We start from the raw sequence: 144,179 nt of genomic DNA on the forward strand, positions 1-144,179 counted from the left end.
CCAAGGCTTTGGCAGTTCCGTGTGCATCTGTGTCGCGGGGGGGGGAGCGGCTCCATTTCCCTTTCATTCGTATGCAGATTGCTCCCGCAATATGCTGGGAGCTGACACATCTGATGTTTGGAGGGTAAACATTTACAGAACAAAGTATTATAGTTCCCAAAATAATTTAAGGATTGGCCTCGCCGCAAATGACGCTGAGCGATGATCATCTGCGGGCCCGAGGGGAGGCAATTAGGATCTGTCCGAGTCAGCAGAACTGTGGGAGAGCGGGAGAGGGGGCTGGGGGGTGCCTGGGCCTGCAGGGGAGGAAGGAAGAGGGAAGCCAGAGGTCCTGCTGTATCCTGGGATGCATCACTTCACTCCTTGCTGTGAGGGTGGGGAGGCCCTGGCACAGGTTGCCTGGAGAAGCTGTGGCTGCCCCATCCCTGGAAGTGCCCCAAGGCCAGGTTGGACAGGGCTTGGAGTAACCTGGGATAGTGGGAGGTGTCCCTGCCCGTGTCAGGTGGTCAGACTAGGTGGTTTTTAAGGTCTTCTCCAACCCAAGCCATTCCAGGAATCTGTGATCTGGCATCAGCTCCCACCTGAAAGCCGTGTTCGTGTCACCCAGAGCTGGCCCTCCCCAAGGCCGAGGGAACTGGTTTTGTCCAGGGCACAACTGACTCATCCCTAACAACGCTGGCACATCCAGCAGCATTCCTGCCTGGATGTGAGGGGCTCCACTGTTACCTGCAGGAGGTGGTGGTTGGCCGCTGTCTGTCACAAGTCACCTCTACCCCTCCTCGGGAGTTTGGCTCTTTGTTTTAGCCGTGGGTGGGCTGGATAACAACCCGGTCACCTTCGGACCTCCGTCGCTTTTCCCTGCTGAAGCCTTACCGTGGAATGTAGGTGGTGCTTTCCTCGACGGAGAATCTGGGGCCAAAAGGAGCTCTGGATAACACAAATCAGTGTTCTGAACCCCACCCCCCCCAAACTAAGGGAGCTTGGTTAGAAATTCAACCCCCTCTGTTTAAGGCGTGTTTTATGAGATGGCAGGATGCCGACGAACGCAGCCGATGATGCAAAGTCGTTCTCCCGAGCACTGGCAAAGGCAGATGGTGTTTGGATCAGGGTGGAAAACAGGAGCCCCAGGGCTGCACGGATGGTTCTGTTCCAGCTGTAAATCTCTCCGTGCTTGTCTTCATCCTACTGCTCTTATGATTCAGCTAAGCTGTCAGCACGTCGCTTCCTCTTAATAAGGAGTCTAAAATGGGGTTTATTGTTTCGTTTCTGAGGGCAGAAGGTCTTGGATGATGCTAAAAAACCAGGTCATGACATTTTTTTTTATTATTACAAAGACATACATAAAGGAAGAGAGATAATTAATTAGAAGGAAAATAAATGTGCAACCCCCAATTTTTTTATTTTTATTTTTTTTCCCCTCCCCCGGAAAATCATCTTTATTTTCCAGAAGGGCTCACGATTCGGGCAGGCATTAAACCTGCCCCAGTTTTATGGTCAGGGATATTCCACTGCCAGACCAGAGTCAAGCTGCTCAGGTCGAAAACCCTCCAGGGAAAATGTTCCCGTGGAAAACTTTTCTCCCGGTGAAGTGCGGAGGAGAGGAAGATTCGATGGAATCTCGAGGCCTGAAGACAATCAGCCCTGGGCACAGCGGGGGATGAGGGAGACGTGGTTCTCCCGGGCTCCTTGTGTTCGCTCCGTGGGCACAGGCAGGAATCAATAGTGGGAATTGTGAGGGATGTGAGACGAGCAGAGGAAAGGGAAAAGAAGGAACAGTCCGAGTTCTTTGCTCGTGTGGAGTCTGTTGATCACCTATTGAATTACACCCATTGTGTGATTTGAAAGAACTCCTCCGTTTATCTCGACGGCCATCGGGATCCGAACAGTAATAAAACTCTGCTGACAGGTGCCACAAAGGTGACTTTGTTTCCAGAGCCCCTCTTAAATTTCTGCTGGATCAGAGAGCAAACAAACCCCAGGAAGTTCTCACTGGGCCAGCGCAGGAAGAGCGGGAGTGTTGCAAATGCTCGTTTTGGTTTTGGCTGACGCTGCTGGAGGACAGAAGAGGTGATTTAGTGGCACATTCTGTGGATGCTCAGCCTGCAGGAGCCAGGAGCTGAGGCAGGCAGGGGCTTGGGATGACGGCAGCTCCGTAGGGATGACTCAGAGCCTCGGTCTGTTCCACCAGCCCTGCTCAAAGCCCCTGGGATTTATGAGGATTTGGGTAAAACCTCTTGCCAGGGCGAGGCAGGAGCAGTCACGGCCCTGTCCAATCTCACCTTACTGCTGACGTCTAAGGGCAGTGCCATATCCCAATAAAAAAAATGCAATTTCATGGGTATTCTTGGGTGTGAACAGGATTTCAGGGAGCTGTGTGAGGCAGAGCCTTGTTTTCCTCCCACCTTGCTGGAATACAGCAAACTTAGGCAGGCAGCATGGAGAGGGCATCTGACAATTTGGGAATCACTGAGGACGGTGTGGGATTAAAATGCTCGTACTGATAAACTGCCACTCACTGCCTGTCAGGGGGCGAGTGAGCAGAGCAGAACAAGGATCACCACACCCTGACACCGGCTGGGTAAACACTCCCTCTGTACCTGTATGGAGTCTCTGGATTGTTTATCACGTGTTCTGACTCGGTACGAGACATTTTATGATGAGAGGAGCAGGTGGCCCTACAAGAGCAGAGCCTCCTACCTGGCAGCACGTGATTAATCCATGAAAAAACAAAGCCGGGTCCTCTCTTTGGAATACTTGTAGGTATTCCAGGCTTTGGGATGTCATAGGCTTTGTGACAGCTTAAGGATTAAAAAAAGAAATATCTGTATTCAAGGGTTTAATTCTAAGCTTTCAGAGGTGATAAACTCTGAGGGGGGGGATTTTCCAGGGCCATGAACCCTGTGAGGTGTCTGAAGTGAGTCTCGGGCTCTGCGTGTCCAAAACAAGGGTTTGGTACCCGTGTAGGGAAACGCTGAGCCCTAAAATAGGACCTGATTCCGATTTCGGCTCGTTCAAAGTGCAAAGCAGCTCCCGCAAGATTGATGGAGCCGGGTCAGGGAAGGAGCCGAGTGCGGCACGGTGGGATGTGCCGGCGGGAGGAGCCATCGGGCTCCTCACTGCTCTGCTCCCAGCAGTGATCTGAACACCAGCAGATTTCCCGGCTCAGTGACTTCCTGAACTGCTGCTGGAGCTCCCAGGAGAAGCCCCGGAGTGACCTTGTTCCGTCCCTTTTTTGCCAGGGAAGAGGGTCTGTCGGTCTTCTGTTCTTCCAGCGGTGACAGGCCAGGGATCAAGGCTCCCACGTGGAGTCTGTTGTGAGTCAGCAGATCAGAACAGCTTGGATTTCACTTTTATTTATGCCCCAAGCATTCAGTGACCATTTATTCGTCTCCTCATGTTCTCAGAGCAGAAATTTGGCAGCGACTTTTTTTTTTTGTTCTTCTAAATTTATTCTTAATTCTGCTTTTATGTCTCAGCTGATCACATCTGAGCCACGTGCCTGGATCCAGGAGTGCTCCTGTCCCTCGCTGTCCTTGGCACTGGGAGGTGTGTGGGGAGAGGAGAGGCAGTGCTGTGTATTATCACAGAATCCCACAATGGTTTGGGTTGGAAGGAACCTTAAAACCCATCTCATCCCACCCCCTGCCACGGGCAGGGACACCTTCCACTATCCCAGGTTGCTCCAAGCCCCGTCCAGCCTGGCCTTGGGCACTTTCAGGGACGGGGCACTACTCAAGATTCTTTGGATTGCAGCTCATATCCACAATAATTCTCCAGATTCCTTCCAGATTTTTTTTTCCCTCCAAGCTTTCCTGCTTTTATTCGTGGACAGATAAGGAGTAAATAGAGACATTTGTAGTCCTCAGGATGTATCATAAGATTCCTTAACTATCTTAAAGTTCACCACTTTAATGCCGTATCACCCAGGAATAGCCTTTTGTTAAGCAAGTCTCAAGATTTTATGGCCTTCCAGCTTGTGGGATTTTTTTTTTTTTTTTAAAGGGCATTAAAGAGATCTGTGTCTTCTCCAGCACCACCCTGGAGAACTGACCTTCCTACTAAGAGAACAATCTTTCAGTAGAAATCTTTCAGTTGGGGCGCATCTTTTGTGCCCTTCAGGTTGATTTTTTACCGGGCACATCCACACGGTCTCCGGGGCAGGAACAGATTGCTGCTATTAACCTCACGATGGAACTTGCCATTGACATATGTATAAGTGGGATATCAATGATTAACAGATGTTGTGAGTTCGTCCCCAGTGTGGGGGTTGGCTGGGAAATTTCCAGTTTGGGACTTGCGGCGAGGGAAAGGTTGGAGAAAACCGATCGATTTTTATCTGGGAAGGAGCAAAGGGCAGGGAGAGAGAGAGAGAGAGAGAGAAAGAGGAAAGGTGGAAGGGGTGATGTTATGGAAAAGGGTGTAAGAAAACGGACAAAAATCAACTGTTTTCCCTGGACACCCGGAGAAAAGGGAGGAGTGCCTTTGTGGGGGAGCGGGGTGGGGTTTGCTTGGTTGTTTTAGGTTGTTTAAATGTGTTTACATATTATGGAGAGAGAAATGGTCCAGCTCTCCATTGCCTTTGGCTGCTGCGAAATAAATGAGCAAGGTGGCACTGTGGGGCTTCTTACCCTGGATGCCTGGCCGTGTTAGGGAGGGGAGAAGGTGTATGTGGCTTTTTAGCTCTGCTTTTCTGCTTTACTTACTGCTTATCTTACTCGAAATAGGTATAAAATACTCGGTTCGTTAAAAGAAAAAAAATAAAAGAAAAAAAGGAAGGAAATTCATTTGAACCTGAATAAATTCAGTCAGGAGGGAAGAGTAAATGCTGAGAGTATTTAAGCTCTGAAAGGGGGAGACAGAAAAGTTACAGCCCTTCTGGCATCACAAGATGAACACCTTGTTGGAGAGCTGAACTGGCCCTTACTGAGAGAGAAACCCAGGAGAGGGGAGGGGAGGAAAAGTCCTCTCCCAGGGGCATTTTTTGCCCTCTTTTTTACTGATAGTCTTGGGGGAATTCCTCCTGGTTTCTCATTTCTAAGGGAAGGGGCTCTGGCCAGCCCAGAAGAGGGAGGGGAGGTGAAAATCCCTGAATTCACAGGTAGTGCCTTCCTTGCTCACACCCCTGTGTCCGTGCAGCCATGGGGCTGTCTCCATGGTTATTTAATGGGGATGCAGTGACACTGGACTGTCACCCTGTGCCCATCCAAGTGCTCCAGCCCAATCCTGCTGGTGTGATGTTGCAGGGAGCAGAGATTTCCCCCCATGGGAGACAGATCCTATCTCACGCTCCAAACAAAGCTTACGAAGGGAAAACCCGTTGGATGGCTCAGTCAGGCAGAATGAGCCATAGCAATCATTCCCAGGGCTCTGTCTTCCCAAAACACCAGATCTCTGGAAGTATCAAAGGTGCCTCCAGCCCAAGCAGCGTGCCTTTGACAGCAATAAAAGACAGGCACCCACGGATAACTCTTCCACAATGGTTTTATAGCCAGTTAATCAATATATCACAGCAGACATACTGCCTTTTATTTGCTGTTTATACACCACCCAGGATCCTTGTATATAGTGTTGACGCCAGCACAAGGATGCAGGGGCTCGGAGATCAATAGGAAACACTTCTTCAGGTGTATTGATTACCCAGAAAGGGACGAGGATAAATTTTTGTGTGTTATCCCTCCATCTCCGAACCCGTTAAAAGGAGAGAAATGTGCCCTCTTTTCCTTCTCTATTTCTGTCTTCCGAGGAGATAATAAAAAAAGGTGGCAGGAGCATGGGGATGTTGGGTCTTTTTTTTTTTGTTTTGAGTGGGCAAATCTAATATATTTCTTTTTTGACCTTTTGTCCTCTTTCCCTGTCTTGGGAGGAGAGAAGACAAGGATGACAGCTAAAAGAGAGAGAATACCGGGAGAGGGGGGAAAAAAAGCAACCCCCAACCCTGAAAAGACAACTCCTGACATTCTTTTATTAATCTAATCAGTATTTGGCTTAGCACTGAATTATTGAAAAAGTGAATTGAATTACTTTTCATTGGTATGGAAAGTGGGAGCCGCATTCCGCAGGCTTCCGGAGCGCCGGGATCTAACCTCGTTCCTGCAGGCACCAGAGACCTGGCTTTGGCACAGCTTTTCCCACTCAAAATGCAGCGGCTCCGGGTGTGCTCAGCATTTTTGGGAATTAGGAGAGCAGGAAGGCCACCCCTCAAGGACACTCGTCCTGGGTTTGTCTCCTGAATTCCGCTGCAGGAGCTGGAATTGTTTCCATCAGCAGGTGCCTCTCGTGTTTCGGGGAGGCTCTGGGAGGAGTGAAGGACACGAATGACACAAGTGGAATATTCCAGCTCTGTATCTTAAGTGCAGTTATTATAGTTAACTTTGGGGATGGGGTTGGTGGTGCTACAGAGTTACCAGTTTGAGTTGCCTTGAGAGATCCAGAGCGTGGCCTGGATCCTTTTCCTGCCTTTCCAGTGCACATGGTGGAGGATGAAAACCACGTGTAGGCATGGGGAGGTCACAGTTTGGTTGTTTTGTTCATGGTACTTCAGGCATTTTGTTACACTGAGCTTTCGTTTGTTCGGTTTTGTTTTAAATAACAGCTTGGGAGAAGTAAAAAAAGCTTGACTTTATTCTTTTCGCTTCCCTGTGCTGCCTGGGGTGTGCAGGCAGGTCGGTCCATGCATCCCTAAATGGAGAGGCCAGGTTCCAGGTTCTCTGTGGAAAAAGAGGCCATCCCTCTTGGCTGGGACTTTGCCTGTCAAAAAGGAGTTGGGATCGTAGCTCTGCACCAACACCAGCAGTAAATCAGGTCAGAGAGGAGATGAGGCCCAGCCGCTGCACCTCCTGGACACCCCATTCATGCAGGGATGTGAATTCCTGCTGGGAGGGTGGCGTGGGACTGGAGAGGCATCAGTAAAAGAACTGTCTGCTGGGGCATAAAAAAGGTTTCTCCCTTTCCACTGGTTGTGAACTGGGGCTCCAGTGGTGCTGTCTCTGAGTTTCCAAACCTGTCCATCACTGCACGCTCTGCTAATTCCTGGTGAAGCGATCCCATTCTGTTTTTTCCATTCATATGCTGGAAACAGTGAAGGGCTGGGAGGGATTTGGGAACCTGGGTGCATGACATGAGTTCATTTTAATCCCCCCACCTTTTAATTTTTCATACTCCAAGGGCAAAATAAAAAAAGGGTGGCTGCTTTTTCCCCCTGCAGGTGAGGCAGGATGAGTCAGCACAGCCCCCCCTGCTCCGTGCCGTGTCCCCGGCACTTGGCAGCCATCCCCACCAGCACACCCGGGCTCCAGGAGCAGACATCCAATTCATCACAGTCTAATCACGCCAGGACAAGGCTCTGGCTGCTCCAGCAACAGCGAGAGGGGTGTAAATTACGCCGCCCAAATCTCGGGAAGGCGGCGGGAAAGACAGTCCATCAAAGCGGCGTTCCGTGGCACAGCACGGCTCGCTGCTGCTGCTGCTGCTGCTGGCTGGGCAGGCAGGTCAGTGCCAGCTCTGCTGGGTGACAGATTTAGCGGCAGAGCCCTGAGGAATTACTGCTGATTACTGTCCTCACATCCCTCTCTCCCCACCGGCACAGGCGGGGCTCGGCAGCCCTGGGTTAGATCACCTTCCCCCCCACCCCCGAGGGTGGTGAGACCACTCGGAGCAGCAGCTGGAAATCCTCAGGTGTGGCTTCACAGGAAGTCCCAAAGGAGACAAATACCTGATTTAAGACCATTCTGCTCCCAGAAAAACCCCCAAACCAACAAAAACAAACCCCCGAAACTAAAAGTTGGAGCTCAGGCACAAAATGGATCTGCAAGTTGCCTGTTTATGCCCCAACTTCCCTGTTTCCCAGGCAATCCCTGGAATCATCTTTGCAGGAGGCAAAGGCTTACTGCTTTCCTTCTGGTGTCTAATACTGATCCTTTGAAAGGTTATTGTTGAGACACAACTGGGAGCAAAGACCTCAAAATAATGTCATCATCAGTGCTGCCGGCCTGTTCTGGGCTTTGTTTTGTTGGGTTTTTTTTTGAGGAACACTCTTTTGCTGTCACGTTGTTTTGTGCTGGTTTAGCTTATTTTGCCTTTTTTCCAAGTGATTCCTGAACGTCTCTGTCATCCTTTCATTCCTTCTGAAAAAGCTCTGTCTGTTTGAAGAAGCTGCAGCGTGTCAGAATAAAGTGCAAATACCCACTTCAAGGCTCTAACAAGTTCTGTGCCACTAAGAGCCTTTGATTCCTGCATTTCATTGTGTCTCATTGGATTATAATAATCCTGTCTCTCCCTGTTTCTCGGGCTCAGTTTTCCATACGTGCCTTGCACTTAATTAAAAGTGCCTCCTTTGCTGCTGGGCTGGTGAAACAAAGGCTGACACGTGGGGGAACTTTTGCATCTCGAGGAATCTTATTTTTAACCTCCCAAACTCAGCAGCTATGTACATATATTTATCCCACTTCCCATTCTTCAATTGAGTAAAGAAATACTCATCACGAGCCCAAAAAAAGTGAAAGGTTACTTTGTGAATCTGCCGTTAAACATTTGCAAGATATTTAGAGATGGAAGGAAAGGAAAGGTTGAATGCTGTGCTGGTTTCTAGCTAAATTTGGCTAAACTTTAGCTAATGTCTTGCCAAAGCTTTCCCCACCTCCCCTTTCTCTTTTAATAGTAGCATTTGGACTTGATGATCTTAAAGATCTTTTCCAACCTCGATGATTCCCTGATTTTATCCTTAGTGATGAGTTTGGTTTTTTACCCACCAACACGAGATGCTGCGAGGAGACAAAGCAAAGAAAATATACTTCTGGCACCGTATCTGTGATTACATTTTGAGCTGGCAGCTGCTTTGAGGCACAGTATCCGATTTCGAGGTCTGTGTCATTTATATTTAACTTTTCTGGGAACTTTCAGCTGCTGCAGTTGAGAAAACTCCTTCAAACGTTGCGAGTACCTGCAGTTATTTCCAGCCCTAATCGCCTTATTTCAGCTTTGCTCCATTCGGCTCCATTCAGTGGAGTGTATTTTCCTGTGTGGTCTATGACTCAAGACCCTTGAGTCATCCTGGCTTCTTGGGATCAGCCCAAAGGATTTTAGGGCATTATGCTCCTTATTCCTGAAGCGGTGATTTGGGATTTTTGAGATTAGCGCGGCTTTTTCCTTTGATTCCTACTTTCTCCTTTGATCCCTGTTTTCTGTTTCCTACAGTGTCAGAAGTGCAGATCTGGACATGGTCCTCCTGTGCCCTGGCTGTACCCACAGCCACATGGCTGGGTTTTCCAGGGGCTCCTCCCAAGTTTTCCAGAGGTTCCTCCTAAGCATTTCCAGCCCGGTCTAACCGCTGCGGGTATCCGGTCGTTCCGCTGGCTGTCATCTCTGCTCCGGCGGATAAGGGAAAGCTTTTAAACTCTGCCACCATAATAGGATTACTCTTTTAAACCCTGAATGATTCCAGCTTCAGAGAAGCGTTTTTGAAATCAGATTTGGATTCCCACGGCTTTTGATTATTTTGGGAAGCTGGAGAGCGACGGTGCGATTCCTCGAGCTAATTACGGCGAGGCACACGCAGCGTGGGCTCCGTGCTGCAAGGAGCAGGGCTTTGGCTTTCCCAGGCACTTCTGCAACCAGAGAAACCCCTCTGCTATCAGAGGGGGCAGGACCACCAGGGGTGACCCTGTCCATGGAGCCCAGGGGCTCCCACAGCAATGGGAGTTCCTGGTGAAGCTCTGTTGGTTCCCGGTTTGGCTTCCAGTGGTCTGGCTCGTGTCTGAAACCAGCTCCCTCCTCCAGCACTCTTAAAACATTCAGTAACACAGAGTATTTAAAGGTGGCAATTGCTCCTCTGAACCTGTCCCTGTGGAAGTGCCTCTCCAGGTAGGATATCCAATCCATCCACCACTGAATTCCCTTTGTTGAGGCCTCGCACTTCACGCTGCTGCCAATTCTCTGCTCCTCTCACTCGCTAAAATAATACATTGCAGTCGCCTCTTAAATTAGACTCGAGCTTAACCCTCTGGCAAAGTTCACAAAACCTGTTCCCTGTGAGGGTGAACTGAACATGCTTTTTAATTTGGGAAATGCCACAGGTCTGTCAGCTGGCTTTTTCATGGCAGTTCATAGGATCAGGGACTGGCTTGGGTTGGAAGGGACCTTAAAGATCATCTAAGGGTCTTGGTTTTCCTGAGATGGTTTGCTAGGGCTCCAGACTTCCTTTACTGTAGGCAAAACCCTGTCTCCAAGAAGGGCTTTCCCCTTCAGGATGTGTTAGTCATTCCCTATTTATTGCTCTGTTTTCCTGTGCCCTTTTATTACACAGAAGGATGGGAGGTATGAAGGAATAAATTCCTAAGACAATTAATCAACAGGTGGCCAGTGGAGAAGGCAGCCAAAATGTGATGGAATTATCTGTGGGCAAAAGAGTCATTTCAAGTGGGTGCTAAGCTCTGTAATTGGAGGTGCAGGAGTGCAACACTTAATGTTGGAAGGAAACCAGAAAATGGATGTACTTAAGGTTGGGCACCTAGGAAAGTAGTTTTACTGCACATTACCAAATTTTATAATGCCTTCCTTGGGTCACTGTTAAGTGTCCAGAATTATTCTTCTTTAATGTGTCAAATAAAAACCTGTTTAATGTGCCAGTATTAAACAGGTCCACGGGAAAGACGGGTCTGCAAAGGACACTTCTGCTTTAGCACCCAAGACTTTGTCGAACAATGTTTTGTGGAAGACGTAGGAAAAGCGTCCTTCTTTTAAGGATTTCCCTATAAATGAGCATTCTGATTTCAAAAATCACCTCCAGGTTTCTGTCCTGAGCTCATTCATAGACTCGCCCTGCACAATTCACCTCGTCGCCTGATTAGTGGTTGGCTCTGCTACGCGAACGTGCCAAGCCTTAAGCGAGAGCACTTGGGGTTTATGAAAATATAGAGCTATTTGGGGGAAAAAAAAAAAAATCTGCAGCACTACAGAAGTGGTGATTTAGGATCTGCACTAAAACCTTCAGCTGCTGAGCAGGCCGTAAAAATTCTCCCTCGTACAGATGTTTTCCACAGCAGAGCCGGAACGCTGCTGCGAGATGTCCACCAGTATAAAACACCTCTGTGTTTTATAAATTTTGTCTCTCAGCTTGTCCCACATGGGAGGGGAGAGAAAAAAACCTGCTTGTCATGGAATGGGCTTTAGAAAGACCCTGACAACGTGGTTGGTGTGAAAGCACCGACACAAAACCTTCCCACAGCCACCCAGGGAAGCCCCGACATGCGGCTTCTTCTGCCACGTTTTCTAATGTGGAGGGAAAGAAAAGAAGGGGCTTCCTGGGGGTGTGTGTGTCTGACCTTTGGAAAAATGGGTTTTGGTGTTGTGCCGAGCTGCCTGTCCACTCCGATTGTCCTGGCTGCTTTGGATTGCCTCCCTGTACATTCCTAAGCTTTTATCCTCAGGTATCGGATCATATCTTTTAAGAAGATTGAAGGGAATTAGGTCCCCGGGCTCAGCTCTCTCCTCTTCCAGGCAGCTGACAAATTGGAGTGTGTTCTGTGTGGCAGCCACTGGAAATGGCTGAAGTCTGCAGAGGGTGAACCAGGATCCATAAAAATGTTCCTCCTGCTTAAGATGACAATTTATAATTGAACTGCAGCTCCCAACTTAATGAGGGCAGATTTGCACGTGGTGCCATCCCGCTCTGCCTTGCTTTACAAATGGGTTCTGGGCACTGGGAACAGTGGGAAAAAGTGTGGGAATAATGCAGGAAAGCTGGTGACATCAAAGAGATCCTCAACACACTCCTAGAATGTGTCTTAATTAACTAGGATATTTAAAAGTAATTAAAGCCTGTATGGTCTAGGAAATGAAAGATGATGCTCACTAGGGAGATTTGTGTTTTTCCTCTCTGGAAGCTGGGAGCAGAAGTTAGTCAAGGAAGAAATTCAGTTGGGATTGAGATTTACAGGTAAATTAATAGAAGTAGCCCCAAGGAGGGCGGGTGAGTAGGAAAAAAATGGAGGGGAAGCAGGCAAGGAAGATGGCCTTGTGGGAAGGGAGAAAACAAGAATATCTAAGACAGAAAACTTTCTCCTAAAATAAAAAGGTACCTGAAAGGTGATTTTTGCCTTTTTTTTTTTCTTCTTTTTAAATCAGATTGCTTTATGAAATTTTAAACGCTCCACGTTGCAGAACAATTTTTCTTTGCTTACTCGGTGTGATTACACAAAGCTCTGCAGGAAGATGTGCTGCGGCTACAATGTCATTAAATAACATTTTCTGTTGGTGGGTTCGTTCGCTCCTTCCCGAGCATATTTAATTGTCACCGATGCTAATGGGAATTGTGTGCCTTTGGAGGGCGTGCAGATTAATACGGGGATGATTCCCCGGCCAAGGCAAACACAGGGAAACACACGCAGGAAAAAAATTAGAGAAAAACTCTGCAAATAAATATCTGCCTCAGAGCAAGCGCTGTGAAAACTCATCCCCTTGTATATCCAGCTCTTTCTTGGATCTGCTATGAGGGGAAGTTAAATTACCCAACAGGGAATGTGTGTTGCAGATAAGTTCTGCAAGACAGCGGAGTTAGAGAAGCAGCGAGTGCAAAATCAATTGAATGGCAGGCAATTATCTCCCAAATTATAAACCGCATTTTTCAGCCCCCGTAGCATTTTATGGAATTGCAGCTTAGATGGAGGAATCCCACTCCACCCACTGCTGACCTTCCCCTGGCTGAAAATAACCTCTGACAAAAAGCCCGAGGTGATTCCAACTCCCAGCTCATCAGCCGAGTTGACCTTCTGCGCTGGAGGCGGATTTGTGTATTAACATGTCCCACTCCCATTCCCAAAGAAATATAGGAGCGCTATAAAGCTGGCCTGTCTTTGGTTAGACTTGGCTGCAGCAGGACAAACAGCTTTGTAAACCCAAAGTGGCGTTAGTTTGGATATTTGGGGTGTTTTTCTCCCCCCCCAGCAGCTGCAGCTGACCGAAATGCAAACAACCAATCTGCTTTCCCTTGGGAAGTCCTTAATTCTTCATGAGCGGAAATGGGAGTATAAATTATATGCAGAATTCATTTCTGCAACTCCATAAATCTGTTTCTAACTGGAATTTGGATATTTACGTGCCTGACAAAGTGGTTCTCTCCTCTCCTCTTGCAAACTGCACGTGGAAAAAGCCCTCTTCACAAACAGATCAGCTCAGAAGTTTATTGAGTGCTTTCAGGTTTCCAGGTTCTGGGAGGGAATAATCTGATTCTAGGAGGGGAGAATACAAACCTTAATGAATTTTATAGAAATAGTAAATTTTTGGAAGAACTCTGCTCTCTTTTCACTAAATAAGACTCAGGCAGGAAACTCAGCTGAGCCTGGAAAGGTTTCTGGTTCAGGCCAAAACCTTTCAGGCTCAGCTGCAATTTCCACATGGCTTCCTTTGCCACCCAGGGAATATGAAGGGAATACAAGAGGTGGCCAAGAAAAGGCAGGGATCTGCGAGTGACAGGAAAACAACCTGGCTGTCTTCTTTTTATTCTTTTATTTTTTTTTTCCAGTAATCACTTCATTTAGCTTTATAAAGGCACTCGGGGTCCAAAGAAGCAGGGATGTGAATGTCTGTGAGGGCTTTTAAAAGACATGATAGAAAGCTGCTTAATTTTTAGTTGCTAAGGACCAACAAGTAGTTTTTATCTTTTTTTTTTTTTTTTTTTTTACAAAGGATTTAAAGTCCTGAAATACTTTGAATATTTCACTTACCGTGTCTCCCTTGTCTCCAAGCACCAAGCAGATCTGGGGGAAAAAAAAACCAAAAGCCAGAACTGGTGTTCAGATTACTGTAGTGTCACTTGTAATTTGTGTGATGATAAAAGATCTAGAGAGGCGTAATTTGCTGTCCTGTAAGGTTTGTACTAAGAATCCTCGACTCTGAGATGATTTAACCTCACCCTGACATAGATCTGTAAAACAAATGAATATTTTATAATAAAAAGTGGAAGCATTATGAGATTTTTGGAGGAGGGGTAATTCTGAGTGCGGGGTTTGGGCGATTTGCATCAGCTGAAATCAGAGCCTCTTAAAGTTCCTCGAACAGACCGAGGGGAAATCATTATTAATTATTATTAATTAGAGCAAGAGCTTGCATGGGGCTGCCTGCGTGTCCCCACCTCCCACTGGGTGCAGGGAGGCAGAACTTTGGGAAGGCGGGCCCAGAAATGCAGGTTGTGCAGCGTGACAAATATTGGAGTGTCAGACCTGCCTTGAATTCATGTTGCCTGCCTGGAGAAGGAGGAGGAGAAGGAAGAGGAGGAGGAGGAGGAGGAGGAGAAGGAAGAGGAGTTCAGTGGCACTCCCCGTGCTGGCGTAAATCCCACGTTGCTGTGTCGCCTTGAGGAGATGCTGAGGCGGGAGAAGCTGAGACGGAGCGCTGGAAATACGTGGCAGAGGTTATCGAGGAGCAGATCTGGGCTCAGAAAACGGGAAAGGGGATTTAAGGAAAGAAGAAAAGCGCTCTGTAATACACCCTCAGAAGTGTTTATTCTGCGGCAGTGAGAAGAACCGGTAATCAGGTGTGTGCACATCAATTATTGAAAACCATTCCAACAAATACAGCCTTTGACCTCCCCCACCACCACCACCCCCCCAACAAAAATACTTTGAGGGATCAAAATTTATTTTGGTTCCCTTTGCTTCAACACCAAGTACTCGTTCGACTGGACTTGCTGTTGTCACGTAGGAGGGGAAAGAAAAATTTTTTAAAAAAAGAGCTTGGGCAAGACAGTGAAGTGTTTCCTTCAGCTCTATCAACAGGATGTCTCTTGTTTTGAAATACTACAGAAATGATCATAAGTCTTATAAAAGTTATCCAGTCACTGGAGCACTGAACACTTCAGAATCTGTGTTGCTTGCAAATCCTTATTTTTTTGGTAGCTTTTCTGGAAAGGAGAGGGATGGAGGAGTCGAATCCATAGGCAGGTCCACACCTTTGCAGTCACGCTAAAAGGATGAACTGGAAGGACGAAAAGAGACAATAAAGACAGTGTGAGAGATGTTGTCTGGTGGAAATTCCTGTCCCATGAACATACACTCAGGTAAAAGAAAAAGCAAAATGGATCTTATTTAACTATAGTAGAATTGGACACTTGGCTACTGCTGAGTTATGTACCTGTGTTGGACCCGTTTTACACGGCTGTCCCATGCTCACACACCTTTCATAAACATCAATTTTAACTCATTATAAACAAAATCAGCTACTGGTGGAGACTACGTGGCTGGTTTGGACTTGATGTCTCACCCTAGGGTGGCCCAGCTGAGGGGAAATGAACCCCCCGCACCCAATTTATTCTTGGCTGACCATTCAGGGGCTGCATGTTCCCCCATTTCACTAGTTCAAACTTTAGCAGGAATGGGAAGGGAAAGGAGGAGAGGGAAGAGGAGAAAACACTCAGCTCCTGCTTTTGTATTGAGGGCACATCCTGCTGCCTCATTATCACATCAGAGAGCCTGGACCCAGCAGTGCTTTCACTGCACAGTGTTTCCCTCCCTCCAGAGTTTATAATTCCACCTGTCTGAGGGGACACTCAGCAGCCTGATCCCCTATCAGAGAGGAAATTTGTTTTATTAGGAACCATCCACGAGCAGTTAATCCCACAACTTTATTTTAGAGCTTGAGAGGTCAGTGCATAATTTAGGAGGGTCTGGGTTCCATTCTGATTGCTCCGCGCTCAAAGACAACCTCAGTTATGGGAGCTGGGTTTTCCAAGCGCTGAGGTCCTGCTTTAATCATCAAATATGCTGCCACGGGCCCTGATGTCTGTGTCTGGCCTGTAGGGTCAGATCCTCAGTGTGGCAAAGCTCCCAGAATCCCTGTTTCCAGGGGAATGGGAGCAAACTGCAGCCCTCCAGTGTGTAAAACTCTTATGGATTTGCAGCCTGCACCACGTGAAGGACATGAATCCTGCGCCTTATAAACAGGAAAGAAGGACCAGCACTGTCTTTCCCAGCTACAACCCCCTTGCCATGAATAAATGTTTCATTTTTTATTGTGTTTTGTGTTTCTGGTCTTTAAGAATCCCGACAATTACGTGGTCAGGGATATGAAAGGCATGAAAGAAATGGAGATCATTTACGGGTAGTTCACAAAGGCTCCTCTATCCTAGGCCGGTCCAGAGGCATTCCATGTTGATGGGTCCCGTTACAAGTGGAAGGAATGAAACTTTGAACTGCTGTTATTTCATCTTTATGACACATAATGGAATCAATTCAAATGTCAGTTTTCAACGGGACACGAGATCTCTCGGAAATGCGATGCCCATTCAAACTGGAAAAAGTAACAGTGGGGTATAAAAATATCTGGTGTGTTTTAAGGACACGATGCTATCACAGAGCTGAGGGTTGGGAGAGACAGGCTTCTTTCCTTTCCAAATGAAAAGCTAAGAATGAGAACTAATTTTTTTAGATTTTTATGGTATTGGTCTCATTTCCTTGAAAAACTCCTGAAACCAATGTCATGTTTATTTAGCTTTTAATCAAGAAGTTGGGAAGTCCTCTTTTAATTAATGATGAGCCAATTCTAATGCATTTTAACAGCTAAAATTCTACCAAATGGTTGATTTAGATCTTCTTCCCTGAGCAAGCCTTCCTTACCCAAAGCTCTCATCACACTAAGTGATCTTTGGCATTATCAGTGCTAAAAGACGAGGGAGCGTGGATTTGTGTGGTACATACAAAGTATGTAAATGACTCCTCTGCTCAAAAATCCCACATAAAGTTCCTTTTGTTTGGCATTTATTTTGCCCTAGCTCGTTTTGTAGAGTCCTCCTGGTCAAAATATGAGAACAGTTCTGTCTCCTAAGCTGGGAGGTAAGGATCAGATCCACAGGGAGAGGAACTCATAAGGCCTCTGCAGCACCTGAAATTATTTGTGCCTAAGAAAGACCGAGAAGTTTGAAAATGAAAACCCGCCGCATTTTGGGCTGCATAAAGAATGTATAGCAAAGTTTTGCCAGGTTTTTCTTTCCTGGGGAAAAGTGTTACAAGGCTAAAATGCCTAAAGGGTCTTTGCTCCCTCAGCTTAAATTTCCCAGTGAGTCTCTGCCCAGCCTCACTGACCTTGGCCCTACGTGTCTGAGTCCCAAGCACAGTTCATATAATGGTTTTGGTAAACCACCCTGTCATTTCTCTATGGGCACAAAAAGCAGATAAAGCTAAGGATGTGTCTGATCTAGATGCACAGTAGGTAGATACCGAGGCATTAAAAGATATACATCATGCATGTATATGTGCTATATACTGGCTGTGTTTGTCCTTTCAACTCCATAACAGCCCACGGAGAGAATTTTGCTTCAACAGACTGTAGTTTGGGTTCAAACCCTTAAAAAGGGTCATTAGAGTTATTTTTCTGTGACAGTTTGCAGACCAGGACCCTAAACGACTCACCCCATCCCTGAAGGCTTCAGAGCATAAACATTGCTTCCCAGAGAGAGGCAAAGTGGCTGATATTGAGTTATGGGCAGGGCACTGCTTGCATGGCCTGCTCGGAGTTTAAAAGGACTGGAAAACAAATGTGGGAAAAGCCCAGGGGATGACCAACCTCAGGGTCCAGAGAGAGATGTTCCCATCCTTTGGTCGTGTCCTGACAGACTGCAATTTGTCCTACACACAGTTTCTGGTACTTCCTGGTGGAAGGAGGAACTGGGCTATGCACGAATCCCGGCCTGGATAAGGGGTAATGCCACGTAGCTCCGGGTTATTTCCTGGAAGCCGACGAAAGGGGTCGATGCTGCGAGCTGTCAGCACGTGCATATGAACGGTTGTCGGGTCCGGGGGGGATTATTTTTTTGTTTTTTTTTTTTTTAATCATTCCTCGGTGAATCGTTGTTTTATTTTTGCTGGGAAGAGCGTTGTCCATGAGGTCCGGCACTGACGATCACGAGTGAGTCGGAGAAGCGGGGGTTTGGCGGTGAAGGGAACGGTCCTGCCCTCGGGGTGCCCCTGGGTGCTACCTGACCTTCTGCAGCTCCTGTCGCAGCCAGGAGGGCAGGGGCTGCCCCAGCCTGTGCAGCAGCTTGGACAGCTCCACGTTGTGGTCTCTGTAGTAGCTCGACAGAAACGCTCGAGACTGGAGGAGGGTGGGGGGAAAAAAAAAAACACAGCAAGGGTTAAAGAAGGAAAGATTTCAGCCCCTGCTTCCTGCATCCCTGCACTGCTCCCTGCTCCCAGAGAGGGGCTCTTATGGGGGACAGCTCATCTCCTGCTCCTGATCTTCTAAAGTATCAAGCCGGTGAAAACATAACAAATAAATAAAGTAAAAATAAATCAGTGTGTCTCTGTTTTGGGAGCCAAACACAGGCTCTATGTTAAAAGTTGTAAATCTCTGGGAAGCCCTTACCTCTTGGTCCATTGGTGGGTATTTCCGACCTTTGCTTTTTCCCAGGCACTTTGTTTTCCCTCCTTCCAGTAACTGGCACCAGAAGCCTTTCTGAGGGTCAAACCTATGGAGGATTATATATTTTAGAAGACCTCACCACAGAAGAATCTCTCAGCTACTAAGACATCAGTGTTAGCCCACAAATATCGCTGCACACCTCTCTCTAGATGAGTGGAATTCTGAGGACAGAGTGGGAAACAGCTTTCCTCTCTTGTGAAAACTCTGGGGATCTATTTTTTCCCTGGCTCAAGGCAGGGAGTTTTTTCACACTGTGATTTACCTACTCTGAGTAGATTTTTATTCTGCTTGTCAGCACACAGGGTACAAGTTTGAAGGGTTGATCTACAGGTCTCCTGAATGAATTAGTGGTTGGGTATTCAACCTCACCTGGGAAGCTGCTGTTCCCTATCACTAGATCCAAATACCATTTTCATTCCAAAGATGGCATTGAGCATAAACACTGTCTCAGCAGCCTTATCTGAAATACACCGTTTGATTGTGATGTCTGAAATCCAGAGACAGAGGAATTTTAGATTAAGGCTCTAAAGCACTCACCCACTAAGGAATGAGCAGCACGTGGCGTTAAAGTTTGGAATTCATTGCCGTGGGACTTGCAGCGTTGCATAAAACACTGGAATGCTCTGCATTCCTGCTGTTCAGCAGATGTTTGAAAAGCATGAAGTGTAATTGGCTGGCACACGGAGGTAATTAGTTACAGAGCACCTTCTTGCCCTGGCTCTGTCTGGGCACACCCACAATTCGCCGCTGTGCAGAACTGAACTGATTTCAGCAGAAGGGTGAACCTTCTTCATGATTTTTTTTCTTTCCTAGCCTATTACTGCAGGCCTGACCTTTGTTTCCTAAATTGTCTCGGTAGCTGTATCAATTAAAAACAAATAAATCATTGATTAAATGGGTATATTGATGACGGATTCATTTCTGCTGTGGCCTTTCCCATCTGCTCGTTGCTGGTGAAGTGCTTCGCTGCCTTGCACTAATTTCCCAAGAGGAGCAGCAATACAGTGTGCTGGGTAAAAGGAAAACTGCAAAACTGTGCCCCAAACCATATTTCTGCCTCAGAAGAAGCATATTGAACATTATGAAGAGGATGTGCAAATTTGGGTAGGGGAAAAGAGGGCGAGACAGCTCAGGCTGAATTCAACCCGCTGTGTTCGGGTCTCACAAAACTCTCGGGTCTTCTGTAAACATAATTGGGCACAGTGGAAGTATTTATTTAAAAATAGTGATAGCCCTGAGGCTAAGGTTACAAGGGAGCTTTTTAAGGCAGTCAGCAGAAACCTTCCCAGGCCTGGTTACCTTCTCTTCCTGCAGAGTAAGCCCGTGGGAGAGGCAGGATTTGGGGATGGGCGGGTGCAGAGGTGAGCAGTGCCGCCACGAGGAGCTTCCTCTTAGCCTGACAAAATGTAGCAGCACTCCAAGAGAGATTTCCTTAAGCACACTCCCCTAATCCTGTATTTTCCTCCAGCCTCTGTGTGCCCCCTGCTCTCCTTCCATGGCTCTGGTAGCACCTCCCCTCTGCCTGAGCTGGTTTCACCCTCCTCTGAGGCTTTCCCCTCATTACTCAGGGTGATGGACTTGTTGCTCACTGGTGTTGCAGGACTGGGTCCTCGGGCTGCTTCCTGACAACTTTAAAGATGTGTGGTGTGCACTTGTTAGGCAGTAATGACTAGGAACAATCCTATGCAATCTTTTTCACTTTGACAAGTCCTGCCATAAAGCGACTCCAGGGTTTAACGCATTTTTCTCTTCCATCCCAAACCCGTGCGTGCTTCCGCGGCACATTTGCATTCTTGATGCCTCGAAACAGTGAGTGCATAATTTTATAGGTCTGTTTACAATCCATTTTTTCCTGTCCAAACCAGTAGGAGAGGCCAAATTCTTCCCCGCTGTGTGACTCCACTGACTTTAATTTAGTTCCAGAAAGGAAGATCTATGTCTGTGGGTGTGTATTTTAAAAACCTAGCAGAAGGCACTGCAGATGTGCAGCAGCAGTTGTTCAAACATCAGTAGCTCAGCTCTGAACTCAAACTCCTCCTCTCTTTCATCCTCTTCGGAAGCCAGTGACTTAAAAAATTACATTCTGGAATCCAGATTTTTTTCCCCCTGGAGAAAGCTTTTGGCAGAGCAACTCTCTTAAGCGCTGAACTCTCGCTCTGTGCCTGCGACATAAATAGCACTGAACAGTAATTGTGAGCGGAGAGGAGCGGTGTGGGGCGGCTGGAAAGTCCAAAGGCCTGCTTTTCCCACAGTGTTCCAGCTACCTGCCTGCAGGGAAGGCAAGTGGAGGCTTTTCTGCTCCCCACCCCACGTGCAGGCTCGTGCTCTCTGCTCACATAGTGACTCAGAGAGGCCTCTGCTGCCATGACAGGCTTCCTAGCCCAGGATGTCCCAGGCCTCGGGCTGTGGGGAGATGATGCTGCTCACGTGGGGAGGCTCCATGCTAAAGCTTCTTATGATTTTCTGCTGGATTAAGAGGGGAGAGGGAAATTCAGCCCACTCCCACCCCTGCAGGAGTCTCAGCCACACGTGAAAATGGGATCAGGGAGTGAGAGCTTCTAAGCCAACCTCTGCCATTGGGGCTCCTGTCTGAACGGGATAAAAACATGTAGTTGAACTTTCCACAGCTGACATCTCCTGCAGACTGACATAGGAAAACCCTGAGCTTTGCAAAATTATCATTGTCATGATGTGTTGGTTGTTTGTAACTCATGGTCCAGGGATCTGGGTGGGAGGGGATGTACCCCCTGCTCCCATGGGGCAGGTAAAAAAAGGGAGTAGACTCACGTTAGGGCTTCAGAGTAATTGTAATGAGGAGAGACTCCAAGGAACTTCTGCACTTCATCCATCACGGTGGCTGGGTCGCTCCTCAGCTGCTGTCCATCAATAATGAGCAACTGCGGGGGTAAATGGGGCAGATTTTTAGAAACAGGACTAAAGCTTCACAAAATAATGGCATTGTTTCCCTCCCGTGACAACCTGGGTTTAAGTTAGCACGTGACTTTGGACAGTGCTAACAACATTCATACGGATGGACTTCTCTTTAGGTATGCTTTTTATTTTATTGGTTTGAATTTTTATAAGTGGGCACCTTTGTAACTCTGTGTGTGCCTCTTGTTCAAATGCAAGAGTTAAGCCTCCCAAGCCACACCCGAGTCTCAGAGAATTCTGAGAAAAAGAGATAAGGAAAGAATGTAAAATATTATTGAGGCTTATGATGTGTCTGTGGAAGATCTGGCATGGAATATGAAAAACAACAAAAGGTCATATATACATTGTAGAATTAAATGCTCAGAACAAGATAATTACATGTTCAAAAGTGATATGGTGGCAATTTATTTGGAACTTCCCACCAGCCTATCAACCATAAAGGCTTGCAAAATTGTTGGCAGTGGGCTGGGTTTTTTGGTTTTTAATTAAAGATTACTGCGATGTAAAGGTGCATTGACCCCCATAAGCAAACAGTAAGACAATATGCCCGCAGACTGCTGGAATACCAAGCAGTAATGCTGATAACTATTCTGGGCAGGCTTGTTTTGTATTTATTGTGAGGGCTTATTATGAATTATTAAGTTTTTGAGTGCCCCAGGCGGGGTGAGTGCACGTTCCTGAGTGCCCATTAGCAGGCACTGGGAGTGCACTCCGTGTGTGCACCTGATCAGCAACGAGAGCATTTTGTCGTGTGTCTTGTAAAATTAATCACCATAACTGTGAAACACAAGTGGTTTGACAAGAAATGTGTCGCCGTGCCCCTGAATGTTTAATAAGAGGGCGCAGTAGGCAGACATACGGACTGACATATGACCATGTCCGTGGAGAAAGAGTGCCCATGTCTGCATTTTGTGGTACTAAAAGGTTTGCCTTAGGTTATTTTATCGGTGTTATTATTTTAGCAATTTCCTTTAGGTCTCTGTGTTTAGGCAAATTTTTCATGGGAAAGATTACAAGAGACAGCACAATAAAATACCTGAAGGGAGATGAGGCAAAAGAACCCAAGAAAAGCCAATTCCATACCAGGATCAAAGATTTTTTTTTTGATGAAAGGGAGTGAGTGGGAAGCAGGGTGAAATATCTGTTTAGGAAAAGCCTAAATGGCATTTTCCAAATGAACTGATCAAAGCTTCCTACCGTGCCGCAGCCTTGGGAAGCTTGGCTGGTGCCGGAAGGGAACCCCAAGGGCGTTACCTGGGAGGCAGGGTAGTGGGACAGCCACCTCTCGATGTGCACAGCGTACCATCCCGGGGTCAGGCACCTCTTCTGGAGGGCCCTGATCTCCGAGGGTGCCCGGGGGCCGGACGTGATCACTTCGTAAAAGTTGAATTTCAGGGCGGCGGGGTCCTCGTGGGAGCGCTGGTGCTGCCGGGGGAGATTCGGGAACGCGTCACAAGGATGCTGAAGGTTAAGCCTTAAATCTTTCAGGAGCTGCCCCTCGGTGCTACTTGTGCCAGGTAGGAGTGGGGGGCTTCAAGGCAGCAGAACCCCCGTTCAGTCAGGGGTTCCCCTGGGAGCCGAGGAGTCAAATCCTGCCAAAGCAGGCACGATTCCTTTACTGCTCTGCACTGGCAGTTGTAAAGGTGCAAATGAGGGAGTAACAGGGTGCAAATGAGATGTTAAAAGGGTGCAAACAGCAGCCTTAGGCTGTGTTTTGTTCCTTGCAGAACTTTCTAACCACCAGAAATGGTGTATTTCATGCTTATTGCAACATAATTAATTTGTGCCTGTTCTGACATTGCTTTAGTCTTTCCTATATCTGTATTTCACGTGGAGGGTTAAACATGTCTCTAAAAGGAGCTCTTTTAAACAGTGCAGATTTTGTTAGGGAAAGGTGTGGGCTCAGTAAAAGGCAAGAAGGAGCATCCTAGAGATTTCACAGGAGAACAGCGGGCTTGCTTTTGTTTCCCAAGGGAGAAGAAGCCAGCCTCTCTAGACACAACTCTTTTGAACTCCTTGGAAACTTTGGAAGATGCCGTGTACGTGTGTACACAGCCACGTATTGCTGAGCTCACAGCAGGGAGGGGACGAGGTGCCAGATCCTCAGCAGCAAGAGCTGTGATTTCCTGTCTGGCCCACTCTCCTCTTCCCCGCGTCCCTCCCTGGGTGAGGAGCCCAGCTTTCCCTCCGGGCGCTGTCAGCTGTGATGGAGACAAAGCTGTTTGTTTACTGCCGGTGGCAGCTCCGTGCCGGGGAAGTTTCATCGTGTGTGACACCGGTGTCACAGGTGCCACCTGCCAGAGCTGGCACTCGGCACCCTCCTGCTTCCACAGGCTGCAGATGCTTGGCAAGAAATCCCGCTCCTTGCTCAAGGACACGAATCCCCACCGATGCCGACCGTCATCCCCCGCCACCGAGCTCCCCGTACCTGGTACCAGGAATACGCCCGGTCCGACGGGTCGATGAGGATGGTGATGATCTTGGCCTTGGGGATGAGGGAAGCAGCTCTCTTGGGAGCTTCCTCAGAGTGGAAATAGTTGGCACTTTTCTCGAAGAGGAGGTCGGTGGTCACGTTGGAAGGAGTGGGGAAGAAACTCATGTACCTGGGAGGGGAGGAGACCTGTTAGAATCAGCAGCAGCACAAAAGGGCCGTGTCCCTGCGCTTCCCATTGAAAAGGTGGATTTTCGGACATAATCCTGCAGAAGCAAAATTGAATTTCTCCACTCACTCCAGGCTGGAATAAGGGGAATGAATCTTGGCTCTTAGGTGGTGCTGGTAATAGCTAAAGCCACCCCGAAGTCAGGTAATTAGGCCTTTCCTTTGACAGATGGGATTTCTGCTAATAAGTCCGGTGTCAAAGGGATATCTTTCACCGGTCTGGAGTGAGTTCAGTTTTAGCTGCAGGATAAAAAAAATGGGGAAAGCTTCAAAATGTCAGCCATTTAATTTTAACATTGCTGAAGTACTTCGTTTTGGAGCTGACAAATCTTTGCTTTTGGACGCTTTCGGAATGTGAGATTTGAATTTTGGCTTCGAATTCTGTTTAAAATTGATTGAATGGATTCTCATGGAGAGATGAATCAAACCTTACTTCATGAAAAGCCACTTTTGAAGGAAAAGGGTGTAACTCAGTGCAGATACAGAGATGCTGTTCAGCATGAAGACAGAAATGATGCCTGAGCTGGCTCTTGTATGAAAAATCTTGGTGTGAAAAATCAGGAAATTGTTACTGCAGCATCTAAACAAAATTAAGGACTTGATTAAATGTCCCATCATAACCAATTAGACTCTCCCTCCGTCTGATAATGCCAAGCATAACAAATTCATCAAGTAATTATGGTGGTGTCATACATGCTTCTGGAATTGTTCCATTGTCATTTTCCATGTATTAGTAATGAATTTGTTCTTCTCCTTACCAGTCAATTCCCTTGTGGTAGTTGTTGCCATTGAAGAACTGAACTTCCTCAAAAGTTTTTGGGCTGGGGAGGTTACTGATAATGGAAGGATGCATCAGAAGGAATAAATAAAGGGCTGTTGTTCCTAAGGTAACAAAAAAGGGATGCCATTAGAAATAGGAGAAAAAAGCACCTTTGACTTTATTCATTCCAGAAAGTTTCTAAAAGCTCTGACTGTGGGATGACGCTCTTGGGGCTCCCAGAACTGCACTTTTGTCCTCAGTGTGTTTTTCCTGGGAGTCTGTTCTGAGGAATGAATTGCCTGTCTCAGGGGCTATCCATCCTGTGTGCAATAAGTACACTTTAAAATCCCAGGAATGTTTTTTTTTTTTTATGGTGAATAAAGCAATTTTACTGCACAAACAGTTGTCCCTTTCTGTTGGCAGTGAAGGAGTAACTACAGAACTCCACAGGGATCAGAAGAGCACCATCTCCATGGCAGGGAGTTGTCTTCTCTTTACAGGACACAAACCCACGGGTACAAAACTTGGCTTACAAATTTATGGCTTCTTACCTGTTTTCTGGGGTCCTATCACCAGGAATTTGGGCAGGTGGTCGCAGGTTTTGTCTCTGGACCAAATGTCCCTGTGCCGTTTGTCGTCACACGGGTTCTGAGGGAGGAAAGGGGTTTGGGTTCATCGCACCACCCTAAATTTCTGCTTGAACGATCTTTGCAGGATCTAAATGCACAGCATTAGTTACACTGAGGAGTAAAACCCCACAGGGTGTGTCTAATAGTTTTGCATGGCTGAGGGTTAATTTCGGTCATTAGGAGAAAAGAGAAGGAAAAGAGGGGGGAAAAGAAAGATTAACACTTTGATTTAATCAAGCTTTTTTAAAACATTGATTTAATCAAGTTTCCATTTGAAGTTAAAAAGGAAACCTCTGAAGGCATTACTTTCTGGGGTGTCAAGATGCTTTTGGTTGACATGAGGATGCAAAAAGGAAGGACGAAATAGAAATGTGGGCTATTATTCATCCCCTTATCTTTCTACTACCCGTGAAGGCAAAATAAAACCCGGCGAGCAAAAGACCCCTTTTTACCTGAAGAAATTCTCATTCCAAGAGGCGGATTGTGATGGGAGGAGGGAGGGGATGTGGCATTTACCTGCCAGAGAGGGTCTGTCTGCTCCGGGAAGAGCTGGAAGTACTTGTGGGCCAGCTGGAGCGGGGGCAGCGTCTGCAGGTTGAGGTTGGTGGAGCTCTTGACGAAGCTGGCCAGGTTGGCAAAGGTGTAGAGGCCCAGGCGGTCATTGCCATAGTTGGACAGGTGGGTCATGAAGATGCTGATCTGGGAGGCAAGAGCGAGAGCCTCCAGTCATGGGACTCCTGGCAGCTTTGCCAGACCCTCTCCCCTCCCACCTGAACCCGAAAGAAGAGAGTGGAAAAGTTAAACTGGTCATGCTTCTCCTCCTCCTCTTTCCTTCCCTGTTCCTCGCCCCTGGGCAGGTGAGGTGCTGGCATATGGGACCCCTCTGCTCCTTGGATGTGCAGCCAAAGCTTCATTTCAGGGCTGAGGTGGTTAAACTCCAGCTGCAGGGCCTGGTTTACCTGTAGGCTGCCATTATTTAGGTTTATGAAGGTGCCATAAACTGGGTGTTGTTATTTTGCTCTCTCTCTCAGCACGTCAGCCTGGAATAGGATGGAATGGCAGTGGAATCTGATTCCAGCTGCAGGCAGGGGCTGGGGGTATGAGCCAAGAGTATTTAAGGGTCTGAGGACAGCTGATTCACAGGTAAATGGTTTGATTTGCAGAGAGATATCTGTGTGCAGGTGAGCCCTGGTTTGGATGATGGGGAATGGGAAGTGTGAGCTTATAAAGTGATGTGCAGGCAGAAGGGGAGAGACTGCAGGAGAGCACATGCCCCTTCCTCTTTGGAAAGCTGCAGCAGGAGACACGTCCAGGTCAGTGACTTGTGGTTTCTTTTCCTCTCTAATGTCCTGGGGGGAGCTGGATGTAGTTTGAGGCAATCCTTGGAATATCAAGGTGTGTGCTGTTGTTGCTGAGGGTAGTTTATGGCTGGAAACCAGGTGGGCTGTCCTGGCACCCTGGTCCTTGAGTTAGAGCTCTGGAAACACGTGTCTCAGCTGGGTGGCACCCAGGCTTCCCAGCAGCTAAATTGGCGGGAAGGGCTGAGTCTCAAAATTTGGGACCTTCCTGCCTAAAATGTCTGTAAAATACTCAGATGTGTCTCGGGAAGGTTGTTACCACTGATCCACCTGGAGATGAAGTTTTCCCTTTGTTTTTTTTTGCAATCCCAAGCTTGTCCAGAGCACACTGTGCTCTCCTGACTTTCAAAATCCCTGTGGGATAACAAGCCACAAGCTTCCCACTCTCCCCGTCTCGCTCTGCCAACGTGGTGCTTCTCTAAATGAGAGTCCACAAGGTTTAAAAACACGTCCATTAGTTTGTTAAATTATTAACAAGGCTTTTAGTACTTCTATAAGGTGCAGACAGATGGAGCTTAGGAGAGTGTCCCTCATGGCCCCTCTGCAGTGGGTTTGCAGTGTGCACACTTTATCCCACTGAAAGCAATTTATCCCTCACTTTTATTCTGTTCTGAGCCTCTGTTGAGCCAAGGTTGGCAACTGTGCAAGTTCTTTTTGCTGTTGGCTTGACTCGGTGGATTCCAGAGCCAGTGCATTTTATGACCAAAAGTATTTGACACAGAATGAACATGAAAAATTACCCTAAACTTGGCGTGTGTTTCTGTGTAGTACCCCAGAAACTTATAGGGAAGGTAGTGAATCATCTTCTCCCCCAGAAAACCCAACACAAACTTATCCTTCCTGGTTTAGAGTTCAGCTCCTCAAAACGTGACAAGTGCTTCCTGCAAACTAAGTGATGAAAACACTTGTAGGAAATGTTAATGGGGGATATAATCCTGTCTCTGAAGTGGTTTTTGATGAGTGCTCACAGGTCTGCCAATGACATTTAATATTATTTGCAGCAAATGAAGTTCTGGAGGTAAATCTGTGTGCTCCTCGTGCTTTGTTTACCCTTGAAAATGGAGGAGACTTTTTTTCAATGTTAAGTTAATACCTATTTCCTACAAGTACCTTTATTTCAGGAGTTTCATTGGGCTGCAAACCCATTTAAAAGATCCAATTGATCGATTTTTATGGAGTCAAAAGATCTTGGACCTCTCTCCTGACTCCTTTTGCTCCGTTGATCTTTTTTGAAGTGAGAAACCCCCAGATCTGATGCATTATTCATGACATAAAAACAGGGCTAATTCTTTGTTATCTACCTCCAAATCACTTGAGACAAAGGAGGGGGGTTTTTACTGTTAGTGTTTACAGCATGGATGGGCACTAAAGTCTGCTTCCATGCACATGCATCAATCCATGGAAAATGCAACGGGCTGGGGCTGGGGCTGGGGAATTACATGGATCTGAATGGAGACCTGTGGCCCTCAGACCATGGAAATTCGGATTTTTACTGTTGTAATGAGCTTTTCCCTCCTGTTTTCTGCTGCCTGCTCTGTACTAACGTTTCAGAGGTGCCCTCAGTGGTCTGCAGTAGCTGTGTTCTCAAGAAAGAGGTGACAGGACAACAGAGGTCCTAAATTTCTGAGAGCACCTGTGAAGTTAATGTGCCATTCTGGCTGCTAAATCATATTATTTCCACTAGGCTGGGTGGGCAGAGGGAAAGAAAGGTATTTTACACAGCCTTCACTTGACAGACCCCAACAGAAACCACATTCTGCCTTGGGCTGTTTACCAGCTCCTCTGCTCCTAAACCATAATATTTGGTGAGTGACTGATTGACGAACCTGAACTGGTCACACCGATGACATGAGATTAATTTACAAACAATGGCAGCACCACCACACCATTTCACTCTCTGGTTCCTGTTTCCAGGGCTCTTTAAAATCAGTTCTATCCAGAAATTATGCATCTACAGTGTATTCTGAACCTGTAATTTTTGCATATGCGTGCTTGTGTTATATATAAAATGAAATGTAGATTAGGTAGCAGAGAAAAACAAAGGGCTTGTTTCGAAATTATTGGACTATAAACCAATATTGGAGTGCCCTGAAACTGCCTTCTGTGCTCACACTTGATGCACAGCTATTAATGCAGAGTGTAGAGGTTTGTTTCCTCCTGTAATTGCCAAACTTAGTATAGTCTTGGCAAAAAGCACGTAGTTTTGGACAAAGATTATCCACCTGCCTCTGGAGGGCACTAGGATGTTAGTCTACTCTGAGACTGTAAAACATGTTTGGTTTTTTTGGGAGGTTTGCTCTGGAGAACTGCCAACTGCTGTAGGTCCTGGAGTGTGGACAGAGCTTTAAAGAAGAGTTTGTGAGAAGTGTTGAACTCAGTGGGGTTTTCAGACTGATCCACCCCTGTTAGTGCTCCAGCTTCCAGCTGAAATGGCCCCCAATCTCAAGGATGGCAATCCCACATGGGGAATAAAACATTGGATGATTTCTTGATGTTGATGCTTGAAACTCTTCTTATCTGTCGATCAAGCACTTGCCATGGAGAAGTCAACAACAAAACTTATGTGTAAATGTGCTCCACTTCATTCTCTCAGCCATTCCAGAATTAAATAGGATCAGTGTTCCCTTTTAGGTCCTTTCCTCCTGCTCCTCGTTTGGCCCCGACCCATTGCTGGACAGCCCATGATCCAGAGATAGGGCCCATGTGGGAATCCTGCTCCTCTAAGAGGAATTTGTTGCTCACTGTCTTCAAGAACATTTTCCCTTGCTTTTGCACCTTTTCAGTAAGATTTGCAAGGGAGGGAGGGATTAATGCACGCAAAACAACCCGGGGGTACAGCTCAGCCTCGTGCATGACAGAGACACGCTGGGAAATCCATGGAGGTGCATTTCCTGCTCAGCTCCTCTCCTGCGTGCAGATTTCCCAGAAAAATGAAGTTTGCTGTTCCACCTTTTCCCGTCGTGCTCAGAAAATGCCGCCTGGCTGCTCCAAGAGGGAACTCTCCTAACGGGATCTTGCTGTTGTCCGTCTGGATGCCCGATGGGATGTCACAGCTGAGGAATGCCCGACTGCCAAGTGTTCCCTTGCTAACCCGGAGCAGCTCCGTGCCAGGCTGGACGTGCCTCCTTCCCTTTGGAGTGTTTCATCCATTTCCCAGCCTGAGCGGCCTCCCGTTGTGGGTTACAGACTTGGTACCTTGTGATTCATCCCGGGGATGAATCCCGGGACGCTCAGGTCCTTCACGCAGCTCTTTGTGCGGCAGCGCCCGGAGGAAGCGGGGAAGGGAGAGTTTTGTGTTGACAGAGCACTAATTTGAATAATGACAAATCGTGTCTCTGGAATTCGGCGCTATTCATATTCATGACCCTTCTGCCGCCGAAGCGAAATCATTTATACGCCTCAAAATCACCGCCTGGTTGTTTTTTTTTTTTTTTTTAACTTTTACTCTATTTCCTCTCTGCACATCTTTTTAGATTTGAACCTTCTCGACAGGATAATCAAATATTTTCCAAACATGATATCTCTAAAGAAAGCAACAAAGGCAGTGTCTGGAAAGAAACATTTTTGCCTTTGATCGAAGGGGAAACAAAAAGCGGTTGAATGATGTTTTATTTCCCGTGCCCATATTCATGACTGGGTCTGTTTTCCAGCCCAAGTGTTCCCAGGGATGGGAGGGGAAGCTGCTGTCCATCAGTGGTGGGACGTGGCCTTGGGACAGCTGTACAAAAGAGCATCTATGTTGTTTTAAAATTCCCTATTCAAAGAGCGAAATTGTTTCTCATTTACCCGGGAACGCTTTCTACTTTTCCATTATTTAGTTGCTGTGCTTTAAATGAATTCTTTATTATTGACAGAAAAATGCTGTGCGTTGTTTCCTTTCCCCTGTGAGAATAAAGCTGCTAGGTTTGCTTTTTTATTTTTATTTTCTAATATTTATCCAAGTTCTGCTTCTGAAATAAAGGCCGAGTCATGACCATATTCCAACACAGCAGCTGTTTCCCAGGTTATACACATTTTTGACACCATGGATGTGCAGGGTCCAAGATGAAGGAAACTTGTTAGGAAGTTCCAATCCATCAGTTCCATCTATTAGTTATATATTTATTTTTTTTTAAAAAGTCTGCAATTAAATAAAATGGCTTTCTTTTTTTACTATGAGGGCATGTGAAATTCCTGATATAGTAATTTGTTTTCTTGCCATCTATGTTTTCTCATTGAAAAGACTTCCTTAGACTGTAAAATCCCTCAGAAAAAAAAAAAAAAATCTATTCAGTTCAGGCTCAAGAATAAACCCAAGTTCAAATTAAAGAAGTAGAGCAGATTAAACTGGTTTTGGGTACAACTGGCTTAAATCACACTCAACATGAAGCAGGGCTATAGAGGCAAAAAAAAAAAGGTCAAAATGGTTTTTAATTTGGATAAGACATTTCTCTTTAATGTGGTTAAACAAGGCCTGGCTCTAACTGTGCTTGGGATGATGGGATGGACTGTGCCTGTTATCCTTGACATGGCCCTTCATAGTCTACAGGCAGAGGAAGGAAAAGTCTCTTCTTGTGAACTCTAAGGAAGAGTTTGCACCGGGATATTTGCTTTAGAAGTGCAAGGAAATGCCAGGCAGGTTGATATAGATTGGAGATGCAGGAAATTTATCACTTTGTTTTTCTAACTCTTCTCCTGTCATGTTGCTATTCCAGCAGTTTTCTGAAGAGCTGACGGCTCTGCGTTATGGAGTGTTCATAAATGATGATTAATTAATCCATTTTGGTGGCCTACCCTGAGCAAACAAACCTCGGAGTTAATTTAATTCTCCACTCTTGCTTTCAGAGGAAAAAAAAACCAACCAAAAACCCAGCATTTTCAGTTCACTAGAGGATATAATATTCTCCAATCAGCCACTTCCCAATTAATTTTGACTGGCGAACGCAGCGAGGAGATTTTGCTCTTGTCCATTTGCTTCTATTAAGGATTCGTTTTCAATAATCAGGGAATTCTGAGTCAGCTGCTTTTTTACCTTAAAGGCTTGCTCCTGACACTTTAATAAATTCGTGGGTGGTGTGGGCTGGAAGGTAACAGATTCCCTCCCTCTCTCTTGGCCCAGTAACCCCCTTGCTGGATGCAGTTGTTTGTTGCTATTTCTGCCATCACCCAACTTGCTGGGGAGTAGTTCTGCTAAAATAAGTGTGGTGTGGAGCATCAGCCTGCACAAAACAGGGAAATGTCGTGAAAGAAGGAAAGAGGGGATGTGTTATCCTTCAGATATTTTCTTCATGCTCCGAGTTTCGAGCTAATTAGTTTCTAAATCTGCTCCTGGAGGCTCGAGTTTCCACGGGATAATATTTTTCCTGTGCCAGCTCTGTGCAGCTGGGGTAGCCATGTGGGATGAGGGGGGAAAATAATGATTTACAAAGAGCAGAAAAGAAGAGTCAAAAGCCTGAGGAAGGTTGGAGTTGGTTCGGTGCGTTTGTGACCACTAAGATAAATTCTGATGAACTCGCTAACGAAACTCCCTTTTAATTTGGTAGACTGAACATTTCCCTCTTGTCGGGTTGGAGAGGGACACATCTGTCCCTGTAGGCAATACCTTGCTAATTGCAGCTCAAGAAATATTGACTTTTTTTAGTGGGGAGGTTGCTTCCTTTTTTTTTTTTTTTTCCCTGTCTCCAAATTATGCTGAGATGCTCAATTCACAGGGCCCTTAGTAGAGCTGCATTATGAATTACTTTTGGATTGCAGCACATTTCCTCCAATGCCCAAGGTTATTTTTTATTCTTTCTGCAGCTCTGCTCAGAGAAACAAAGCAAATAAGAAGAAAAATATTATCAACACTCAAGATGTTTCATAATAACACTCCCAAATCTCTTGTGGAAGGTATAAATTAACCCCTCTCTGCATTTACTTTTAATATGCTGAAGCAATAACGTGTGATTCTCATCTGTTTCTGTGATGAGGGAGAGCAGGAAACAAGAAGAAGATCTTCCAAGTGTGGCCCATGTGGGACATGGAGAACCCAGCTCCAACGGGCTGGGAATGAGCAATAACCCTTTAGTTACGGTGAGAGTTTAAAAATGTAAATGCATTTAAGTGGCCTTCAAAATTAAAAGCATCCCCTGCCACTTCCAGGGGAGTTGGAATAATAATGAACATTATTATTCTGGGCTGCCTGTAGCTTCTGCTGAGTGGAGTTCAAAGTTACCTTTCAATCGCCAGCCTGGTTTCGCTCTCGCCAGCCAAATTCCAGCGAAAGGAGCTAATCTTCCTGAAATTCATCTGCCACACTCCACCTCCAGCTAAAGCTTCTTAGGGATGTTTGATTGAAGGGGGAAGAGGAGTCTGAAGAAGTGTTTAACTTTTCCCTCTTTCTGCTGCTTTTCTGTCTTTATGGACTTTAGAAATGGGCTGAGCTCTCGGTGGGCAAATACGTCGTGTCTTGTTGGTTTTGTGGACAAAAGGAGTGTTGTGCAGGGTGTGCCTGACTCTAGATCCTCTGTGGTGAGGCAGCAGTAGATCTAGAGGAGAGAGATTTATATATATGTGTATATATAAATAAAAGGCAATAATGGCCTGTGCATATTGTCATGGTGGAACTATGGAAAGGAGTTAGAGGGAGATGGAATAAAAACAGACTGTGCTGTCACTTGCTGGCTTAATAAAAAGCTCTCTGGATTAAAGAGGTGGGTTTTTTTAGGAGAAATGACTCTCTGGCTGTTGTTTGCAGGGGCAATAATATTTAAGGTTGTATTTATTAGCTTATCTTGGCTGTTAAATGTTTATGGCTGTTGTTTATGGCCTGTGGAGCAGGGGAGTAAAGGAGACGAGCCAGCAGACAGATAGTGGGAGACCCTGTGGCTGCTGGAGAGGTGATAAATGGAACAATTTGTAAAAGCACCCTTTAAATATGTCAGGGCTTTCCCCAGGAGGCTGAATGAAGGGCAACAGTCAGGGAACATGGGCTGAACCCACTTAGTTTTGAGCCTGACATGTGGAGGTGGAAAATCCCCCTTAAAACTTCAACTCCTGTGGAGATTTTTTTGCTTTTTGCTGCTGGAAGCATTTCAGTTTGGAAATTGTGTGTTACCAGAGGGTTGATTTTAGTGCTGCTTAACTTGTCTTTCTCTATGGAGTGTGTCAAAATCAGAAGTGCATGGAAAGTTGATGGGAATGTGTTTAAACAGAAAGGGGAGGCCGAGAAAAGGAACCTGGCACAGAACTGCTGAAGTGAGCAGAGAAGAAGGGGGCTTTGGATATATTCTGTGAGAAGAAGAAGTCATTCTAAAGGACAATTAAGCTAAGTAAATAATGAGAAGTAGAATTAAAAAAAAAACACGAAAATTAATGTAATGCCATAAAAAAAATTAATTTTAATTATAATTAGATTAGGCACAAAACCAGTTTTTTCAGCTTTGACTGACTGAAGTTTTAGATGTCATATTTTCCCTTCCCTTCTTTCTACTGATTGTGGTGGCTTTGCTGCTCTGCTTTCACTGCTGATGTGGAAGTGCTGATGCCACGACTTTTGGGAGGTCTGTCCTAATTAAGCTGTAGTGAATAACTGGGGTTTGATGTTTGTCAGACCACATAGTAAATAACATCAGAGATGATAAAACTTATCACTGATTAAACATCCAGCTTTTGCCTGGCAAGGGAGAGAGATAAAAACATTTCAGCTGAACGTTTCATTGCTTGGGGGAAACCCCAAGAAGGCAATAATATCTCATTTTCTACCCCAAAGTGTGCCTGTATTTCTTATTTGTGCATCCAACTGAAGCTCCTCGTTATTGTTCTGAGCCTCCAAATGAAGGAGACCCTTCGGAGGGGAGCTGGATTGATACCTTGTGGAAGAGTTTCGCTGTTTGGGTTTGTTTCAAGCCCAGTCTGTTATCCGAGACTTTCCCACTACCTTTAATGAGCTTTGCTTTGAAGTGTTTATGCAAAGAATCAGTCCCCCCCAAACTGCAGACTCCCTGCATTAGCTGGAGCCTGGAAAGATCTGGCTGGGATTCCTGTCACCTTCATTAAAACTCAAAGGAAAGTTGGTTTGATTTCTGTCGGTCTTGGTGGAATTTATCCCTCCTCTGCCTGCTACTAAATCATCTCTGCCAGACATGACTCATCTTCAGGATTCATAAATTAGAAAGTGAAAATATCTCTCTGAGCCACAGAGTGCTCAGGAGCAGCCATTTAAAAAGAAAAAAAAAATCCCTTCGGAAGATCCCCTTGACAGTCTCTCTGCAAAGTCTTTGTTCCAATGCAGTGTCACTTGGGCACTTTCTAATTTAACCAACTGCATGGAAGTGCAAACATTTTTTGCTGTTTGAGCTTAATATTTGTTTGTGATACATTTGCTGGATTTGCTGATTATGACCCAAGTAAGGGACAAGATTCCTGTAAACCCCTCTTGAAATAAATGTTTCCTCTCAAACTGTAATCCACAGCCAAAGGAGGTGCTGTGCTGATTGCTGATTTTAGTCAAGGCACTGGGATTATTCCTGAAGTTTGAAACAGTCTGAGAAAGTCTGTCTTGAACTCTGTGTGTGGGAGATACATGTAATAATTCTATTTACTGGAGTGTAAATTGTGGCTTTTCACTTCTGGAAGCCTAGCCTGTAAATAATGTGGAGCTGAACTGAACTACAACCAGGTGTACTCTTATTCTCCCTGACCAGTGAGTATATTTGGTACTGGTTATCCAAGCTGATATCCAAACACTAAGGAAGCTTATTAATGAGGGGAGGTGTGTGAAAAGCTTCCAGGGTATAAGATGGGAAGTGTCCTGCTGCTATTGCAGCGTGTGCTGCTGCCAGTTTGGAGAACACATCCCATTCAAAGCATACCTTTTTAATCCAGCTGAATTGGCACCTGGCCAGTGGAATAGGCACTGTATTGATTCTTTTCAGACCCTGGATTTTGGGTACTAACTTGTGAGCTTTTGCAAGCTAACCACTGAAACACTACACTTTTGCACTGAATAAAAGAAAAGTCTTCCCTTCCATAAAAGTGGGAGGGGGAGATTTAAACATTAAGAGTAAAGAGAAGCTGTTCTTTTCAAATGCCACATGACAATATATATTGCACTCCCAAGTTATTGGGACATAGATTGGCTGAGGAATTTGGGCTGTTGTAAGGAGCACTCATGGAGTGAAAACATGCTTTATGGGGAGAAAAGTCATCCTGAGAGAACTGCAAGAGATAGGATAAAGAACAGGGATGTATTTTATTCTCAAATTAGGTGTCATGTGGGTGGTACAGGCAAATTCCTGATGGAAATGTCCCATTTCTTTAAGCCCACTGAATCTGGCTCGGATGCCAGCTTAGCTCCCCAGCCAAAATTTTTACCCCCAAGCATCTAATTATATAATACCAAAAAAAAAAAAAAAAGAAAATCTATATTTAGGTGTCTAAATAAAGGTGACCTGGATTTGAGAGTCAGCTCCACCTGAAGTTTCTTTAGCTCTGCAGAGGAGTCAATGAGTGCTGCAATTTAAACCCACTGAAAATGAGGCCACCTGGCAAGACAAGGGACATTTATCTTGTGACTAGCGCAGCTTCTTTGGGAGGACCTGGACCAAGGGAGGACAAAATAACTGATCTATGGCTTTTTTGTTTTGTTGTCCTTGCTCCTTGCACCTTTAGGCTGCTGTCTTAAATGGCATCAGACTTTTTAGCTGCTCAAAACCTGTTTTTAAGAGCCAGTGGTGGAGGAATGATGTGAGGCCTGAGCCCTGAGGTTTCCACCGAGCTGTGTCACGAGTGCCTGAGGAGCCAAGCTTGTGGAAGAAAGGAAAAGAGGAATAAGATCACAGGTTTTTCTACCCTTGCTGTCTCAAACAAGTTTCTTCCCAGTTTCACTAGGAAGATGAAATTCATGCATTTTCCAGGAACTTGTTGCATACAGCTGTAGTTCAAAATAGGCAGAAGGCATTGTTCTCCTTTCTTCTCAAACTGCTCGTTACCCCTGAGCAAGTGGTCCTGCTTTTTATTTCCCAAACAAGGTCCAGGAAAACTGATCTCCCTCCCTCCCTCTTCCCTGTTAGTCCAAAAAAAATAGCAAAAGAAGGTACCTACGGGATTCAGGAGAATGGTGAGGAACAGTTCACCTCCTCGGATACTTTTGTCCAGCTCCTGAGGACCCCCAGGATATTCCTTGTAAAAAATGGTGTGAGTGAAAAGGCCACAGGTCTGTCGAGGGAGCACCTGAGAACAAAAGAACAGCACCTTATAGGGATTGCCTAATCCATGCAGAGACGTAACTGACCTGGGAAAGGACTTTTGTCTCCCTTAATTCAATATTTTGATGTTTTTACTCGGTGAAAACAACAAACTGAACCCACATTCAGCAGAGCATTTGGATATGTGTAAACACACTGCTGATTTTGAGTCTATTCCGGTAGGAATTGGACTCTGTGCAGGAGCTTGGGGTTAGGACATTCCTTCTGCCTTGTTTAGGGGATCACAATTTTGGCTTGATGTGCACGGGGAATATTCAGGTCTGCTGGGACTTGAAACCATCCCGGGACCTGCCCTTGAAATGTGGGACAGGCCAAATAATTTTATACATTTTCCTGCCCTCTGTGCACTTTGAAGTGTGTGTGAGGAGCCTTCTCTCTCCTCACACACGTGCAAGGGCCTGGAGCAGTCGGGCAGGTGTCCCAATCCCTGGCTCTGGGAATTTCCGAAGCCAAGCCGACACCGGGGCCTTGGAGAAGTGTCCTCCTCGCAGGAGGAGATTACTTACACCTGCTCACCTTCCCAGGTGATGGATTTCTAATCCTTTCATGCATAAAGATGAAGCAGAGCTGGAAACACAGGTCTTAGGCAGTTTAATGACTTTCCCAGAGTTGATAGCTGGTGGCACCACAAGCACGTTTGCAGTTGCCTGAGTTCGTATGACTATTTTTTTTCTCCCCTCTGCTAAACTGGCTGCACTGCTTTGGCTTCCTTACAAATCCTGTATCACTGGGAATTTTAGTGGTGGCTGGGAAAGCTGAAGCCCAGCAAGCCCAGCCCCGTTGGGAGGCCCTGCAGTACAAGTGTCTGAACATGGAAATGCAGTGTACCATGATGCCATTGTGGATGAAGCCCCGTCTGTACCGTGCAGGCTTCAGGTGTGGATACTCTTCCGTGCTGGTCACTCGGATGTGCCAGACCTTCTTCCAGGCCTCGTACAGCTGGATGTGCACGGGATAGACCCCGGAGTGGTGCGGAGCCACCGCGTAGCCCATGCCGGTCGGGATGCCGTGCTCCTGCAAGGCAGCACAGGAGGAACGTGTTTTAGGGAGGAAAAAAAACCCAGGGAATTATTCAGAGCTTTGTTTTTCCTGCCCACGGTGCAGTTGGAGTGTCCTTAGGCTGACTTGTGCCTGTTGTGTTTCACACAAGCTGAAAATGGAGGGAACTGGAGCTACAGGTTGGCAACTCCAGAGGAATAAATCATCCTCCTGGATTATGTTACGTCACTGTTGCACGGAAGAGATTTGCCATGTATTTGAATACCCATCCTGCCTGTTTGGCCCTGTTTAAAGGTTATCCAGTAAACCAGTGCTAAGCCATCAAACAGCATTAGGGCAGTAAACAGATGGAAAAAAAATTGTTGCAGTGACATACGTGGGATTTTGTTTCCTATTTCTGGAATAAGAGCAAGATTCCTCCCCTGTTTAATAAGTAAATAAATATTCCTCGTAGCTTCTGAACTGCTTATTTTTTAACATGGTATTAAGGTGGAAGCAAAAAAAAAAAAAAAAGCCAGACTCCTTTTTCATTTCATAAATATTTATATTTGGCTCAATTTCTATGTGGAAATATGTGCACTTTCATGAATATAATCTATAGGTTATCTTGAAAATATCTTCTGAAGGCACAAATTCATTTTATTCCTAGTACTGCAGGATACATCAGCTCTTTTCCATTCCTGTAAAATTGATGTGCAGAGGGAAATGGCCAAAATATGAGAAGATTATATGAGGTTTTGTGTCCTTCCTCTTGCCCACATTATCCATTGATTACTTTAATTCCAGGAACAGCAGGTTCTGCTGGGCATCTTCAAGTACTTAACAAAGAAAGGGTTTTGATTCACTGACAAAAATTAAGTTAAATCTGTAGGGAACACTTGTTCCAACATCACATAATGCAACCACTTAAAATTATCCATTCCTTACTAGTAAAGATCTTGAGTTACTGGCTGATCTTGTAAAAGAGAAACCCAAACTCCCCCTTTCACAATTTGCTGAGAACAAGATGTAATTTCAGCCTATTAATGCTATTACCTACTTGAGAGGCATGAGTCAGTTTAGGGGGGAAATGAGGGATAGCTCTACAATGAGAAATGTTAAATCACCCTGTTCCCTATTTTTTTTTTAGCCACGAATGCGTATAAAGGAAAAAAAAATCTGTACCTAAAGGTTTCATAAAGTCTGGCCATTTATTACCCTGCCCGAGTGGTCTGTGACGCTCACGCTGTTAAACTGATAACTTAAATATCCTGGGTCAACTTGAATCTGCAATCCTGCTCCAGGCCTGTGCTAGGGAGTGCACAGAACCCGAAATGGGAGGCAAATGTGTCCCGGGGCAGATAATGAACACCCTGCCCTGAACGGCAGATCCAAAGGGAGGAATCTGGCTGGGTATGCGCAAGATCCTGTTTATCTGCTTACTACTTGATGCTGGTGTTGCCATGGCAACGGGATGGTGACATGGTAATCTGCCATTCACAAATAAAATGAGGCAGCTTTTCGTGAGTTCTCGACATGAAAAGGAAACGAGCCTCTGAATACAAAGCTGCTCACTCCATAGCTCATCCCACAAATACATGGCAGGCACTCGGATACCCGGCATGGCTTTAAGGAGAAACAACTAACAGACAATCACATTTCCTTTGGTCAGTTCTATTTGCAGTTTGCTCGGGAAAATTAAATGCTGTGTGTCCTGACTGCCCAGGACGGTGTTATCCTATATGTGCAGACCATTTACAGGCCATTTTTAGAGGCAGTCTCTTGTGGGCATCTCTCCTTCCCAACACTGAGTGCAGATATTAATAGTGAGGCAAATTAGACACTTTTCATCACGTGTAGATACTTTGCCTTTGATATGTGGTCACTGGGCTTCACGTTCTTGGTATTTAATTGGTGTATTAAAAGCCCGTGGTTTCCTTGTGGTTTGAGCAGCTCCGAAGTTTCGGGCCGAGGAAGTGCTAATGTGCATCTGTAGTTGGTTTATAAGAGGAGATTGAAGCCAAGGAGTGTTTCTGTAAAGGTTCTGAATTGATTTGTTTTGTATCTGTTTCTTTCTCCATATCAGATCACAGCTCCCTTGACAGTCAGTGAGAGTTTTTTTTCCCTCCTGTGCTTTGGGCACGTGCACTCACAAACGAGCCCAGAAGATAATCACTGAGCAAACGAATCAAGGGATGAAATCAAGAGCTACAGGCTTTGGATTAAATATATTCTACTTGGTTTTGTCAGATAGGGATGTACGAAAAGGAGGAGGAAGAATATCTTGTTATTGATGGCCGTGCAAACTCGGTTTGGTTTATTTTTGGAATATGTGCTATCAGAGACTTCTGCTTGAGGAATTTGTTTACCTATTGGTGTATCCATTGCATTGCCTACAAACAAAGACAATAATACTTGAGGTATTATCAGTTTGCACAGTTTAATCCAAGGCTCAGTGTCTTTAAAGGGTTTTGGGATCCTCTGAAACAAATGCGCGTGGAAGGGAGTCCTTTGAAGGCTGTTGATTTTACTAAGCCCCAGATACACAGAGGTGGCCATATCTGCACTGGAATCAAGGCAATTATTTACCTAATTAGCAATTAGTTCTGTGTGTACAAAACTGTTCAGGTGTCCAATTCCTACACGTGTTCTACATGTGCTTTGTCAGTCCCAAGCCTGATACTCTCTTGCACGGAGAAATGGCTGTGATGGGACTTGGGTGCAGGTTTCCTGACAGTGTGATCTGGTTTAGTTTTCTTCTAAAATGATAAAGGCAGGAGGAGCCAACAGGTCTTAACAAACAGAATTTTTGTGTCTTATTTGGGATCTTAAGCAACCTTGACTGTTGTTCTTGGATGTAAAGATGTGCACTCCCTTCCTGAAGACCCCGTTACCTTCTTAGTCGTGTTTGAAACAAAATGAGCAGAGAAATACCACACTAGGCGAGGAATTAATGTGATCACACTTCCACAGAATTACTGCAGCTTTCCTTGCAGAAACTCACACAAAGTGTCATCTCTACCTGCAGCTAAAACAGGAGGTGGGGAAATACGGTCGATAAATGAGAAACGCAAGAGGAAATGGCATCAGCATCAAGCTGTGTCCCCCTGAGCGTAATACTAAATGAAAATATTAGAAAACAAACAAAACACGTGTAACATCAAGCAGATTTTACAGGTATTGTCCCAGATCTCTAATTTAAATTTGGATCCACGTTGTGAAGTCAAAGAATAATGAGAAGGGGTTTGCTTTAACTTGGAGGACTTGGAGAAGTGCAGCTGTGGAATGGGGAGTTTCTTTCCCAAGTAATACATGATGCTAAGGATGTGAAATCCAGGGAGGAATCAAACCCACTCCAAAGTCGTGGCTGGGACCTCCCTGATAGCCGTCAGGAAGGCTGTCATAGCGGGAAGATGAATTTCTCCCACAAGAGAGACTTTCACAGGAAGCCTTTTGAAAAGAAATGTTCTCGTAAGTAAATTGTACAGCTCATATAGATTCAAGGTCAAGGGGTTGGTACAACCCCTGCCCAAATGTTAGCAGGAAATAAAAGTGTAATAACAGCAGCCTTTCACTCACATCAGCTCCTTATTTATAGGCACCCTAAGGAGTCCCTACCCTTCAGGAGATGGGCTTTATCTTTCTGGAGTTGAAGTTAAAAACAGACTCTATTACCAGCTCTGTTTTCAGGCTATGCTATAGATTTTACTCCTAGAGGTGGTTTGACCTAGAGGACTTCATGTTTCCTGAAAGCATGAGGAGAATTTCCCCATAGGTTTAAAGATGAAGGGACTGTGTATTTTTGAGATATGGATTATTTAAAAAATGACTCTTGCATTTAAATTCTCGACTCTGTTTGGGTCTATGGGCCAGGCTACACAAAAGGCCATGCCAGGAATGAGGCTGACAGCAACTGTAGGAAGGAAGAGAAGTCATCCAAAATGCCTCTATACTAACAGGAGACGGGAAAGGGGGAAGTCTGGCAAGAAGACTAAACAGTTAACCAATTTTTAATTAATTTTCTTTAAAGGTTGTTAGGAAAACATTTTCATAAACAAGGCAATAAATTGCTTCCAACTGCTCGTTCAGGCATCTGCCTCTGCCTTTTTCCCCATGTGCCTTGGCTCATGTGAGGGGTGGGAGGAGGGGGCCCGGCCTCTGGGAGATGGGAAGGGCTGAGATTCCTGTTCCCAGAGCATCTGGGAAAGCCCCACTGTGTCACTCTGCTCCTCTGAGTGGCTCTGGTTGCTTGGCATTCCTTGGCCTCCTCACAGACCACACAGTGTCTCTACCAATGCCAGCATTTGGTAGATTCCAGGTTTTCTTTGTCCTGCTCAGTAAGCCAGTAGAATTACCCTGAAAGGGCTGTAAATAGTACAAGTGCTCTGAGCTCTGGGCCATGGGAGGAGGATGGAACAGAAACCGCATTATCTGGCATGATTAGCAAAAGGTTAGCTATGTAAAAAGCATATTTTCAAGCAGCTCATTTTAAAAAAGCACAGTGAAATCCAGCAGCTTCCCTCATTTGCTTTGTCAAGATTTCTCCCAAACCATACACGTGTAGGGTTCACTGCAGCTTTCTCCCTCCCCTAGTGAGGATGTTTGTGCCAGACTTCAGGGAACTGATAACCTGTGTACAAACTCCTTCCTAAAGCTTAAAAGGTCAGCTGGTACCTGCTGAGTTCCCACTGCTTCTGTTCCCTGTGATCTCACAAGGATGCTTGGATGAGGGGCTGCTCCCTCCCCAGAAAACCTAGAAAAGGCTAAGACAAAATTCAGCCCAAGTCTGAGTCACTGAAAGGCTCTTTTTGGGCTCAGTTTCTAACCTTTCTGCCTTTGCTTATCTATGTAGATGCACAGGTGTCATATACAAAGGTGTCCTAGTGAATCTTTTGGGAACTTTTACTCACTATTGCAAATTCTTTGTTGAGGATCATCTGCTCCACCAGCGAGGACTCGTTGTGGAAGAGGTGGGGCTGCATGTGACTCCACATGTGGGGAAACCACCAGAACTCATCCACTGATCTCAACAGCAAGTCATCACCTTCATCCTCCTCCTCAGTCCCTGCAAGAGAAAGAAAGGGAGGGGGAAAAAATGGTAATAGAAAAGCAACAGCAAAAAAAAGGCCCATAATTGGTTTTTAAACACAGGAGAAGCTGCCATAAAACCTGGTGTCCTTGCCCTGAGTGTCTCACTGTGCTCGGGGTGTATCACACAAGGCTAAAAAAAAAAATAGGAGGCGTTGTTGTTTTTTTTTTAGTGTATGTGATCTTAAAAGCCCAACCTCCCCCTTTTCTCTATTGGCCTAATTTTAATGCCACACTGTCTTTACATCACCATAACCTGACGACTTGGATTTAGTGGGACAAAACAGTGTCAGGAATATTAATGCTGGTTGCCAGGTCTTTTGAAAGCTGGACAAAGGATGACGCTGGATCAGTATTAAAGCAGGACAGGTTCAGCATATGTCTGCTATTTTCCATTTTGTCCTGATAATAATGTCACTGTTAAATACAAAATACTCTTAATAAAGACAACATATGGGTGATAATGAAATCTTATCAATGCCACCCCTCCATCCCCCTTGTAACTGCCTCTTTATTAGCCTTGGTTAATTGAAATCTGATAATTTTTGGTGAAGTGTGAAACAAGTTTGCAATAGTTTCAGAATATAATTAGGTGGAAAGCATGCAGCAGCAATGGCAAAGGGCTCCCAAATGTTTACTAGGGCTCAGTATTCATTCAGTTTTTGCCAGATTTAATCTTGAAGTCAAACCAATCAAACCTCCTGTGCTAGTGAGGAGGATCTGCTTCAGGCAGAAGAGAGGATGTGTGGTTATATCCCAGAAAACCTTCCATCTGGGGAAGGGTACCATGCTTCTCCCACCCTCTGCACATGTGTGTGCCCTGCTTTTTAAACTGGAAAGGCACAGTGACATTCCAGTAACTTCACCCTCAGATAACTCCACGACGTTTGGTTTATTAGCAGCTCTCCTCTGTGTTCCTTTACCATTTAAACGCTTTCATTTTGCTCCAGTGGAAGGAATAATTGCCAAAATCGGGGTAGTGAGGCAAACACAGAGATCTTGTCTTCTTACGAGCCTTTTTAATGTGTTGCAAAAATCACTGGGAGAAAATGCTGCACGGATGTCAGTGTTTAGTTGGCAGGAACAGGCAGAGATGCCTGTTCAGTGCATGCACTTGAGCTCTTTGCTTTTATTATTCCCTTCTGCAGTGGTTTTTGAAGAATGCCACTACACAAGGAGAGCATTCCTTTGAAACTTTCTCCCGGAGTCCCTGAATCCCTTTGCTCCCCTCGCTCTGCCAGTTCTAAGGAAGTTGCTCCCACTGATGGAAGTGTTGCTGGAAAAAAGAAAACAACCTTGTTTACCAGGTAATTCCTTACTGGAAAGAAAGGAGGGGTGGCTGTTCCCTCTGTATCCTGCATTTGTTGAGTGACTGCCGACTTGTTTTCTGGGATGTGTGGTTCACCTGCAGTCACTCAGGCACGTGCAAGGGAAGAAACTTAACACAAGCTTTCAAAATAGGACAGAGGAGAGAGAAAATGGGGCTTGTGAAGCAAGTGAAGATATTTTTGATAAGCCAAAGGCAGGGATGAAGAGGAAAAAAGTGGCTATTTGAAATATATAAAGAACTACAATCATCTCACAGAAGATTTAGGTCAGAGTATAATTTAGTGCCTTACTAGCTTTTGAAGCAGAGTGTGGTTCTTGAAATAACGTCATTATTAAAACCTATGCTTTAAAATCCTATTTTTTCCTACTCATTACTCATACAACTAATCAAACTTTGCACTTTTTTTTACTGTGACAAAAATCAAACAAGATGAATCATAACACTTTCCAGTGTGAAGAGAAACAGCCCCATCCTGTAATGGCAGAGCTGAAGGAGAGAGGTTGGAAGTTTAACAGTTGGTGGTGGTGTTGCTTTTGAGGACAAATTTCTTTGCAAACCTTGGGAAAGAGTATTGTTCGAGTTTATGAAGTCTTAAGTTGTGGTGTTTCAAAAATAATCTCATGTCGAGTTTTAATGGAGCATTTGGTGGGTGCTTACATTGTTTAAATATTTTTGCCCAATCCCTTACTCAGAGTACTGGAGGCAAAACCTGGGATTTTGAGGTTTAATTTCTTGTACCATCAACACTGTTTATGTGACTTTCTTCATTTTAACCTGAAATCATACACCTGCTTTGGGATGTGGAGCGCTCTTTACACAGGTCATAATTCCAAGTTCGTTTGTGCATCGTGAGTAATCCCAATATTTTAAAACCTTTTTGTCAGTGGTGTTAAATCTGCAGTGTGGAGTTTTGCAGTGCCACAGAGGGGATGGTGTTGGGGAGATGAGCAGCGTTGCTGATGTGTCAGCTGTTGTGGTACAGATGTCAGCAACGTCTTTGGATGAAAACGTATCACTGTTAAATCTGCCAACACATCCCCACACTCATCTCCCTCCTGCAGTTTTAAAATGATCCAAGTCTTGGAAAGGAGAACAAACTCACACATTAAGGAAGTCAATAAGGCACAGCAGTTGCAGCCTGCTAATAAAACACGTTGAATATCTGATGCTAAAAGCGCCTCTGGGTAAACAAGCCACATTTCCAGTAATTAAAGAACACCTTTCCATGCTTTATTTATAACGAGTCAATAAAGTGTATATTGCATGGAGAATACTTTGAAACCTTCCCACTCAGCTGATATGACAAAACACCATCTCCAACCTGTAAATGAAGTGTTCAGTTAAAAACCCAGCTGCACCACTGAGTCCAGGTCCCCTCACGGAGGCGACGACATCCTTCAACTTGGAAGTGCCTCTGTGCTATTTCTGGGAGCCTGGAGAGCCTTAGGAGGATGGCACACATGCATATTCTTCTATTTTCTCTGTTATATTTCAGCATTGTATCAGCTGATGGCAGTGTACAGGGTGTTGGGATGAAGGAAGGAAAAATATATTGGTGGGTCAGAGGGTTGACTTGCAGACAGGCTGTGTGTTTTCTGCCAGCCACTGTCTAGTATGTCATAATATTCATTACAAAAATCATCCCTTTCTCCATCTCCGCCCTTCCTTGGACCACTTTTCTCCACAGTGGACACTAACAGCCACAGCCAAGCAGCTCCTGCTTTCTAGCAGCTCAGCACCTCAGGCTATTTTTGTTTGGTTTCTTGTATGAAGTGTGTGTCCAATTAATCTCCAGAAGGAGTAACTACACAGGCAGGTCGAGATGAAGTGAGGAGAACACTGTAGTTCTGTCTCCAAAGTTGCTCTCTGATCACAGGTCTGCCACTGCCTTGTTATATGACTCCAGGCAAGTAATTCCATCTCTCTCCCCCTCTCATTTTTCTCAGGCTCTCCACCCTGTACCCTCGGTCTGTTGGGTTTCCTGGCAGCAGTTGCTCAGCATTATGTGCTTGCACAAGGGGAAAACAACCTGGACTTAGGGACAGGGGGACAAATACATCATTTTGGTTGCCTTCTCCCTGCTCAGCCCTCGAAGGCTTCCTCGTCTCCCTTCTCCCAGGGTGACCTGCCTTCCTCCACAGCTGCCTCATGGTCTATGGAAGCAGGGACTGCATCATTCCCAGCTTTTAAACTCACCCTCCCATCCTCTTGCTGCCTCCTCTGCTCCAGATGAGCATCCCAGCTTCCCTGAGTGTGCTGAATGTCACTGAATGTGCTGACACCTGAGGAATTTGGAGCTGGTCCTCCAAGGTGGGAAGGGTATGGGGTTAGGAAAGGAGAAGGACAGGAGGTTCTCCCTTGCAGTGAGTCTCTTTTGGCAAAAGATCCGCCAGGGATCCTCATGGCTGAGTGGCAGTGGAGGGAAGTCTGAGTGGAGGTGCAGCAAAGTGTTAAGGAGGAGGCAAAAGAGGAGGAAAAGACATAAAATGTTTAAAAAGGGCTATTGTGCTGGGGAGAGATGGAGCAAAAATGAGAAAGGGGCCGTGAGGAGGAGGAGGAGGAGAAGTAAAAGTGCCTAATGTTCCATGGGAACAGTGCAAGTGTGCAGCCTGTTACTGCCCCCGGTGTGGAGAGAGCAGGGTTTCAGGACAAATTCCTTTTCATGTTGTTTTCCTTTTATCATCCCTCCTGATCTGCAGATCCCTGAGACAGATCACCTTCACAGGCACGACAAAATCTTGTGCATCCATTCAAATGCTTCTGCCTCTTCAGAGGTTATGAAACAGGATTTTTCCAATCTTTTATATTTCATCATGCCAGGAAAAAAAACCCTTAGCACGTCTTCTGTGCTGTCCTGTGGAATTAAAGATAACTCAGCAGCTACTGTGCCTCCTTTATCACTCAGAGATTTACTACCACACATCTTTCAGGAAAATACCAAGGGCATCCTCATGGACCTGAGCAGCTCATCCATAGTGCACCTTTACCCCTTTGGACACTGGCTGCTAAACTGGGGGAACATGTATTTCCCACTGCTCCACTGGCTCACTGTGTTATTTAAAAAGGGCATGTTTAAAGCTAGGTTTGAAATTCTGTCCCCTATTTAACTGCAGCTACCTGAGAGCATGAAGTTCCTTCTTACCTGTGTGGTAAAATTTTCCTGAAAATCCAAGGTTGAAGGTAAAATTTGCAACCTGAGTGCGCAGTAAATTTTGAGTCTCTAGTAAAGCCTGAAATAAATAAGAAATTAAGATGCATTTAGAAAAGTTGATATTGATTTTTGGAATGCCTCGTTTTAAAACTTGTGTCCAGCTGAGGAGATACAAAAAAAGAAGATACTGTTAAAATGCTTCACATTTTATTTTGGGCTCATTCTTTTTTATGAGACTGTTACATCAGGGTCTGATGGTCTAGAAATGCTGTACCTAAGTACCCAAGGAGGGGATGGTTCTGTGGCTTGGACCAAGATATTATCCACTGTGGCAGTGATCTATGGCAGGACTTGCATCCAGCCATTCAGAGGCAGCAATACACTGGCTCATCAAGTCCCCCCTGCTCTGGGTTATTACTGAAGCTTGATAAAATGTGCTTAAAACCCGAAGTAAAATAAGGAATACTACTTGCCATCCAGACAGGGAGGCACTGGGGTTTACTTACCTGCAGAAACGTTATGGATTGTGTCTGAATAGCAAACTGAGGCCTGAGTATGAATGAGCAAAACTCCAGTTTTTATCAACAGTACAAGTGATGTCCAGGTCAGGAAATAAATCCCTGTCTAAATATTTTTAGTCTCTCCTCCAGGTAAAAGATTGGCCCACTCTAAATGAAATGGAGGGAAAGGGTGTTGCTTATGGAGGAAATAGGTGTAGTCCTGATCAGCAATCCATTTTTTTCCTTGGACATGTTTCCAGTTACTAGAGAAGGAGAAAGGATGGTTCGGGCTGTGTGAGCTATTTACATTTACTATGAGTTGTCAACCTGGCACTGCTTCTAAAGCTGCTCCTTGTGCACTTCCAGTCACCAGCCCACAGAATGTGAGCGAGCTACGTGTGAGATGGGCAGTGCATTTATCTCCCTATTGGTCTTGCCAGTGCCGGATGGGTTATAAACTCTTATTTTCATCAATTTTCGGTGTCTCCATTATGTGGCTCTCGAGAACTTTTCCTGTTATCTATTAATAACATTTCTATCGATCACGTTCCTGCCGAGTTCAGCGATAAAATGACTGCGGTGCTTTCCACACGCTCTCCCAGCCCAGCTAACGCTGTCCCTCGTTTGAAAAAAATTACATTTTGTGTGGTCATTACTAATTTCGCTTAACATTCCGGGAAAATAGGGTTTTTTTTGCCTTTTTGCTGAGCCCACTGCTCTGATTTAAACTGCAACCACCACCACCACCTCCACCTGGGACAGTAAACCAAAGTTATCTCCGGTCCGGTGTAAATGATGACACCGGGTTTAAGCAGCTGAGGTGTGTGAGTGTGACACAAAAGGTTGGCAGGCGTTGTGCCTCTGCCTTCATTTTTTAAATAGAACCATTTATTAGGAGGCAAAGGAAGGTGTAAAGCAAAGAGGGTGTTTACCAGCTGCAGCAGCCACCAAGCAAATTCCTCTCCTTGCTAAAGGAAATGAAGTAATGCAAGGACAGTAAATCTTGTGCTTTAGCATTAAATATTAAGGTAGCAGTATGGTTTGCAGCCTGTCTTGCCAGACATTTAGTAAGTTGATTGTCTCAGCCCTGTGACAATTTCACATGTGGGACTATATTTACATAATATATAACAACTAAACGCTCACTAAAATGTAAAACCTCAGAGATCAACACCACTGTTAGCTGAGACATTGAGGAGAACCCCCAGCTGGCAAAACCTGGCACTAAATTGACACCATTAAAGTCAGACGCACGGCATCTGAGTCATTGCATTTTAGAGCATCATTTTCCAAGCTGTGTACAGCATTTTAGATACGTTGAGAAAGACTGATGGGCCGAGCAAAATCGATTTAATTTCCCTTTGAGGAAAGAACATCTCGAGAAATTACCGTCACTTAACATATAGTGCAAGGAGGTGCACGAAACGATCATCATTCTATCAGCCTGGCTTTTCCCTCTCCTTTCCCTCACATCTCCATAAGATGACAGAAGTGCAGGATGGGCAGGAGCCTTCCCGCCCGGTGAGGTCTCACTGAAAACACAGAGCAAAGATTAAGATGTAAATCCCATAACCTGCAGCGTGTCAAGCGTTTTTCTCTGTCTAAAGGGCACATCTGTCACTCAAACTGGATCTGGCTTGATCCTAAAGACTTTTTTTTTTCATTGCCATTTCCATATATGCATATTAATTTATATAATGTGCAGCCAAATTTCAGTTTTGTGACCTCACCTCTTTTCAGTACTAAGAAGATCTTGTCAGCTAAACCAGTCCAAACTTATTTTGTCACTACTTGACTGTTTGGGGGAAGGGGAGTGATGTCTTCTACATCTTTAATTATGAAAAAACAGTTAAATAGATCATACTTAATCATTCTCCAAGGAAAGAACCACGGAACTCACCTGCACATGGAACACGTTTCCATGCCAGGCTAAGCAAACAGTGGGTGTTTTTTAAGGTAACCTAAGCTGTTCTTTCAAACACAAACCCTTAATTGCCTGGAATCTCTCAAAAACTCACGGTTTTCATTCCATTAATTGATTCTTTGCTTTGTCAATGAAGCTTCTCTCTGACACCCACAAGACACAGTTTCTTCTTTATGTTCCATTTACATCCAGCAGCCTTTTACATTAATCCATATAATTACCTTTTGTGGATTTGAAGTTGCCATGTCTTTATTCTTCATAATTGGTGCATCTATTAGGAAGAAGTGATATTTTCCTGCTCTGTCCTTTTTAATTATAACTCTGTCCTTCATTTACATAATAAAGTTTTTGGGGCGATTTCTGCAGGAACATTTCATGCCTAATAGGAAGCAATTTGCTTTCCTTCATTAAGTACATTAAAACTTCATGCCCCAGACATCATTGACTGTAAACATTTGATTCTGCTCGAATTTAATGCACCAAGGCATTTTGCTCTGCCATATTAGGTTTATTTATGTGCTCTGCTCTGGATTGTTAGCTGCTAATGAGACTTGGGCTCTTATTGCTCTAAGGCCTGAGCACTAACCTCATTTTAATGAGTTCATTATTTGCTGCCTCCTGAATGGAAGACAACAAATTTTCCTTTTAATTAAAGGTCAAAACACCTCTGGCTAAGGAAAGTGTAGAGGTTATCAAATCCTCAGAGAAGGGAGAAGAATGGCCATTTCTGATTTTGGTGCCAAGCATGGGCAGGCCAGGCTGAGGTAGGAGGTGTTTCTCTGGGGAGCAAAACTCCGAATCTAAGCTAAGTGATAACAACACTAAAATGTGGTACTAGTTAAAAAAAAAAACAACCACAAACAAAACCAAACCTGAAAGTCAGCCAAAGTAATTAAAGAGGCTTTACTCCTCACCCAAAGGTCCGGATGGATCAATAGTGCTGCTGAAGCGTGAGCCCTTCTTTGCATGTGCAATGATTTATAGGGTGAAGAGGGCAGAGCCAGATTAATTGAGCCAACAAAACGTAAGCTCATATTTCTTATGGGGGAAAGTGAGGCAAAAGTGGTCAGTGCTGGGGCCGTTTGTAGGAGACAGGTGGGAAGTGCAGCCCTGGGTTTGTGTGTGTGTGCGAGTGCTCCGACAGGGGGTTGGAAGCACAAATGGAAACTTTAGTTAAACCAAAAAAAGGTTAATGATGGGTAATACTACACAGATCCTTGTGTTCTCTCTAGCATTCCATACCTGGTCACCATCCTAGGGGCAGGCTGGCCAATACTGGTTCATGGGCAGGGAAAGTGTTCGAGACAGGAAGGGCAGAAAGCCCAAGACGTCATTAAAGCTCCTGGTCAAACATGCGCCCTTCCAGAGGCAACACTGGGAATGGGAATTTTGAGAAGCAGCAAAACCTCAAGGTCCTGGAGGTTCCTGTCCCTGTGGTGATGATGCCCAGAGTGCCCAGCCTGTGGGGCATTGCAGGCATTTCATTCCATGCCCAAGGAAACACGATTCTGAGTCACTCTAGAGCCTGTCCATGAGGGCTGCACAGTGTGGAGGGCAGATGAGAAAGGATGTAGCTCTTCACTCCGTTTGGAAGGAGATCAAGGGAAGGAGGGGAAGTCAGATATTCCTGTTTTCCATTGCATCTGTAATTTGCTGTCATCTTGAATTATTTTGCTTGCACAAACTCGTTCTAGGAAGTGCTTCTGGCGTGGGAGGATGTGCCAGTGCCTGGCATCCCAGGGGTACTTGGCCAAGGTTACGTTGTCCCATCACCTGCTGAGGCATATGACTGAGAATCTTGTCAAAAATGGGCTCACTTGCCATTACTCAAAGTCATTATTCATTTGGGAGCAGATCCTAGTGCTGGAAAGCGATTCCACTGCTGCAGGTTTTTTCTGTCTCACGTGTGTGTATATAATATCTATATATATGCTCACTAGATACACTTTTCTATTTCTTTGTATGTGCTGGAGATAGAAAATATGTGCAAATATTTGCACATATCTAACTTCGACATTACCTCTGCTTTGAGCAGGGGCTTAGATTAGATCACCTCCAGAAATCCCTTCCAACCAAAATTGGTTTTCGCTTCAAGACAGTTTTCTCAGGCTTCTCTGGCACATAGCTGTTATTAATGCCAAGAAGTCTTTTAATGCATTTATTCATTTTTGTCCCTAACATCTGTCCTTAGTGCTTTTGCAGTTATAGAGCCCTGAGGTTCATTCCCAAGCTGTTCCTTGCAGCAATTTGCTGGTGGTCTGTGGAAAGTTGGAGGACTACAAAGTAGTAGTTTTGCTCTTGATTTCCAACTGAAAATTTGTAGGGAATAAAAAAAAGCAGAGAATGTTTTCAGCGGTGTTTCTCTGCACTGCAAGCAGCTGCTGTCAGGATGTGATTTTTTTTTTTTTTTTAATGCCCCCTCCCGCCCCTGCCCAATCCCCGAAAACCAAGCCAAGAAAAAAAAAAAAATTAAAAAATCTGACCATGCCTGATGTGGTCTTGGCAATTTTCAAAGCCAGTGGAACCGGAATTGATAGGAATACCACAAAATAGTTATAATCATAGTAAAGATTGGAAGGAAGGTGTACAATAATAACTAGCCACTTCTTTTTTTAATTCTGATAGGAAAACTGAATATTGTAAAGAAAAAAAGTGCTGTCTGGCCTGACATCACTGACGAGGTCACTGCAAGACCAGGATTCTGGGTTTCTTATTTTCAGCTTTCAGTTTGGAGCCCAAATTTCTATCATAAGGGGGACAATCAGCTCAGCTGTATCTGCACTTGTTAAAACACGGCTTGGGGAGGAATTACAAACCCCCTGAAGCCGAGGGGATGATTTCTGTGTGGGGAGGATTTCAACCCCTTCACGTGCTTGTAAGGGATAATACCACAGAGCAGGAATCGTGAGGAATTCACATTATTGACGCACTGGCTGGAGTCTGAAAGGAGTTTAGGGGTTGAAGTTAGTCCAGTCTTTAGTGGGATTTTGCAGTCCCTCACACTGTGTGCCTGTGCCAAGCCTGGCTGGAATAGCTGGTAACCAGGGCCCGGGGCAGCTGCCAACCCTCACGGATTCGTGTTCCCTCTGGAGACACTTTTCACCCAATGCTTTACACACATGGTGTCATTCCCAGTCCTGGCTGCCAGAGCACTCAGCACAGCAGGATTTGGCCCTTGTCCTGCCTTCCTGAGAGGTAGGATTGCACTTGTTGTGTATTTATTTCTGTGAAGTGCTATGCTAATCTATGGTGCCATATAAATAATTAATAGGCAGCTCTGGGATGGGGCTGAGCACAGCCAGCTCTGTCTGCAGATCCATTTTTTATTATAGAGCTATTACTTGAGTTCTGTTCAGCATTTCCCCCGAGTTGGCTGCCTTTGTGTGAGGTCTGAGAGGATGTGTGGGTTTATTTGAAGCAAGAAGAAAGTGATGATTTGCACTCGTGTGTAATATGTTTATTGCAAACAGAGAAATTTATTTTTCCTTTATGAGTGGAATACCCAGTTTATCAGCTCTACTTCTGCTGCTGTTTTGTAACTCTGTCCTAAAGTCAGGAAACTGCCAGGAGTCTACTTGCCTTTAATTCAGCACAGAGGAATGCATCTGTCCCAGCAAAGGTTCAGCTTGTTTCAGCTGAATGGGATTGAATGGGGTGGTATTGCATCAAATCTACTACCTACTCATGACTGACTGGTTAATAACAACTCTGAGAACTCTGAGGGTGCCTTTTGGTGAAGTATTAGACGAGAGATGATGCTGGAATTGTGCCACAGATACCCCAGCAAGTGAGAGCACCTTGACCAACTGCTCACGTGTGGGTGCGCAGACATATAAAAATATCCATGGAAATTGTTCAGTCCCTCTTCTTGGAAAAAGGAATTCATGGCCTTGTTAGAACACCTAGCAGCAAAAAGCTCAAATGAAGAGCAAGGGGACAGGCTAACAGGGCAAAAGGTACAAATTAAAAGTAAAGAGCACGAATAAAAAGCAGGGTTTGTTTTAACCAGGGCCACACAGATGAGTTAATGCAACTGCTTCCCATTCTCCAGCCGTGTCTGGCTGGGGAAGATCAAAGGCATTGGGCAGGGCTGGGAGCATGCACAGGACCTGCTGCTGGTCCCACAGGAGCAGGGAATGGTTGCAGCGGTTCCCTGCCAGCAGTGATTGCTGTCCTGTGTCGGCGCTGCCTGCTGAAAAGATTTACAGCCTCTTTGGGAAATCACTGAGGGGCTCCAATATCAGTCACTGCCGATTCTGAAGGATTTTTTAGGAATACTAAGCAAATCTGCTGACAAATCCTGGAAGGGGGAAACCAGCAGGTGCCCAGGCTGAGAATGGGCGGTGGTTCCCGGGGGCTGTGGGGACCCTGCTGGCTCAAGGCCCAGGGCTGGCCAGGATCCTTCCCCTCAGGTTCCTGCAGCCGGGACAGGAGCTGGGGGCACTTCCAGCAGAGCAGTGAAGGGCTTTAGAGCTTATTTCTTATCAGTTCAAAAGCTGAAGCATTTTCAGCGAAAGAAATCTGTTGCAGAAAGGCCCTTCAGGCTGGGGAAGCAGGAGGAGGCAGGTGGGGTTCGTCTGTCTCCGGTTCCATTGCAGAGCTGGCAAGGAAGAGGCCCGAAAGGCAGAGGCAGAACCATCGTCTCAGCTCTGATCAATCACCAAAATAACCCCTAAAACAAGTATTGAACGAGAAAACCGTCTCGAGGCTTTAAAGGGACCAACCACATCAGGGTTTAAAATAGTGTGTTAATAAAAAATTCAGGCTCAGTGGTCATGATCCTGTTGCAGCAAAGTGTACTGTGTCAGCCACTGTGCTGCATGTCACCAACAGGAAAACCCAGGGAGGAGTTTAGGAATGTTTAGGCCATGCCAAAGAAAGATCAAAGTCTCCCCTTCTTTGGCACAAGACAAATACAGAATAAAAGACAATTAGCAGCAACAACTGCAGTTTGGTTTAGTTGTGTGTGCTTGCTTTATCTTGTTTCTTGGTTGTTCAGAATTGCTTCCTTAAGCAAAAAAAAAACCCCAAAAACAAAAACCCCCAACTTGTTATAGGTGGGCACTCAGTTGCTGTAAATTATTTAAGGACTGGTCTAATGGAGACTACTTTATTTATCTTCTTTCATTTGTGGATTTGGATCTACTAAGCTTTAATCAGAGTAGTTTTCTGTTCCTTTACCGCCCTTGGAAATAATTTACTTGGAAAACTTGTCATAAAAATAAAACTTCCTTAAAGTTCTCAGCATGGACATTTATCTCAAAATTCTGAACTCCTACCAGCAATCTCAAATTTCTGCTTTAATTTACTGCTTTACAAACTAACTGATGTATATGCTTTGTGCTGGGGAATTAAGCTTTATTTTTTTTTTCCAGCACAGTTTCAATCATAAGGAGAGATTGGAAGAGGTGATATATTGAAAATTCAGGTCTGTCCTTCAGCTTTTGGAATGGGCGTGTTGGCACAGTGATGGATAGATCCAGTGGCTCCAAGAGAGTACCTCCATATGTTTAAATAAGAGCTTCTAAAGCTTTTAAATGGGGAGGGGGGGGAAATGAACTCACAGCAGGTACTAATTTCTCTTTTCCTGTTGTCAGTGGTAAAAAACAGGAATGTCCAAAATATCCAATCCGAGAGCAGAAACACACCTTTCCTTGGCAATTTTTTTCATCTGTGAACAGATATTTTTAAACTCCCGTGCTCAGTATTTCCAATTTTGTTGTCCTTCCTATCATTCATTGCTATTTTTCCTTACAACCTCTTCTAAAGTATGTAATGGGAATACCAGATCAGTCACTCAAATAATTACTATTCACCTGCAGCCTGTGTGCTTTGTTAATTTTTTTTCCCCTATGCAAGTGTGTGCACTGCCCACCCTCTCCATGAAAATCAGAAACCGGGGATGCCCAGAGAACTGAAAACTGGAGTTTGCAAAATCCATCCCAGAAAACCCTCCTGCCTTATTATCCTTCCCAGTTTGAAGGATAATGAGTGAGTTGTCCAGTGAGAAGGAAGCTGGAAGATCCAAAGCAATGTTAAGTTTCTACTCAATTCTCTTGAATGGAAACATCAAAGGCCAGGATGTTCTCCAATAAAATCAATCCAGATCACCAACTGGGGCTGGAACATTTGAAATCAAGCACCTCAGAAATTCCAGCAGGTTACTTTTTCATAAAACTGAGGAGTTATAGAGAAAAGTGACAATGGATCTCTCTAACAGTCAAAGGAAATGGTTCAGGTTAAAAAGTATCATGACACCTCTCCAAAAGCTCCCTGAGCAGGGAAGAGGATCACCTGGCTCTCCAGGCCCTGGAACAGACCCTGAGCGAGGACAATACCTGCTCCTGCCCCAGCAGTGGGAGGTCACCAGGGAATTTCGGCCACCAGAGAGAAAAAGAGGTTTGGGTCAAATTTCCTACTGTCTGATGGAGCTCATCCCTTTCTAGATGCTGCTAAATCATTCCTGACAGGGATGACTTTATCCCCAGGGCTTCCAAAACTGCTTCTGACAAACAACCTTGTTTGGTGTTGGAATGTATTGGATTTCCTGGAGCACTGTGCATCCATCCACAATATTTTCTGTTAGGAAGGTGTGGCTGTGTTCTCCTCGAGCTCCTCATCCCTGATTTCCTAAGTGACACAGGACCAGTGCTGTGCTGTGCCTGAGAACACCAGGTGAATTATTTGGCAGGGAAAGAGAACATTTCCAACAGGCATTTTTTTACAGAGAGTGGTTACTGATGTCTTTTGTGATGTGTTTTCTCGGCTGCTTGGAAGAGAATGGGAGCATAATTCTGAAATCTCTCATTCCTTTGCCCAACTTATCATTTGTATGAGAACACATTCCCATGGTGGATAGAGCCTTCCACAGGGAATAGTTCTTGGGGAAAGCTGTGGCCTGCATCCTAGAAGAAGGGTATGTCTTCTGAGAGTATAAATGTCTGATGACAACGGTAATACAGTGAGAAATCAGTGTTTCTGATGTTTGTGGGCCCTTCATAAGTCTCAAAACAGCCGAAATTTTGGGGTTTTCTCTGTTCTCACACGTATGAGAATACTGGTTGTCAAACTTTATGGTGAATAGATCTCTAGGACTTAGGAAGAGGGAGGAGAGCTGGGCTTACCAGCACATTAAATACTTGCATAGCATTGTCTCAGAAAACAAAAGAAGCACAGGAAGGTTGTTTAAAAAAGATCCCTATTTCAAACCATTCCCATGCATTTCGGTGGCAAGGCATTACTGAGTCAGTTCCCTTTTACATCTAATTGCTTTTGATCTTAATCATTAAAGGCAGAACTTTTTTTCTCTAAATATTCCCATTGAAAACTGTAGAAAAGTATGAATCCATGTGAAGTATGAATCCATGTAACACAGGATCATCAAACAGAGAAAAATATGTTCAGCCAACCATTCACCTTTTAATTTTAGTTGTTACACTAAATTTCCACTCCTTTCTGAAGTGAGGGATTCTATTACTCTCCTAGCTGAAGGGTAATGCCATAATTTTATTTTACACGGGAGTAGCTGTTTAAAAATCATAAATCCTGACTTGCTGGGATGGGTTTCACTTGGCTCATGCTCTGCTAGACAAACAGGATCCTTGGGCAAGGTGTACATCCAAATCCTGAAAGTAATCTGCAACAAGACATAGGTGGTACTTTTCCATTGTGGAAAATATTCCTTGTTCCTCAGGCTCTTCCATGGGCTCTGCATTCCCTCTTCTTTGCCCCCTGCTGGGGTTTAGCACCCCCCCAAAGGTTACAGAACCAGGAACCAGCCCCTGAAATGACTTAAACCAGAATATTGTTGCTGGGCTTTGAAATGCACCTGCTGCCTGAAATTCCCTCTGGTCTTTAAATTGGGGCTCCTCTGCAACACCCACCTTGGAATATTTACAGCAGGGATGGGGAGCTTTTATTTCCTGATAATGTGCTGGCAGCATGTTCCCAGTTACAGGAGAAATAATAGTGAGAGCATATGGGGAAACTGTATTCCCTTTCCTAATAACAAATACAGTGGAATCACACTTTATAATGCCACAGACATATTTGTTTATGATGCACATAAATCCTGGGATATGTTACCAGGAAGACACATGCAGAGCTTTTTTTTTATTAAAGCATTCGCATTCTGCAGAGGAACCTTTTTTTTTTGATGTAATTCATTATTATTATTATTATTATTATTTTATTATTATTATTAACCATGCAGAGGGTATCCTCAGCAGTTCTCACTTAAGCCTGGAACTCCATCAAAGATTTCCTAAATTAATACTATTATGGAGTATTTAGCCTCTATTAATTATAGATTCATATAGATTAATGCTTATTTATCCGTGTATATTCAGTTAATTCCCGAACATTTGTGCTAATTTGTTTAAAAACTTACAGTAAATATTATTACAAAGGAGGTTTTCAGTCCTTGTAGCCCTTGGGGATTAAATGTTACTGGAAAATGGAGAGAGCGTGGCGCTGATCCAGCTTTGATCCTCATCCCTTGGGCCTCTCTCCCACGTCCTGCTTTTCCCCAGGCCCGACCTGCAGCCCGGGTGATTTGCCCTGTTCAAACAACTGGAACTCCACCAAAAAAGCACTTGTGCTCTGCAGAATCACTGACAGCTTTAAGAGCCAATATTTCATGAGGTTTGGGGAAGGCAAGCAAATCCAGTCTGCTGTCAAAAATGTGAATTCCAACATCCTTTATCCTGCCTTTACTTGAAGGGCCGATGTTTTGGGGTGAAAAACATACAGGTGCTTGAAGCCCATGGCTTTAATTCAATCTGAATTTAGTTCAAGTATAATATCAAGACAATTTTTAGAAATTGCCTCAGTGTTGGTATTTGGGATTTAATATGTAAAAGCTACATTAATAATTCTGGCTTTTACATGAAATGAAGAGGCAGTATAAACCTGAAATATCCATCGCCTGGGATATTCTCATATTAAAGAAGTCTCTCAGCAGAGTGTGAATTATTTTCATTTTTTTTAATTTCTGGAAGATCAGCAATTCCAAAGCTCCATTTAATTATGATCTTTGGAATACTTTTTTTTTTTTTTTTAATATTCTACAAACTGCCCACTTTTGCTTTAGTCTGCCAGAGCAGATGAGCTGGCAGAACATAATTTTGTTTGAATCGTATTCTGGTGAAACATTCTGCATTTAATAAATCAACATTTTGCCACGAGAAGCTGTTTCACTGGAGCAGTCCAAGTTGATGGAGTAGCAAGAATATAAACTTCATTTTCCTCTGCATTGCCACTTTGCCATTATGGAAGGATTTTTCACCCGATTTAGTCCAAGGATAAATGGCTACGCAAGTTGGAAGGAAGGGAAACTAAAATCCTAATCTCAAATCCTTTAAATTTTTCCATGCCTTGGTCAGAAAGTATTGGGAAGGTGGTATTAGTGGGAATTGAAAGAAGGAACAAAAACACAGAGAAGAGTAAGGTTTGCAGACATTTAGAGGCATTGTCCTGGCTTGGTAAATGATGTTTATGATTTAAAAAATTAATTATCCATGGTTTTATTTCCTAAACAAGACAAACTCTGGGCTCTAAGCAGGGAAAGGTGCTCATGGAGAAGCCCTCAGTGGAAGGACACCACGCTGCCCTGGTAGGCCTTCTGTGCCAGCCTTAACTGGAAATACAGGAGCCTTTTGTCAGCTGCTCCACTCATCAGTGATAAATGGTGGAGTTTTTACACCAGGACACTCCAGTGCATCCAGTGTGGTGCAGTAAATCAAACCCTAACCAACAAAAACACTGCCCAGAAAGCTCCAGAGTGCTTCAACTAATGCACTGGTTTGCAGGAAATCGTGAATAGCTTATCCTCTGATTTTCTTGCAAATTTTGGAAATGAAAGTCTACTTGGAACAGAATAAAAAAAGTTTTGTTTTCTTCCTGAAATTTCTGGAGAGAAATTCCTAACCGTTATGAAATATTATCTATAAAATAGTGTAATTGTTGAAATGATAAATAACAGTATTTAGTATTTCCATTGCAAATTTAGAAGTTTTGTCAATCTGTTTAAATTAATAAGTAGTCTTATATCAAAATTTTATAAACGCCTAAGAGACCAAAAATATTCTTTTGTGCCTTTTTTTTTTTTTTTTGAGAAACGAATTAATAGCAATCAAAAATCATTTTTATCTAAGTGGTGTAGGACGGGCGAGTGTTTTTTACAGTGTGCTATTCAGCAGTAAAGACAAGAATGTGAAAAATATACGACTTTAATAAAGAAAAAGACACTTAAACTGTAAGGTCCTGTGCAGGTGAATCTCTTAAACAGTGCCTTTGGTGCTCCTGGCTCCACCAGGAGGAGGCTGAGGATGCACAAGCTGCAATTTGGTAACTTTTCCCTAAAAGCCCTTAATGTTATTCTGCCTGTGTGGAAAGGAGACAGGTGGAGATGTGAAACATCATAAGCAAAAGCAGTAATTGGAGGGGTCTTTGGCCACAGTCACAGAGAAGATAAAGATCATAGGATTTGGGTTGTGGGAGTATATATGTATGTAGGTATAAGGATGGATGGGTGGACAGGTGTATAGATATGTCTAAGGATTTGAAGCCAGACACAGTCAAATATATTTGTTTTCATGCTACATTATGATACAGAGATGGACAGAAAATGCCCAGTTAATTATTTAATTTAAACAACTGAACTTTCAAATTTCTCCTTTTCTCTCTGAGGTTTTCTCCACTACTCATCTGTTTGTCCATCCTTCTGTCTCTTCCCCCTTTTCCCACTTTCCCATCATTTGAATAATGCCAGCGGTGCCAAGCTGAGCTTTTGCTCTAAGTGTTCCTTCTGCTCACATTTGGATGACAAAGGCATATTTAAAGTTCACTTAAGTAACACTGCTCCTGGAGGCACTGCATTATACATGGCATGCAGGGTAATGTGTTTATTGCTGCATCAAGTGCTTTTAAGGCAATAATTAGGACTGCTCTTGCAGCCTGCACTGCCTGGCCTTTCTACAAGGCTGTTTCATCATTCCACAGTGGTATTTTGTTGGGCAGGAAGCAATTGTTATTGCTCTTTTTTAACTAATATGCCTTGATTTAAAGCTCAGGTTAATGCAGGTCTCTTGAGGGGCTGCTATAAAGCTCGAGTTTTTGGCTCCTATGGGTTCCCTAAATGAAACTAAATTAAGTAGAGCACCACGTGTGTCCTGGAAATATACTCCAGTATGACACAACCTATGACTTCAGAGTTATTTTGGAGAGGGGATTCAAGAAATCAGTACAAATCCAGGAAATCGGTGGAAGTGTAGCCAAGGGAACGTGTCACCAGGCAGTGGTGCTGAGTCAGGCTGTGAGCACTAGAAATCTCTGAGTGAGACCAATAACTGAAAAAAACTGCCCATTCCATATTTGAAAATGCATCGTGCCGGTTTTTTTTTTTAACATTTCAAAATGGTTAATCTTTTTCAAAATTAACTCCTTGTTAAATAGCCGGGAGGATGATTTTTCTCCGATTTTTTCTTTTTTTTAAATTCATTTTCTTGCTTCATGGGAGATTCAACTTTTTTCCCATCCCTTCCAGATTTGAGATGATTCTGTGGTGCTTGTACAAACGCTATCGAATTGGACTGCTTGGAGTCATGTAACCCTGCAGACCAAAAACCAGTGTGTCCTCTGGGACAGGAGAACACCGAGTGAGTTCTCAGACGTTCGGGAAAAATCTCGCTTAGACCACGTGACAGAGCGTGAGACACGTGGAAGGAATGTAATTGTTTAACCAATGAAAGAGCTAGAAAATTACAGCCACCAGAATTTGTTATCTGTCAGGACCTACCAAACCTTCAGTGGGAACCTGGCAGAGGAGAGAACCCCAAATCTATTATCATTCGGGGAGGGTACTTGGATACGCAGTCAATCCATCAGGCTGCCAAGGAGGGAAAATAAATGTTTTGCTGGTGGCAAAGGAATTGTGGTTTTTAACTACGGTGGTACTGAAATTCTGAATGAAAGAACAGTCTATTGAAACAAAAGAAGTATGGAACATTTGGTGTGATGTATCTTGACAGGGCACTTGAGCAGTATTCAACACTCAAATTATTACAGAAAGAATTGGGTGATTCAGGAGACCCAGACAAGGAAAATATTGAATGAACTGTCATCTCCGATGAAGCAGAATGGAGCAGACACTCCCATTTTTAAAAAGATCATCTGATTATTAAGGTTTTCTTATAATGCCTCTCAGCTACTATTTAAATTCATTTTTAAATGCTTTAGGACCTTCCAAAAGTGGGAACTCCAGAATTTCACTTCGTCGTGCTCTTCACTGCCGCTCTCAAGTGCTTTAAAAGGTGACATTAGTGCCACACAGCCTGTAATGACTGATGCTGGGCTGTCTCCTCTGGCCTCCTGTGCTCATTCATCTCCTGCTTTTGCTTTCTCCCTGAACTGCCCGTTGATCTGGGCCTTATTAGAAGGGTAGAGGGATGATTATTTTATCTCACATCATCAGCAGCGAAGCAACTGCTCTTTGCAGCTTGTGCTGAAGGAAAAAGCCCCAGATGAATGAATAATCAAAAGGGGTTTGTTTCCTGTGTCTCTTTATAGCACAGGGAGTTTTGAGTGTTGCCCAAGCACTGGGGATTTAGGGGATTACAGTGAGGACATTTGGAAGCACCTGGATGCAGACTGAGGTGCTGGGCTGCTGTAGCTTTGCCACAACCTTCCCTGCAGTTCAGTGTGAGTGTAGGATGGGTACCAGGGCCTCAGAAACCTGAGCTAGAAATCCAAGTCTCCATTGCCATCTGCCCTGCCTCTTTGCCCACAGCAGCACAGAGAGCTTTGCTCGCCCTGTGCCCACCCACAGCTGTGTACCAACTGATCACTCTGCCATGCCTGGGGATGTGGCCCAGACATGTCCAGTTATTCCACCTGAAAGCAGTTGTCCTTGCTCAAAGATCAGGAAAAGCAAGTGCTGGAGATATTCAGTTGTTGAGCTCAGCCTCCTGCTGAGCCAGTACTCTTTAATTTGGAATTACCATAAAAGATGCAACTCCAACATGAATTCTTGCCTTTAAAATACCGAAATGAGCCAAAAATCACAGCCTTTAAGTGTTCCAGGCATTTTAATGATGGTGAAGGTCAAAGACAAAGTGCAGACTGTGGCAGTGAGGAGGTGTCAGAGACTAATGCAATTCTTATTTTCACTGAGGCAAGTGGAGCTCAGAGTGGAAGAAGGGGGGAGAACACAAGATGGGCTGCAAGGAGAAGGAAGGACTGCAGTCAGCAGTAACACAAATAACATTCCAAAGCTCCATCATTTTGTAGTGTCCCAGAAAGCCCAAGGATGCTCTTGCCCTTGTGGCAGCAATTTAGAGGAATAGAGAAAAGGGAAGCATGGCCTTTAGAGAAGGGGCTGTGTGATATGGTGGCGCTGGGCTGAGCAATTCCTCTTTGATTATCTACCAGCTCCACCTGGGAGAGGTAGGGAAGAGAGGGAAGCAGGTGATTCCTAACAGAGTCCACCTGGAAGAAGGCTATAAAAGGGGAGTTGTTGCTCTGTTGGTGCAGTGTAAATTCTTGAGCTAAGAGGAGGATAGAAAGTGAGAGGCTAATGCTTTTTAGTCTGTTTAGATTTTTAAAAAAAACTCACTTTGTTTTATTTATTAAAGAATAAATTCCCTAGCTTGCAATGTGCTCTTGCAGGGTTTTTGAGTTAACATTAGAAAGTGTATTTGAGAAAGGTGCTGAAAAATCCCTGGTCGCTGCGTTGAGCTCTTCCTGGGTGAGTAAATATTGTTCTATCTCATACTACAGCAACAAAAAGTAGAAAGGCTTGAGCAAGTTCTTACTCCCTGTTTGGGTAGTGCAGCTTTGCTTGTGCTCAGTGAAAAAGAAACTTTAAAGGTGAAAGTTTTGTATTTTTTCTGTGTGGCACTTCCAGGCACAGCATAACCAGATGTTTCTAAGAGTTTTTTGCTAAATCACTGATGCCCGTGATACTGGACTTTTGTGTGGTTGGGAACCAATACCATTTGCAAGTACACAAAATCAGTAATTCTGCAGATTAGCTGATGACTTCTTTTTCCTTCTAAAAACAAGCACTGAGATAATATATTGGCAGGCAGGAAAGGGAGACATTCATTTGCAGAGGCTTGCTAGGCTCAAGATAGATCTCTGCAAAGCTTGGGAAAATAGCTTTCTGTGGCTCTGCTGAGTTCCTGTTTAATTACTGAGCCAGACATGACCTTGCACAACTTGTACAACACAAGGGACCAGGAGATCTTCTGTGGTAAACACAGCCCATAATAACTCTGTTCTTTAATCTCTGTTTCTCTAGCTGATGCCACCCTTTATAAAACTACATATTATCCCTGAAGCGCCTAATTGAGGAAAGGCTTTGTGAGGGAATAAAAACATTGGAGTTGCAGGAAGTAATTACAGGGGAACAGGTTGACTTGTGTTATCATGGTTACATACTAATATTGTTATCAGAAGACTCATTTCTGGTTGTGTCCTCTGGGTTGGCAGTCATGTTTGGTCACTCAAGAGGTTGAACAGGGTGATGTTATTTAGTGGTATTTTTCACCCAGGTTAGGAGGGGTGTAATTGTTTACTTGCTTTTTTCTGCATGCACCTGATGTGTATTAAAGCATTTCCAGGGGACTTGGGTGTGCCTGGCACCTTAGGAGAGCCTAACAGAGAGTCCCTCTAGCTCTGCAAAGTGAACCCTCTCTGAAGAGCTGGACACAGCCACTCCTTCATGGCAATGCTTTGGCATCACTTAAATATCAGCCTCTTAAATACTTCTTGTTTCTGTCTCTTGAGCAGAGCTGCTCTGCCTTAGGGGGTGAAGGCAGGTCCACTGGTTCTCAACTGCCTCCTTCCCCAAGTGACTGGGGAGATTGTTCTCTAACTGGCTGTAATTATCTTTTTCTGTAAGCTAATCAAAGTGCACTCTGATTTCGGTGTTATGTTCATTAGCAAGTGCTCTGGTTTGTGTGTTAATGCGTTCTGGGAACGTCCAGTCTCTGAGAATGGACCGAGGTGAGCAGCAAGTGTTTGTGAGACACCCCGAGGAACAAATCTGTGCCACGTAACTCATTTGAAATTAAGCCACAGAATATTTACAGGTGGTCAAGTTGGAGGTGGATTTATGTGTGGACATTCATTTAAAGAGGGAGATGAACTCTTTATTGTCCCCAGAAGAGCACTTGATGGGAAGGCTGGTTCTGAGCCTGTGCCTGTCAAAGATTCCTCCCCATGGTTTGTGTTTGTGGCATGATTCTTGTCTGAGGTGAGGAGAGGGTTTATCTCATGAGTGGCACTGTTGGTGGTTTTGTGATGAAAGTGGGCAGCTATGTTGGCACTGGAGAAATGTGGGAAGAATGAAAGCTTCCCTTTGTACCTTGACTCAAACATACTCCATAAAGGAACGCTCACCACGCATTCCTTGCAGAAAGTCTGGGATCATGGCAAATCTTCCTTGTTGCTGTCTAGATGCTCAGCAGTGTGGACTGGTGGGTTTTCAGATGGCTAAATGTGCGTGCAGCATATAAAAATAATGCTGAATGCTTTTAACAGCAGCCAGCTCCTACTCAGGCCCCTGGATCTGGAGTTCTTTGCCATGTCTCCTATACTGAGCGTGGAAGTGTGGCTGCTCTGCCAAGCACAGGAGGAAAGGTTTGCCTGGTAATGTTGTTGATTGCTGGGTAATAAAGGAGGTGACTTGTTATTTTTTTAAGCATAATGAGATTATTCCAGTGAACAGTATGACCTGAATCTCCAAGTGTCTCTCTGTGGACTCTCCTCTGCTGGTAATGGGGGCTCTTTAACCGGTGTGGAATAATAATAGACTTCCTTAGTGGAGCAAACCACGTCAGAGAGACGCTCTCAAAAATGTGCAGGCGGAAAGCTATTGCTGGAAAACTTGTTTCACAATTGCCTTCTCAGTTAATTTCCTCTTGTATCCAAGCCCTTTCTCAGAGCATTTTCCCTGATATTTCCAGAGAGAGAGAGCACTTGATCACTGAGCTTGTGCACAGTGCTCAGATCTCACAGACACCAGGCACTCCAAATCAGCCCTGATGAGCATTTACATGCCTGGTTTGGCTAATAGAATTAGCCAAACTGTTCTGATGTGCAAAATGGTTTTAATTGTATATGAGGATATTGCTTTTGCTGGGTGTTTTGGTACGTCAGTGGTCCGGATGAGGAGGCAGATGAATACAGAAATTGTAGACACGGAAATAAGAATTTAGAAGTTAAATAGAAATGTGCATTTCAAAACAAAAGGCTTCCTTATTGTCCTTGAAAGCATTGGGGTATTTACAGAAAAAAACCCCTCTAGAATAAAGGCTTGAGAATGTGCTATTGCATGTTTAAGGACTTCAATTAATCTCTGAATGTGATTCCCACATGTAGAAAATTACAAGGAAATAACTGTCATGCTATAGAGTTGTGTCTATTCTTTCCAAGTTGCACACATCTTTGAAAATTACTGTGAACAAATCTAGTGGCATCCCTGGATACTCCAGATCATCAAATAGGTGTAAAGGAGCCCCTGAAGCCCTGTTGGCTTTTCACTGTGTCTGATGGTTATGTCACTTGCTCCAGTGTATGCTGTGCTTCCATCCTGTCACTGATACCTTTAAATGCTCAACTCAAATTTGGGCTGTAACTTTTTCAGGCTTTTTTTTTTTTCTTTTTCTCTTTTCGTTCTTTCTCAATACAGTGATAGTGAGGTTTAAGAAGGCAACCATCTTGTATTGTTCTGTCTACTGTACAGGAATAGTGAAAGAAATAATACAGGAAAGGCCTATAAATGATATTTTTTTATGTATATGTCCCCCACATACATGTGTATGCCCCTCCATACATCCACAGGTGCATCTCTGGATGTGTGTGGGCAAACAGGCTTCTAAAATAATCTCAGGTTGTGGTTTCTGTATCTGCTGGCTGCAGTTGTGCACTTTCAGCCTTGATCAGGAAATGGAGCTTTCCAGCTTTTTCAAGCTTTTTGTCTGGTTTTAAACATCCATTTGCACACACGTGTGTCTGGGATGGTATCCTCCAATCCTTGCCTTACCTTCACATCGTTGACGTTCATCCTCGTTCCCTCCTTCCCGACGAAGATGTCGTCGATGTCCACCAGAATGTACCTATCCAAGGACAGCGTGAGCTTCTTTCCCGACAGGAAAGAGATGGCGTCGATAAAGATCAGTTTGTGCAACCAGAAGGTCAGGTTGTTTCCAAAGAGGACTCTCTGGATCCCGTCATGGAGCCCCAGGTCCTGGATGACGGTCGGGTACAGAGCAGCCCTGGGCAGCGCCGGGGGGGTGGCTCTGGAGGGCTGCAGCTCCGTTAAAAGCACGGGTTGGTAGGTGGAATGGTTGAACTGGAACACTGTCCAGTCCTCCCCGGGCAGGGGCCCTTTCTCAGCCCTCGGTGCCTTGGTGATGCGCAGCAGGGGCGACTGGGGGTTCACCACGCAGTCCTTGAGGGCCACATTATTGTAGAGGTGTAAGGGCAGCCCTTTCAGTTTGGTGCTCGGGGAGCTGTTCTCGTTGGCTTTATGAAAACCAATTATGCTAACACTGTATTCCACACAGTATTTTTCCAGGAGCTCTCTATTCCAGGAGTCCATGGATACGTACTTTAAAATATTCTCGTATATAACAATCGTGTATTTCCCTCTTCCGTTGTCTGTGAGAGGGGGAATATCCCCCTTGGCTGGCGCTATGACCATGTGGTACCGGAATCTGCTGGACTCAAGGATGGCTATGATGTCTTGCCCCAGCTGGGAGTACTGGCTCTCCACAAACAGCAGGACAGTGGGATCGGTTTTGGACGGATCAATTGGCTTGGCTGTTCTCATCTCCACAGACCTGTAGGGCAGAAGCTGGAGGGGTTCACACTCTGCTTCTCTGGTGGTTTCCACGAGGGTCATTTCCTGCTTGTATCCAGTGTAGAGGAAGTAGGCAGAGATGAGGATGCTGGCCAAGCAGAAGGCTGCCAGGAGAATGACCAGCGTTCGGAAACTTCTGCGGAGCTTCACGATTAGATTCATCTTTCGCAGGACTTCCAGCTGCGGTTGGACCTGCCGCTTTTCCGGTTCTCTCTCTTCCTAAAGTGCCATGGGAATGAGGAGCTGCAGAGGTGCCGATTCCCCTTCCGAGACGTTCATGTGACCATTGCAGAGCATTTATGAAGCTGTCAGGGAGGTTGTAAAGCTGTCGGAGCGGGAAGTCAAAGGATCCGGAAAGCTAAATTGAAAGAGGTTTTCTCAGAATGCGGCAGCTGCCAATAATCAATGAAGAGAACTCTCAACATTATCTGCAACGAGAAGTAAAAGAAGAGAAAGTAAAATAAAATCCATAAAGCAATTAAAAACACACGTTAATAAGGCTGGTGATTGATGCTGGTAATCTGAGTTGAGAGGGAAGTTTGCGAGCAGCTCAAGGAGCACTCAGTGTCACTTTGCTTTCTTGATGCACTAGGAGAGGCTGCATCAAACAGCTCTGCTCTGTTCTCAGGGTATAAAGTCTAACCATAACTTTTTGAGGATGTGTATCTATTTATCAGCATTTCTTGTCTGAAATGGTTTGTTGCTTTTGCAAATGAGAATGACTGAAGATGGTAGGGCAAAATTAGGAAAAAGTAAATGTTATTTAAACATGGGGACGTGTTCCATGTCAAGCTGCTTAAGTATTTTGAAGGGGTGATAAATTCTGTGTTGGACTGGGAAATTAATGTGACCAAGGTGAAAGACACGAGAGGACTTTGAGGAAAGACTTGTAGGACTTGTCTCTCCAGTTTCCATTCCGTACTTGGAGTGATCAGTACTTCACAGTCGTTTTAAGGAGCAATAAAGGTTGTGCAGGCGTCTTCCAAGTGGATGAGCAGGCTGTTAAAACTGCAAGGTGCAGCTGTGCGTGCCTCTGCCTCCATCAGGGATCAAAGGGAGGTGCTATGTAGAGCGAAAAGTACCACATGGGAGTTTTGTGAGTGTTGGGTGGGCACAGAGATGCGTGTCCTGGTCTGTGACACCCGCAGCTGAAGGACTGGGGGGTCCCTGCATGGATGAAGTACAAGGTGCTCAAACCTCACTGCCTGGCAGGCTCTGAAGCTCTTGTGCCATTCCTGGTAGTTCTCCCTGCAGTCCTGACAAATTGCCATTGGTAACAGTAAACCATATGACTCAGAGGCAGTTGGAGCTCACTAAATAAATAACCCGTGCTGTTCTATGGATTTATAAAGGAATTAACATCTTCCTGAATTATTTATGTTGTTTGGCTGTGGGAACAGTGCAAGATGGTAAACAATGGATAATTTTGGAACTGCAAGGAAGAAGTGCTTTTTCCAGGCAGATACTTGGCAGTTGATGTGTCCTCCTCTAACAACTCGGGTTACACGTTTTGAGTTTTATTCCGAAAACTATTCATTTGTCTTAAGCTTTGCACCTATAACTGGAAAATGCTTGTAGGAAGCATTTAGAGAGAGGGAGTTGTTGCTGAGGCCGTTTGTGGCTTTGCCAGGTTGGGGTTTGTGTCTGATTTACCCTCCTCAGTTGGAAGTGTGCTGGGAGATTGATCCCCCTGGATTGTGGGCTGTTCCATCAGTGACCCTGCTGTGTGTGTCACAGGCGGAGAGTTTACCCGTGCACAGAAGTGAACAGAAACGAGAAAAATGTCCTGCATTTACTGATTCCTTACGTGTGAGAGAAGAAATATAAAAGAAATCACAGCCATCACAAGGAAATTAAAATCATCCTGATAATTTTAGGAGTATTTGCCCCGCTTTGGCGCTTCCCTTGTTCCGCGGTTCTGTCTGCTTGCCGGGATTTCGCATCTTATTAAACCTCCAATTAAGATTTCCTCAGAAGATAAAACTGGATCAAGTGAAGCGTCCTCTGTTGAGCCCGTGTTCGAGTAGTGGTGACGTTGATGAGTCGCTCAGCCCGACTCCCGAGCTTTCCCAGTTCAGGAGAGCAGCTCTCCGTGGGAAGGGCAGCCTCGAGGGGTGGGGGGGTGGGTGATCTGCCCCCCTAAAACAGCCGATTGCAACAAGCCTTGGTTGTGTTGGCGTGAGACAGGCAGGCGTCTTGGAAAAAAATAATTGAACCCCCTGTCGGACTCTGCATCCTCCGCTTGCTTTCGGCACTAGAGGGCAATGTATTCTTGCTTTTTAGAGCCAACACCTGCTCTCCCCTCGGCTCCAGAGCGCACAGCCCTGCCCGCGGGCACGCTCCCTCCAGGAGGGGCTCCGAAATCCCCAGGGCAGGTAGAACGTCTTAATTAAGACTCCTGTGTTTAAAATTAAATAAAACCCAGGGCTTCTGCTCTAAGAAATGTGCTGCTAAATCACCCTGAGTACTTAGCAAATGTTTCAGCCCACACCTGTAGCACGAGGGAATAGCATGCAAGGAGACCTAAAATTGCACATTTTCCCCTCAGAATAGCATGCAAGGAGACCTAAAATGGCACTTTTCCCCCTCAGTCTGCGGTCCTGCTGGATCTCCTGGGTACTGCTACTGCAAGCTGTCAAAATCAACTTCACAAATACTATTGCTTGTATTACTAAAATGAGAAGCTTCTGACTTTATAGAAGCCAAAACAAAACTACGTCTTCATCCCACTGGTAAAATCTCTTCCAGTTAAAATATTAATAATCAGGTTTAATGTAAACTACTATCTGTTGTACGCAGATGTTATAACAGGTGCAAGCATTCTCACTTACCTAGATGTCTAAATACTGGAATTGATAAGGAATTTAAACTTCCCTATGGAAACCTGGCATTGGAGCAGACCTTCCTTTTAGTTTGCACATTTTGTTTGAACTGCTCTGTTGAACTGATTATACCGTTCAGTAAAAAAAAAGAAAAAAGAATAGTGTGAAGTAATTAAAGTTTATGAAAATAAATCAGCTATATTAGCCATTAGTGGGACATTTTCCAAGGCATAATTGGAAGTTAAGTGCCATTTGTGCCTTTGAAACTCTCCCCCTTAAAGTTCAACAGCTTTATATTCGCTCAGAAATTCAAAGACCTTTGGAGAGTTCCTGTGCTATATTAATTTGAAAAACATGAAAATAGGCCATATTTCATAATTAGTGTTACTAATGGAGTTTTAGAAACCGGTATTTGAGGTCCTGTGTTCCTACGGTCACTGATGAGCGCTCATTGACTCCTCAGGGGGGTCAAGCCCAAAGCTGGGCACACTTTGGTCAGGGAATCAAGGAATTGGCCCTCAGTAGATCTTCAGTTGTGGGGCCTTTCCCCAGCAAGAGCAGAGCTCTGCAGTGTAACTCTGTTGTGATGTCAGACATCTGCAGGGACTGTAATTTTTCTTTAATTCGGGCAGCTGAAGAAAAACGGAGGTTTAAAAATTGCTGCCTCTTTGCTAAATAATACTTCCTTCTTTCCCCCTGCAAATGCATTTGATTGATGGCTGAAGTGTACTGATTTGGAAGATGATTGATTGGGAGATTAGGACTCGACTATTTAAAACCGATAGCACGATAGTGAAGAGAAACAGCCTCTTATTAACACCATGTGTTAACGCTGCAGCGGGAATTAAAGCTGCGATCCTCTTGTGCTCCAGTTCCTACCCACAGACCTTCTCCCAGAGCTCGGTGGTGGAACAAGCAGGGTAAGAGCATGTGGCTGATGACAGCCCTGAGGAGAGGAGTGGGACACTTGTACCGGAGCACTGTGGTCATTCCTAATCTCCCGTCTGCACCGGAGTGTGTCGCTGGGAGTCATTCACCTGGAGGCAGGGCCAGAGGTTTCCTTTCATCTTACTCCAGCATCAGTCAGAAGTCAGAATGGCTTTATTTTCTATATGTAAGACTTCCCTTTAGGCTAAAAATCTAATGTAAACCCTTCCCTCTTTTCCTTCCTTCCTAAGCTCGTATGACTCCTGCCGTGTACCAGCAGCCCAATGAATCATGGTACCTGCTTGCTGCTCCTTGCATGTGACTCCTCATTCATTACAGAAACAAGTGACTGAGTTGAGTGATATACGACTCCTGCTGACCATTAGCAAAAATTCAGGGTTTCTGTTCACTGCAGAGGAAAAAAAAACCACCAGCTTTTTTTTTTTTTTTCTTTTTCCTTCCAGAAAAGTTTCTAAGAGGCATTTTTAGGGAGCTCACAGAACTTATATGCTTCTTGAAATTATCTTTTTTTTTTTTCTTTCTCAGGCTTAAGGTTGTAATGTGTTCTGTGCTTATAAGTGTGGCTTTGCTCATAAGGGGTGTTGCTGACAGCTGCTCATAGCTCACCACAAGGATTTAGAAAACTCTTTTACCTAGACAAGGGCAGCTTCTCAGCTGGTAAAAGCTGTTGCAGGTCTTCTGGCTTCTGTTTTATGATTTCTGAGTGAAGAGGCTGCTCAGCACTTTGATCTCTACTGTTTGTTTTCAATGCATAATCATCTGTAAGTGAAACCATCAGTTTTTCAGTATTTTCAGCAGTTTGGTCAGTCTGTAGTGCACATGTAATCTTGTGTGATTTCAGAAAGCTAAATGATGCCAGAGGGTGAAGTCAATAATCAATGAATATAAAGCAAAGTGTTTGAAATACCTCAACTCACGCACTCAGTGAAAGTGGAGTGGTCTTAGCGTGAAACAATACTTGGAAGGGAGCTGTTTGACCCTTCTGGCTTCTCTCTCTCTGTGGCTTTCAGCTTTTCCAGATGATTTCAGAAATTGGAGCTTTGAAAAAGGCTCCCTGTAGCAGAGTGGCTGGAGGTATCTTTGGAGATGGGTTTTACACATGTACATATGATGCTTTTAGACAGGCAACTATACCTTCTGCAGGAATTCTACAGGAATTGGTGGGAACCTTTTGCAGATGGGAACTAATGGGACTGTTCCTTCTGCAAATCCTCCCTCACAGATTCGTTGCCTCCTTTGTTTCCCCAGCTCGCATGTAACACTTGGTGTTGCTTTACTTGTGGCACAAATGTATTACAAGAGTTAACTAAACCACACTTGTGGTGAATGTTGCCTGATGTGCCTCAGCACTTCTTTCTTCTGACCCATTAACTTCCAACAGCCCCACAGTCATTTGGACCACCCAGGAACTCCCATAAATATTCCATCCCTGATGTTCCGGTGCCGTTTCCTCCAAATGTCACAATTTATGGATCTCTGACGCCTCAGTACTTCTGAACATAATAAGCAGTTGTAATATTTCCTCAGAAATAGCTGACTGCTGATTTCTCTGGAGTGTCAGGCGTGGAAGCTCCTGGAAACCAGTGATTTAGGTACAGTCCTAGGAGAACCATGTGTGAAGAGAGAGCCTATATGTGTATTTCTTGTTTATTGACAGAGTGACTCTAGTCACCGTCATAACAAGCAGCTGTTAGTGACCACATTCACTGAGCAGCTCCATAGGCTGTGTGGTGATATCAAAATATATTAGTTTATGAAAATTACCAAAATATATGCATTTTGATGTCATTGGGCAAAACACTTTATCTCTGTGTCCAGATTTAAAATGATGTAAGAATAATTTAAAAGTACCTTAGTTTTCAATGTATTTGTTCATCTTGCCTGAGTGATGGTGATAAGATCTGTCATTTTAACCAGTAACTCCCCAAAAATTCAAAGAGCTGAAGAGCATTATTTGGCACAGGCCTGACTTTTCCAAGGTCGCTTGGCAGCCCCTTGGCAGCTGAGCTGGAAGCAACAGCCACTTGCTCTTGCATGACGCCCTTCAGCAGATGTTTACAACCCTCATGACATCTGTAGGAAAGTAGCTTGAGCCACCAAGGATGAAAGGAAGGTGTTGAGAGCTGATGTGAAGGTCAGAAGCTTATTGCTAAAGCCATGATGACAGAGCCAAAATGTCACGGCAGAAAGTTGCGCCTGCAATCACAGCAGAGATGGTGAAGTGTGTGACCTACAGGACTGAGTCCTTGGAGTTGATGCTTTGCCTTCCCAGTGGGATTAATGGGAGGTGCAGATGGAATTAATGTGCTCTGACTGCCCCAGTCCTTTTGAAGGAAGCTGGTGAATAAAAACAGGCTCCACATGTTGTCCTGAGGCTGCTCACAAAACATTTCTCCTGACTGGGTGCAACAAATCTTCTGCTCTCACTTGGTTAATGGCTCTTCATCACTTTTCAATTCATAGTTTAATGCTTCAATGGAAGCCAATTTGAATTCATTTAGCTTTTCAAATGAAACTTTTGTGAGATATTGTATCAGAAGTTTTATTACAGTCCATCTATTCTGCCACCGTTTTCTGCTTTTATAAGGCTGTCAATTAGTTATCCAGTTCCAATAGAATGATTTGTGTTGTGAATTCAGCTGAGAGACAACATTTGTGCAATGTAATGGCTGCCTAACTAGAACTCCTTAAAGGCAATCAATGCAGTAGTCAAACCTTGTACATCTTGTTTGATTGTATATACGAGGTAAGGCATTAAAAAAAAAATAATTTCAGAACCTTTTTATAGTTCTACCAGAATCTAAATATCTGCAGATTTTCTGTGTCAATTTTGGATGTTTACCAAGGATTGCAGATTTGGTGGATGACTGTTGAAACTTTACTTTTTGGAGGTTTTTTAGACAAAAAAAGTTTGAAAGCTCCCTTTTTAATGAAGAGATCCTTTGCCTACAAGATACAGTCACAGGCTCTGGAATAGTCTGTTAGAAACTAAACTATATTTGCTCTTTTTTTTTTTTTTAAGTAGTTAATGGTTTCTCACACTGTCTGTTCTCCTATTGCTTTTATAGGACCTAAAAATCTTTGCCACCATGTGAGATAATTAAAATGTGTCCACCCTGATATCAATGACAATATATTTCCCCAAATAACATGTTTTGTGGTGTCTATATCCTGTCACAGGGGCTATTTGTGAGAAAGTCAGATGTGGTCACATCTGTGCTGGGAATTAAAAGGAGGCCACTAACTTATTTCAGAGGGGCCACTGCTGACACATAGTGATGATCTATTGCTACTGCAAAGGAAGTCTATTTAAACCCAGATAACCAAGACTTTGTACCTAAATCTTCAGAGCAGCACGTTTTACCACATGAAATTTAAACAGGGGTTTATTCTGAGTTTACTCAAGCCTGGTTCCAGCCAGCCATAAAGCGTTTTTTAGCTCTGTATACATTAATTCTCATTATAACAACATCCCTTTATTTACTCTTTAAGTAATTTCTGCTGGAGTCCCCTTGCCCAGTCTTTGTCCTCGCTGGCTGAAGGGTTTTGTGATCACTGAGAGGATCTGGTAGAAAAATGGGGAGAATACACAGGGTTTGGTCCCAGCAACCTCTGATCAGAGCAGAGGCTGGAGCATCATTTAAGCCCCCAGTGCTGGTGACAACCTGGCAGGTCTGGGCAAATAGTGGCTTTCAAGCAAAGAAAAGCAAACAGAGTAACCAGTCCTTTAAAACAGGCAAGGTGGGTTTTTTTGGGAACCAGTTATGGCTGCACATATTATTGTAGTCAGTAAAACTAATCTACACAGAGCAACCTGATGATGCACTGAAAATACTACAATGCCCAACAGGCTATATCTCACTTTAATGTGCTTAAGCATTGCAGACAAGACAGTCTGAGGAAGTGTTATGGAAGATTATTAATACAAATTCAACTCCTGATCTGGAAATGATTGGGTGGGTATTGTTTGCCTATTAAGAGGACTAATGCCTGATGGGGAGAGGATAAGGCAGGGAGCTGAACCTCTGATTTCTTTCTGCCGCCACCATCACGTTTTGCTCTCTGGAGGCCACTGGCTTTTTCTGGTACTCTAGTTTTTCTGTCTGTGTCGGGGGAATATTACTCTTTTCTACCTTTACATGCCCATCAGCTGTAAAATGTTCTGAGATTATTCATGTTTGGTGCAAGTGTGTATAGTGTGGACATTGCAAAGGGTGCATTTGGGAAAGCCAGTGCAAAATCCACACTTTCATGTACAGTCAGATGTTTTTGCAGAGCTTGCTTCCTTTTTCCTATTCCTTGTACCCTTTTTCTTATTCCTGGTTAAATTCCTTTGTGTTTATTTCTGCCACTGTTTTCATGGGGTTTCTCTGCAAGAAGCCACTTTGTCAGTCAAATGAAAGATCTCTTTAGAGATTTCTGGTGTGTCATCTGTGACCTATAGATACTGGTTTTTCTTTTGGTTCCAAATATAAACAAATGTTTCCTTTCCAAAGATGTATTCTTTGTTTTGTCTAGATAAAGTTCAATTGGGAAATGCCACTAGTAGGATAAGGGTCCTGCTTAGGAATTCAAGGGATTTTTTTTTGTTGAGTCACACTGAGCTCAGAGACTGGAACTAGAACTAATAGCATTAGGGCTCTGTGACAGAGTAGAGAGGCTTTGATTAACCTCTTGTTTTCATGAAAAATCTCTGTTTATTGAACTACTGAGGCATTAACTTAGATTTGAAGGGGGGAGGGTGTGGAATAAAAAAAAATCCAGATGGTTGTCAAAGACTTTCCGAGTGCCCCTGAATTAGGATGGGATTAGTTATGTCTCTTTACATCCCTATACTCTCCCGTGGGCTGGGTGCACAACTGTAATTGTGTTTTCCAACATGCATGTCCCTGGTGTATCATGGGAGAGAAAATCCTGGCTTTCTGATTTATGGTTGGTTTACACACCAACAGAATGATGTCTCATTAGTTGACAGAATGGTATGTTCTAATCCATAAAGCTCTGTTTTAGGCAACATATACATAGATGCTTAAATTTTCTGCCTGAGCATAAATATCTTTCCATGGAGGAAAAAGCCTTTTTGGAGGCACTTCAGCTAAAAATCTGAATGTGCAGGATGATTGCTGCTGATTCATGCAGGCTCCAAGGCTGGTGGAGAGTTGGTCTTATGGAAGTCTGAGTTGTGGCAGGTGTTTTGAGCTGTGCATGGCTTGCTTTGCTTGTTACGTGGACAGTGCATGTCACAGAGTTCCCTTTAATTTTGATTGTTCAGGTACAAATTACAGCAACATACAATTCTGCAGGTGATTCATTCATCAGGCTTCTGATGCATGGTTCCACCCTGAACAGTATGGGGGTAGAATAGTGAAAAAATTTAAAATTGCAAACCAAACACAGTCTACTGACTAGTCATGAATAAAAATGCTCTGGTCTGTTATACCAGCTATTTAGGTGGATAAAGTGCAGGTAGTCTGGCAAAATATCCAGGCAGATGGCCCTGCTTTAGTTTAAATTTAAAAAAAAAAATAATCTCTGAGGGCTTTAAAATCAATTGTGACCAGTAAGTCTAATTTCTGTATCTTACCCAGAGGCCTGGATACTGAATCTTCCTCTCATTTCCAAAAATTTCCCTGTGAAGCACTGACCACCTGCCCTCTCCTCTGGTGGTTTAGGGGGTGATAAATATCCCAGTGAGAGAGAATAAAGTCAAGAATACCCTGAGGCTCTGGAACTTGAGCTCTGGGCTTCTCCTTGCAAAATATGGTCCCACGCAAAGGCAAAGATGTTGGATGAAACCTCCCCTGAAACTGGAACATGGAGGTGGGTGCATATTTCATGACAGACTGTTTTAACTTCCCAACCAGTCGCCTCTTTTATGGCCAGGAGCTACTATTAATTATTAATCAGAACACTTATTAATACACTAAGAGCTAAATGCAATCCTTTCAGTGGATGCCTGGCAGAGTGTGGGGCGGAATAAGTAGCTGTGGATGGTCCTGCAGGAGGGGAGGTTTTGCACAGGTCTGCTCAGGGAAGAGCCTGGTCACATTCTTCTCTCTGCTGTGTGTCTCAGCTTCCAAGGAGGAAGAGGAAATCCCTTGCTCCTTGCTTCCCTCCTCATGAAAGAAGCCCCCCCCTGCCCTGGCTTCTGCTTCTGTGTTTGCTCTGGCTCTGAAAACCCATCCTGACAGCAGAGGAGGGAGGGTTCATTTGCTCACCTGGGGAGAGCAGTTGTGACCCCTCCTGTAGCCAGAGGGAAGGAAATGGGTTTAAATAGTTCTCTATTCCTTTTGGAATTGAGTTTAAATCGTCTCATGGCCGTAAGTGACTTCTGGTGGTGAGGAGTTTTCCCCATCAAACACTGTCATGGTTTCTACACTGGTGTGCTGCTGCCATGGGATTCTGGTGGCATCACTGTTTAGGTAAAATATTATTATTTTTCAGTTGCAGCTGTTCATTTCAGAAGAATCTGTGATTCCATTGTAATCATTCCTGACAGTAGTTGTAACAAATGTTTTGGATTGATGTGAATGATTTTCATTTCTTCCAGCACCCGATTCTTTTAATAGCTCAATTTTTCGAATTTAAATGCTGACATAGATGGAGAATTAATTCTGTATTTCTCTCTAACACTCTTCTGGGTGGCTTACCTTCCTGAGGAGCATTGCTTTAACATCTTGGTAGGACTTGTTGCTGTGATATGAGCCTTCTTCAGCCTATCTCAAAATGTGGGACAGGACACTTTGATTAGTGTCTCATGCAATTGCCAGCACAGAGACCCTCCTTCTCCCATAGTCCAGCCCCTCAACCCACTCCAATGGTCCTCAACTGCATCCCAGGCCTGAGAACAAGGGATTTGCTGGCCTGCCACCTTACACTGTACTCCTTAACACCTGCAAATGGTTTCAAACCCAAGCTCCCCTCACCAAGCATGGAGAGCCCTTGGCTCACCTTAAGCTCAGTGCCCTGCTCCTGCCATGACTCCACAGGCTGGGGAAATTGCAGTTTTCTGCACAATTCCAAGTGAACTTTTCCTTCAGCCATCCAGACCCCAGCTTGCATTGCTTTGCTGCCCTTAGTCCAAGGTTTGCTTTGTTCAGAAAAGCCAGTTTCACAGGTATGGAAAGCAGGTCCTTGGATGCACCTTTGAAGCTGAAGAGAGGCATCCCTGTCCATGACAGAGGAGTTGGAACTAAATGATCTTTAGGGTCCCTCCCAACCCAAACCACTCTGTGCTTCTGTGATTATGAAAGCTTTGCAAAGCAAACACCTGATGGAAGCAAACATCAGTGCATATGTGCAGCTGAAACTCAGCCAGCCCCTATGGTCATAGGGGCAATCAAACCCAAATTGTTTGTGGGCTAAATCAGAAAGATTTGGAACAGAAATTATGTGGAGTTTTTTTGTTTTGTTTTTTTTTGGTAAAAGATCATGGTATTCTTTCCCTTATTGCTTGGAGAAAAATGGGAAAAATCTTCTTCTGGGGGCACATGGCTAAATGCAATTTTTTGTTTATCTAACTGAAAACTCCTGGGTCACAACTAATAGTAACTCATCAGCATTTTCCTTGCTCAGTATTGCCATGGGTTTGCAATATATGGCCACATTTTCCTCAAAGTATCTCATTATACTGCTGGGATAATTCCTGTACTGTAAACCTTAGAAAACCCCATCTTTACTATTAGCATATTTTTCTCCCACTTGTGCTGAGTGATGGTTGAACTCTAGAGGAGCTCATGATTCCTGCATGCTGCCACATCAGCTGAGCTTGCTCATTGCCATTACAAAGAGTGATATAGCAGATACCACAACCTCTAAACATCCATAAAGTTTTAATAGGACTTCCAGAACTTGATAGTGTGAGTTAACAGGGTGTTCAGACTGAAATGGAGTTAAATGTTGGAATGTATATATATATATGTGTGTGTGTGTGTATATGTGCAAGTGGTCAGTCACTCAAGCATTCTGCTTTAATCTAACCCTTTGCATCTGATTTACTGCAATAAAATGAAAGTTAGAGGAGTATTTCTCCAGCCTCACAGAAGAGGGTGGTGTCAACAAGACATTAAGATAATCCTGCTTTCATTTCTGGGGCTTTCAGACATTAGGCATCTATTATGAATCAAAAAAACCGGCCATGTTCTGAGGAAATGGCACAGAAAACTAATACACAGCCTTAAACTTCTGCACAGAGCAATGCCATTAGGAACATCTAATCTAATTGGGCAGATCATATTATCTGCAGTGATAAGATTCAGAAGAAAACTGGAAGCCGGGAATTTTCTTAGTTAAAAGCAACTTGGCATTTCACACACCACCCCCTCCCCTTCCTTCAGAGCAGCATTTCGGAAAGCGAGTCAGACAGTGCAGCTGGGGGAACTCAGAAATGGGCACGAGGGAAGTGTACAGGCATGGTGGGGCAAGACAGGGAAGCGCCTGGAAAACCTTGCCAACTATTGAAACTTTGTGAACAGGGGGATTCTGCTACCCTTCCACAAGCTGAACGTCTTGTAGCAGGAGGGTCTTAATTAAAACTGCCGAAGAAACGGGGTGAAAACGACTTTATCTTTTTCTCTGATGATATTCAGGGCTAGAAATGGCAGAGTAACCTGCTACATGAGGTAGGCCAGACTCTGCAGCATTTATTCCCGGGGTGGGAGGGTTCAAGCGTGATTGAGAACTGCAGAAGTTAGTAATGGTAAATTTGGTAGAATGGCATGGTAAATTCCCTGGGGAGAAGAGAACTCAGTGAGTGTGGGGTTCTGTATGTATGTGTGCTGACACTACTGTAGTGCTTGTAGGAAGGGACTTATTCACCTCTAAACACCCCTCCCATGAGTGTTCATTCCCAGCAGCAATGACTTGGAGCTGCTGTGCCAGCTGGAAGGTAAAAACACAGGGCTGCTGCTGGACTCTGGCTCTGTAGTGTCTGAAGAGCACACACTGATTTCTTCAGTTTGCCTCTCTCTGCCTGAAACAACCCTTGCTTCCACACTATGAATGGCCATGCTCTTTAAAAAAAAATAAATGTTGCTGACAGATGTTGTTTGGTATCAAAAGTGCTGCAAGAGAGCAGACCTGTAGGTCTTGGCTTCCTCACAGTACAATTACTCTTACTTTAAAGAGTGCATGTTTAATACATACCCAAGCTTTCACTCTGTGATTTTAATACAGTAGTTCTGCTTAACTTTGCTAGATGGTAGGAAAGTAAAGCAAAGGATATGGAGTGGACTAAAGAACTGCAACAGCATCCTCTTTTCCCCCACACATAACTTCCCATGCTCTGCCTTCCGGGATCTTTCATATATTTAGGCAGACAAGTTTCCCGTCAGAGATTGTGCATTTATTTACATCGAGGGCACTTGCATGCAAACGTGGCAAAGACTATCCCAAACTTTCCTATAATCCTTGGAATGCCAGGCTCTAGGCAGCTTTCTGAGGTGTACTCGCTGTGCATAGGTTCGAGGCACATTGTCTGACACGCTGTGTAGGTATTTGTACCTGCTCTGCACTGCTTTCTAGCCTGAGCACAGGCACTGTCTGTGTGGCTGTGTGAATATATCCCCAGAAGTATAGGTTCAGAAGCTGAACAGTAGCTTACCTAGAGAAGAATTGCTCTTGCTAGCGTGCAGGAGAGAGACATCTGCTATTCAAAGCTCTTCACACGGCTCCAGGTAAACTAGGGAGAGTTTTCAGCTGACAGCAGCTGTCTGAGCGGCATCCCAGGAAGGCTCCTCTTGCTCCAGCCCCAGTGACTGAACTCTGCCGGCACGGTCACATCTCATTTACACACAGACCGTCCTTTTCAAAGCGAGCGGCCAGCTGGAACGATTCGAACCCCTGCTCAGCACACCGTTGAGAACGCAGCTTCCTCCCTGGGCACGGGGATGGCTCCGGGGAGCAAGCAAGCTCCGGCGGGAAGGCAGCGAGAACTGTTCGACCGCCCCAAGCGCAGCCGCTCCCGTCGGCGCTGCCGGCGCTGCCGCTCGGCTCCCGTTGGCCGGAGTCAGCCTCCTCTCCCGCGGATCTCCAGGAGTATCGGGGCGGCTTCGCAGGGCTGTGATTGGCAGAAGCGGCCGATTCCTCCCGCTAATCAACCCGCAGACTTTCAAGGACTCGGAGCCGCTCTGATGTCATTCCAGCCGGAGGGGGGATGATGCTTCACGCGAGGACGCGGCGGTGGAGGCTAATTGGGAGATGAGCTGCATCCCTCTGCCACCGCCGTGATTGATTAGATGCTCCGCCAGGATTTGCATAATCTGTCATTGTGCAGTTGGACCACCTCCCCTCCTGCCCGCCCAAAATGCGGGAGGGAAGTGCCACTTCCAGCTTCTGGTTTTACACCTGGAGCCTGCGAGAGAAAGCCTGGGAGAAAAGAAAAGTTGAGAGGGTCATTTTCCTGACGGGAGGAAGCTTGAGCCCCCAGTTGGCCCTCACCATCTCCAGATGCTAAAGGAGGCTCAACAAAATCACAGTGCTGGAAGACTTTTCGGTTCCTACTCTTTGCTAGGTCATTGATAAGATCACCTGGTACAGCAAAAGGTGGGTTTTAGTGTGTGACCGAAATCAAGCAGAGGTCACCCAGCAAGTGGGTTACAAGTGAAGTCCCTGATAGCAGCAAATATTCGGTGCTCAGAGTTGCAAAGTGTTTTCCTACTCTACGTGACAGAAGTTCCACCTATTTGTTGCATAATTCCTTATTAAAATCCTTTATCTCCTCCAGCTAGAGATGAAAACCTGCCTCCATAGCCAAGAAACATGATTGCTATGTGACTTTTAAATTATATTACAGAGGGAAAACTAAACACTTTCTATATTAAAAGAATTAGATTTTATTCCAATCTAATTTTCAATTTTTGCCAGCTTGACACCTTTCACTCCAAAACTGTTCTTTGTACAATACACCTTGGAATTGAAATTCAGCCAATTCAGTGCAGCAAATGTGAGGAGAAAATAGTTTTGTTCAAGGAGACTGGAACAAACCCATTCTGAGATGATGAATGACGCTGTAAACTCAGATTTGAATCATAGGAGGGTCAGCTCAACCTTTCATGTTTCCAAGACAGTGTAAATAAATGGTGTTCCATGCAGTTTCCCATTTGCATCCTTCAGCTGGGACCTGCTACATGAAGAGCTGTTTGCTCTCTGTGAATATCCAAGCTTCAAAGATGGTAGATACTCCTAACTGGGGACTAATTGATTCCTTCTGGCTAAATTAGAAACTGAGGGAAAATTAAAATTCAGAGAATGTCTGAGTCATTTCCTGCAATTTCTAATTACAAAGCACTCGCTGGGGGTCTTTTAAAAATGCCTTATGCCTACGGCTGGCTATGGATTTGGGATTTGTTTTCCAGAGGCTGTTGTGGCCGTTGGGTGTGAGGTTCCCACTGCAACTGAGTGGTGAGCAGGTCCCTCCTTGCATCCGGTGCGAACATTAGAGCTTCAATCAGGCTGTAAACTAAAATAGCCAAGTTGAGCTACAGGGGTTCTTCCCCCAAAAAAGGAAAACTTCTGGTGCAATTGGTCCCAAAACTGTGAGGGTTTCCCAGCCCTAATCTGATGGTGTGAAAAGAATAAATCTGGTTGCTTTGCTGCTCTTTGTACTCCCACACTTGGCTCGTGGCTGCAGTTGGAGCACTGGAGTGACCCCTGTGAGCAGAAGGGTTTGGCTGCAGGCCAGCTGTGCTGCTCCAGATGTGGTGGGAGCAGCGCTCTGCCCCTTGGAAGCTGCTGCTGCAGATGTTCCCAAGGCGGGCCAGCGGCCAAATGGTAACACACACTGTTGAGAGGGTTTTAATTCAGATGCTGAAGTCGCTCCCTGAACTGAAATCCTTGGCTTAAGCCCATGCCGTGCTGAGTGAATTCCACGTGGAGAAGCCTGGCTGTGGATTTGTGCTGCCTCGGTGTCTGTGTGCTTTGCTAGGGATTCATTTGGAGTGCCGGATCAGGGGAATGGCTGTGCCAGGGTCTGCCCTTATGAGGAATGTGTTGGAAATCAGTTGGCAGGATTGCTCCGACTGTGTGGAACAGAGAGAGCACACCAAGCCTTGGGAAAAAGTGCAATTTGAATTTTCACTTCTCTCTCCTTTGGGTAATAGAGAAAATTGAACTCTTCTTGCTCGGTCACAAATGCACTTGAGTTACCTAGAATGTCCTTCTGATCACGATAGAATTCTCACGCTCTGCTTTAAGGAAAAATATGCAAGGAAGAAAACAGAACAGCAAGAAACAGAAATTAAGTATGGATAGAGAGAAACAGGAAAGGATAAATTCTAGTAATATGAATACTGTATTAATGAGGTATCACTTTTATGCTGAAATCCTTGCCACAGGATGTGTGTTTTTCTGGCTCTTACCTGCAGCACAGATTTTGCATTAGCTGGTGGAAATTCTGTATCTGTTAGTCATTGTGTGATTTATTTCCCCCTCCCTGTATGGGTAGGCCATCACAACAGCCTATTCCTCCTATACTGGTAGTTGAAAAGTTAGAGGTGAAACTACCTATACTTTGCCCAAACTAGTATTACCTTTCTGAAACATGACTTTCTGGTTTTATAACTATGGGTTTGGTGGGGGTTTTTTTGTTTGGCTTTGTAGAGGGGTTTTTGGTTGGTTGGTTGGTTTTGGTTTTTTGCTGTTGTTGGTTTGTTTGGGTTGTGGAACTAAATGTTTCTATGTTCTGTCCAAATTTTCTTGGAGCTTGCACACCTATCCCTACATATGTGTTTTTGATGTATTCATCTTCACAGCACATTATGAGGTGGAAAAACACAACTCCTGCAGTTCTGTGCTTAGAAACATAGAATCATAGAAGCATTTAGGTTGGGAAAGACCTTTAAGGTTAGAGAGTCCAGCTGTTAACCCAGCACTGCCAGGGCCACCACTAAACCATGTTCCTAAATATGATCAATAGCAAGCAAGTCCTTTCAGAAATTAGTACATGTTACATGTGGTACCTCCCCGGTTCGCTCTTCTAGACTATCTAAAAACTCTGGAATGTTTGAACTGATGTTCTGTTGGTCTCATGCTGAGCTTTTGTGATCTCTGACTGCCCCCAGTCTTCTCACCTGTTATTTCAGTGCTCTGGTGACACTGTAGTAGGTACCTCCCTACTTCGCCTCTCCAAAACCACCTCAAAGCACTTGAAAATTAAGTTCATTACAATCCACAGAACTGTCTCTTTCAGCTAAAGACACATTTTTTGTCTTTATGGAAGGAAAGATAGCTTTTGACGCTGAACTTCACAATGAGTTGAGAAGAACAAAAAATGACTATTCCTGAAAGGACCAGCTTTTTCTTGAGCTTCTTATGAATTCGCCTGTGATTAAACAGCAGTTTCTTCTATTAAACACACAGAGCAGTGTCTTTTATTGAACACACAGAGCAGTGCCTCAGATGGTGTAAATTGTCAAAACATCCGTTGATTTCAGAGGAACTATGGCAACTTATAAGAGTTTTATAGATTAGACTTAATTCTCCAGCAGCTCCTTGACATATGCAGAACTTAAATACTCACATCAGAAGTGGAAAAAACATAAAGACATACCAGAATGTGGTTTGGGTTTTGTTGTTGGGGAGGTTTTTTTGGGGGTTTTGGGGGGGTTTTTTTTGAGTATTCATATAACTCATTAAGCAAAGTCTGTTTGGTTTTCCTGGTGTCTCAATAAGTTGTTGGGGTTTTTAATCTGAGTGTTTTGACTCTGACTCAAAACTTGTTAGAGGTTTTACGTGCTCAGAAATGTAGGGATGAAATATAGATAGACTTGGAGCTGGGTTTCATGCACCACAACTCAGTAAAGGCATTTGTGTCTTCTACTCTGAGTGCCTGCCTTGTCACAGGCTGTTCTTATTTCCCAGATGACAGGGGGGAATATGCTGCTGGTAGTTCACTTAAGCATGAAGCACTGATTTGCAACACCATCAACAGCAAAAATGCTGTGCACGGTCCTAAAGTAAAATAAAAAAAAAAAAAAAGGAGAAAAGAACTTAATTCCCTGACTGCTGACTTTCTCCAGCTGCACAGTCTCTAATTCAGCTTCTATTATCCTCCCTTGTTTATAGCTGGACACACTTCTGGAGATGATAAAGGCAAATCAGCGCACACCAGCTCTGTAATGACCTTTATCTTTTATTCCTTTGTAAGATAACTTTGATATCCTGCTGTGGCTTTGTTCCTGTAAGGCTTCGGATGTATTAGTTTCAGAAAGGGTGCTGATATAAACTAATGTTGAAATATCTGTTAAACCAACATACATTCATTAACATCCAGCATTAGAGCTGCTCCACATCTCTCTAATTACATTACTGTTTTATGTCTTAAGTGCTTACTCAACTATAAAAATATAAACTGTGGTCTTTCAAGGACTGTTACTGAGATACCATCAAAGCAAAAAGTGAGTTTGTGCTTGATCCACAGCCTGATCTGTGTCACCACTTCCTGAGTGACACTGAGAGCAAGGGTCCATGTTGTGTGAGAGAGAAGCATGTCTCTGTGTATCCATAAAGCCTTTGGGCTCTGTCCCACAATTTTCCTTACAGGATCCTTCCCGGGTTCAACTTTGGCCTGAAGTCAGCAGAAAGCTCCTGGGAAATAAATGGAGGTAGGACTGGAGCTTTAGAATGAGAAGAGCTTTTCCCCAGGTCACTTTGTTGTAGCAGGAGAGACTGAAGCACCAGAGAAGGTTTATGTTCTGCTCAGTCCCTTTGTGATTTGTGTTTGCACCTGTAACACCTCACAATGTGTGGGAGCTGTGTCCTGTTTGGTCTGTTCTCGTGATCACTCTTCTTGGGACCTCTTTGCTGATAAACAAGTCAATCTGTATTTGTAGATCCTTGCTAAAACTAAACTAAAAGCCAGGTGCAGGTCCAGACACCAGAAAAGCTTGCTGGTACCCCCACTGCACTCTGTCACAAATCTAGATCTGCACTCTGTCACAAATCTAGGTCTAGACACTGCAGCCATGCTCCCATTTCCCCTTTCTGTGGAAGCATAAAGAATCATTTGTCTTTCCTGTGTGACTCACAGAGGTTATGCTTCATCAGAGATCATCAGATGGTTTCTCTCATTCCCAGTATTCCAGACAGCAGCTGTTGTCATCCTGTTGTGCACCTGCCGTGGTGCTGGTCTCCAGTGCCTGCTCACAACCTGAGTTCAGGCTGGGGTAAATCAGTGCTATTTAAATGGTCACACATTCTGTACAGCAGTGCTTTACAGCACCTTGAGGAACTCCTTCCAAGCCTGGGCAGTACTCTGCCATTCCCCACATGAACTTCAGCAGATCTATCTATGAGCTCCTGATGATGTCTGGACAGCCCACCATGATTTGTTGCTGATTTGTGCTTTCCATAAAACGGAACCATTACCCCTGTATAATACCAGCATTGTTGTCACGTGTCAGCTGCTCATCTGAGCTTTGGTGGCTTTCTAAGTCAAGAGAGAACAGTGGGGTTTGTATCACTGTAGCATGTTGGTTTTCCTAATGGCTAAGTCAGCACTGCAGGTACATGCCTTGAGGATCCAGTGGTTAACAGCTCATGCAAGAGAACAGTATGAACAGCGAAGCTGCAGCAGGGCTGGTAAGATGTGCAGAGGAAGGTGGGGTAGGATGTGCAGAGGAAGGTGGGGTAGGATGTGCAGAGGAAGGTGGGGTAGGATGTGCAGAGGAAGGTGGCTTCTCACAAAGAGGAACACAAACCAGCTGCTACCAAAGCAGTGAGCACAAAGGAAATCATCCAAAAAATGAAGTGAGAGCACACAAATCTTACAACTAAGTATTTCTTCTTTGATTACAAAAAAAATAAAGGAGCTTGATCTCTTGGTTTAATGTTTTAAGAGTTGTGGTTTCTTTTTTTTAATTCTTTGAGTTAGTCAAACTGTGGAATGATTCGTAGACTAGCTTAATTACACCTGAGCTCCAGTGGGAGTCCCCTTTACCATGTCTGCAGAGGCTCTTCAAATACTCTGATCCACTTCTGAATAAAAGGTGAAACCAGGAATGACTTTCAAAGGAGAAACTACAAAGAGCATTTATCTTTCTCTTTGTACTTTTCTGTCCTTGCGATCTTGATATCAAACTTCCATTGCATTCTGAGGATGACTTTTTTCCCTAGGTTAGCTCTCATAAATATATCTTTTTATATACCATAATTTAAAACTGAAAAAAAGACCCTCAAAGTGAAAAATCCATTCTTAAACCACTCTCAGACTGGTGTTCTAGCATTACTGGAATAAATGGATCCTTTTACCCAGAGTGTTTTGTTTCAACTCTGAGCAATTTTTTTTTTAAATTTTAGATCATCCCATTATCATTTGTTTTCGGTTTATCTGGTGCTGGTACTCCAACTGGGGTGGGAAATCCTGATGTGGAACCAATCCTTTGTAAATGAGTTCCTGTTCTCTTCTCTGACCCTCTCCTTTCTCAATTGCCACTGCTCTGAGGCAGGTCCGTGGTGCTAAAAGAGGTCTTCCTTCTTTTAGGAAAATTGATGTCCTAGGCTGGTACTTTGGGAATGGGTTCTCTCTTGTGGGCCACAACACTTTCCAAAAGCCACCCCCAACCATGGAATGTGACACACGGCAGTAAAATGGGAAATGGAAGTATGCCCTCTGAGGTCTATTTTTAGACTGATGTGACTATGCTGTGTCACAAAATAAAAAATCCCAAACCAAACACACACAGAGCTGGGTTCAACAAAAGGGAGCCCAAAAGACTTGAAAATGTTGTAGTCTGACAAGGGAAACCAAGATCATGATGTTATATTTACGTTGAACTGAATTACATTTACTTTCTTTAGACATGTGAAATCTGTCTGCAACATCTGTTAGAACAGAGTTAATAAGCTAAAGAAATGCTTTTAGTGTCTAACTGCTATTGATTCACTTTTCCTGAGGTAGGAATTGCTTACAGACTTTCAGCACTGCTCCGAAAATATCAGGATGGCAGCAGGGTGGTTGGGGGTTTTTTTGGCTATGCAATACATTCAGTGTGAGCAACGTCCTCTGATCGTTGTTCTTCAAACAATCACCTTTGTACTGAGGTTTCTTTAAAAAATGTATTTTTCTCATGGGAAGAAAATAAAGGTAACTCGATTAAAATGATCAAAGAAAAACAAGGATGGGGTAATCAAGGGTGAGAGCACTCCAAGTGAATTAAGCTCTTGGTGTTTGACCATTGTACTCCTTTATCATGCCCATTCCTTCTTTACCCGTGGCACTCATGCTCAGCAGGTTACGTTGGAAAATATCTGTTTCTATCTTTTAATGACATTTTGGAACTGGTTCTTTGCTCTCTGAAGACTTTTGGGCACTTGGAAATAATATTCAAAATGTTATTGACCTATTCATACCGGTGATGTGTGGCTACTGGGCCGTGTGTATTTTGGTTTGTTTTGTTTATTTGTTGTTGTTTAAGCATAGCAGAGGGGCCTACACTCTTCAAGCAGGAGTCTGTGAACTGAAATTATCATATAAAAGCTAAACACCAATAATAGGTATTTGTTACAATGTGAAATGTAGGCTCAAAAGAAATGGATTAAATGAGGAGAGGATAGTAGGTTTTTTTTTCCTGGTGGCATAAAGCTTTTATGTTAAGAAGAAAAGTGTTTTAGGCAAGTAGATAGTATACTCAAGAAAATGAATAGGACAAAAGAACGGGAGCGTGCATATTTCAAATCTGTTACATCTTGGGCTCCCATAGAGGGCAATATTGTATAAAAGATAGTTTAAAGCCATGTATCAGGGGCTGCCAATCCATCTGTGTGGATGTACTTTAAGGAGAATTGCTGTTACTATAAATTTGATGCCACGTTTCCCTTCAGTCAGGCTGTGACTAATGCACACAATAATGCACACCCAGCCACAGAACAGCACCACCACGTTAAAGGTGAAGGGAATTAAGTTTGTAGATTACCCAGTTGTAAGTTGTAGGGGGGGAAAACGTCACGTTTTGGTTTACAATGCTCTGTTCAGCCTTTGAGTCACAGCAAGGGCTCTCCTTTAAAGTTGGTTCAAAAACTGATAAGAAAAAGCACCAAGTGGTGCCAGTCCTGGGAACAGGGTTTGTGGCAAGATTTGTCTGGGGTGCAGTGAAATCATCTGCATTTCTGATTCTGTCTGGTATTTCTTTCCTGTGGAATGCATGGGGGGGACTTATAATGCTTTTATTTACTTCTGTGCTTCCCTGGGTTTGATGTGTTGTCAGCACAAGGCTCTAGACTTCAGTCCCTGTCAGCCTCCTGGGTATTTGGAGCATGGAAAGGTCCATGCTCCTTTAAAATAACCTCATATACTAAATTTCTCTCCCGTATTTATTCACCTGCTTCATGAGCACTGCTGTAGAGTTGCATCTGAGTAAGCTGTTCACGTTATCTGTGCTGGACGTGAATGAGGGTACAGAGGTCTAAGTTTATCTGGAGTGATTGGAGAGAGGCAAGTTCCCCTTTTGGAGGAGTGGGAGCCTCATAGTTACATGTCTACAATTAAACAGTGTTAGTGTCCCCAGTGTTTCGGGCAATGACAATTATTTACAAATATCCTGAAGTAATTCAGCTGGATTGGAGGGGAGTGATTAAGTCTCAAATCCCCAGATTTTGACTGACATTTCCTCTGTATTACCTTGCCTAAGTTGTGTAAGTACAGTGATGGTTAAATTTATTTTCTCTTAATCTCTGTTCCAGCAGTGGCACTAATGACAAGCCCCACTGCAAATGCTGTACTCAACTCCAGAGTTCAGTCAGTGAGGCACTACTTGTTTCACTGTTTACCAACAGAAGTGGTCCAGGGAGACTTACAGTAGTTTCTCATTGCTGTCATCTTGGAAATCTTCATGGAGTAGGAAAGAAAAGCAACCAAGAGGAACAGAAACAGAAGTAGTTGTTCTGCCCGTTGCATATGTTGCACTGCCCCTGTAGGGATGAGAATTCTCTTTCCATCTGTCAAAGAATCATAGCAGAACAAAGGAGGACAGCAAGGATATTTTAGGTATCTGTGGTATGATCTCACTGGATGCCATAACTCGCTGGGGATGGACAGGAGGTGCAGGATAAATCCAGATTGTTGTGTGAGAAGTGACTGCAATGAGGTAAAGATAGTGACTCTGCAGTCCAAAAATACCTTTCTTTTGTAATGAGAGATGCCAAGGTTAATCCTGGTCCCAACAGCTGGCTTGGAAACAGCTCAGAGGTACAGTGAGGAGTGAAATAACAAAAATAAATCTTTGTCCAGAACTTCAGTATGGGCTAGCAAATATTTTTGGCATATAAATGATTTGGAGTTGTTTGGTTTTTTTTAATCTGAGTTAAATTTTCCATCCAGGTCTCGTACCTGAAGCCTGGTCCCCACCTGGGGGTCCAGGTGCAGCCTTAGGGGCTCTCCTGTTGCTGCTGGGGAAGTCTGTGCTGGCAGCCAGCACCTCCTCTCTGGAGCCATATGCCTCATTTTCTGCTCTCCACTGCTTCAGGAATCTGGAAAGAACGGGAAAGAGCAGGTTGTGGCTGTCGGTGCTAGTCAGGCTCCAAAAACAGGCAGATTCAATGAAAGAGAAGAATTATAGGGAAGTGCAGTTAATGGAAGGGTCTCTGCTCTGTAAATGACAATTTTCAGCTCTTAGCTAATATGATATTTGGCAGAGAGTGTTTTTCTGCACTTCTGGGGAGTTCACATCTCATTAATTTGCACGTTCAGTGCTTATTTAAAAGTGAGTTAATGACACTTTGTTGCACTTTGTATCCATCAATTTATATTATCCTTATTTAAAATAGCAATGAAGTATTTATGTATAACCATTTCTTGGATTTGAATATTTATGTTCTCAATAAACAGTGTTTAACACTGGTTAAATAATTAAACATTTCCAGCTTCTGTAAACACAGGAGGGAAAATAAATATTTCTGAACAACCCTCTGTATTGGTAAATAGAAGAATACATACATTAGATCCAAAGGAACAATTAAAAGTGAACTCTGATAAATTTATTGGAGGCTTTCCAGAATGACATGTTTTCTCTGGTCACACAGACTGCTCAAAGGGAGGATGAGAAAGAAGGGAGCTTAATATTTGCTTTGCAAGTATAATTTCTATTTTATTTAGGGCTAAATTGAGGCCTGACATTTCAAATGTTGTGTCACTACCAGAATTGCATCCTGCTGCGCTGGATTCAGACGTGGTGTTGACAGACATACACGTGGCCACTGGGCAACTGGAACCTCCAGCATTTAGTCAAAGAACTTCCTAATGTATGAAATCTCTCCCTTTCCTTCCTCCTTATTTATTTACTCCTTACTTGCTAAATGAGGCAAGAATCAAGAAGTCCATTTTTTCCTGTCTCACGTTCTACTTTAATGGACTGTATCAACCTTTCCCTTCCTGCTTTAGGCTGGGATGTAGTCACCATCTGATCCTCTTTCCTTTCTCCCTCTTCTGACTGTAGTCTGGAAAATGTAATGATCAATGAGAAAAGACTATAATCACACATTCCCTTTTTTGACAGAATGCAGATTTCAGTAAATTCCAGCTAACCAAAGCATATGTATTTCCAAGACTTAATTGGAAAACTAAATTAATCTTGTAATAGAAAACTCCAGCTCTGACTATAGAACAGCTACTGCCTCTAACACACTTGTCAAAAACCATGAACACGTTTTTAATAATATATTATTCAATAATCAATACCTCTCCAACACAGCTGTTCTTGGTACTGTTGTTATTTTACTGCTAATAAGTCATCAGTAATGACACTGCAATACAAAATGTACAGGGAAAATGAAGATGTGTCAATAGCACGTACTGCAAAATTATGTAAGCCATAAATAAGAGCACTAATTATGGCAGTGGAGCTGCCTTCCCTCAGGTACGAAGGAGGTGTGGGGTAGGGATATCAGTGTGTCCTTCAGAGCTCTGCTTTGCATAACTGCAGCCCATTGGCATAGCTCTGGGGTTTGGAGAGTCCCTCTGTAACCTGGACCTAAGAATTTTAGGTCCGTTGTAAAGCTCCATAATTTCCAAGGCTTTGCACGGGTTGGTGTGAGGAATTATAACGCTGCTTCTTGGACAACTGAAACCTGAGGTGTGGGTTAGTCATGCAAAAGATGAACTGAAGTTACAAGTTTAGAGGTTTCATTTCTAAGTGGTTGCTGCTTCACGGTGATGGGGCAAAAACCTCTTCAAGAACTTCTCGTTTTGACTTGCTTTCCATGGAAGTCGGGTGTGGAAACAGTGGGGAGGAAGTGTAATATTTGCATTTACGGTATAAGAATAGGGAATTATTTTGATCCCGTTATTTTCACAAGTTCTGCAGCTCTACCTGTGCCGACAGAGGGGGCCATGGGGGTGTGATCACCCCAGGGTGGCCCTGAGAACCCGTGGCCCCAGCTGGGCCCTGCAGGCAGTGGGGAATTGTGGAATTGCGGGGGGTCAAGTGCAGCAGCTGTCAGCTCTTCAACTCTCCTCCACAGCGCTGGGGCTGGAAGCTCTCCAGCTCCCAGACAAGCTCAGCCATCACACCAACATTCAGGAGCCCTGCTCACTCATTTCCTGCCTTTTCATCCCCATCTTTGCCTTTCAGAGGCACCACAATATGTCTGACAGGGATCCAGATTCCAGGGACACGTCTCTTCCGCCTCACGCGTCCCCACATTAACGAGGAGGGCACAAGGTTGCAAAATGGTGCATTTGGGACTATTTTTTTCTGTTACAGCTTTAGAGGTCTTGGTGTATGTTTGGGAGGCTGACTGCTTGGAAGGGAGAATTGGTCAAATTTATGTGTATTTTCACCTAAAGTTCACTTCTCATTAACTGCAGTGTGGGGATACTGAGATTCCTCTTGGGTAGAAATCATTTCACTTTGGGATAAATCAAAATTTGAGGGTGTGCGTGGTGTGACATACTTTCTATGACTCTAAGACCCTCTGTATCTCTTGCAATTAATATACTGACAGGACAAATTATCCTACTTTAAAACATAATGGAGAAGGCAAAAGGATTCAAGATAAACTTTTTTTTGAGTCTTTTAATTAAAAAGTCTTCATTGATTGTTATTCCTTGCCTTTCTTGTTATGTGGTTACACAGACATGCAGAGATGTTAGTAGCAGGAGATGCTGTTTAAGTCAGCATTTCACACCCACTTTTCAAGAAACCAAGACCTTTAAAAACAAAGATGCAAATCCAAGATGAGTCTCAGCCTTAAACTCAAGACAGGTAAACAGAAAAAGTCAGCAACATGCCAGGACACTGAACTCTCAGTCCCTCAGCTGTTCTGACAAAATCCACATTATTGTGCAGACAGGGCAGAAAGCCTCAAAACTGATTTAAGAAAATCACAGAAGTGATTGTTTGGATTTATTTGATTTTCCTGAGTCAGCAGGAAAAAGTATGTTTATTCTTGTGTCCATTGTGGGAACCAATTCTGTTTCATACCAAAAAAGCCCACATTCCATTTCAAGGAAATGGTATTGAATTTAGTTTTTAAATTAATTCCTCACCATTCAAAATTCAGTTTTCTGTTTGTCCATGACCAAAGAATATTCACAGGAAACAGGTTTATTTTATTGTACTTCAGTAATGCCATACAGCTTCTGTTCTCTCAGCAAAGTCAGCTGAAATAGAAACAGGTGTTTCAAACCCAGCAAGAAGATATGAATATGAAAACTCTGCTATTAGAAAGCAAAAAGCTCATTTTCTCAGTGTTTAAACTTACTTTCTCGTGGTTGCTATGGTACCATCTCTGCACCTAACTTATGGAGCTTTGAACTATATTAAAAAAAAAAGGCTTTTTGAAAAAAACAGGTCTGAACTAAACTTGAAACCCATGCGAGACCATCCAGTCAAGTTTTTATAGTGGATAAAAACTTGGTATTTAACAATATTTAAATTGTTCAGCCAGAGGAAACAGCGAGCCATTTCCTCAGGACATACTGGACCTTTTTTGTTTTTCCAACCCTTTTTACATACAATATCTTTTACTAAGCTTATACCACCAGCATTAACATTATTTGTTTCAGGAATAAGCAAGTTGCTGCTACTGATAACAGTAGTAACTGTTATACTCCTTAATATACATGAAAAACAGATCAAACTCTCAGTAAAATAATATTTGCATAATAGGAAAAGCCAGCCTACATTCAGATGATGTATCACAAGAGTGCTGGGCAAGTACTCTGGTATTCAGAAAGCAGAAAGCTAATACAGGCAAGTGGTCTAAAGATATTCAAAAGCTTTAATAAGCATATTAGTGAGATAAGAAATAGGGGGAAGAAAGAGACCTAAATACAGAAACCATGAAGTATTATTATGCGGTGCCTAATGGCAAAGAGGTGGACAGGATCACCTCCTCTGACTTATTTCATCTCCAGAGTGATTGTTTCTGTGAAGTGGAAATAAATAAAATTGCATACTGATAGATCCACCTCGCTGCTCTCGAAGCATCTTAAAAGAATCATTCCTCATGGAGGAATATTAGCCTTGCTGAAAATCCTTTCTCTCTTTCCTTCTGCTTTTGGACACCTGTGTGCATACACACATGCCTGCACTTGGGATGGATAATTCCTCTTTATGGCTTTGGAAGTCTCCCGTGTGATTCCTCAGTTTGGCTGTTTATCATGTGGCTGTCACTTCCATGCCTCCATACCGAAGCAATAAGGAAGGGATGCACTTGCTTATAAACATCATAGCTACAGTGACAGTAAAGATGGGAAGGAATTATTGAGTATTTAAAAGGTGCAATGGGCCGAAACCAGAAAAAAAGAAAATTCTTTTTATGCGTTAGGAGAAAAAGGCATTCTTGAGGGAAGGTCACTCTTACAGTGGAACAACTTAGTTAAAGAAAGTTCACCATAACTGTGGAGGTGGTGATGTGAATATCAGATATGGCGTGTGAGGAAATAGAAGGGTATAGAAAAAGAAAGCTGTAGTAAATATATTGTAGAAAATGTTAATGCACTGCTGAGCAGCCGGAGGGGAGAGCCCAGAATTCCTTCCCCATACTTGTGCTGTTTAACATTCTGCTCTTGTGACACCAGCAGCTGTTAATGGCAAGGGGAAGGGAGGCAGAACAAGATGATCTAGGAGGCCCCTTCCAGCTTTAACATCCCTGGGATTCATTTGGCTCCCTCTTGGCACAGGAGCGAACTCACCCTGCTCTGATTTATACATCCAAAGTTTGTATTTTAATACTCTTGCATGGAGGGGAAAGATATTACAGCCTGACAGGAACTTTAAAAAGTTCCTTGCCACGTGAAGAAGTGCATTCTTGCCTTTGTCACCAGGGATTGCTTATTTTCTGCCCACTGGCCACAAGTGCATTAAAGGCTCAGCGATGGTAACACCAGCAATAAATAATTATCCTAAGCTGCAATATATGCTGTGCAAAGACTTTTAGCCATCATAAAGATTACTTTCTCTGCTGTCAGATTTCCGTGCTGTGGAATTACCAGGATTTATATTACTGAAAAGAAAAAGCTGTCTGCTGATAAGATCACATATCAAAAATATGCAAAAATGTTCCCTTTACATTTGGCTAAGGCAGAGACTGCATTCTTCTTCTGCATCCTAATTTGGAGACCCAAAAAGTGGTGCTAATGTAGTGTCTCATCAGCCTTCATCCCCTGTGTTCAACCACCTACTTTTTCCACTCATAAAGTACGAGGAGGGGCTAATTTTGGTCTAGGGCCAGAGTGTGCTTTGAGCTGACATTAGTGTGCAGTTTGGGGTACTTGCTCATCTCTGGAACACCGAAACAGTCAGCTGGGAACACAATCTCTCCTTTCCTCCTATCATGCACGGTGAGCCAAATGCAGAAGAGAGTGGGAGGTGGAAAACAAGCAGCGTGTCCCTCTGCCTTCCCTTGAACAGCTCTGTGGAGCGCACTCGCTTCCCAAGGGTGCATCCCTTCCCAGGATATTAACAGAGACCATTTTCCTGGCAGATAAGTGTACCTGTTCTAACTCAGATCTCAGCAGCATAAACGGAGTGGACAATTTCCTCGCTCTTTTATGTTTAAGACTGCCATATCTGGGAAAAGCAGAGGTTTGGTTACCAGGGGGAGGCACATCATCAGGTGTTCTAAGTGATCATAGCTTCGTTGAGCATACTTTATGAAAAAGAGGGCCAGCCTCCGAGGATTATGATCTCCCTGTGCTTTCCTGGCATTCCCCTAGGGTGGTAAACAGCAATTACTTGCCCAGTGCAGACAGATGCATCCAAGATGTTCAAATTCCAGCAACTGCAAGGCAGCAGGTGGGGATAAATATGGGGGGGTTTTCCTGTTTATTTCTTGATTTCAGTCCTTATTTTTCCCAGAAGAACTTAGTTTTTGTGCTTTGTTTTCCTCAGTGATACACAATATTTGGGAAGCTTTATCTGCAAAAAACAGACCAGACTCTGTTCCACTTTGCAACTTCAATATGCAAATTCTCTTCCCTTTTAAAACTTAGATAGTTAAGAATACACACAATTCAGAATTTGTGAGGTCTTTGCATAGTGACCTTTTTATCTTATCTCTTCATCCTCCCCCCTCTAGGCCTTTAAACTCTCTTCTGTTGAGTCACTTTGTTACAAATTGTTTTTAAGTTTATGCAGGTTTCTCAGATTTCTTCTCAAACATCCCATAGAAAAGCCCAGGCAAATACACCTCAGTCTTAATTTCTTCCATCAACTGACTAAACATTCATACTTGGGATTCCTTTTTAATTTTCCCCTTCTGCCCTATTTTTGACCCCAGGTTGTAGGGCTGCTCTATTTCAGGTGACCTGATTGCTTTCTGAACTCTCAGTCCTCATCTTTCGATGTCCTCATCTTTCCGCTCTTCCAAAACCCTTAATATTGATGAATTCAGACAGGGGATCTCATGACACCCTCTGTATATAATTTACCCTGAGGTTTCTCTGGAAACAAAACTACTACTTGTTTGATCCTCTTGATTCAACCCCCTTCCTGCCTGGAGCAATGTACAGGTAATTAATTAGCAGCGCTCTGCTGCCACAGGGAAGGATGCTGCTGTGCTGAGGAGGCCACATACAAGCTCCTTCTCCCTGGCAGCCAGGCTCCTCTCATTTGGAGATGCTGGTGTTTAAGATTCGAGAAATTTGAGATCTAGTCAGGAGAAATGGTGAAATAATGGAATACAAATGAGGGATGAATAAAGCAGACGCATCGCAAGAGGGAAGTGCAAGCAGAGACACTGTCAGGCTTTTCAGTGAGACACACATTCAGAGGCATGGCAGCTTCAGTAAATTGCTTTTGTAATCTGTAATTTTACAAGGTTTTAAAAGTCTTGTTTTCTGAACTAGTAAAACTTGAAATGGAATATCAACACTCCCATTTCGCTACTTTTCCTATGAATTTGTTTTGAAACCATCAGCTTTTCTCTCCCCGCTGACTATTGTCGGGTACTTCACTAGAGCTATCAACACAAAATCTGCGTGTGACAAAACAGCCCTGCCACCGGCTGAAGCATTACTGGAGTCAGCTGTGTTAGACTCGATGCTGCCACACTCCATTAAGTGGCAGCTGCCACTCCAAGCCCACGGAGAGCGGAGCCCGAGGACTGCCACGCTCCCTCCGCAGAGCAGCACATTTCCCCCTCGGAAATGCCAGCGTGCTCAAGAGCTGCTGTTTGTGTCAGAGAAGGGTCTGAGCTTAGACATGGACTAGATCTAAGTTTTGCAGCTACTTCCTCTCTTAAGAGATTTAAGATCCAAAAGCAAAGGGAGATGGGAATGCAAAGATACGCTGGTTGTTCCCGCCGTCATCCTTCTCCCAGAAATGAGGAGCAGCCTTTCTTTGCAGAGGGACTGAGTGCTCTTGAGACCTTGGTGCTCTTCCCCCCCATCCAGGCTGCTCTTTCCAGGCCTGAGAATCCTGGATCAGATGCCAGCACGTCGGACAGCTGAAGGCAGCCCACTCCTTCAGGCTGTGTGCAGGTCGGGAAACCTGCCAACATGTCCACACCGACAGGATGAGGGAGTTGAAGGGAGCAGATCTGACAGCTCATACGTATGTGTTCCTTAACTATAGTCACTCTAAGTAGGTGTAAATTGCGTACATTTTAAGAACAAGCTCCTTGTTTTCATTGATGTGCCAGTGAATTTCTGGCAGTGTTCTTAAACATGATCATTTTGCATAAAAGACAAAAAGGCCTCCAAGGGAACTCGCACATCAAGTGCAGCCTAGTGTAGTCTTTAGGAATCCACTTGACCTTTAGCATTCCTTTTGTTCTGTGCCACGGTGTGTGTGTCCTGCAATGAACTGAGCTGCATCTAATGCCTGATTTCATCATCTTCTTGTACGTTGTCAGCCCCTTTAATTTTATACCTCTGGGCTGAAGCCCAGCATCTTGTTTGCAAGTTCAGATTCGTATCTGAAATGAACTTATGGCTCTAAAAGATTTTTCTTTCACTGCTTCTCCAAGCTCTTCTTTGTCAGCCTGCAGTTGGCAGTAACATGTATGACAAGGTTTTGATTTTTTATTCTTAGACCCCACTTCATTTATTCCACATTGCATGAAAAAATCCTGGTCCAGGCCCATAAAGTTGAGAAAATCCTTCTGAATCTCTAGGTTTTGTTCCTATATTTCTTTGTAATATCTTTCAGTCAATTAGACCAAAATTGTTGAATAAAGTAAAAATCTTGTCCTCATTATAATGATCTCAGCAAGGAACAGCAAATAAAGAATGAAAAATCTCCAGCACTGTGGGAGCATCCTGCACAACCTGAAGTCCAAGCATCTACCCTTTCATAAATACAGACAGAATGTGAAGTGCTAATGATACCTTGGACACAGAAAACAGATGACAGCAGGAGAATTTCTTGCCTGCATTACTCCAACAGAGCTTTTGAAAATAATTATACTTTCTTATGCGATTTCAATAGATCCTCACGCCTACTGTATTACGACTGCACAATTCCAAGTACGAAATCACTAATTAAAATGAATTCACAGCAAGGTTATTTACTGAAATGAAATAGTTGGGGTGGACACAGAACACTCTTGAGACTAACTTAGCCTTTCACCTATCAATAAAGCACAGTGGAAGGCGAAGAAGAAAAGAAAAGAAAAATAAAGGGTCCTGATTCCAAATTATTCTACTTTAGTTGGAGAGTTGAATTGCGGTTGATTGCCATGCAGGAAAATTATTTCACGACATTTCACTTTTCCACTGGCAAATGGGAGTCCTGTTCATACTGGAAGGCTCAAAAAGGAGGGGGAGTCGATGTGAAAAAGGTAGAAGCAGTGTTGAAAAACTGCTAAGCAGGGAAGCTGCTGCTGGCCCAGATGGGAGAAAGGGCAGTTGGCACTGAGAGCTGCCAGAGGACACATCAGCTGGGTACGTTCCCTGTCTGAGCAAAGCATGAGCTCACCAGTGGGAAACGGAGTAAACAAGGAGGTGCAGGGAGTATCCAATTGTGAGATGAATCTGTCATTGGAGCTGTGGGATGTGATTTCCTGTGCCAGCCCTGGTGAATATGACCCTTGGACTCTTATTGTAGAAACCTGTCACCAAAATGGATGGGAGAGTGTTTTATGTCCTGCGCTCTCCATCGCTGAGTTCTTTTGTGTTTGAACCGACTGTGTCAGTTCATCTTGTGGGATTATGATCGAAGCTATGAGCATTAGTTAAACCAGGCCTTTTGAAGCAACAGTTGCAGAACAGTTACAGCAATTAAATTTAGAATTTTGAATACAAGCATCAGGGCTCTGATTTTCTAAGAACTTGCATACAATCAAAAAGCAGCCTATATTGAGAGGGCCAAATGTTCCACCAAAATGTTCCTGTTGAGTGTTGGTTGCTCATGAATAATCGGAAGCCAAGAAATTAAACATTTTATGCACAAATATGACTGAATACCAAATATTTAACTGCAAGTTGAGTTCCTTGGTGTCTCCTACACACGGAGCCTGGAAATATTACAGAGCCATGCTGTGTTTTCTCAGTGTGTAACTTGTCACTGTACTTAGCACAGCTCACACATGGAGTAAATCAAGGTTGGTTGTTTTGCTAATTTATATGTTCTACAGGCTCTCTGGAACCAGGCTTAGCTTATAATATAACTGGAGGGGGAAAAAAAAGATAGTTGAAAAGATTGGAAAAGCTTTATCTTTGGCATTCCCCACGAAAAGCCTGAAGTTTTAAGACAGTTGTGGTTTTGGCTTCTCAATTTAAAGCATTTTCAAAGGATCCGGTTTTTAAGAAATGGACACACAGCACTTTGGCAAGACCTCTGCAACATGAAAACTGCTGGGACAAAGTCATCCCTGGCTGCAGACAGTCTCAGTTCTTGTGAACTGAGTGTGGATGTATCAGGGCAGTGGGAAAAATGCCAAGTGTCAGTAAGGAGGGTTGTATTTTCATTGCCAGGGTCTCTCCTGTTTGGTTTGGCATTCCTTAGGAAGTTTATTCCTGGACTGGTTAGCTACAATAGTATGCTGTAAGGTCTGTTAATCTGCTCAGCCTATAGGTGTCCTTGCCCTAAAGGGAATTTGCTCATCCATTTTTTTCCAGGAGAAAGTGGGGCTACAGTAAAGCTGCTTCTGTGTAGGAGGACCTGTAGCTTTAATTCCAGCTGAGGACACAGCTGCAGCTCAATCCATGTTATTTTGGCCGCACCAGTATTTTAAAGCAACAAAGAACTAGGTGGAAGGGTTTTCTGACAGCTCTAGCAATTAGGCAAATGCTAATCCAGACTTTCAGTGCTTTTTCAGGCACTTTTTAACACCTTTTACAGCATGCTGTCCTTTGCTCCTGTGCTTTCTGCTGGCAGTGCCTTCCATAATTACTGTCTTTTGCATAGGTCCCTTAAAATGGATAAAAATTACCCTGGTCATATTCATAATCTCTCATACATAATCCACTAAGTATTTACCTTCCATTTCATCTTGTTACAGCTAATGATTTTGTGATGGTCACTGTACAATCGTTTTGGAGGCTGCTAAAGTATTTCAAGTAACAATAATGTTTTTACAGCACCTGTGACTGACTTTGTTGAGCATGAACAAGGAGTCAGTCTTTCTATATTATATATGATTCTTTGCTTTTAGGTATTTTGCCAGGCACTTATATTATAACAAAATGCTGGTTTCCACCTCCAAATTTCATGTGAAACAAAGACTGAGCTGAAATCCCCTGGCTGTCTAAAATATGGCATGTCATACTTTTGGACAGGCTAAGAAAAGACTTGAAATCAAATAGGATCAAAAGGGGTTGTGCTTTCTTCCCTGAAAGGTGGGTAACAGGTCTCTTCATCACATTTTTATATTTCCATTAAGCAAATATGAATAACCACATGATGCAGCACTCTCTCCCCATTAGCAAATTGTCATGCCTGAATATAAATACCTGTGTACCTGAATGAAACTCCAGAGCAAGTGTTCTTCAAGGTAATTGAAAGGCTACCTTTTTTTTTTTAATCAGAATTTCTGAACAGTTGTTGTGTTGTTTGCCCTGATTAATTTACAGTGATTTTTTTTTTCCACTGGAAGTTTTGGTTCTTGACCTTACAGAGGGAAAGTTGTAGTCAGTGTCCTACATCTGTTCAGTGCAACTGTGCTTCTGCCCAGCCACACTGTGCTGTTGTTGAACATCACCTAAAATGACACCTGAAAAGCTGCTCCTGGAGGATTTGTATCTGCACTTAGGGCTGCACACATCCATTTAGCAGGTAAACAGGCATTTCCAGGGATACTTTAATGCCCTATTATTCTGCAAAACCAGATAAAGCAGCACTTTTATGGGTGAAGCTCAGAGGGGTTGCTTAATTATTTTGCTAGATGCTTACATAAAATCTTCTAAACTTCAAGAAATATATCTGATGTTCCATCATGTGACAGTAACATTGGTGCAGTGCTGACAGGAAAGGCTATAGGTGTACATCTGGGAATGTAATTTTCTGTTTATTTACTGGCTCATAGCAAGCTATCTTGTTTTCTCTCCTTTCCTTATTGTCTCTCCTGGTTTTGTTTCTTTTTTTATGGCTAGTAATTTGCTCTCAGGTGCTTGAACACTTTCTCTGTGTCCACCTTTCTACTATTCTTGCTGTGGATATGTTCTTAATTAGTGTTCCTAAATGCAGGTTTATAATTATGCCGTAGTAGGTGGAAAGGACTGAGGGAAAAACATAAAAGGGCATAATTAGATTCAAAGGAAACAAAAGAAAAAAAAGAAACTTCAAATGTTCTCACTTTCCATTAGGTTTTACCATTGATTTCTGCATTAGCTCATTCACAGTGGTCCTGAGTTTAAAGCTAAATTATGTCGCCCATTATAAGCAGGGAGCTTTAGACCTCAGTTCAGCCAAACTACTTAAATGTTTAAAGCTAAGCAAGTGCTTAATTTTGCTGTTGAGCTGGAATTTTAAAAGGCTTGTAGAGTTTCACAAGAACAGAATGAACACCTTAGTTTCAATCCTGTCATGGCTTTGCCTGGCCTGAATCAGATTTTGACAGCATCTTGTCTTACAAAAAAACTAAAAGAAATCGGCAGACAAACTATATATAGCAATATTTTCCTTTTGGAGTTGGCTTGGGAGTTTTTATATAATTGTGCTTAATAATTGTGGCTATTTCAGATAAGTGAGATAACTTTGTTCAAGTTGAAGAACAGATGGCATCTGCAGTGAAACAGAGTAAAAATTAGTCATGACCTCTTGTGAAATGCATAGAATAGGCCTCAGATGGCTGTATATGGTATATATTTGCTTGCTAAATCCCAACTGACAACTGAACCTAACCAGTTACCTGTAGAAAAAGATGAAATCTGATCCCATGGTGTTCTGTAATAAGGGACACAAAGCCAAAGCAAGAGCTACAGCTGAAATCTGAGCTCACAAAACTCAAATGCAAATATACTTGTAAGCCTCCACGTAATTTATTTGTTTTATTCCCTTGCAGAATGATAAAGTAACTTCCCCATTGCTTAGTGCCTCTGAATCTGATTATTTTTGCAAAGGTGCACTTCACTGAAACTGTTTAACTCAGTGCCAAATGAACATGTTATACAGGGGTTAATGCAATTTTGTTGTAATGGTTCCTGTTGCTTGTAGATCCTTCCACACAGTTGTACTCTTCAAGGAAGATACAGGGTATTTTTCAAAGTGATTAGATGAGACTGTTTCAGTGTCACCCTATTTCAGCAGAAACCATGACTATTTGCTAGAAGAAAGTACCCTGCCCAAAACACTGTTTGAATGAGCATCGTGAAGTTTGTGTTCTAGCTGTGATAATGAAAATTAGGAAAATACAGCCTGACAGATCTGCTGAGTAAAATTAGAAACAAGAATAATTCTGAGGCGTATGATTAGCTTAGAGAGAAAAAACCACTTCATTTCTGGGAGCGTGGTTGTTGACTTCAACCTTATCTAGAAGGGAAAGAATGTGGTACCTGGCTGGAGATGAGTCCCCCCCCTCAGTCTCCTCCCTAGCAAGAACGAGGCAGTACTGCAAATTTATGGATGAGGAATTTCCTTGTGAGGCTGCTGTCTAGATTTCTGCAGAAAGGAAGCCCACATATGTTCTGATGCAGACCTGAATGTTGGAATACTTTTCTTCATAGGCACAGGGCTACATCTAAACTCCGCTGGGTTTCTGTTTCTTAGAACTGGCTGTACCCGAGAACGCTGACAGAGGTGTGAGGGGCAGAGATAAAGTAGGAACCAGGGCCTCTTCTGTGGGGTCCTCTGCTCACAAAACCGGTTTATTTTTCCCTTGAATGAGGCAGTAAGCCAGAACAGAGACTGCATGGACATCAGGGAATTTAACCCTCAGCTGGCATGCTAGTCCTAAGCTCTCCAGTCAACACAATGGGAAAATCCCAGAAGACCCTGTTGAAATCCACATATCCATTTCTAAATTTCACAGGACATGGAAAACAGTGCTAAAGGCTGCAGTGCCACTGAGGCATCTTAAACTTGTAAAACAAGGGAAAATAAACACAGCCTAAAGTAATACCAAACAAGCACAGCATGTACCAAATTCTGATTTGGATTATGGAAATCTGCTCTGATGCTACAAAGAAGCAGAAAGAGAGAAGCAAAAGGGGAAAGTGTCTGTGTTTTACTGGCTGTTCTGCCTAAATAGAAACTTCAGCTAATTTTTAATTTGATATTTGGAACAGAAATATTCAGAGCTTTTCACTAAGTAAACCCTACATGAATCCAGGTGGTAGCTGGACTTCAATATGGTTGTGATGAAAGATATAAATTTAGATGTCCAGAGTAGGCTGGAATGTGATGTCTCTCTTAAAGAAACATATTTAATGTGGGTGCTGACAGAAACACTAATACAATTGATGCTGCCAGCTTACCATCCAAAAAAAGGAGAAAAACCACAAGGAACAAGACTCCTGCTTTAACTCAGTTAAGAGAATGAATCTTATTGTTACACAAATACTAAGGCTAAGAGGAGAAAAGCAACAGATGTGTCTTATTTTGTCTGTCTGGGTCTAAAGCTGTTATTTAAACAATATAAGCTTCCACACAGGATATTTGAGAAGGCCGTGTTTGGTTGTTTACTGTCTGGCATAGAAACAGGCATAGTGTAGAAAGTTTCCCTCTGTCTAGCTGCAAGTGTTGAGTTTCATTCACTTTAGAAGCCCAGATAAGCCTTGGCTTAAAAATCATAAACAAGGCATAATAACAGAGTTGGGCTGAGCTGGAAAGAGTTACAATCTAGTATTTTTCATGAAAATTAGTCTATAGCTTTCTCTTACCTGACAGGTTCTGTAATTTATAGATCTGCAGCATTTAAAGTTGTTGACTCAACCTTTCCCATGGCCAGAAAGAAGCCCTCGACTGGCCAGTGTGGACTATTTAAACCAAAAACCTCAATCCTTTTCAGCTTGGAACTTTTTAGAGCAGCACTATCTTTGTTCATTAAGAGATGAGGCAATACAATACAATTCTCTGGTGATTTTCTCTTCAGTCATAGAAATGAATCACAACCACTAAAATTAGATCAGGGCATCGACTTTAAAAGTTGAAGGCAGCCACAAGTGAGAAATAATACATCAAATTCTGCAGCTCATGGGTTCTTTGTAAGAGCAAATTTAAAGACAAAAGAGAATTAGGGCAAAGGAAGATCTAGTGCAAATCTGTGGAACTTTAACTTTTCAGAAAGATTTAGAGCTCGTCTTCCTAGTCATGTACATGCTGACAGTGCTGTGTGCAGGTAATGGAGGGTAGACCTGATTTCAGGTGACAAAAATTGCAGTGTTTAGAGAAGGTCAGATATTTTTTCCCCCTCATAATTTTATTTTTCACTTCTTGACTAGGAAAACAAAACAGATCTTATTGCAAACACCCTGCAATTGCTTGTAGGTCCTGAAGAGTGCTAAAACAACTCCATCTGCCCCGAAATCTTTAACTTATTTTAAATAGCATGCACCAATTTTTAAGCAAGTCTGATCTTCCCTAGCATTTAAAAGGCACATTTGAGGTTTAATTGAAGGAACACAAACGGAGAAATTAGACTGTAGGTTTACATTGCATTAGGTACTGTGTGAACACTCTTGCTCAGTGGTAAATATGAGGTTGTGTATTATTGTTCTGGAGACCCTTATTGCCTGTGGGATTAAAACAAAGGAGGGGCTGATCCAAAAATTTCTTATATGAAAGCAAAATCATAGAGTAGATACAAAACTTCTGTTAAAAACAGAACTTAAACCATCATATTTCCAAAAGTTGTAATTTCTTAATAATGGGAATTTGTGAGAAAAAGGTGAAGAACACTTGCTGTTTATCCATGTAGAGCCCCTTGGGAAGATAATAGAATCACAGACTGGTTTGGGTTGGAAGGGACCATTAAAGTCCAACCCCCCTGCAATGAGCAGGGGCATCTTCAGCTGGATCAGGTTGCTCAGAGCCCTGTCCAACCTGGCCCTGAATGTTTCCAGGGTTAGGGAATCTACCACCTCTTAGGCAGCCTCTCGGTCAGGTGGGACAAGGGAAAATCAGATCTATTTGTTTTATTAATCCATAGATCCCAAATGGATCAACATACAATCTGTAGCTATCTTACTGGGAACTTTTGTCTGTGATTTGGCTCATTTATACATTCCAAAAAAAACCATTGGGCTTGTTGATATTCTGCAGACATTTATTTTCAGGAACACCTCAGATGTAGTTTATGTCCCTGAATGATTATCCGTGAGAAGTGTACGGACATGGGACAAGTCTGAACAAAGTACAGTATTTGTTGTCTTTGGAATCCAAGTAGGGGAGTTATTTGCTGGATAAATCTGTGAGGTCATGCAACGCTCAAAATAAACTCTCCCTACAGGATTAAATATAAATTTTAATTGTTATGTGGCTGATATAATATCCTAATCAACATCTTATCCTGGGTTTATAGAGACGTTGTTATAAACATGCGGCTTTAACCTTCATTGATTTCAAGGACTCTGTCATTATCCATTTTCCAGGGTGAGGTCTCTAATTACTGAGCATTCTGGTGCTTAATTTCTTGTGATAAGGCTGAAACTAATAGATAAACGGTCTTGCATCATTCTGAGGACAAAATCATTTGTAGACAAAATGTATTTGAAAGAAAGATCTACAGATCATACCTAGAAACATACAATTCACATAGCAAAATACCATTTAAGCAGGGCTTGCCTATTGTTAGGCCCCCAGGAAGTGTCTTCTGAGTTTTTAGCACTGTGCTAAAACAGCTCCACCAAAGATGACCATTTCATTTCTTAGCCAAAAATCTAAGCACAAAGCTCATTGCACTAATGGGAAGTCTGCTTTATATTGAGGTGTTTTCTTTGGCTATTTGCTTTCAAAAAGGCAAGTGGGTTATAATTTCAAGTAGCTGTTTCTTTCTCTGTAAGAGTGCTGTAGCAGCTAATGTAAGCTGCTCACATGTCACACAATGAATACTTGTTTTTTTTGCAACTGATGTGAAACTTGTTTAATACCCTTTTTATCGCAATAGTCTGCTAGGGTGTTTTAAGTACATGCTAAGCACTTTACCTACCCTGAAAAGATTAGGCAAGACAGGGGCAAGAACTTTGAAATAAGCCTTCATCTTATTGAAAACACGTGCAAACTGTTATTTTTTCCATAACCGTGGAGATCTTCCAAACATTTATTTATTCCAAGTTCCATTTTGGAACACATGCATAGCCAAGAAAGAACTCTGTCAGAACAGGGCTTGTGTAAGCCCAGTTCTGTGTAATTCCCATCCATCAGTGCCATGGCACTGGCAGCCAAGTGTCCTGGACTCAGCTCATGCACTGCTTGTTACTCCTGAGTACAGATTTCCATCAGTGAAAAGTAAAGCCAGATGAACAACAATCAAGGCTTTTTTTGTGGCTGTTATAAAACTCTCTTTTTTTCTTTACCCTCTGCCCATGAGCAGCTATGTTTGAAACAGCTGGTCAGCCTCGGCTTAGGGAGCCTTGGGGGTTATTTATGTCATTGCTTTTCATTTTAACCATTCAGCAGTAGGACTAAATTGCAAAACTGGGGATGCCAAATTAAAAGTAAGTTCCTGTTCTGGCTTGCTATTTCTGCAGGTGTCAGCCTTTACAAAGCTGCACTTACACCTGACCCACTCCTTAAGTACCTTGTAATCAAGAGTGTGTCGTTGATCTGTCCCACCTCAGCACAGACCGTGTGACATTGTAGAATGCAGAATCTCTAGTGCCAGGGCTTAACAGGGCTCAAAAGGACATTTATTTCACATAAGAAAAGATGAAACAAATTATTTTGACCTATGTATTATGTGCTCAGTTGTGTGTGAAGTTAACGTAAAAATAGCACAGTCTTGCAGGAAAATGCTCTGACAATGCAAGAGGCTGAGTAATCTCTTTGTGTAGGAGAAACACCTCCTGAAAGGGATTCTGGTGTTGTAAGTCGGGCTTTGTCTGTGTATTCATCTGAGGTCTTAACTATATCTTTGTGAAGATGGTTTCATAGTATCTTGCAATGGAATTGTGTGGGTAACTTGGAACTAGTGGAAATCCATCAAGGAGCCTCTCCTAGTATGTATAAAATAATCTCTAATTCCAGAAACAGCAGTTTGGTGTTTAGGAACTCCTGGAAGATATGCCAGCATTCTACCTGCTGATAAAGTTACATCAGCTGGGAAAAGTCCGTAGATGTTGCATATTATAGATATCAGTGAACTAGATGGATCAAAACCACTTTGAATTCCTTTAGTAAGGACTATAATCCATCCTTTCTGAAAAGTCCTCTGATACCAATATTTTTATCCTTTTCCTCTTGTTACTGCATCACAGAAAGAGGGAACAGAAAATAAAGGCCCTCTTCTTAAATGCCGCAAAGAGTTGTGGTTCTGTTCCTTCCCAGCTATCAACTATTTCCTGGATTTTCTATTAATGGTGTAGGACACAGAGTTTTTGATCAAGATCAGATGTTTTGCTTCAGAGAGAAAGAGAGGGGGCTGTTATTTCCTGACAGCTAGCAGAGTTACTGCTGTAGCTTGAGGGGGTGAGACACAGATTCATTCCGGTGTCTGTCCCATGACATTTCAGGTGTCTATATAGGGTCCTGCTGTTTCTTACAGAAAAAAAACCCACCATGGAACTGGAAGTGTTGAGACTCCTAAATGCTCAAAAATAACTTGTCTAGTAAGTTATGTAATGCTAAGTGTGTTGATAATAGCCCCCCACTGATGTCTAACCTGTGCTGACAAAGAACAGGAGGGCTAGGAATGGCTGGTTTTGTGAGCTGTTCCTGTAGCTCAGATGTTGACTGAATGGGTTCACAAAGGTGATCCCTGCTGGGCCTGGTACGGGTGTGTGTAAAGTCAGCACCTAGACTGTACTCTTTGCATGGATACAATTACTGTAAGAGAAATGTAGAGCCCTTGCAGCAGCCGGAGCAAGAGCCTCCCCTACGCTGGGGCCATGCTCAGTGCGGGAGAACGGGGCGTGTGTGTGCGTCAGCAGAATCTGGAGCATGACTTGGATTTGCTATTAATCATTCATCTTTGCATGGAATCTTAACAAGGCCTTAGGCTCCACAGTGCCTCGTGTTTGGGCAGCCAACCCCTGCATTAGCATTCAGAGCCCATGCAGGTTGTCTGGGCTTTCTAGACAGCGCAAGGTTACGGCGGAGCTGTGCCCGGGCTGTGTCTCAGCGAGATGTGAGCGTGAGCCAAGTGCTGCAGTGACGTGGTGTTTGGCTGACTTCTGGAGTTGTTCAACACAGCCAAGACACCAAAGAAGTCTCCTGAAGTCAGACTGGCCAGTGCCCAGGTACTGGGAGCTATCTGAAGTCCAGGAGATGGTGAGTTCTGTCATGCACAAGATACTCCTCAAGAGGTGTCCCCTTCCACTGGTGAGCCTGGAGGCCATCTCCAGAGGGCTGAGATGATTTCGCTCAAGTCTTTGTAAAGCACAGCTGCCAAAGGAAGAGGACACACAGAACCCTTCCTCTCCTACTCTCCTCTTTATAGTATCTCAGTAAGTAAATCACTCAGGCACAGAAAACGCAGAATTGTTTTAATTTTCTGCTTTAGGTTTTTAAAACCTTCACTGTTCCCCCCTGCTCTAGGGGCTAGCATCAGTTTTGGAAGAATGACCAAATACCTCCCCCCCAACAAGTTTTACTTCAAAATTATTATCCAAATAACTGGGCCAGAGGGACACTACAGCAAAGAAGTGTTTAGTGTTTCTGGCAGGATTATTGATGGATCCCACAGTAGTTGGATGAGAGCTCTTTTTATTGACTCTGTGTTGTAATGAGGAGCCATAGATTCAGCAGCACATCTATCCTTCTAAATTAAAAGATGCATTACTTCTGAAAATGTGTTATTCTCTGTCTCCATACATATAGAAAGCAAATCCTGTATCTGCATTCAGATATGGTTGAAGCGATTCCTGTGTACAATATTTCCAGGATGCACATATCAGTGCACAAGCATGTGCAGTCAGATAGTAAAGTACTTGGGGATGTTTTGAAAGAAGAGCCACATAACTAATTGGTAGTAAACACTTTGTCTCCTAATGTCCTTTGTTGGATGCTCAGATTTAAGCCATGCCTTTCATTTTCCGCTGTGATTAAAACTAGGTGGCTGTTTAACTGCAAAAAGGCACAGTGCTAATGCTCAGCACTGTTTATCAAAACATGCATATGCATTTAATTCCTGTAAAGTGCAAGCCAGACTCTGATCAGAGCTCAAATCTTGAATGTGGACGCTGATTTTGATTAGTGGCACTTACACACTGAGGCACAGACATTTCATACTACACGATCTACATTTTAACTCCATTTGGCATAAAGGTAAAATCATTTTTCCTTGCATAAAAAACTGTAAATCAGATAAGAATTGATTATATTTGTTGGTTTAATGAAGTAAGATAGTGGATTTCTGACTAATGCATTGGAAAGTATTTATATAATAGAGAGTTTTGCCATCATAAATCACTTTGTGGTGAATGCAACAATTTTTTATTGGAGGTCACCAGAGTTAGCAGCAAAATCAATTCAAATCAAATCACAGAGCTGCTGTATACATCAGAGAACTGCAAAGGAATTAATACACTTACGTATTTGCTCACTGTGCATGCCTAAATTAAATATTAACAGTTTGCATGAAGATGAAGATGTCTTGCATTACAACCAGTTAATATGCTTTTAGGCCAGGCAGCCCAAGGTACCTGTTCAACAGAGATTGGTGGAGTTTACATTTAAAAAAGTAAACTACATCCTGCTGGCTAAAGAACATATTGATGGTGTTTTTCCACTATAAGGACCAGGATCCAGTTTTGAAAGTGTGATGAATTGCTCTCACGGTTAAATTACTTCTTTGGGCAAGAAAAGCTCATCTCTGAACTTTTAAACATTTTTTTATGTTGTCTCTGTTAATTCCCACAGAGCAAAATTGTTGCAGTGGGTGTTGTTGAAGCCATTTCTGCTTCTTCTACAGCTCGAGTTCGGAGTCTACCTCATAATTTTGGTTAATGAGCAAATTCTAAATTACAAGGGTTTTCCTTCTTTAGTTTTGATGGAACCTGGCACAAGGATAAATTGCATGGAGACATAGAATGATGGCTTTTAAACTTCCTTTTTTCAATAAAAACAGGAGCAATTCTCTGAAACAGAAAACTCTTATGTAGTTGTGAGGCAAAACCTAAAAAATCTGTGTCTTTTAATATTGTCTTTTTTTTTCATTTGGGAAAAATAAATGGACATTTAGTACTCAATCCATCCCAGGAAAAGGATCATCATGTATATTTACCAGACCTACAACTTGGCATACTTCTGCTGCTGAAGATAAGCCAGGGGCTTCCAGTACATATATTGTCAGACTTGAACTGCCAGTTCATATATCAGCAATATTTTGGACCTTCTAAACTATAGCCCTGTTCAACAGAAAGGCCTCTGAGCAGGGATCTTTCTGGAGTGCTCTGTTCAAAGAAGAAGCTGTAAGCTAAATGACAGGAATAATTATAACGTCAGATAGATTAACAGTCAGTTCCTGGCCATAGAACTATATATAGGGTGTATTTAAAGAGTGTGATGGAAATTTAAAAGCACAAACTCCAGCCAAATGGACTAAGTTTAAGCCTTTTCCTGGGTTCTGCAATTACAGAAATGTGATTAAACAACAGAGTGGTCACTAGGGGAATTAAATAAGGCGAGAACTCAGTCCACTTTTTTCTTACTCTTATGAGTTAAGCTTTAAGTCATGCACAAGGGACACTGAGAACCAAGTCTGCTCTTTATTTACACCTGTGGAGCTTCGTTTGGCCCTAAGCCTGAAATGCCATGAACAAAACAGAACCCCTTTTCCCTGGGCCGTGGCCCCTTGAGCACAGCAACGCAGTAAAACGGGAAGAAGCTACATAAAATTAGATGAAGAAAATCTTAAACCCATTCCTGAGACCTATAGACTTGCATGAATTAAACAAAATGACTTGGAAGTGTGCTAGATCTTTCCTTATATTTCACATCCCCGGAGATACAGGCTGCCATTTAGACAGACCATAAATAATCTGAGTCAAAATAGATCAGGCTAATCTGTAGCATTTCCAAGTTTCTGAGGTACCTGGTAAAAATGTAAATGAGCTTTTCCTTTCAGAAGCTAAAACTTGGTTATATAATTACATATCATGAATTATAAATGCATATATTTTAGATAGTTTTTGTATATACATAGATTATAGAGTTATTTGTTGTAAAATGTATATTATAAGTTACATAGAGGCACACAAATAATGTTTCTACACCAACGTATGATTAAGGTATGATTAAGAAACAAATCCACATTTAACAGTTACAATGAGTGTTTCCTTCCAACCCTTGTTAACCCCTATTTTGCTTTGCTTGCAAATTGTGATGTTCCAAAGGCTGAGAGAAGGCTGTGCTTAGAAACATGCTGTTAAAATTCCTATAGGACAGGAATAAGCCAGGGGCCTACTGGGAGCTGACTAATGGAGTGTTCCCTTGTACGAACACCCAGTGTGGTGCAGGCTGAAATCTGAGTGTTGTACATCATACCGACAAAAAGCTGATTCTTAATGCTAGAATTAACTTGACTTCTGTGAAACATTCATGACTTGCAATCTCCTTTACTGTGTTTTGCTGGAAAAGCCATGCCTGATGTCTTCTGCTGTAACGCATTTAAGTTTAATGTGACTGAACTGGATTCTGCAAAGTGGGTAGGCACTATTTCCTGTGCTAAATTTACCTCTGACAGGGAGGTTACTCAGACTCAACCAATATAACTCATCACATGATGCATTATTCACAGTAATGGATTTATTCTTAATCCCATCAGCTTTATCACCAAAGAAATGGCATTGGGCCTTTTGAGGAAAGCTCATCTTCAAGATGTTCATAAAAACTATGCCAGTAATTACCATGAAAAGCATCAGCTGAAGGCTTGGTAAACGTTTCCTTCAAAACTGGGGCTAATTTTTCTCACCTTCACATGGAACTCTTCTCTCAGGTTTATATTGGCCTATTTAATCCTGTTTAGCCTTTCCATTACAGATTTTCAAGATGGAACTTTTGGAAACAGGTAATAATTTTGCTTTTCCTTAATGTGCAGAGCATTGCAAAACACGGAGTACAAAACATGCTGAGTTTAGCACTGGTGCAAAACTCTATTAAATCCCCCCAACTTTCTCTGTTAGAGCTATGAGACCTTTCGCTGCATAAAGACTTTTCATTTTTTTGAGTGGATTATCAATTCTTTTGCAATCAGTTGCCACTTACCAGCCTTTAATTAGGGATTACTGATGTTTCTGGGTTATATGGGTAAGGTTTCAGGTAGTAAGATTGAAAATATTGTTATTACTAATGACATTATGACACAACAGTCTAGGAAATAGGATTTTAAATATATAGCTGAGGTCTCATAAAGGTGAAGCTGTGAAAGCCAGGTCATTTTGGGGTTTGCCAAAATGCATCCTGCTTTCCAGTTCTGCTCTGGTCGGTGCCTTTGCACAAGCCCACAGTGATGTTTGTGGTGTCTGAGGTGTAGATGAATGAGAAAGTCAAGTACCCACATACGTACCATACTCTGGGAACTTCCAGACCAGAGGTTGGAATGGCCAGCCAAGGCAATACAGAAATGCCTGGTCTTCAGAGGCTGGGTGTTGGCAAGGAGCTATGAGACAGTTTTAGGAGTAGTATTTGCCTACAAAAAAAAAAAAAATTAAAAATTCAACGAGAGATGGAAAATAATGGTTTTAAAACAAAAGTTCAGACAGAGGTGCCAGTGGAAGAGAAATCAGTTCAGAGATGTCAGTGGAAAAGTTGGATGAACTGATAGATTTTTTTTTTTTTTAATCTATTTTGTCCCATTGGAGGAGGAGGTGTACTTTATATATAATCTTGATAAAACGAGCAAATCCGAATGTTTCATAAAGGTATTAGGGAATTATGAAAATCTGGGTGAGGCACCGGCACAGCTTTTTGCCCAGAGAAGCTGTGGCTGCCTCATCCCTGGAAATGTTCGAGGCCAGGTTGGACAGGGCTTGGAGCAACCAGGTGTGAGCTTTAAGGTCCCTTCCAACCCGAACTGTCCTGTGATTCTATGACTCCAAGGACCACAGTATACATAAACTCTGCTGGCTGCCGCTTTTCAGCGTGTTTAAGAGCTGGAGGCAGCCGAGCCGGGGCTGTGCAGCTCCGCATCGGGTACAGCCTGCACAGGTGCGCTCTGTGCACGGCCCGCAGCCGCGTCCATCTCCTGTCACCGCTCTTGCCTCTCCTCTGTAATCGCTCTCCTTTACACTGCGTCTCTCACTGATTTGCCAGCCTGTAACTTCCTTCCTGAGGGGAGCGGGACCCGGACCGGGATCGGGACTGGGGCGGGCTCGGCTGAGGGGGGGGGGTTGGAGGAGGCCTGGACGGGGGGCGCGTGTAAGTTGCCATCCCGTGTTTTTTAGGAACATCCAACGCAAGAGGTGGGAAAACAGGCGGCTCGGGGCAATCAACTGTTCGAATACCCCCAACTATAGCTTCACCTGATTTTAGCGAACCCTTTCGGTCGGGTCGGGTCAGCTCAGGTGTTACTCGGGTGGCGCGAGCGCGGCTGAGGGGGGGAGCGCGCGCCGGGGGGTGCCTGAGTTCTTATTCCGTACTTTTAGGAGCCTCCAAAGTAGGAGGAGGTGATAAACGGGCGGTTCGGAGCAATCAGCTGTTAAAATCCCCCCCAGCCGGCTTCCCCCGGTTATAAGGAACTCTGCGCGTCCTTTCCGCCAGGTTGTGCCCCGGGGTGGCGCGGCTGAGGGCGAGGGAGCGCGGCGGGACCGGGAGCTGAGGCGAAGCCCCCTCGGTGCCGGCACCGTCGAGGGACAAAGGCGGGTCCCCTAGACCAGGGAAGGAGAACTGATGGGTGGAGAGACGCGGATGGACGGGATCATTTGTGATGTCCAAGGTAGGTGTGTTTGATTAGCCCCGTGGGTGAGTTTGGCCAGTGTCCAGGTGAGGAGGGTCGCCGCGGGGTTGTGGTGATGGCTCAGTGCCGTGGGCTGTGGGGCCTCTCCGATGGGCTCTGATGGTTACAGCTCTGTGGTAGCGCAGTGCAGGGGCTCTCAGAGCTGCCAGGGGGCTGGGGCCAGCACCTCGGGGACTCCTGTGCTGGTGTGGTGTCACCTTCCCTGGGGGCTACAGCGGTTTTTGTGAATTGGTGCTGAAGCACGTGGCTGCGTCAGGAATGTGGTGTATAAGGTATGAAATCTATCAAGAAGATGACATTAATTCACATGTTTGAACAGCCTGGTTGGTTCTCCCTCCAGTTCCCAGTTAACACAGACTTCTGGTGTTAACTTCCAGTCATGGGGCAGCCTGACATCTCTTTTGCAAAACACCTGTGGTCCCCGAAGTGCATGTGTTATATGTCACTATAAATGTTAAATACATTTGAAGGCAGTGACTGAAAGGATTTTTTTACGTCTTGATTTATTTGAAGTCTGCAGTACTATGTAACATTCTGGTATACTTGCCCAAGTTTGGTTTGGCATTTTCAGCTTCCATACTGAAATTCTTGGGCTGCTGTGAGGGCAAGAGATGAAGTGCTTTCATGTCCCAGCCAGGTGTTTCAGGTGAAGCTAAAATAAAAGCAGCACCATATATTCACACAGGCTGTCCTTCCCTTCACAGGACTCTGAGCTACTTCAAGAATTACCTTATCCTGGTTTCTTTAGGAGTGTTATCTTGGTTTCTATCAGGTAAACTTGCACAGTTGTATTGACATCTTTTCTTAGAGAGCCTTTGGTACCTAAGTTAACAAACAAAATATTCTTGAGAAAGGATAAAGGCTTGCTATGTTAAACAAATATTGACATTTTAGCTACATTGTTTTGAAGTTTTTATCACTCTTTTAGATAATTCTGAAGCAGCTTTGGGCTCTCTAAATAATTCTGCATCTGATTCCCAAGTTACTCAGTATAAAATGCATGTTTGTTTTTTTAGTATAAACTCACCAAATTGCATCTGTCTCAACTGAGTTACATCATATCTACTTTTTGCCTGTCCGTTCCTCTTAGGTACATAACTATCTTTAATTTAGGCAAATATTTGTCAGTTATTTGGGAGGGTCTGTGTTTTCTGCTTAAAAATACTTTTTTTGTGTGTTGCCTCAAGTGAAAGTGGTAAGAATTAGGTCAAATGCTGAAATTACACACAATGAGGAAAAAAGGAAATGAAAGATACGAGTATAGACAAAATGAGACTTTGGTATTGGTAGCAAGGAAGACATAATATTTTGTTTGATGGTTGTGAAAATATTTATCTTTCTAATACAAGTTGTTGATACAAAAGGTAAAGTACAAGGCAACTGCAGCAGGCTGAGTCACTGAAGTGTGTGAGGTGTGGGAAAGGAATAGATGCAGAAATTTACAGTCAACTTTTAACGCCTTTAGTACAAGAAACTTTCTTTTATGTCAACGAACCTCTGTCATGGGGCCTTGAAATGTTTGGACCTCGGGTTTTGTAAAGCCATTTCATATCCTGTAAAGGCCTACTGTCTGCTTTGTAAATACATATCAGGGAGTTCTCAAGTCAGACTTGTAAATCAGTTCAAAAGATGTTGGGGAGGACCCTTTAGGATTTGGGCTGCTTGGGCTCACAGTCTCCCAAATCTAGCAGGTCTCACTGAAAGCAGCTTTGCTTTCCCATGGTCAGATCCTGTTGCAAATCCCTCTCTGTGTTCAGTCTCAGATCTAGGCGCAGTGGGGACGAGGCCTTAGGTTTGATACTGCAAAATGAATCTTTATCTAAAGAAAACAGACTTCTCCCTTTTGGATACAGTTCTGAGAGCCGGAATATAAAGTGTTGGCTGAACCGAACCAATTATGGGTGGTCATAAAATGCTCCAAATCCCTGCCTGGGAAAGCTGCTGGAAGAAAATTCTGTTTCTTCCCGACCCCCTCCCTTCTTCTGGTGAGAGGAGATGGCCCAAGCAGACAGCACCAGGCTGTTTTTCCCTGGAAGGGTAATACTCCACTGATGGGAGCTGAGAGCTCTTTGACGACATTCCCTAAACAATGCCCATAACAGAGAAAGGCATGTCCTGTAATTTTGAGTGTTTTCCATCTTAAGCAAGGCTGAACCTAAAGACTTTCCTTAATTGCCAAAATGACACTTGTTTCTATTGTGCAGGGACATACACTTCAGGAACTCGTGCATTTGTGTTTGTCAATGGTCAAATATGAAAAATAAATGCACATAATGTCTGTCATGAGAGTTCTCTCCTGAGACATGCAGTCTAAAAGCTACAGTGACTGAAAATTTAATGTCCATTATAGTGTAGCAGACTCGCTTTCAACTTAACTAGGTGTAGCACTTTATGAAAAGTTTAAAGGAGAACAGTTTTCTTCATGACTTTTCTGCAAATGTGTATGGGCTACTTTGCAGTTCTGTTGGTGGTCCCCCACAGAGAAGCTGTGGCTGCCCCATCCCTGAAAGTGTTCAAGGCCAGGCTGGATGGAGCTTTGAGCAACCTGGTCTAGTGGAAGTCATCCCTGCCTATGGCAGGGGAGTTGGAACTTGATGGTCTTTAAGGTCCCTGCCAACCCAAACCATTCTGTGATTCTCTCTGACGAGTGTACGCCACAGAAGAGAAATCTAGCACTTTTTTTTTTGGTTGAATATTAAATGCCAGTTGTTTTTCCCCTTATGTCAATGGGGATTCTTCAGGCACTCTTCCCCTTATGTCAATGAGATTCTTCAGGCACTCTTCACTCAGTTGCTCTGAGAAACCTTAATGAAAATCAGAAATCTTTCTCACAATGCATGTGTGGACTGCAGAAAAGCCTTCTTTTACAAGGCCAGTGTCTGCTTCAGGCAGTAGGTCTGGAAGAACCAGAAGTGTTGACTGATTTCTGACCTAAATCTCAACTTCTTTACCTTCAGGCACCCTGAAGTTCCTCTGATCTTCCAAAAATGGGAGGAGAGACACTGAGGCTGTATTTCAAGTCACCATATTCCTACTGAAGAACTAACAGGTGTGTGACTTTTCCTGCACTTGCATACTGTGTGGTGGGGTGAAATGAGTGGAGATGTGAGGGCAGGGAAAGTCATGGGAGAGAAGAGAATTGAGAAGCAGAGAGCTGTAAACACCCACTGCTTTGCAGCATTACGCAGGCTGCACCCACAGTTGAATTTTTTCAGGACTGATCAACACAGATGTTGAACTGTAGGTGAACTGCACTGTTGACCTCTTTGAAACACTGACCCAGATATGTAGCTGGGAAGTATCAAATAATATGTTACCTGTGTAACTTAAATGCAGCTCTGCCTGATTATGCTCGTCACACACAATTTGTTACTCTAAGACTCTCCTCTTTTCCCTGGGTGAAAGAATTCCAAATGCTGTTGATTAATCTTAAATTGTACGTCCAATGCACGTGAATATTTTAAAAAAGCTTGGTACTCTGATTAGAGTCAGTAGGCTTAAAACTTTTAATCAAACAAAGACAATCACTTGGCTTTTTTGAATATAGGTGAATTCTCATAGACATAAAAACTAATTTAATGCGTAGCTGGGTGACCTTTAGCACACACCATCAAACTCCAGTGCCCTGAGCATGTGTATGGAAATCTCATGAGAGCTGAGTGAAAAACAGCTGTGTTTCAGTAAGGATGAAACAAAGTCTACTAGGGTGGGGAGAAAGGGAAAGAAGGTGAAGAGAAAAATATAATGTTTCTTGAAAATGACAGGCTGTTCCAGCAGGAACTTCCAGCTGAAATACTGGCTCGAGGCGCTTGTCGAGCACGGACTATTACACTCCAACCAGTTTAGCTTTTGCAAAACTATCATCAACAGCAAGCAGTGAGAAGTGTCAGTTAGTGTTAGCCACAGGGAGCAGTGAGTGCTCCAGCTAAAACACTTGCTCTTCCATCCTTGAGCACAGCGATGGCACACCAAACATTGCCCTGAGAGGTAAACTGCTCCCTTCAGGGGCCGGGGCAGAGGTGGAAACAGGCAAACGACTTGGCAAGTCCCAAAGTCTGGGGTCATTAAATAAAAACATTCTTTTTTTTTTTATTGCCTGCTTTGCTCTCTTGCCTGCAAGGTTTGTTCTGGTTTTGCTGTTGATGTCCACAGTTACACATCAGCGTAGCGTTTAGAATGAGATTAGATGAGGAACATTGGATTAACCTTATCCCTTGTGCAAGGCTGAGAAGCTACTGTTGGTTCAGTGTGTAGTGTCTGGTTGATGACATATATTCAAATTTATGTGTATATCATGTTTTTCTATATAATTTCTAGAAGAACAGATAAGCTGTGATTCTGTATTTCCTTTATAGAGACTTGTTTTTCCTAACTATAAAATAAAGTTAAAGCAGTGTGAATCCTGTAAGGTTTTTTTCATGGTCAGGTTCTGAAAGGTGAGTTTTGCTTGTTGAAGACTATCAATTTTCTCAATAATCTGAAAAGCATTTCAATGTTTTTGTGCTTGGCTTAGCAGAAAAAAAAAATTGAGCATCACATCAGCTTTGAGCACATTCTAACCTTCAGAATTTTTAACAAAGGATTCTTCAGGGCAAACAAAATTCTCTACAATTATACAAAAGCTTCCCCAGGGGTCTCCCATGATTTCAGTGCTTCTCTTGCGGCATTTGGAAAGTGTGAAGACAATCTGGTTCCATGGATAGAAAAAATGAGGAAAACGTGAGAAAAGGGCACCTAGACAACTTGGAATAATTAAGCCAAATCTGGGATGCTAGAGGGAAAACCAAACAAAATAAATGAAGAAAAACATACCCCCCCCATCAAATCCCAAAAATACAACACACCAACCAAAAAAACGAACAGCAAAACACCCTAAACTCTCCCTCCAAAGCAAATTTAAATGCTTGAACAAGATTAGAGATCAGCATACGAGCAGATAGTTTAGATAGATGGTATGTGAAGGGACTGAAGAATGAACAAGAATGAAAAAGAAAATGTTTTAAACTTGAAGGAGAAGCATTTTTTTTTTTTTTTTTTCAGAAACCTGAGCATGTTTCTCCACTAGTGCAAAACTAGCAAATATCTGCAGGCAGAACACTTATTCTTATGGCAAATATGCATGCAGTACTCTTTGATACAGTGAAATTGGAGTACATAGAGTATTAAAATGTTTAACACCATAATTTCCATGGATTTATATAGCATTTAGTCTTTTATAAAATGACAAAGTAATAAAACCATTTCTGACAAGAGTTCTTAATAGACAGTGGTAACTTGGTGATATGATTGGAAGGGTCCAATCCTGCTTATTCTGGGGGCAAAATGTCTGTTTTACTTGGAGGGAATAGGATTACATTTCTATAGAGGAAGGAGTAGCTTATACATACTAAAGAAATCTGCAGTACAGCATAACTATGAAAGAAAATAGTTCATAGAACATCAAATTAAAGTTACTCTTCAATTTTTATTTGTTCCTAAGTAAAGTCAGTTTTCGGCATCAAGATATTCACTTCCCTCTGCTCTTAATAAACTGTTAACTTGTTGCAAGGCTTGCAAGCTATAAAAACCTTGTTTGCCTTGGAAATTCCTTGCAGTGAAAATTTTCATCCTGGCTTAAGGTCTAATGTTATCAGGTGAAGAACAGCCTCCAATTTTATTTAAAGGTAAGAGTGTGCCTACTATGACACAGAGGTGCCTTCAAGTTAAACCCCATAATGCTTGCTATCTCACTGCTGTTAATGCTGAAGAAAAACTGAAGATTGAAAGGGACCTGTAAATACACTTGAAAGCACTGGACTGTTTGTGTGTGTATATATATGTATATAAATAAGGGGTTTTACTTGGAGTGTGCTGTGTTGTGGTACCTGACTGCAGTAGAATGTAAAGGTCACAAAGGGATGAATGAGGAGTTCAAGGGTTTATGTGGGGAGGGCTTTATTCTGCAGTAGTTTGAGAGATCTTGGTTTTTAATTGGAGAGAAGGTTTGCTCTTCACTGAACAGGAAGGCTTTACCTGTAGTGCTGCTCAGCCACTTCCTTACCCTCTCTCCAATGTGTTCTCCCCTTCTGTAAGTTCTTTCTAACAGTTGTTCCTCTGTTGTCTCCTCCAGCCTCGTATCAGGGACACTTTCCTTCTTTCCTTACACCCATTCTCTGCATTTTCACGCTTTTTTCCCCCGATTTATTAATTTACCTCATTCACTGAGATGATCAGGAAAGCAGAAGAAGGATTACTGTACTGTGCAACTTCCCTGTGCACTAGAAAATCAGCTGCCCTGAGTGCAGGGGATGGAAAGGGGCTGTTCCAGCAGTAGCTCTGCTGTGGTACACGTGCAAGAGGCAGAGCATGAAGATTTATGGAGGTGGAGTTCAGGTGAAGAAAAAAGTAGTTTAATGCTGTGCCCTATAGGAAAGGATCTTCCCTGAGTCACTGCTCAGTTGTGCAGGCAGCAACTTAGATGTTGTAGACTCAGGCTTCTGGTTTTTATAGGAAAGGACTGAGAAATTATTTTGGAGCCAGCCTGGTCTTTCCATGCCCAGCTCAGAAAAGGGTTCAGCAGCCAGAATGGCCATGGTTGTGATGTACAGTGTAATTGGGTTCCAGAGCACTCATAACCTTGGAGCTCTATGACAAAGCTGAAGGAGCTGCTGTAATAAAAGTGACATTCAAGGTCAATATTTTTTCCTTTGTTTCATTTAAAAGAAAGAGGTGTGAGCTGTTTCTTCCCTCAAGTTATACTGGTGGAAAAGCATTGCTGCTTTAAAGATAAAGTTCATCACACTTGATATCCATGGATATTTTGCTACAGAATCATTTTCCTTTATAATGAGAGAAAGTTATTTAGCCATTATCAGTAAATAGTGCATCTTAGAAAACTTGATGCTTTTCCTGACATTTTAATCTCTTTTTATATCCCAGAAAGCAAATAACATCATGATTTTTCTCAAAGTATTAGTGAGATTTATTTTAAAGCCCCACAACCAAGCCATGTAAACAGGTGTTAAGTCCTTTAGCGATGGCTCAACTGTTACAGAGCTCTAAAGTAATGTTAATTTTTTTTTCTGTCAAAGTACTTTTAATCTTACACTAGGATTATGTGAGTTTCTGTGCCTCACATAGGATTATATTTTTAACTGTCAAAAAGTTTTTTCGGAAATTATTTGCACTTTTTGTAGTCAGAGTCCATAGGCAACTATCTCCATAACAACTGGGTGATGCAGGACACATCTTTAACTGAAGATTCTGAAGTGTGCTCGTTGCAGATGTGCTCTGCTGGAGAGAGTCTCTTAAGGCATGAAAATACTTAATGACATTGGACTGTTGTCTTCATTTCACTATCTCTGTTCTATAAGATTGCTATGCATCACTTAAAATATAAAACTAAGAGGAAATATAACAGCTATAGCAGTTAGTCAAATGATAGAAAATTAGCATATGAAAATATTACATATTTTCTATTGTATAGATGGGAAAGACTGATGCCTTTCTGCTGCCCTGGGTAATAACAGGCATCTGTGTGCTGCTGCTTCTGAGATTCAGACCCTCTGCAGTCTCTTTGCTGACTGTATTTCATTAACTTTTATAAACCTCTTGCCTTCAATAACAGCAAATGAAACTCTGGCACAATGTCTCCCTCTAGGCCACAGACAAGTCCAACTTCCAATAATTCAGTGTTGGAGTTGAATAAAAGACAAATTATTCTGTCATCTGTCGGTAGCTACAATACATCAAGCAGTAATACAAGGTACTTACCGTGAAAGAAGCAGGGATATTTTCAATTACTGCCAGCTCCTTAATTACCCGCGGCACAGGGGGGTGTGAAAGCTGCGCCGCGCAAAGCGCTGCTTCCTGTTTGGCTCCAAACCCTGCGTTTCCTGTGCTCGGGCACACGGGACCAGAGGCAGAACCTGTGGTTTTGGTGGGGCTTCTGTGTTAGTTTAACAAGGTGCAACACGTGACAAAGGTGGCTCTGTAAAGCGAGGTTCACCTTCTGCACGGCCTGTGTTTGTGCGCAGCGGAGCCGAAGCCGAGCGGAGCACAGCAACCACAAGCACTCTCCAACTTTTGCTTTCTTAGGACAGACCTCAAATGACCTTGCTCAAAGCAAAACAACACGTGACCCTTAGAGGCAGCTTGACATGGGAACTCTCTGATGCCCTGCAGCATTTGTTTATTCTCAACCTAATGGTAAAACATTCTGACCTTGTACGTAGCACCTCTGTACTGGTTGAGAAGATTCTGATTGACCCTGCTCTGAGGAGGCACAGAAACAATGTTCTGGTGGTGCCCTGCCCAGACAGATTGACCTTCTTTTACCCTCTTGTAATGCTACAGCTTATTTTGTTCTCCAGCAAATATTTTGATTTGCTTTGGGGTTTTTTTTTGAAATCTTCCTAAGACTCTAGCATCTCACTACTTTTTCAGTTTTGCAAACAATGTGATGCTGAAAGGCAGCCTACTGAAAAGTCACCTGTAAATCACAAAAAGAAAGCAATGGTTTTATGGTTTTCATGGTTTTATTTGGTTTTCAGTGTTTTTATAATTGTTTCCATGTTTTCTTTTTCAGAATACAAAACATTTTTCCCCCCTTACCAAAAAAAAATCCCAAAGTCTGTCATTATAGGCACGTGTGTGAGAGGACTGGTATAGAAGGATTCAGCCAAACTCCTTTAGAGACTGATTTTCTTGAGACTGTCTCTCTTTTCCTGGGAGGTCTTTGTTATTCAGGTTTCAGAACTGAAAACACCTTGCTGTATAGGTATTGCCATCACATATGTGTGGTGGTGTTGTACTGGTTTTGGCTGGATAGAGGGAATTTTCTGTGTAGCAGCCTGTGTGGTGTTATGTTTTGCTGTGTTTAGTCCTGGCTGCCTGCCATGTTTAAAGTGCAACACGGGCCATGGCCAGTGGAGAAAAATTACGTGGATACTGGGGACTAAACTTACCTGATTTAGTGCTGCCAGTCCATAACTTCTAGTTTGCAGAATTATCCAAAAGGCTTCTGTGATTTATTGCACAGCTGGTTATCGGGAGAGGACAATATATTCCAGTTTTGCTAAGTAATGTATGCACACAACAAGCTGCTTTGTCAATGTCACATTAATTATCCGATAATATTGAACTTAATTCTTGCTGTAAACTTAGATGTGCATTTCCTTGCATCATAATAAATTATGGACTAAACCATACCTGTTACCGTGAAAACGCTTCTAGTAAAGCTTTTCCCCTCCAATTAGCTTAAAAATTAATAGCAAGAGATTTTCCCTGTCCTCTGTCTATTAATTCAGGTATTATAAATGATCCTCTTCAATTGGTAGGGACAGACTTTGCTGTTTAATAAGCACCATCATATGGTGGTTTTGTTGCAAAACAGCAGTCAAATTAGAAGATTCAATTTTTCTCTTTCTGGCCTAGATTTCAATGAAGAGATGAGCTGTAGTCATTGCATCCAGTTTCCCTGGTCCTTTCTTCTCAGAATACTTCAGTTCTTTATGGTCTTTGTCAGGACTCTCTTCAGATGACCTTACAATAACTGCTTCTGTTTTGAAAACCTCTTTGTTCAAATGAATCCTTCAGATTTTATTTATTGGTTAAAAAACCCCAAACAAAACCCAAACAACAACTACTACAAACCCCCAAATCCTGTCTTCTAAGTATTTAAGAACTCAGAGAAAGCATCATGACTTGCTATTGCTGTGCTGGAGCAAACAGTGAAAATTATCCTAATCTAGTTTTGGTCTTTGTTTTATGCTTGGCAAATAAAAGAAATAGTGCAAAAAGAGACTAGTTATAAGAAATGCTGGCTGTTTTGGGATTTATTTTATTTTGCAGTTGAAAACTAGCAAAACTATTTACCACCTGACAGTCAAAAAACTTTAGTCTGTCAAAATACTGTACTAGAAACTAAGATGGACAAACCATTTCATCTGATGAATAGGGGCATGGAAAGGAAAATCAGGTTAGAGAAACATAAAAGAACAAAGGAGGAATATTTTTTTTCCTGGCAACTTTCTACCAATATGCTGCAGTCCAGAGGTGGTTATCTGTAAATTCATTCCATATGACAGTGATGTGAAATTTTATAGTTTGTTTTGCAAGCTATTTAATTTGTCCAAACAATTGAAAGCTCTACTCATGACAGCACAGAAAAAACCCCCAGAGGGTGATAGAGCTTCCCTTCTGATTAGCAATTTTGCACTTGTTGCTGGTGTTAGTGATGAATAATCCAAAGGTATTATTAAAGGTGCTGGGATGGCTCCTCTGCTGCACTGAGTTAGTTTCTACTTCCCTCAGTAGGTATAGAGGGGCCATCAGGGTACAATTTTTTGTTCTCAGTCTGTCTAGCTCCACCCTTGTTTAAAGCCATCCAAGTAATTTCCTAACATGAGCAGGTACATTTTGGGAGTTTGTCAAATAGCTTAAGGCAGCAAAGACTAGTGGGCAGTGCCTTCTGCCCCTGTGGCTTGAGATGCAATATCTCAGGATCATGGAAGCCACAGTTCAGTTTACTTTTTAAGAGGGAAGACCCACACTAAGCACAGGCTGCTTACTTTTCCTATTTTTGGCTGCTTGGTTGAGTGAGATACCCATTTATTCAGTCTCTGCTGTTCTCTTACTAAGAGTTCATACTGATAAGATAGGAAATAAATACATACCTACTGCTTTCAACTGTGCCTTACCTCAGTATCTGAACAAGTCTGGACACTTCTCAAGGAAGTGATTTGTGTTACACACAGTAAGATGTAAGTAACCCCAGGAATCCTGTTCAGATGTGAAGTCAGTGTAATTCTGCTATTATTAAAAAAACAACAACAACAACAAAAAAAAGACCCCAAAACACCACCCCACCACCTCCAAGTTGGGCAAAGATGCTTTTAGACTAAGCTGTGTTCACTGTAGCATACCTCTTTTGAAAAGTATTTTCTCGTGACCATTAAACCTTGTCTCCCTCTACAGAAAAACCTGGCAAGAGTTACTGGCTGACCACGCTGATCCTCCATTACAGAAGAAAATGCATCCCTCAGCATAGTCCCTCTTCCAGGAAGTCCCTGCACAGTGATCCTACAATGTCCTGTCTGCAGCTGCTCTTTCTTAGGTAAGCCCACATGAAGGGACAGTGATTGGTGGGGTGTGTTGTGTCCTGACAGAAGCCCTGTTCACAAAGATCCTGGAGAATGGTTAATCAGATTAAGGCAAGTTTTCTATGCTTTCTCTGAGTTTACCTGTGGTGTGATGGTTTTTGCACACTGGGCCCCGGGGACCAGCTCTCTGAGGGCTGATGACATCTCAGGTACATCTCTCCTTCACCTGAGGAAGACAACAGAGCTGGAGAACCCATTCTTTGGTCCTATGTGTGTGTGTAAGTACCATGTGCTTCTCTTCACAGTGGCACTCACACAGTGTAAGGCAGGATTTGATTAATGAGGAACAGATATTTTTTTAGGAATAGCTGAGGTACTTCATGTCCACCGGTTATAGTACGAGGAAATCATCCCAGCAGATCTGGCAGGACATGCTTCATTCATTTCTTCAGGCTTATTATCTGAACAAGTCACAGAAACATGCCAAGGAATGCCTTCAGACTATGACAGCTCATTAATCATGTAGTCCTGCAATAAAGACAGACAGAAAATGCATTAATTACTCCTCAAACAGTTACATTTGTTGGGATTTTTCCTTAGCTAATGTTGAAAGGTGTCTAATTTTCTAGAAATAACACTCACTTTGCTTCATTTTTTCTAAATAATCAGTCATGTTTTAACAGAAAAATATCTTGAATAGCAACATGTATAAATATAGATTAATGAGCTTGACATTCTAAGTCAAATTCTGTGCTGAAACATTTATGCCTTTAAAATGGAATTAATGCAATTTTATTACATCATACCACTCTTACAACTGAAGAAAAGTCATATGGAATAAAAGATATAATTTAGAACACGAGGTGGAATATGAGGAATATATTCTGGGTCAGGGGATCTTCTTTTGAGTGATCTTTACAAAAAAATCTTTCAGTCTTCTCCTCTGATGCTGGCTTACCTGTAGTGACTCACCGAGGAACTGTGAACAAGTTTTATGGCAGGTAGTAATGGGGGCTTGTGCCCTGAAAGCACAAGTGGTTTTTTCCTCCTCTCAATCTACAAATGTTATAGCCAAACACAAATTAGTCTTTTTTTTTTTGAAAATGCAGCCTCTTCAGGTAGTAACTCAGTAGACCACGCTAGTAGCCACCAGATAAAGTTTGTAAGCCTATATGTAGGGGCATGAAAGAACATGCTGTGGGCTGATTAGCCTTCAGAAATGAAAAGGTTTTCTTTTAAATGGTTGAGGGATTTTGGTGAGTCACTGCGAGCAAAGCTTGGTGTTATTTCTACATAAACTTTCTTTGCAGCTAAACTTTGAAAAATTGAAGAAAAATAAAATGATATCTGTATAAATAAAGTATGGAATTAATATAGATGAAAGTATGATTAAGATTAAATGCAGAAGTGCTTTATGAATGTTGCCTTGAAGACATTAGACAGTCATCACAGGGTCTGTTAGATATAAATCCTTTGGCCAGGCCTTAATTGTCATTCCTGCTCTGTGCAGACATTACCCCAGTGAAGTCTGTAATCCTTTTGCCTGTGGCTTGAATAAAATACAGGATTCATTCTTTTGGCTCTTACTGTCTTTATGGGATTTCTTTCAGTAGCATATTCCTTGGTTAATGGGGCTCAGAGGTGGAAAATTTAAAGTAAACCCTGTTTTAATACAAAATACTAGCAAATGTTGAGGAGTACCAGAAATTTACCCTTAATATTTCTGAGAACCAGCCTGGGGCTAGAGAACAGAATGGTGATTTAGGCACAGTTTGGTTTGTTGAAACACGTAGACGAATCTGTTGGCACCTCACTCTGAAAATGCTGGAGTCATCAGTGAAACTGGAGCTTGAAGTCTGACTTGGCAACCAAACTGGCATTGCAAACTGTATATTACCTCTAAAAATGAGGAAGAGTATGTGCACTGCCATCACAGTGAAATAAGGACTAATAAAATGCTGGCAAAATGCTGCAACTCATTTATGATGATTTTGATTCAAGCTTTCCCATTTATATTTTTTCTTATGAACCTAGAGAAATGTTTCCCTTCATTTCCTGCTTTTGATGATTTATCAGTTCTGTTTTTGAATACAGGTGTTCTGATAATACTTAGAAACTCTGAAATAGGTGATCCTGGCTCCTACCTGATAAGAGAAGCTGTTTGTTGGTCTGCAGTACAAATATGTATGAGTTTAGTGACAGAAAAACAAAGGGAAATGTGAATGCATTGATGTTTCCCTCTGGCTGTTTCTCCCATTTTCTTTGAAAATAATATCTTTCAGGGCCAGAACCGTGGAGGGGTCAAAAGGTCTGGGGGAGTATCAACTATGAGAGCAAAGGATAAAGAAATAAAAATGAGCTGAAGTGATTGAAAGATTAGTCGGATTTATTTTTTCCAGTCGTTCAGCCTTGATGCTGTAACATGAAAGGCCCAACAGAAAAACAGAAGCAAGAGCAATGGACAGAGCATAGCACCAGGAATTAGCCAATGCATTAGGCCACATTAGTGAGGGAATGTGTGTAAATCAAGTATTCCTGCCTATGTGTTTGCCACTGATTCCTGCTGAGAATGAAGGACAGTTGTGCCTCTGAATACCTGCCATGGGCCATTTGAATATCCCAAATTTACAGGACAACGTACTGTGTACATTGAAGTTTATTTTATGAGTTCCTTAATGAATATAACAAACAAAAGGGTTCAATTGCCCTTGCACAGACTGTATTTCTATCATGTAATTTCACTGTTTGACTGCTCAAGCTATAAGGTTTCTTAACTTGTAACCTGTAACCCTTCACTTCTGCACTGATGAACAAAATTAGTCACCCAGCCAATGGTGAGAGTGCTTATCATCCTTCCTTCTCTGTTGCTGTCTCAGGAAGCATGAAATCCTTGGCAGTTCAGCTGCTGTTAGATCTGGTTTAAAAGCTTTTTTGGGTAAACTCCTGGTTTTATACCTTACATCAAGGCAATTTGGTGTGCAGCATTTCCATGAGCTAGTGGGTTCGGGTGGAGCCTCCAGACACTCACTATACAAGGGTGGTGGCTGCATCCCTCTGCAGGTGGTGATGGCTAAAGGATGGCCTTTGAGCTCTTTTGGCCCCCTCTGCTGCCTCTGGAGCTGTTGCCTTGACCCCAGGGTGCTGCTCCATTAGGTCAGGCCTTGGCCTGGGCTGTGTTAGCCAAAATCTGAGCAGGAGGTGCGTGAGCAGTCCCCATACCCAGGGAGCTTAATTTAGGCACTTCAGGCAGTCACTCATCTGACACAAATCTTGCACAAGCATTTGTAGAGCGATGACTCTACAAAGAATTGTTGCTGTGATGTTCCCTGTTTCCTTTGAGCAGCAGGATATAATAAATTCAGACATGAAAAAATGACTATGTAATAATGCCACTAGGAACAAATTTAGATACTTCATGGGACTTCTGAGAAATCAGTGGAAACTGGAGATGTGTTCCCATCATACTGCCTTTATCAATTTTTTTTGTAAATAACCTCTATTTTTTTTTTTTTAGATTCAGGTGAATGACCCAGTTTTACTACATAATTTTTACTGTTTCACAGCAGAAGGCTGGAGATTTGATAGTAACTTCCTCTACACTCTGAAATAGTGTCCTAATTTTTTATTTTTGTCCACTGTAAACTGCTGCATATTCCTCAGAAATGGCTGTAAGTCTTATCAATAGGATATGAAAGCACTGGAGACTGCAAGTAAGGAATGTGTTTGTTTTATGAGGTGGTTATGCCTATCAACTCTGGCCTGTTGTAAGACTCTTAACTCTGTGTTGCTACTTTCAAGCTGAGGTGAAAGTTTCCTGTACTTTGAAGTTGATTAATACCTAATTTTCATAGACTCTGAATTCATAGTAATTTCATTTTGAAATAGGCATCATGCAAGTTGAAGGAGACTGATTTATTTCTTGTATTATTATTTTCCTTGTGCAAAATGCAAAGAATTCTGAAAAGCAGAGATAATCACTGTACATTTGTATGTTAATGCTACCAGGTAATCATCTTGAAAGACTGAATATGATTAACACCTCGAATCATAAACTAGGGAAAATGTACAACACTTGACAGGGAATGAAACATCTAATACAATGTGAAAACATCTGGCCAGGAAATTGTTTTCCAAACACTGAAAATTATAAGCAATTATCAAGTATTTTACCTGACTATTCTCATAACTCTGTTTTAGTGACACTTTAACTGATATTATGCTTCATTTCTCAGCAGTCTGATTTTTGGATAATCACCCTAGATCTGTGATTTACACTCTTTCATCTTCCTGCTTGATGTGCATAGCAAATATTCTGTGGTGTGCTTTAAGGGGGCAATCAAGGCTGCAGATGAAATAAGGCACTCGTGACAATTGAAGGGAAGAGCTTAATTTGGCAACTCTCATCACTGAGGGATCTGACAGGGTATCCAGGTGGCCCTAAATCAGCTTGAGCTAAACTCCTAGAGAAGTGAGCCTAAATGTGCCAATTTTCTTAGCATAAGCTGGGTGTTGTTTCCAAGAACTTTGACTTTGGCATGTGGCAAACTGCCAGAATATGGTGGCAGTTTTATTGGCTGATAATAATTTAAGAAGACACTTGTCTATGATGTAGATGCCCGTCTGCAAACCCTACATGAAGAGAAAGGGCATCTCCATCCTTTCCATACCCATTTATGCTCTTTTTTTTTTCTATTACATATTTTCCCAGAGGAGAAGGTAGAGTAATGAGGACAGAGTCAAAGGGTGCTGGGTTTCCTTTGACTCCAAGAACATTTGTAGCTCGTAAATCCAGATGCTGTTTCTGTGCACCGTTCCTGGTTTTTATTGTGCTAATAACCCTTTTCCTGTAGCAAGCCTTAGCCACTAAGTAGAAACTGCCTTTTCATCTCAGAAGTGGAGCTTCCTGTCTCAAATCATTCCAGGACATGCCATCAAACTGACATCCCTAGTGGTCATTTGCTCATGTCTGAGATGAAAGTCACAGCAAGAAAAAAATGCCACTCTGTTCCTCAGAGAGCAGGTTCGGAGTAGGTCAGATCCTCACATTCTTACCCTGCTCCAGGAATAAAAAAAAAAAAAAAAGAAAAAAAAAAGAGATGTAAATCAGGTTGGTTGTAAAGGAAATAGGGTGAATTTTCACCCGAGGGGGTGACAGTGCTTCACTGCCATATGCCCTTAAGCTATGTGAGGTCCAACCCTTGCTTTTGCATAGTGGAGCTACTCAGAGTACTGAATCAAGCAGCATTTTGTGTTGAACATGTGAACCTCCTAACTTAGCACTACAGGATGGGCCATTTGATATCCAAGGTCACACATCAGTGTTACCTCAGGTAACACGACCTCATGGGATGACCATACATTCCTTATCTGGTATTTTTCCTCATGCCAGGAAACAATACAGGTTCTGTTTGGAAATTGTTTCTTTCTACACTGTTTTTCTTTATTTTGATTTTTGCAGGTTGAGGAAATGTTCTTGCTTTTTCCCCAGTGATAATTTTCCTATTTCGCGAGCTGGAAAAATAAAAGGGAAATTTTAAAGCAATTTAGGGTTTTCAGTCTGAAGTACGCTGAAAAATCAGAGTCTCAAAATATTTCAAGGAAAGGCTGAAATAATCAAATGAGCTTTGAAAAACAGTATTTTTCACTGCAACTGAATAATTCATATCAGTGCATACAAGAGGATTAAAGATAAATGGAACAAGGGAATTTGATATGAGAAAAAGGAAAACTTAAAGTGAGATAGTAAAAACTGTCTGAGTTCTGCTTTTTGAATTTTCCTTTTTTTAAAAAAAAGAATTATTTGCAATCAGTGTGTTCTGTATTCTAGTGCTAATATAACAATATTTTCTGGGGATGACCTGCTGGAAAATTTTTTTTGGCAACTTGATAAAATACTTGGAATACACAATTTCCTGCTGGAATTCAGTCATATTGTTTGGCAGCTGCTTTCAGACCTTACTTTCCTGGCATGACCCATATTTGCTCTGAGGCTTCTTTTAAACTTGTTAACTTTATAGAGGCAGCTTTAATTGAGCTAATTCATTAACAGTTCTGCATCCAAAGGAAAAAAAAAAAGGCTAATCTAATTTAAAATTTGCAAATGAGAAAGGCTAGTTTTAAATTCAAGCAGTGAATGAAAATGGAATGCTCTGAGGACCCGGCCTGCTTATGCTTTAAGTGACATTTCCAGTCAGATTTGAAGGAGGGTCAAGGTAAGCGCAGGGAACTGGAAAGGTGTGTGTGCTTCTGAATATTCAAAACTAAAATTCACCTGCAATTTTTTTTTTATCCATAAAGAGTTTAAAATCACTGCTTCATATTACATGTTCAAAATGTTTTAGGTATTCCATTTAATTCATATGCTCCATTTAATCTGAAAGTTACGTGAGTCAAAGCTGTCTCCTTTAATCTCTCTAAACCCACAGAAACACTTGAGGTACATCTGGTGTATGAAAAAAGGTTGCAAGTGGAGCAGTCCACTGGACCTCTGGAGACCTGATTTTGTTTTTGTCTGCCACTGACTGGTTGGATCTGGAGAGGCCACATCACTCTGCTACACTCTTGGTTTGTCTTTCAGGAGGGAAAAGATAATATCACTGACCTTTAGAAAGCATTTGAGATCTAATTATTTATAGATTAGGTAACATTACAGGATAGGGTTGGGTTTTTTCAATGTAAAATCTTGCTTATTTTTTGACTATGAACAGAGCACTTTTTCCTCTCAGTTATTGATAGATGAGATCACAACTTAGTGGTCAGTCCAAAGCACGTGGAGGTGGTTTGAAGAGGAGGCTGAAGACAAAAGATAGCTCTGGCCATTGGAAAAGTACATTTCCTTTACAATGGGGTTAAACCACATTACATTTATTATATGTAGTGATCTAATAATCATGGAAAGATAAAAAGCTCTATTAGCTTTTCATTGAATGACATTGTAAAAAGTGGCTTCAAAGGTTCTTCAGAGTAATTTGATCTGAGCGAATGCTTGGTACTCACATTCTACCTTCTCAAATACTTTAATATGGAGCTTTCGGGAGTTTTGCCTTATTTATAGCACTGAACACTCAGAAAAGATGAGTAGGTTATGCAGTTTCTCTTGTTTAGTAAGTTACAGTAAACAGCATCTGTATTTTTGTACCTCACAGCCCTATTGCTCTTTTAAACTGTGCTGACAAAACAATTTCACTCTAATGAAACAGCTCACCGCCACTTCTCCGGAGAAAATAAAACTGGATTTGATGGCCTGGTTGTTACTGACAAGACATTTCATCATGAACACAGTTAAAGTTCCACTTTAATCATTAGGCTAGGTTAGAAACAGCAGAATATCTAATATCCGAGTTGCTTTAGTTGTTCTTAGCGGGAACTTTGCATTGCGCTGTGAATATTGATGCAAACAACAGAAATCTGCAGAACTCTGAAGCATTGGCTTTACTGACAATCTGTGACCATAGTATCTGTAGTAATTTAGCCTTTCCAGTCACCTGCCTGCAATGTTGGTTGTAAACTGGAAAACATGGCTACATAAGAACAGAAACCCCAAATATTTAGGTTCGGAATATATCCCGCCAAACAAAGTATTTCTCTAGGTTAGCAGTCCGCCTGCTTCAGCAATGGAAATGATGAAATGCAAATATGCAGCAAAATAGAATAATTCTGGGTATTATCCTGTATCCTTGAAGGTCCACCTCAGTTCTCTACAATGCAGTCATTCCACATGGGTAAAGGCTAGCAGAAAAACCAACTTAGTCTGTGTGGGCTTGCTTACACACTTAGGAAACCTTGTCTGTGTGTTCAACATTTGCATTACTGAAACATGAATTTAAATAAGTAACTTTGGATTGAAATATTCTGATAACTCTCACTGAAATTTCCTAAAAATCACTACCTCAAACTTGTGAATATGAAGAAGTGCATAAAAAAAATAAATAAAAAAAAATAAAAAAAACCCAAACCCAGCACCCCCCAAAGAAAAAAACCCCAAACATCAACCCAACCCTGAGTATTATAAGAATTATGCTTCAGCTGTAGACTGAATATTTGTCTGCTTGATACTTTAGCAGAGATCAGAGTCTTCTGTAATCCTGTTGTCATTCAGTGATAAAACTGGAGGAAAATAAAATGTAGAAAGGATGCTTCCAGCTGAGATGGGAACAAAATCTGCTGAGAAAGAATTTAGGGATCTTCTTAGGGAAAAACTGGCCTAAATATTGTGATTTTATTTGGATTTTTTTTTTTTTTTAAGCTTTGACCCTGGTAAATACTAGAAGGGAATGTTATTCCTGTGGTTTGTGGTAGTTTCTGCATATGTGGTGTGCTGTGCCTGGGTACGAGGAGAGTGTGTGGTTTTCTACTGCTTCTGTGTGGCAGTGATATGCATGTCTTTTCTATATATTTTTAAATAGACGTTACCAGAATGTTTTGTCGGCTGCAAGCCTTGCCTAAATCTTCCCAGGTCTTCAAAGTTAAAACCCAAGCAAGTCTGGGCCTCCAGGCAAGGTTTGTGCAATGGTTTCAGAGCACAGGAAACGAAATAAGAAAACAGAGCTCACCATAATGAACCCTGCGGTTATCAGGAGGGTTTGAGCTCTCAAAAATACATCCTTGAGAATCTTTGACTGGCTGAGTGAAGAGCAATTGTGCTGTTTTGATGTCCCTATGAAAACACAACTGCTGAGGTCAACAGGAAGCTTTCAAAACTTGTGCAGAATGTAGTCTTTCAGGTGAAACTACTGCAGGCTGCAGTGTTTGGTACTTACTGAATTTGAAGAAAAAGGACCTGGTGCCATGGGGCACTGGAGCTCTGGGAAGTGTGCTTTATGCAGAGGGCCTAGAAATTAGATGTCCGTGCCCTTCCTTGTTGCTGTCACAACCAGAGAGGTACATGAGACATATGAGCTGCCTGGGAGGGAAATGCAGAACTCTGATCACTTCAGTCTCTCAAAATATGATGATTTGTAGGCAGGTGTAGCTGCCCATGAAAGCACTTGTAATCACAGCTCTGGGAAACCCTTGAAGAATTGCTATGAACATGTGCCCATGATTTCCTTCGTGTGAACAGCCCTTAGATCCAGCTCTCCTTCAGCATTGTTTTCTTTCTGAACTCCCATCTCCATCTGTCTGTCCTGCTACCCATCCCTTTGCTACTAGATCAAGCTCAGAGTGACTAAGGTTACTCTGCCTCTGCCCTTTTCTCCAAGGGACATTGTCCCTTGCTTCCTTCTCTGTGACTGAGCATATCTAACCTCAGTTATCTGGTTTTCCTATGCTGCTTTAACTTAGTCTTTTCAGGTGCCTCTAACCATTACAAATTCTTTCTCCAAAGCATCTTTAAGATGTTGCTCTGCTCTATTGCTCCCTGAGCAGGCTTTCAAAGCTTAATGTCCCAATTTTTGTAACAAGTTCCTGTATGATTTGAGAATACTGCCAAAAGATTGTGTACTGGTGGTGGTTCTGATCATTTTTAACTCTGCTTTTTATTCCTCTGCAGACTCCCAATTTTCTTTCGCAGCAAACATTTTCACCTGCCCTTCAGAGAACCTTTCTTCCCTTTCCACTTTTCACACTGTCATTTACCCAGAGGTTGCATTCTGCTTAGGTCCATTTTCTTTGAATACACTTCTGTGTACTTTTGCCCCATCTTGACCCCACATAATATGTGAAAAAATTTCTAGAAATATCTGTAAGCTTCTTTCAAAGACCTTATTTAAGCTCTGCAAATCCTGACAGTGACTGTCTGGCATACATGACAGGTGTCCATCATGATGATCTGTGTCCTCTTTGTTTTCCAGAGCCATTCCAGTTTGTCCCAGCTGATCATCTCTGTGTGGTTTTACTTTTCAATAATGGCTGTTCTGCAGTGACTTCAGTAGTTTGAGAACAGAATTTCACCTGGATAGTTGAACTGCACTTAAAATGCCTGGCTGATGTTTCAGTGTTTATGTAGAACGTTGGATTTGTTTGTACTTCACCCTGATTTTACCCCATAAGATCTCAGATGAGGATATAATGCTTCCTTGGCACTTCTAGCACTGATTTAAAGAACAATTGTTCCATGACGTCAGACAAATTGAACACAACCTACACACTCTCAAGAGGGGTCAAACTACTGTGTTACATAGATGTTTTTCTGTCTTGGCCAAATATATAGGAGGAGAAAATCTCCTCAAAATTTAAATGTTCAAAAAGTAATTTTTTGCTCTGCTCTGTTTACGTGCATTGGTAGCAAAATACCTCACTGGGTTGCTAAAAATTAAAAGTGTAATCCAGAGAAGTTGTTTGGCAGTGATTCACTTCCAGTGCTTTGGGACCGGGTCAAGAGTAAATTGCTTCACTGTCATCTCTCATTTTTACTGTTTATTTTTCTGCTTTTTTTTTTTAAAATGCTCTTCCATAGTTAGATTTTGTATTCTTTAACAAATGTTATAGACTCTAAACAATGACAGTGCTCTCTCCAATTTTTATCCCTGTTCTTCAATTCTAGCCCTAATTAATTTAGCTATTGTGAACTGTATTTCAGTGGATTAAGTGATTCTTACACATGAAGTCAGTCAAACATTTAAAGTTCTTCTGGGATAAAAATTATGGGTAATTATTGTAGGTGCCTTCCAACTGAAATATTCTGTTCTCTGAAATATTCTGTGTCATTGCCGAGTCCTGTGGAAACATTCTACCTGTCCTGTAATCACTTCAGATTATCAGTTTACTTTTGGTCAGTGCCACTGATATATTTTTTTAATGAATAATTACCTGTTTGGATGTATATATTATTTTCTCTGCAGTACAGACTTTAATAGCCCTTAACCTGATCAAAATATTTTTTTTTCAATTCCATGTTTAACAATAGGCTCCTAAATGTCTTCTGATATTTTATGGTAGCAGGGATAAATTGAACTTTTTCTTATAACTGGAGAAAAGACAAGCCAGAAAAGAGTTACCATAATCTTATAAAATGTATCAAGAATGTTAATTCAAATAACTAACTTGTTTTTCTGCCACAGAAAAGTTGAAGGCAAGCTAAAACTAAAGCTTTACAAAGTGTTTTAATGACCCTTATCATATGCTGGTGGGGTACAAGAAATGCTACTTTTTAATTTAAAATAAATCCAACTTCTGCCTAATGTGTGTGGTGGGCAATTTGCAATTATGATCTTCATGATGAGATTCCTCCATGAAATGAGAGGTGTATTATAATTTAAATGGAGCTGTAGATCTGGTTGATTTTAATTTGTGACCCAGGGGTCAGTAGTTACTGGGTGCAATAACCCTGAGGTAATGTGACTCTTCAAGGCACATTTGTATAATGAGAAATCATAACTAGTTATAGGAGGCATGATGATTTTTTTGCCTTTCCAATTCAAAAATGCTGCTCTATCAGTCTCCATTTTATGTGCTTACAACTCCAGTTAACATGTTTTCTGCTATAAAAGCCTCTGTAGCTGTTGGCAGCATCTGATTTACAGAGGTTTACACACTTCTGTTGTTTCAGCACACAGCCACAGCCCATTGTTAGCTCCTCCCTGAAAACTCAGCCTCTCTTGTCAGTGGTAGTTGTGATTTTGGTGCCACTTCAGCCTTTTGCCACTGTTCCCCATTCCTGTGGCTTGGGTGACTTGTTGATGGCAGTTTGATTGACTGAAATGAAATGACAAAATTTATGTATGTGTTTTTAACTACCAGGAGACAGTCCAGACCAGTAAGAGATAAAGAGCTAGTTGGCCTCTCGTCCTGAGCATTTAAATATGTCATGTGCTAAGACATAGTAAGTGACTTGATTTTTTCTTTTGGATACTCATGCATCTGTCAGGGGTAAGAGGAATAACAGCACTACCTCCATGTCCTTGCATGTATCAGAGGAAGTGCTGTCACCTTCAGTTCCAGCAGTAACATCACTCTACAAGACTTAATTCTTTCTTTCCCTTTGGTTTTCCTCCTGCTGGTTCCCCTGTGCTGTTCCTGCAGGATCAGTGGCAGGATTCCAGCTAAAGGGAAACACACCCAGCAGAAGACGGTGTCTTCTGTGTCCCAGCTCTCATGCTTGACGTGCAGCCAGGGATCAATGTGCTCCTGGTGCTGCACGAGTAGACCTTGCAATTCTTGTTGGAAATGAGTATTGATTACCTCTGCAAATAGACAGGGGATGAGCAACACGAAAACATTGCAGATGCTCCAATTAAGAAACACATCAGGGATTGTTAATCACTGTCCCAGCCAGCTTTTCAGAAACGCTGTTGGCAAAGAAGATGCTGTAATAGTACACACAGAAAGTGTCAGGGGGGAAAGTAGCAGCAACAACTTGTACTAAAGAAAGGAGAAGGTACTCTTTCTTTACCACATGATATCCTCATGGCAGCAGGTGATCCAGGGAAATCTCACTGAGATGGATTTATCTGTATAACGGGGCTCTCAGAGCTGTGCACTGGACCCATGACTGTTATATATTATATAAAATATAAATGATATTTCAAAGTAATTGCTGTGCAGTATCTATTGTTTTATTCATAATAGATCTGAGGTACAAAATTTAATAATGTTCTCAGACTCTGGGCTGAATCTGGTGTGTACACATTGCCTTTCAGAGCGAATTTCTTCCAGCCTGGAGAAGGAATACCCTCACATTGCTATCCTTTAACATACTGGCTTGATAAAATAAGTAGTACCTGTTGCAAAATTAACAAGCCTACTTCATTAGAGCTAATAGTGGAGAAAGGAATGATTATCAGATTGAATTTTAGAATTACAAGATGCTTCACAGCTGACATGCAGCTGATGCCTCAAGAATGCTAAGTTGAAAGCAGGCAAAGTATGCATTTAGCCAGGCTTTCTGCAATACGTTTTATGAAGAAGTATTCGTGGAGTAAGCTTTGATAGTAGTGTTACTTCTCATTTTACCTCAATTTATCATTTAGACACTTCCCTCAGGCACACCAGGAACTCGCCTCTACTTCCTTCCCACTGAGCATCCTACCTTCTCATTGGGGCCATCTTGAATGCCTTACTCCATTATCTGACAGCCAGTGTCAAACGGGTTCCAGTTTAAAAGGGTAGCACGAGTGCAAAAGCAAGCCCAGCCTGCCTTTCGTACTGTGTCTGCAGAGAGGGAGAGGGAGCTGAAATTCCCTCAAAGAGGAGCAATACAAATGTACACTTTGATATGATGGATGGTTTTGTCCGTGTGCTGGGTGCAGAGAGAAATGGGGGCTGACGGGAGAGGGAAAAGAAAACCTCCTTCACTTTTGATTTATAATGGATTACTACGACATGTCTGGAGGCCATGGACCGGCAGAGAAGGACTATGAAAGCAAAATAATCCTGGATTTAGAGCATGACTGCAGAAATCAGAGAGGTCTTGGTAAGCCTTGGGAACTTACTGAAAAACCTCTCATGTGCTGAAGAACTTCAAGAAAGTGGCTGGGGAGAGACTAGCTTTGAAGGTGTAATTTTTGAACTTGGGCACCTATGGTAAGAGCTCAGTGGCAGTAAAATACTTCTGCTTATGCCTCTTTTTCTCTCATTGTGATTCTGGAGAGTTCGCTGCACTGACACAAGAGCGTTGGTGTTCTTTGAAGTGGAATGTAGTGTTGCAAGTGTCCATTCTCAGAATGTGCAGACCAGAAATGTAATAGCTGAGCTCACAAGGCCAGTTTTTTCATCTGGCTTCTTTGTCCTTTGGTGAACGTCCACTTTTCCTTCCCAATAACAGACCTCTTGTTTCACAGTTTAAGAGAAGGACTTTTAAATGAGTTCTTGGATCATCCCCCAGTAATGTGTCTGCCTAAGGACTGTACAGAGCTCAGGGAGTCTGAATCTCACAGAGGAGTTCTAAATCTGGGCAGATAGTGGGTGGTGAAAGAAGCACCAAAGGTTTGCCTTGATTAATTTGGAATTAAAACACCAGCTACCTAATCGAAGAGAGAGCTAAACAAATGCAGTGGCAAACCAAGGCTACTTTTGGAGTAGTGTTGTAATTTATAGTCTGCTACTGGCTGGAAAGGATACCGTTGCATTTCAATGCAAGTCAGTCTTAGAGTTAGAAAGAAATATGTATTTATACATTTATATACCTAAAAAAACAGCAGTAAAAACAGTATGCTTTTTTCTGGGATTACTAGAAGTTAGAAATATATATAAATACTTGTTTACATTTGAAAGAGTTTGCCAATTTCCTCTGTTTCTGGATTAGTTTACTTCTTACTGTGTTAGAAGCTACTCATGTGCATTTTGTATTTATGAAGTTATTAGCTAAATCTCTTGATTTAATATAGCACTGAGGTGGAGCCTTTTCAGACCCTTCAGACCCAAGACAGTAGTGGAATGGGTATGGGAATTCCTCAGGAGAACAATTGACAACGCAGAAATGCAGACTTCTCAGCTCAGAGTAGGAAAGGGAGTCATTTGAAGGGGCTGCTTTAATAATACCTATTTCAAATGTATATTGCATCGCATACCTGGAAAAGACACCTTGGTGAAGAGTCTTTAGGACTCTCTCCAGGAACAGGTCCTTGAGAGAGATCTGCTTCATTCAGTGTTTGTTCCAGCTGTCTCTGTGTCGTACAGTATTAGCCTCAAACGTACAGCTTTCCAGTCAAACTCTGCCATAATAGCAGGGAATAAGTGACACTGTGTAACACCATTTGGAATATTTATAACCACTACCTGAACTCGCTGCCGGCATTCAGTCCCCGGCACAGCTCGCACTCCCTCTCCGTGTCAGTGGTTGCTGGGAGGTATTGCAGCTTTCTCTGCTCGCAGGGGTGTGCTCTGGGATTCCTCTGTTTTATCCAGCTGCGACTCTGCAGTGCTTGTGTGGGAACCCTCCTTAGCGTGGCTTTGAGCCTCCCACCTGGAATCAGGACGAGCTTGTCCTGCTCCTCTAAGTGCTTCGAGCTCACTGGAGTGTGAACCATCCCCTCTGGGTGCCACAGGTATTTGTGATAAGGAACCTGCACTAGAGACCCACAATATTGTCATTCTGAGGAATGGACAGTGTCCTAAAAAACATTGTATCTGTCTTCCCCTTTACAAATTTTATACCTTCCCTATTGTGAGCATGTTTGCTCTGATTTTTCTGGTAAATGCAGAATCAACGACTTTAAAAAGCTGTTCTTTGCCCGTGTTACTCTCTGATTTCAGTGCTAAAAGCAAATCATATTCCATTATTTGCTTAGTATTTTGAAATCTCACCACCAACCATTTAGCCTGTTTGTTACTGGTTACTCTCTCTTTTAATGTAAATGTATTTTCAGCTAAATGTAACTGAGGTCAGTATTTCTTCCTTCATGATCCATTTCTTTTCAAAGTCCTACTCCTACAAGAGCCTCGAAAGTTTTTCTTTGTTGCTCACACAGATTCATTCTTGACGCACTGTTTTTCAGCAATCAATAGAAAATATTTGTCCTTGAAAATATGAGTTCTAAATGATAGTAGAGTGTTCAGTATCCTGGTGCATTTTGGGTCTGAGAGCTCTCCTTTGCATTGATTCAGGGTTGAAATGCCACAAAATCTGTTCACGGTAATCTTCCTCGAGGAAAAAAAAAACACCAACATGTTTCCTTGAACAAGGAAAGCAATAAAATTATTCAAATTATTTTTTCCCTCTCAATTTAATTGTAAATATGCAAACTCTGTTACTGTAGTGCATTCTGCAGTCTCTAAAGAGCTCTTCTAGGAGAGCAAGGCTCTGAATATGGACACATTTCTGCAGCTGAACTGGTCAGGAGAGTCTCCTTTACCAAGTGAGCATCGGAATGTGTCCTAAGATAAATGGACCTTTTGCTTCCTTGGAATTAAAGCTGAGGAAGTTACTTAAAACTTTCTTAAAATGCAATGATGGGGAAGTTATGCCTCCAAAAAAAGTAATTTTTTAAAAAATGATGTATTATTCCGTGATTAAGAGAAGAAAGCCTGAGCAAAGAATCTTAAATTAGACATCTATTATGCCCCAGGCAAGGAGGCTTTCTAAGCAGAAGAAACTATTGATCCCACGTCTGGCTTTCTAGCACAGGAACACAGAGTGCAATCCATTACAAAGTGAAAGCAAAGCCATTAGCCTCCTCGAGCATTCCATTAGGCTATTACTTTATCTGCCTTAATTGATGCTGCTAATAGTATCATATTTAATTGTTTCATATAGGTGGAAAACAGGCTTGTTGGTGAGTCTCAGCTAATTCACACGCTGACATCCAAGCAATAGCAGCAGGGCTGGAGGTGGGTTCCTGATCAGTGTGTGACACATCACCTTGGGCTTTCCCTGGGATGGTCTGGAATGGTCGGTGTTCATTCCAAATGAATTCAGCGTAGGACACTTGAGGTGCAGGGCACTCAGAGTTTGCTTTCAGAGAAATGGTGCTTTGTCAAAGAATGTCTCTTGAGTTGTGGTAATTATTCAGTAAGTGCTTGCTAATGCTGTTCTCTCATGTCCCACTCTCTCTTCTCAAACCTTTAGACAATAATTTGTTTTAGCTGTGGATCAAATGAGATTTTTCTCCTTGGAACCTCATAATATATATAAATGTGTGTATGTGTAATAATATACTGTAAATATATATTTGTATGTATATATACAAATATATGGAAGCATTTGTGCATAGGCACTATACAAACACACACATATCTATATATCTGTATTATGGATAGGAGGAGATTTGTGTCTTGGGTCCTGAAATACTGCATTTGCAATAAAATATCTTCTTTCAGGACTCCAAATCACCTTGCACGTCTGCAGGGATGTATCTAACAAATTGAAACTGAATCTAAGTATGGTAACAAAAACTTGCTGGAATTTGATCAACCTAAGAGAAGATGACATTGAAGGCACATGACAAAACAAAAGTGACATGGCAGTAAATGCAAACTCTGTAAACATTTGGTTCCTCTCTACTAGCACCCTGTTCTTCTTCTCCACAGCTATTTACAGATTTTTTTTTCCTGAATCCTGTATTCTGAGACTTTGCTTAGGGACTTTACATTTTCCTTTCAGCTGAAGAAAAAAAACTGTACTATAATTTCTAGATTGCTTATTATGCTGTACAATACATGCCTCATCTTCCTCATACTTACAACCCATCTTTTCTTAATATTTTCTTCTATTTTCTTAAATTTTTTTCTACCTGAAAACTCCTCTAAGGAACTGGTAAAGACTTTGTCAGGTTCGTGGTTCCAGCTATCTTTCTTGAGGAGCTATTTCATGGGAGCTTCACACCACACCTCAGGTCTGGGTTACTTAATAGACATTTACTATTTCACAAACTTCTTACTGATGTTTGAAATAGGGTTTTACTTGTCTGACATGAAAGACTGACTTACCCTGTGCTTTGCTTGTGGGTTGGTGGGCTTTGCCTTTTTTTGGTTGCGGTAATGGGAATCCTGTGAAGAGTATCTGCCAGCTGCTCCCTGGGTGCAGAGAAATGCAGCATCCCACTGATCACATCCATCTCCCTGGGTTGGGAATAGGCTCGAGAACTGACATAAAAATGTATTGCACCAACTTAATGTACAATTTACATTTCAGCTGGAAATGGCTGAAAAATTGAGTTGGTAGTGAAAGGCCTAGAATTCTTCAAACAGTGTCTCTCTAGTGCTGGGGTGCCACAGGTGTCTTGAATTCTCATGTTCTAACAACCTTCATTTGAGTCTCTGGGAAGCTTTTGTGATTAGGT

At 42.9% G+C, this 144,179-nt stretch overlaps 1 protein-coding gene across 2 annotated transcripts; it reads right to left on the bottom strand.

The window, feature by feature from the left end:
* Positions 1–14,622: 14,622 nt before the first annotated feature.
* NDST4 (N-deacetylase and N-sulfotransferase 4) lies at positions 14,623–81,547 on the bottom strand. Of its 2 annotated transcripts, none has more exons than XM_017825207.1 (15): positions 81,177–81,547; positions 66,987–68,163; positions 47,507–47,594; positions 42,857–43,011; positions 37,797–37,982; positions 36,805–36,933; positions 25,901–26,083; positions 25,307–25,403; positions 24,754–24,877; positions 23,765–23,939; positions 22,591–22,761; positions 21,193–21,302; positions 18,349–18,451; positions 17,551–18,078; positions 14,623–14,967 (listed from the first exon to the last, which is right to left on the bottom strand). In XM_017825207.1, exons 2-14 carry the CDS (start codon positions 67,965–67,967, stop codon positions 17,959–17,961), a joined length of 2,622 nt encoding a protein of 873 aa, XP_017680696.1. In that variant the 5' UTR covers positions 67,968–68,163; positions 81,177–81,547; the 3' UTR covers positions 14,623–14,967; positions 17,551–17,958. The 2 variants fall into 2 exon arrangements, with proteins under 2 accessions (XP_017680696.1, XP_017680695.1); XM_017825206.1 differs by having other exon boundaries at positions 66,987–68,233.
* Positions 81,548–144,179: the final 62,632 nt, after the last annotated feature.

Source organism: Lepidothrix coronata, unplaced genomic scaffold, assembly GCF_001604755.1.
Source record: "Lepidothrix coronata isolate B3197 unplaced genomic scaffold, Lepidothrix_coronata-1.0 Scaffold116, whole genome shotgun sequence".
NCBI classification, from domain to species: Eukaryota; Metazoa; Chordata; class Aves; order Passeriformes; family Pipridae; genus Lepidothrix; species Lepidothrix coronata.

Excerpts from the sequence above, each read along its gene's own strand:
- NDST4 (XM_017825207.1), bottom strand. The coding sequence starts at position 67,967 with ATGAATCTAATCGTGAAGCTCCGCAGAAGTTTCCGAACGCTGGTCATT. Across the intron at positions 26,084-36,804 it reads TCACCATTCTCCTGAATCCC|ATCAGCATCTTCATGACCCA; the intron begins GTAGGTACCTTC and ends CTTGCCTCCCAG. Across the intron at positions 24,878-25,306 it reads GATAGGACCCCAGAAAACAG|GAACAACAGCCCTTTATTTA; the intron begins GTAAGAAGCCAT and ends TTGTTACCTTAG.